The 143889-nt window shown below is 40.4% G+C and overlaps 6 protein-coding genes across 18 annotated transcripts; 1 reads left to right on the top strand and 5 right to left on the bottom strand.

The window, feature by feature from the left end:
* Nucleotides 1-4614: 4614 nt before the first annotated feature.
* On the bottom strand, nucleotides 4615-51187 carry ncf4 (neutrophil cytosolic factor 4). Its single transcript, XM_082536334.1, has 10 exons — nucleotides 51055-51187; nucleotides 50641-50725; nucleotides 50369-50528; nucleotides 41422-41492; nucleotides 40635-40762; nucleotides 34700-34751; nucleotides 25063-25161; nucleotides 8789-8940; nucleotides 7949-8014; nucleotides 4615-4992 (listed from the first exon to the last, which is right to left on the bottom strand). Exons 1-10 carry the CDS (start codon nucleotides 51084-51086, stop codon nucleotides 4785-4787), a joined length of 1053 nt encoding a protein of 350 aa, XP_082392460.1. The 5' UTR covers nucleotides 51087-51187; the 3' UTR covers nucleotides 4615-4784.
* Nucleotides 51188-63816: 12629 nt separating this feature from the next.
* Nucleotides 63817-69541, top strand: LOC309708895 (parvalbumin-7-like). The gene is made up of 5 exons (XM_082537245.1): nucleotides 63817-63988; nucleotides 67430-67498; nucleotides 67665-67794; nucleotides 67938-68047; nucleotides 68887-69541. Exons 1-5 carry the CDS (start codon nucleotides 63823-63825, stop codon nucleotides 68910-68912), a joined length of 501 nt encoding a protein of 166 aa, XP_082393371.1. The 5' UTR covers nucleotides 63817-63822; the 3' UTR covers nucleotides 68913-69541.
* A 125-nt stretch (nucleotides 69542-69666) lies between these two features.
* baiap2l2b (BAR/IMD domain containing adaptor protein 2 like 2b) lies at nucleotides 69667-80646 on the bottom strand. 9 transcript variants are annotated; one of them, XM_082537236.1, is made up of 14 exons: nucleotides 80463-80607; nucleotides 79619-79711; nucleotides 78879-78940; nucleotides 78228-78299; nucleotides 77492-77581; nucleotides 77198-77329; nucleotides 75245-75349; nucleotides 74525-74627; nucleotides 74116-74323; nucleotides 73425-73490; nucleotides 72258-72594; nucleotides 72103-72146; nucleotides 71590-71689; nucleotides 69667-70520 (listed from the first exon to the last, which is right to left on the bottom strand). In XM_082537236.1, exons 1-13 carry the CDS (start codon nucleotides 80530-80532, stop codon nucleotides 71614-71616), a joined length of 1458 nt encoding a protein of 485 aa, XP_082393362.1. In that variant the 5' UTR covers nucleotides 80533-80607; the 3' UTR covers nucleotides 69667-70520; nucleotides 71590-71613. The 9 variants fall into 9 exon arrangements, with proteins under 9 accessions (XP_082393362.1, XP_082393368.1, XP_082393361.1 ...); XM_082537242.1 differs by lacking the exon at nucleotides 69667-70520 and having other exon boundaries at nucleotides 70733-71689; nucleotides 79625-79711; nucleotides 80463-80646; XM_082537235.1 differs by lacking the exon at nucleotides 69667-70520 and having other exon boundaries at nucleotides 70733-71689.
* Nucleotides 80647-82671: 2025 nt separating this feature from the next.
* fam20cl (family with sequence similarity 20 member C, like) lies at nucleotides 82672-119206 on the bottom strand (the record flags this gene model as incomplete). Its single annotated transcript, XM_082537045.1, has 11 exons — nucleotides 119186-119206; nucleotides 118451-118900; nucleotides 116542-116717; nucleotides 111297-111375; nucleotides 110949-111041; nucleotides 110632-110747; nucleotides 110273-110453; nucleotides 108645-108754; nucleotides 83597-83678; nucleotides 83435-83494; nucleotides 82672-82945 (listed from the first exon to the last, which is right to left on the bottom strand). The coding sequence occupies exons 2-11, from the start codon at nucleotides 118897-118899 to the stop codon at nucleotides 82672-82674; spliced, it is 1620 nt and encodes a 539-aa protein (XP_082393171.1). The 5' UTR covers nucleotide 118900; nucleotides 119186-119206.
* Nucleotides 83717-108144, bottom strand: dnhd1 (dynein heavy chain domain 1). Of its 4 annotated transcripts, none has more exons than XM_082537041.1 (44): nucleotides 108080-108144; nucleotides 106936-107360; nucleotides 106535-106732; nucleotides 106225-106428; nucleotides 106009-106119; nucleotides 105772-105928; nucleotides 105423-105674; nucleotides 105018-105161; nucleotides 103372-103477; nucleotides 103017-103225; nucleotides 102679-102922; nucleotides 102275-102432; nucleotides 101624-101749; nucleotides 101216-101492; nucleotides 100971-101098; nucleotides 100132-100330; nucleotides 99951-100042; nucleotides 99599-99806; nucleotides 99347-99472; nucleotides 99131-99228; nucleotides 95943-99036; nucleotides 95747-95852; nucleotides 95456-95615; nucleotides 95078-95360; nucleotides 93580-94972; nucleotides 93180-93285; nucleotides 92908-93016; nucleotides 92625-92811; nucleotides 92191-92293; nucleotides 91764-91892; nucleotides 91385-91576; nucleotides 90759-91178; nucleotides 90231-90654; nucleotides 89079-89177; nucleotides 88820-88996; nucleotides 88446-88624; nucleotides 87074-88066; nucleotides 86821-86995; nucleotides 86642-86716; nucleotides 85929-86145; nucleotides 85717-85808; nucleotides 85491-85640; nucleotides 84636-85246; nucleotides 83717-84538 (listed from the first exon to the last, which is right to left on the bottom strand). In XM_082537041.1, the coding sequence occupies exons 2-44, from the start codon at nucleotides 107304-107306 to the stop codon at nucleotides 84110-84112; spliced, it is 13311 nt and encodes a 4436-aa protein (XP_082393167.1). In that variant the 5' UTR covers nucleotides 107307-107360; nucleotides 108080-108144; the 3' UTR covers nucleotides 83717-84109. The 4 variants fall into 4 exon arrangements, with proteins under 4 accessions (XP_082393167.1, XP_082393169.1, XP_082393168.1 ...); XM_082537043.1 differs by having other exon boundaries at nucleotides 105039-105161; XM_082537042.1 differs by lacking the exon at nucleotides 108080-108144 and adding an exon at nucleotides 107941-107978.
* A 16877-nt stretch (nucleotides 119207-136083) lies between the features above and the next one.
* On the bottom strand, nucleotides 136084-139351 carry LOC309709091 (dynein axonemal light chain 4). 2 transcript variants are annotated; one of them, XM_082537548.1, is made up of 4 exons: nucleotides 139169-139351; nucleotides 138717-138796; nucleotides 137277-137360; nucleotides 136084-137144 (listed from the first exon to the last, which is right to left on the bottom strand). In XM_082537548.1, the coding sequence occupies exons 2-4, from the start codon at nucleotides 138786-138788 to the stop codon at nucleotides 136980-136982; spliced, it is 321 nt and encodes a 106-aa protein (XP_082393674.1). In that variant the 5' UTR covers nucleotides 138789-138796; nucleotides 139169-139351; the 3' UTR covers nucleotides 136084-136979. The 2 variants fall into 2 exon arrangements, with proteins under 2 accessions (XP_082393674.1, XP_082393675.1); XM_082537549.1 differs by having other exon boundaries at nucleotides 139259-139317.
* Between the last annotated feature and the right edge of the window lie 4538 nt (nucleotides 139352-143889).

The following is a 143889-nucleotide window of genomic DNA, read 5'->3' as shown; positions in this document are numbered from 1 at the left end:
CCAGAATTTCAGATCATTCAGTCAAAGAGTTTCTGAGTCATTGTCAGAAGTCTGGCTTTGTTACAGGTAGATAGCTCTGTGTCATTCATATATCAGTGATAGTGAACAAAGCACTGGGTTATCATACATAATGGAAATAAAAGAGGACCTAATTGAATCCTTTAGGGATGCCACAGTTAATGTAAGCTGAGGATGACAAACAGTTTCTTATATGGACAGCTTCTATATTTCAGACATGAAGAACAGGTGCAAAACTAGACCCAGCAGTCCAACTTTATGCTCTATAGCAGCGGTCCCCAACCTTTTTTGCGCCATGGACCGGTTTATGCCCGACAATATTTTCACGGACCGGCCTTTAAGGTGTAGCGGATAAATACAACAAAATAAAACTAGTACCGAAAAAAAGATTTATTCATAACACACGTGAAAAGACCCAGGAAAACAGAGTTAATGATAAAAATGATAACAAAATAACGCTGAAAACTGATAGAAACCCTGAATTTCACACCTGACCCTCAACTCTCGCGGCCTGGTATCAAACGACTCACGGACCGGTACCGGTCCGAGGCCCGGGGGTTGGGGACCGCTGCTCTATAGAACAAAACCAGGAACTGTTCAGAAATCTTGGAGTGGTAAGGTAATTTGGGGTGTATCATTAATAAGGACATTAGACTCAAGGTTATGTTTCTTTAGGAGCGACTGTGTGACCGTATTTATAACACATGAAGAAATGACTCTATTTGCTAAACAGTGATTATAGACAGAAGACCTGGGGAACAAAGTTGTTTAGCTGCAACCAAAGGGGCTCTCAGACAGTCTTGTTCCAGCTCTTCTGGCCACACTGAGCAGCAGCCTGATATGAGAATTAGAATCTAGTCCATTGTTATTAGAAGGAAGCAGTGCCCACTCGGCGTTTGGGATCATTTTCTCCACAAGGAGTTTAAGTGTATTGTGGTGCTGTTCATGGGTGATGGAAAAGTGAAGTGGGAGACTGATAGACAGATTGCTAGAACATTTGCAGCAATGTTGTAAAGCTCTGTTAAAAAGCCATGTTGTTACCCTTACTGTACCAAAGCAGAAATGAGCTTCCTCCAAAGAGTGTCTAGGCTCAGCCTTAGAGGTAGGATGAGGAACTTGGTCATCTGAGCGAGCCTCACAGGAGACTTGCTGTTTCTCCACACTGAAAGATGGTTATGTCCCACATCCAGCTTGAGAGTCTTGCCTCTCCACAAGAAGGCAACTGAGGAGATCTGGTAAGGAGGATTTATTGCCCTGAAAAATCTTTTCTAAGTATTAAAAAAGAAGAGAAAGTCAAATTTACTATCATAGAATTGAACTGCACGCATGTTTCCCTATAAATTGATTATTTTCCTAATGATGCTAATGAGTTTCTTGCAGAAAAAAAAAAACAAAGAAACTAAATAACAATGTATACTACTGAATAGTTAAAAGGGTGTTTATGCTTAAATATGGGAAAGTGTCAGTGGCCTCCAGTGTGATAAGCAACTTTTGAATAATTTCAACAGTGCCTGAAAGAGGTTGTTAAAAAGAATATGATGGGAATAACTTTGCATTCAAGATGAGGTAAAAGTGCCTCTGACAGCAAAGGCAATATCTGGATTTCCTGAGGCGAGTATGAATGAAATGCAGACACATGAGCGAAATATGAATGCTGGGTGTGAATGAAATAAAGCCGTTGTTCCTTTTGAAGCAAACATAAACAAAAGTGAAAACCTGAAATCCTCCTTCATTACCACATAAAGGTGCAGCTAAAACTTCAAAATAAAGAGTTTTGATTTTAAAGTTTCAAATGCAGTGAATAGCCAAGTCTTTGCAAAGATTCAGAACATGGATACATGTTATGAAACATACATGTAGACCAGGGGTAGGCAACGCCAGGCCTCGAGTGCTGGTGTCCTGGTCCTGCATTACCAGCCCCTTGGAAAACTTCAAGACATGTTGAGGAGGTAATTTAGCCATTTGAATCAGCTGTGTTTGATCAAGGACACATCTAAAACCTGCAGGACACCGGCACTCAAGGCCTGGAGTTGCCCACTCCTGATGTAGACAAAATAGTCAGAAAGACAGCATGTCTTGGGTTTGAATGCAGATGACTGTGTGCGTAATCTTCATGAAGATTTAATCATATAGATTTAATAAGAACACAATAAGGAACACAATGTTTTTATAAAAGATGTTATTTAAACTCTAGTTAAAGATGAGGAGAAGCTTTTGGGTTTCACAAGATTAAAAGTTTGAGTAACAGTATTGATCCGTAACCCTGGGGGCAGATATGTTTGGGATTTGTATTAAACTCAATATAAATTTAAAGTTATTTCAATAGCTTTCAAACTTTTTCCCACAGCTTTCTCCTAAAGGTTGATAACCTTTACTACTGAGGGGGGAAAAAAATCCCTGTGGAACTTTATAATGAATCCATTGCTATTTGGTACTTTGCATTACAATAACACAAAGTTTTTGTTGCAATTTTGAAATTAGCTCAAAACAAGCTCAGGTCCTCTGCCAGAGGCCTGTGAGTTTGAGGGTTCTTCTTAGCTGTTCCTGGAGTCCTCTCTACCTGGAATCTTCAGGTTTTGGGGTTATAGCTCCTAATTCTCCTATTACCAGTGTAAACAAATTTGAAATTTATCTTCTACGTGTGCTCCAGTTGTTCCTTCAGCCCCTGGTCTTTCTCTCCGTGCTCCTCCTTCCCTATGTTGCTGTCCACTGAGATCGACACATCTATCACGCCTGCAGTCTTCTGCGCTTGTCAACTACCACTATGTCTGGTTGGTTGAACAACAAATGTCTGGAACTTGAAGTCCCAGAGGATCATAGCTCCGTTATTTCCAACCACCTTTCATGCTTGAAAATAATGACTTATTGTTATCGATGTACAGGAGGCAGCTGATAGTCTCACCACTCCTGAATTCATATATGCTCTTAGTAATAAGCTGCCTTAGGTGGTTAAGCCCCATACAGAATAGTAGTGTGGACACCTTGGTATATTCTGCACTTGGTGATTTGCGTAATTTATTTGGCGTTGTCCTCCATTGTTGTCTTCCACAGAACCATTGAGTTTCTCATGAATGTTATTAATGTGCTGGTGGTCTTCTACAGTGCCAAGCACTCAAGTGTTGTAGGCAGTGTCGGGAAGGTTACTTTTAAAATGTGTTCCACTACAGATTACAGAATACATGCTCCAAAATGTATTTTGTAACGTATTCCATTACGTTACTCAATGAGAGTAACGTATTCTGAATACTTTGGATTACTTAATATATTATCATGCTTTTTTACAACTACACGAATGTGCTATTGCTGTGTGATTTATTACTGAAGGTTATTTGCTTTACCAACACCAACTAGATTTTAAAATCTTAATATAATTGAGTAACAGTAGGTGGACATTAGGTAAGGCTGCACTTTTTGCAGCAGTCTCGTATATAAAACAGGTCCGCGGCTCCGAACCGTAGTAAAGGGACCTCTGGCTAATACCTTGGGTTCTTGTTGGGCTCGTAGCCAAAAACTAGCTTTACTTTGTTGTCTGGGTCAACTTTGCTAGTGAGAGACAGAGAGAGGAGTTGAAAGGCTGCTCCAACAGAACTTATTGTTTCGGAGGTAAAGACAAACACAGTGTACAGTCAAGTCTTAATAGCTTACTTACAACTGGGCTACACTGCCCGTGAGGCTACATTCTTTAGGGCTATGCTTGTCACACTCTGCCTATTGCCATCATATTAAATAATTATTTGAACAATAATTTTTAAAAATATTTTGTCACGTCATTATGTGGGCCACAAGTGGAGGTGACATGGGCCGCTAGATTGACACCCCTGCATTAGAGCCTCTCAGTGTGTGTTTTGTTCCAGCGTGGAATTACAAAAAATAGAGAGGGAACAGCCTAACATATGAAACAGGAAGACTGCTGTGTAATCCCTTCATTTCAACAAAGTAACTGTATTCTGAATACCACCTTTTTAAACGGTAACTGTAACAGAATAAAGTTACTCATATTTTGTATTTTAAATACCAGTGTTACTGCCCAACACTGGTTGTAGGCTTTCTTGTAGTGCAGGCGGTTTCTCTGGTCGTAAGAGTCCTGGTGTGCTGCTTTATCAGCCAGGAGCTTGAGTTTGGCCTTTGGTGTTTCCAAAACATTTATTGGCAGTGGTCATGTACTGAACCCACTTAGCTTTGCTACTATGATGGCTGACCAAGCGTCCATGGAGTGCTGTTGCGTCTTTAGCCATTAAGCATGGCTCACGTTGGGTCCTGTTGCTGTCCAGCTCTTGATTCTGTCGACATACTGATGGATGAACAACAACAACACCCTACTTTCTAGCATTAAAAATAAAGCTTGAGGAAATGCCCTGCCCTAATTCCCATCACTGCTGGGACTTCATTCTGCTGTGATGGGGGACCAGAGTCTAATTGTCAAATAACAGAACTGAATTCTGTATATTAACAACTCCTGTTCAATTCCTTCTAATCTCTTCTTACTGAACTACTAACTAGACTGTAAAACTCTGTCAGAGAGCACATCTAACGGTTGAAAAGCCTCTAAGCAAGCAGAAAAAAATTTAAGCATGCAAAATGTAAATATGGTATTAAGTTATTTTATTAAGTGAAATGACTGGAACATTTATTGAAACAGACTTAGAATGAATGTAAATGGCAAACTACACAGAGTTCAAATCAGCAACTATACACTTGGTTAAATTCATTTTCTTATATGACACAACTAAATATTTTATATTTATTTTTCTTCTCTTCAACTTCTCTCAAGCCTCTGTATTGTAAACAGAAAGGTCAGAGGTCGTGGTCACATGCAGTTCCCATGGAAACTGATTAACAGGTCTCTTGACTTTGTCCTGTTGACGTCTGCCCTCCTTGATCATCAGCTGGACATCCTCATCGTCCAGGATACGAATAAGGTCACCATCAGGGTCGCGGTAGTTCAGGGCAATATCATCCACCTTGAAAACATTCCTGCAAGAGACGAAAAAAACACTTCAATAATCAGTGTGTTTTTTTAGAGTATAAATAATATTAAGCATATTCTACAGAAATAGAAAAACTATTTGTGGGTGTTGTTAGTTCTTGTTGGCAGAAATTCTGAGAGATCAGCGAGTGAGATTGTCTCAAAGCCAGTTAATTGCCTGGCTCATAACCTGTTATACATTCAACTGGCAAATCTCATAAGGGCCATCCTATTCAAGCTGCAGCTGCACCCTGTATTGTCATCACTCATCTGCAAGCTACTTTGCAACCCACTACCACCCTAGCTCCTCCCAGTTATACTCCATATTCCAAGTATATGGATGGAAGTGTGAAAAAATCCCAGAACAGAGCCATATCACCAAATATAAATGACTGCATTTGGACTAACAACCACATTTTGTTATGATTCAGTGTTATCAGTGTTTGTGTTTTATGTGTGTGACTCCTCCCACCAGAGGATGGCTGTGGGTTTTTCCTTTTCTCTCTTAGGGGGTGGACACCTGGGAGTGGCTGCTGAGTTGTTGGGTGGAGTTTGTTCCTGTCCTAGGATTGGATAATTGGATGATCACCCCCCTGTAATTAACCACCAGATAACAGCCCCCTGGCCCCCTCCCTCCTAGCCTCCACCATCCTCCACCACCAGCCTGTGTTTTCCAGTTGTTGATACTTAGAGTGCCTTTGCAAACTGATTCGCAAGTTTAACCTCATTTGTGTGTCTGGCGTTAGAGCCTTGATCTTGTAAATCGTTGTAAATAGATTTGTATATATTGTATATTGTGTATATATTGTTCCCTGCAGCAGCCTGGTAGGTGTGAGAAGCCATTTTTGCTGACTCAGTTTTCTCCTGGTTTTCTTTTAGAATGTTAGGTAAGTGAACTGTCTTTTGGTTGGATTTCTTTTGTATAGGGAAGCATAGGGACCTTTTTAGGGAGTTTTGTTTATTATTTTGGCATTGCTCACTGCTGAAGCAAATAAATGGCTGCTTAGCACTTTAAAAGGTACTATTGTTTTTGCGCTTTCTTGGGTGGTGCATGAGTGGGGGCCAATTTCTTGCTGTGTTCAATGTACGCCTAGATTTAGAATGTAACAGAATAAAACAGTCTTGAGATACCTTAGGAGGCCCATTTTCTGAGCTTTCTTGTTCTACAGCGCTGGCATCTGTCTTTTCTTTTCCTACTTCCTGTCTTCTCGTATGTAACCAACACCCTTTCCTCCCTATCCTTATTCTCCCCCTCCCTTTTATCAGTGCTAAGCCATATTAAAACTCAAGACCAGGGTCTCATCCATCCTACTCCAGGGCACAATAGGCCTGAACACAGAAAGACAATAATGAGCAGATAAGCGGCGGAAATGAACTGATTATGAATGGGGAGGGCTAATAATCATAGCGTTCACATATCTAAATTACCAGATAATGAGAAATAGAGGGAGAGGGAGAATGAAAGAGAAAAAGACAGATAGCGTAATGAGCACATGCATCCGGTGATGTTGCTGAGGGAAAGATTGCAAGAGGGGGGACTTGGAGGTCCCACAGGAACTAATTTGATGAGTGGTGAGGATTGGCAACAGGCATTTTGCAGGTTTGCAGTGCACAATGACTAAATATGTTCCTCCTCAGGGCAGGTCGGTGAATTAATGGATTCATACCCATCGCTGTTTGTTGTGGAATTTCATTTTAACTCACAAAAAATGAAATGCTGAAAGCGTGCTCACAAAGGTCAGCAATCAGCATAGTTCATCAGTACATGCTGGAAGAAACATCAGATATGGAAATCTGCTCAATTTTGCGTGGACAAAAGCTTAGATTTGTAATGTAAATTTAACATCTAATTGCTCATGTAGAAATAACCAAAACAAGTGGTGTGTTTTTTTTAATTCAGAAAAGAATTTGGAAGAATATTTGATATCAGAATATTTATGTGAATGCATGTACAGTATGGTTCATGTTTCTGTGCAAAGAGAGTTTACTGAAACTATTTATGAATAAAAGCAGTCCAGAATTTTAATGGAATAAAAGTTGGATCTGGGATCACATTCATACAATCTTTAGTAAACATCATGAAAACATTTAATAAACTGCAACATATAAACTATGACTATGTGAGAGAGAACCAGAAGTAAATTGCTGTTAGATCCTAATCAATCATTTTCTAATGTCTGTCATAGTTAATGAAGTCCGTGCTGTTGTGCCACATGTGTAAAGGAGTGCAATCCTCCTGCTGTGGATGGTTTCTGTTGCAATTTCTTGCCGCTGGTATGCAATAAACTCAGAAGAAAAACAGAATCAGATTATAGTCATTGATGCTGAATCCCTTTAATTTCATCTTTCACAATTTTCACTGGAGTAATAGTAAAGCTGAATTAAATTTCCCAGTTCAATTCAATTTTATATGTGTGTGCGTGTGTGTGTGTCTCTGTGTGTGTGTATTACATTGTAAAGTAAAGCCCCTAAAACTCTGTTTTGACTTTTCTCTAACAATCAGATCTTGTTAGAGATCCTTGGCCAGCACTTGGTGATAATGGAGAAGAAGAACTCCCTTTTAACAGGAAGAGACGTCCACCAGAACCAAACTTAGCTTCTGTAATATTCCAGACCAACATTGAATATAAATATATAGACGTATTTAGGAGTTATAAGATGCGCACATGATGCACCAATAGACCAGTAAGACCTCAGTGCAAATGTAAACAGCTGAAAACAGCATGAACGTCTCCTTTAACAGTATTCACAAGCTTTAACCAAGTAAATCATTATCACATTTTAGAAGGTGTGGTAATTTGCTTACATGTGTGAAGTCGCTCACAGTAATTTCTCCCTCAGCGCCGATACTAATCTTTCCCATATAGGTGTAAATGCAGTAAGGGTGTGGCTTTTTTATAACCTAAAACCCAGCGCTACTACAAGACTGAGAGCAGATTACTGAGGAACTGAGGATAGTTTTACCTCATGCGAGACAGCAGGTCCTTGTATGATGGCTGGATGCTGAGGTCCTCTTGTACACACACATCTCTGTTAAAGAAGGAACACACAATTCTCTGATTAAAGCATTTAGAAAACTGAAGGCCTAAAAATCAATATACACAATGCTAATAGGAGAGATTCACTTTTACATTATGTCGCCTGCAACAATAAATTCAACAAATTCACAGTAACAAATTCAATCCAAGGTTTTTTGTTGGATTTTGTTACATCTGAAATCTGACTGAAGGGGATTCAAATCCCTCCACAAAGCTGAAGTGAGAAATGCAGTATTCATTTTCTTTTAACTTCAAGAACAAATGTGCAGGATTTAAGGGATGTAATTGTACAAATAGAAGATAGTGCTATATATTAGTGTACGATCACCTGTAATGACTAACTGTAATGTTTTCATTACCTGATGGCTGAGGCTAACATTTGATGTTAGTTATCTGAAGCCATTAAAGCCTCAAAGTATAAAATTAGGGGACCTATTAATGTTTTAAATTTTTGTTTTTTTCAGGATTATACTCAAGCAGCTTTGCATGATTCACAGTTTGAAATAATCCTTATTTATCTTATCCTGGGCCTCGGTGTATCCCTCAGTTCCTCCACTGTCTGAAACAAGCTGCTTATCTACCTTTAAGCCAATATTCTTGTGATTCATTTGAACCGTAATTTGCATATATCTGTGGTGATCATATGAAGGATCTCTTCTCACTGGCATGATACTGTTTCAAGAGTAACATATAAATAAACAATGCGTTTAAAACCTGAAATCGAATCGCACACGATATCGTCTTAGCTCACTAAAGTCAGACAGACCTGGTGTCGACTCCAGAAGGGGTGAGCAGGAAGCAGCGGAGACAGCTGTATGTGTGGCCTCCACTTTCACCTTCAGAGTCACTCTCAGGGAGGGGTTTAATAATCTTCACAAAGGTTTCTGGGAAGATACCGGTCTGATTGTTTACTGTACCCTGAAGGAGAAAAAAAAGAAGAAGAGGAAGAAGCGCATAAAGAAGAGGAAGCAAATGATCAAAAGATGAGCGAACAAATGAATTATGTCTCAGAGGATGGAGTGATAGGGGACTGATGATTAGACAAGGTGATGATTTAAAGGAGAGAAAGAGAAGAAAGCAGCATGGAAGTGCATCTGGAGAGACGTTTTCCCGACTAATTAGCGTGTTCATAATATGCTGCTGATGTTGGAAGCACTAAACACAATCATACAGCCTTTTTACTACACCCCTGGTGTCTCACTGTGTTACTCTGCAGAAACACATACAGAAGCTGTTTCAAAAAGCATCCAGCACTTTCACACATTTATTGTAGAACAAGGAAGCAGTATTATGTGAAAAAAAAGCCTTTCATTGTAACGCGCCGAAATCACAACTTTGGATCAAGTACAATGATGATAACACCCAGTCTGTCCTGAAAAGTTGTATATTCAAACCTCTTTAGTCAGCTGACTTGTATGTTATCTAATGGGTGTGAATTTAATAAAAATGGAGCATTTGTAGTATCTTGTGTTGCAACTTTAAAGCAATTGATAAAAGTTAAGTTAAAAAAAATTAGGATCTGAAGACAGCACATCCAGATAATCATTTTGTTTCTATCACAACTTCACGTGCTTCTGAGGTCCATGGAAAAGGGCAAAAGTCTAGAGAGCTTGAAAGAGGTTGTAGTTGTACAACTTTGCTGCTTGATCATTGTGGTTCATCCTGCAGCCTGCACCTGGATTACCAAATCATTACTTTGGAGGAGGCTGTAAAACGTTATGCCCTGGCTTCATTTCAGGAAATTACATAATAATCAATGAACATTTATGGGCAGAACATTTTTTCTAATGCACCCCAAATACTGACTGTACCTTTAATTTGATCTTTATAGTATGGGTGTGGATGGAGCTTCAGCCTCTTCCAATTCAGAGCAATGAATCTATGTAATCATTAGCCATTGTTTTTTTTCATGAGGATTAAAAGAGGCTAGAAAGGAAAACGGCATGTGCTTTATTTCTACATTCAGTAAAAACAGAACACCATTCAAGAAATACATATATCCTTATATACTCACTTGATGATCTTATTGCAAGTTAATGTGCTTAAATAGTTGAGCTTAGTCTTCCTTAAATTGTAGTAACAGTACTCTAAGTACTATGAAGTACTACAAGCGGTACTTTTACTTTATTGTGACCTTTTGAAGTCTTTATTGAAAAAAATGACAGAACTGGTTGGTTAGTTGGTTGGTTAGTTGGTTAGCAGGAATAAGGTTAAAAAACATGGACAAAAAGTGTTATGTTGTGGCCGGGTTGGGTCCACTAGGGGGCAACAGTGGTTGTTGGTGTTTTCCGGTCTGTGGGGGCCGATGTCCCGGCCCCCCGAATAAAGTACAGCCGTGAGCTAAACATGTCTCCATGATTCCTGAGTCTCAGGCTATTACATATGGCGACGAGGATGAAAGCCAGGGTTTGCTGTGAAGTCGCAACGTCGTAAGTGACTGCGGAACGGAGGTTGGCGAGAGGTACAGCGCTAGCATCTGTTGGAAGCGGAGCATAACCCTCGGTGTGGAATAATGGCTACCACTTTGGGCTCGGTGGCACCGTTCGACGGAGAGCGGCAATCCTGGGAGGAATATTGTGAGATATTGGAGTACTTCTTCATGGCGAATGACACTAAGGGAGAAGGCAAAAATAACAGTAATGCTGATGGTCTGAGTCGTCTACCTCTTCCAGAGTTGCTCCCTAAAGAAGTGGCGGCGGAGGACCAAGTGTTAATGGTAGATCAGGACCAGGAGGAAGTGATGACATCTGAGCAGCTGCAGAGATGGACAACCAAAGACCCAGTACTCGCCAGAGTACGTGAGTATGTATTGAGGGGATGGCCCAATACGCAGCATCATGATTTTCAACCCTACAGGCAGAGGCAACAGGAGCTGAGTGTGCAGGATGGGTGCGTGCTGTGGGGGTCAAGGGTGGTGATACCAGAGAGAGGTCGACTCCCCCTGTTGGAACAGCTACATCAGTCACACCCAGGTATGAGCCGCATGAAAGGCCTGGCCAGAAGTTACATGTGGTGGCCGCATATGGAGAATGACATTGAAGACAAGGTGAGGTCTTGCCGTAACTGCCAGGAGCTTAGACACAGACCACAAGAGGCACCCTTACACCCCTGGGAGTGGCCAGAAAAGCCCTGGAGACGGATACATATCGATTATGCGGGCCCGTTTCTGGGTAAAATGTTCTTGGTAATAGTGGACGCCCACTCTAAATGGTTAGATGTGTATCCAGTGCAATCCGCTACAGCTGCGGCCACCATAGACTGCCTGAGAAACTGTTTCAGTACACACGGACTTCCTGAGATGGTAGTCTCAGATAATGCTCAGTGTTTTGTAAGTGCGCAAACTAAAGAGTTCATGACAAAGAATGGAATCACGCACGTCACCTCCGCTCCATATCACCCAGCATCCAATGGGTTAGCCGAAAGAGCAGTGCAAACGTTCAAAGGACTCATGAAAAAGAGTACGGGAGACACCCTGGCGACCAAGTTAAACAGGGCGCTGTTTAGCTACAGAATCACACCACAGTCCACAACAGGGAAGTCACCTGCGGAGTTAATGATGGGCCGGAAGTTGAGGTGTACGCTCGACCTCATACACCCTGACTTGAAGCAAAGGGTGAAGGCAAGACAAGACAGTCAAAGACTGTACCATGATAGACATGCCAAGGAGCGCATGTTTGGGAGGGGAGATGCTGTATATACCAGAAACTATGGCAGAGGACCCAAATGGATTCCAGGACTCATACAGGAGATGACGGGGCCTGTCTCCTACTTGGTGATGCTGGGCAATGGGACAGTGGTGAGGCGTCACGTTGATCAGCTGTTTGCCCGCATGAAATCGGGCCTGGCTGCAGGATCGCTGGAAGGCCAGTCGGGTGAGCCCCCGGAGGCAGACCCACACAGCAGTGCGGAGCTGGAAGTGGAGGAGGAGAGACACAAGGAGGTACAAGTCACTCCTGTGGTGACGCCCTCTCTGGGGAGTAGTGATTCACCCGAATCACCGGCCATGGAGTTGTGGCGGTCGCAACGAACCAAGAGACAGCCGGAGTACTTGAGAGACTTTGTGCCGTGATTACAGTGAATTGTTATTGGTTAACACATGGCTGTTGGACTAAGGGTTTTTGGTTATGGGTGTGTTCTGTGATGTTTTAAACTACGGTGTAGTTTCAGTTTAAGGGGGGAGGAATGTTATGTTGTGGCCGGGTTGGGTCCACTAGGGGGCAACAGTGGTTGTTGGTGTTTTCCGGTCTGTGGGGGCCGATGTCCCGGCCCCCCGAATAAAGTACAGCCGTGAGCTAAACATGTCTCCATGATTCCTGAGTCTCAGGCTATTACAAAAAGTCACTGATATGCAATCATGTGAAAAGAAAGTTCACACAGATGTTGTTTGGCACTTTGCTGCAGTCAGATGTGTGTTTACTCAATGTGAAGAAGGAAAAACATCATGTCTTTAGGCAGGAACTTATGGGACCCATCAGTCTGAGAAGAATTACTGTATGAGGCCATTTACAAATTATTTGAAGTTTATAAATCCACAGGGAGAAAGATCTTTCACAAATTAAAAATATTCAGGACAGCTGCCAATCTTCCCAAGGGTGGACAACCCCCAAAGATTTGCTCTTTTTTTTTTAGCTAAAAATATTCTTCAATTTTGAGGGATTCTTGGCTCTTCAATACATTGAAAGTGGTAAGATTAATCAAAAAAATCTGATTACCACTAATTGGATTACAAACCCATCTAAGCTGATATTGTCCCTAGAATAGATCATGTTGAAACAAACCTGGATCCTGCTTTGTGTCATTTTCTACAGACTCTGTAGACGTACTCTCTGTTGTAAGTCACTCGATAGAAGTCACTGGTCACTGCAGTCATGGGCTGAGTATGTTCTACTACCAGCGTACATCCAGTTCTCCTTAAAGTCAAAGCTGACGACCAGTCCAAGCCTGCAGGCTTCTTTCTCTGCATCAACACTTCACAGCTGCTCGCTTCTATCACTCTCCTTTCAGTTGGCCGCTGAGCAGCACTGTCGCAGCAGCTAGTGATGAAGTCTGTTTCTCATTGGCAGCTTTGCAGCCGCTGGATTTGTCGGTTTCCAAAACTGTGGTTTCACTCTGGTGTGTTTGAAATGTTTACCTTGACGCACCAGTATGCCAGTTGGATTTGTCACGTTTTCCACCCACATCCACTCTGTCCACTGACTAACTCTACGCACTCAGTCAACTTTTCACAAGTTGTAAGTGTTGCATTAACCTCACCCCCCATCAAAAAAAACAAAAAACAAAAGACATACTACTAGTGTGGATAACAGCGTTGCCAAAAAAGAACAAAGCCTCAGCATTTTGCAGTGTTGCATAAGGACAAATAGATTATGTTTTCTGTTACTTTTTTTTCTATCTCTTTAGAAAGCCGGGGGCAGGTTAAGTTCATCCTCCTCCTCCTCTGTGGTGATTCTCTTCCCTCTCCCATCAGGGCAGCTTCCACCTCCTTTCTCTCTCCCACTCACCCAGCGTCGTTCTCACATCTCGACACCTCACACAGTTTTATCAAGCATGTTTCTTTACCTTTTTTTTAAGTACTCACAAAGTGAGTGATGAAGAAGAATTACTATGACATCTATTTGCCAGCAGCCATATTCCAGCATTGCATTTTTTTTAAAAAAAATGCAGAGTATTAGATAAAAATATCCACTTGTGCACGACTCATACATACAAACAGTGAAAACTAGAGCAGAGCTTCTCCAATCACACCAGGGAAGGCACTCTGTGGTCACCGTAGTAGGCTGATTCTGAGTAGGATGTTGTCAATCTTTTTTTTAAATGATTGTTTTCATTATAGTTTAACTGACTGGACTACTCTACTCTGATTTGCCACAGAGTTGGCTCTTTATCCTCTGCAGTTAAAAAAAGGCCTAGTGAAAACATTTTAAAAATATGTAAAAGACAAATAAATCAAACCAAATCAAAAGATTATTGTAAAGCAGCAGGTCCGTTGCTCATAGTTGTTATTCTAGATCTCAGATTGGGCTGAACTCTTTGTGGATACTAGTGGATACATATTACAAACCTGGCACATCATTTCTTTATCATTTCAGATTTCGACATACTCAGACCAAATAATAAAGGAATAAATAAATCGACAAATAGGCAGATGTGCATGTCTTTCAATCATGACAGTCTGCAAACATGGACACTGTCATGGCTTGCCATGTTCGCGGTTTTTCTTTGTTTTCTGTTTTTTGTTTACATTTAAACATCTCCTGTCACACATGTCTAGAGACCAGTGGCAATCCTCAAAACTGTGTACACGCTGGAAGCAATTTGAAGCGACGGGCAACAAGAGACAAGAGAAAGTGAGTGACATTTGATCATTTAAGTGACTGCAGGTGGAAAAAGTGCCGGTGAGGAGAAGTTGGTGGGACCCACGATAAACTCTTCGCAACTTCCAGGTGAATAACTGAAGCAACTACCAATGACAATGAAGAATACTGTTAATTGACATATGAAAGGCTGATGTCCTGCAGGTTTTAGATATCACCCTGAAACCACACATGAATCAAATGATTAGTTCATTTTCAGGCTTCTGGAGAACTTCAAGACATGTTGAGGAGGAGGTCATTTAATCATTTAAATCAGCTGAGAGAGTGATATTATACCCCTTTCGTCAAACTGAGTGATTTATGACCCCCCTAATTGATTTATGACCCCTAATAAATTATTCATGAGCTCCGGAAGTAATTAAATTATTCATGAGCTCCGGAAGTAGGAAGTAATTAAGTAATAAAAATATGATATTCATAAAAATATGATATTCATAAAAATATAATTGATTATTTAGAAAGTTTCTTATATATCAAAAAATAGCATTCTTTTATTTCTTTAAGCAATTAAAAATTTTTTTTATTTTTTTATGCTCAAAAAACGCCATCTGGTGGCGGGTCAGTGTGTGTGTGTGCGCGCGCACGCGCGTGCCCGAGGCTGTGTGTCTGGGCGCGCGGGGGCGCGCCCGTGTCTCCGGACCGTGCTCTCTCGGGCTCCGTGCTCATGTGTTTAAAAATGTATTAAACCATATTAAAATTGTTTAGTTAAACTTGTGCTTTTGTAACGTTCAGTATGGCCACAAACACATGCTGCATGCCTTGGGGGAAAACTTTATTTCGATTTATATGCATTTGTAGATTTAGAATAAAACTCATACTCAGAAAAAACTCGCGATCCCCTAACCCTCCTTAGAAACATAAGCAGGGAAAACTCCTTAAAAAACCCTCCGCGTTTTCTCCAAAACCCTACAATAACTTGTTAGGGTATCCCCTCTATTCCCAAAACCTTATATTCCATAACAGGGGAAATCCTGAAAAAATCCTTAGTCTTTTTTCTCAAATTCAGCGCCCCGCGGCTCCCTTCATGCTCAGCCAAACAAAGCCAAAACTCCTTTTAAAAAATTCTCCGCGATTTCTCCAAAACCCTAGAATAACTTGTTAGCTACCCCTCTATTCCCAAAAAAAAAAAGCGCTATAATCCAAAAACATTGGGAAAGCTCCTTACTCTTTTTTCTTCAAAAACTTCCCTCTTACTAGCAAGCTCTAAAATTCAACGCACACTCTAAGTTCTACCTCGCTCTTAATCTCCGATCCACAACTTCTTGCAGAGCACAATTTTTTCCTGCTTGTTCGCTCCCCGCTCTGCTCCCGAATGCGCTGCTTACCTCGTTCGAAATTTGCGCCGGAGACCAACTCCCCCCCTTACTTCGCCCCGCTGCCAATCACATAACTATTGCACCGCTCCCTCCGCTCCAGGTCCGATTTTTATGATCTCCCGCTCAGGTTAAGACTACCCCCGAGCTCCCAGAAGACCCCTGCCTTCAGCCATATCAACAACTGGAACCGCTCAGACTGCTTGCGAGTTCGCATAGGGAGCGGCCGATTTCAACAGCAACTTGCGTCTCTTTCCTTATCCGCATATCATTCGGTAAGTGTTAATCTTCCTCTCTAACTACATTTTTGCATTTTCCTTTTTACCATTCTGTCAATCCTTTCATTTAAAAAAATAAATAAATATCACAATGGTTTGTAACAGGTACAATACACCATCCATCCATCCATTCGCCTCCACTTATCCTTTTCTCAGGCTCGCGCGGTGCGCTGGAGCCTATCCCACGTACAATACACTTTAAAATATATATAAGCTCCACTTTTAACTCCCGTAAAAGTTTATACATTACATGTCTACATCACCTATCATGGCCTCATCAGGTATCTCATATCATCTTGTTATTGTTATGTTATGCTCCTTTGATATTTTGCTAGTTTGCGTGTTTTAAAACTCTTTTTGTTTTTCTTTATATTTTTAGACCCAGATGTGTTAACCTGATCCCTGCGAAACACCAGCTCTGCGTGGATTTTGACCGCGAGTGACCGGATGTTGTTTCCGGCCTGAGGTTGCCTGAAATGCCGTGAGGCTCGCTTGATCACAGTTCTAAACAAGTTAACTTTCTTCACTTCAAAGTAACCCAAAAAAGAAACTATATGTCCAGTTCTCTTTACTCCAAACCTGGTTTAAGGCTATGCTGTTGTTGTGATATGGCCATACAAATAATATTAAGTTTAATTAATCTTTTAAAAAAATGGCTGCTTCATGGCTACCTGTTCAGAGAATTTGCAGACTTTTATGGAAACTGTCACAATGTAACACTCTCACTGTCAAAACAGGGTTGATCCATGTTTCTATGAACACTGATTAATATATCAACAGCTCTGAAAATCCTTTTTTTTTTTTAAGTAAAGCAGAACAGGATCTCTGTATCTCTAAAAATCCCAACAAAACTGGCAATCACCTCTAAACAAATGGAAGTAGTTTATGGATCTTTATCACCTGCAACACCATGTAACACCTAGATGTTAGACTCTTTTACCATTACATTTGCAAGGGTTTATGTGTTATCCTTGATCACAGTTCTAAATAAGTTAACTTTCTTGACATAAAAGTAGCCCAAAGAAGACAAATATATGTCCAGTTCTTTTTTACTCCAAACCTACTGATCGGAAAACATTATGTGATGCTGGAAGTTTTCATCCTATCCATCTGCAAAACAAGTTTACCTGTAAGCCAACACATTAGACGTAAGCAAATTTGTGAAATTCCTGAACAATGTGCTTTGTGGAGTAGCAGTAGTACTAGAACTAGTACTAGTAGTCCTAGTATTCTGCAGCAACCAGGCTTCAAGAGTGATCACTCTTCTGGCTTTCAAATGGTGAAAACATGTCACAGTCTTAACCGCAAATCAGAAATGTTGGTAAATTTAAAAAGGAATTTAAACGTCAGCTTTGACATAGACACAGACTTTATTAATGCCACACTCAGGAAATTCACATGTTACACATGATTTAGCTCACCTGCTAAATCCCCAGAGCAATAACCACATCAGCATCATTAGCCTGAGTGTTGATCCTCCAGGTGAGTGAGTGGAGTTGAGTGTGTGTGTGTGTGTGTGTGTGTGTGTGTGTGTGATCAGAGGTGAAGCTGCTTTCTGCAAAGTCTCATCAACAACCAGGAAGAGTCTAAAAGCACTAAATATGAAACAGACCATTTACCATACCCAACACTGAGCTCCTGCACAGTCAGATGGAGTGAAACATAATGTCCCAGTGGTGTTCTGTTGGATTTAGCAGGTGAGCGTTGTTGCCAGTCAAAACCTTTTTGGAAACTCTTTACAAGAATCAATGTAATTATTTGTTTTACTTGAATCAAATGTATTGGTTTATATACCTGAAATAAAACTTTTTTTTGGAAACCCGTTACATCAAATAAAACTTTCTTGGAAAAGCATTGCAAGAATCAATCGAGTTATTTGTTTTACCCCATTCAAATCTATTGGTTTCAATACATCAAATTAAATAATTTTGGAAACCCGTTACATCAAATAAAACTTTCTTGGAAAAACTTTACAAGAATCAATGTAATTATTTGTTTTACTTGAATCAAATGTAATGGTTTATATACCTGAAATAAAACTTTTTTGGAAACCCTGTACATGAAGTAAAAGGTTTTTGATCTTGTAAGTTCTGGCTTTAATATTTTCAGCTGATAAAGTGAACTTCATACAAACTCTGTGTTAGAAAAAGGGGATAGTTTACTACATGCTATAAAAACACAATCCTTAATCTTTTATTTTGCAACTTTATCTTCATGTACAGGGTTTCCAAAAAGGTTTTATTTCAGGTATATAAACCATTACATTTGATTCAAGTAAAACAAATAATTACATTGATTCTTGTAAAGTTTTTCCAAGAAAGTTTTATTTGATGTAACGGGTTTCCAAAATTATTTAATTTGATGTATTGAAACCAATAGATTTGAATGGGGTAAAACAAATAACTCGATTGATTCTTGCAATGCTTTTCCAAGAAAGTTTTATTTGATGTAACGGGTTTCCAAAAAAAAGTTTTATTTCAGGTATATAAACCAATACATTTGATTCAAGTAAAACAAATAATTACATTGATTCTTGTAAAGAGTTTCCAAAAAGGTTTTGACTGGCAACAACGCTCACCTGCTAAATCCAACAGAACACCACTGGGACATTATGTTTCACTCCATCTGACTGTGCAGGAGCTCAGTGTTGGGTATGGTAAATGGTCTGTTTCATATTTAGTGCTTTTAGACTCTTCCTGGTTGTTGATGAGACTTTGCAGAAAGCAGCTTCACCTCTGATCACACACACACACTCACTCACTCACTCACTCACTCACTCACCTGGAGGATCAACACTCAGGCTAATGATGCTGATGTGGTTATTGCTCTGGGGATTTAGCAGGTGAGCTAAATCATGTGTAACATGTGAATTTCCTGAGTGTGGCATTAATAAAGTCTGTGTCTATGTCAAAGCTGACGTTTAAATTCCTTTTTAAATTTACCAACATTTCTGATTTGCGGTTAAGACTGTGACATGTTTTCACCATTTGAAAGCCAGAAGAGTGATCACTCTTGAAGCCTGGTTGCTGCAGAATACTAGGACTACTAGTACTAGTTCTAGTACTACTGCTACTCCACAAAGCACATTGTTCAGGAATTTCACAAATTTGCTTACGTCTAATGTGTTGGCTTACAGGTAAACTTGTTTTGCAGATGGATAGGATGAAAACTTCCAGCATCACATAATGTTTTCCGATCAGTAGGTTTGGAGTAAAAAAGAACTGGACATATATTTGTCTTCTTTGGGCTACTTTTATGTCAAGAAAGTTAACTTATTTAGAACTGTGATCAAGGATAACACATAAACCCTTGCAAATGTGATGGTAAAAGAGTCTAACATCTAGGTGTTACATGGTGTTGCAGGTGATAAAGATCCATAAACTACTTCCATTTGTTTAGAGGTGATTGCCAGTTTTGTTGGGATTTTTAGAGATACAGAGATCCTGTTCTGCTTTACTTAAAAAAAAAAAGGATTTTCAGAGCTGTTGATATATTAATCAGTGTTCATAGAAACATGGATCAACCCTGTTTTGACAGTGAGAGTGTTACATTGTGACAGTTTCCATAAAAGTCTGCAAATTCTCTGAACAGGTAGCCATGAAGCAGCCATTTTTTTAAAAGATTAATTAAACTTAATATTATTTGTATGGCCATATCACAACAACAGCATAGCCTTAAACCAGGTTTGGAGTAAAGAGAACTGGACATATAGTTTCTTTTTTGGGTTACTTTGAAGTGAAGAAAGTTAACTTGTTTAGAACTGTGATCAAGCGAGCCTCAACCTCAGGCCGGAAACAACATCCGGTCACTCGCGGTCAAAATCCACGCAGAGCTGGTGTTTCGCAGGGATCAGGTTAACACATCTGGGTCTAAAAATATAAAGAAAAACAAAAAGAGTTTTAAAACACGCAAACTAGCAAAATATCAAAGGAGCATAACATAACAATAACAAGATGATATGAGATACCTGATGAGGCCATGATAGGTGATGTAGACATGTAATGTATAAACTTTTACGGGAGTTAAAAGTGGAGCTTATATATATTTTAAAGTGTATTGTACGTGGGATAGGCTCCAGCGCACCGCGCGAGCCTGAGAAAAGGATAAGTGGAGGCGAATGGATGGATGGATGGTGTATTGTACCTGTTACAAACCATTGTGATATTTATTTATTTTTTTAAATGAAAGGATTGACAGAATGGTAAAAAGGAAAATGCAAAAATGTAGTTAGAGAGGAAGATTAACACTTACCGAATGATATGCGGATAAGGAAAGAGACGCAAGTTGCTGTTGAAATCGGCCGCTCCCTATGCGAACTCGCAAGCAGTCTGAGCGGCGCCAGTTGTTGATATGGCTGAAGGCAGGGGTCTTCTGGGAGCTCGGGGGTAGTCTTAACCTGAGCGGGAGATCATAAAAATCGGACCTGGAGCGGATTGGCTAACTGGGGTGCGAAGGGAGCGGTGCAATAGTTATGTGATTGGCAGCGGGGCGAAGTAAGGGGGGGAGTTGGTCTCCGGCGCAAATTTCGAACGAGGTAAGCAGCGCATTCGGGAGCAGAGCGGGGAGCGAACAAGCAGGAAAAAATTGTGCTCTGCAAGAAGTTGTGGATCGGAGATTAAGAGCGAGGTAGAACTTAGAGTGTGCGTTGAATTTTAGAGCTTGCTAGTAAGAGGAGCTTTCCCAATGTTTTTGGATTATAGCGCTTTTTTTTTTGGGAATAGAGGGGTAGCTAACAAGTTATTCTAGGGTTTTGGAGAAATCGCGGAGAATTTTTTAAAAGGAGTTTTGGCTTTGTTTGGCTGAGCATGAAGGGAGCCGCGGGGCGCTGAATTTGAGAAAAAAGACTAAGGATTATTTCAGGATTTCCCCTGTTATGGAATATAAGGTTTTGGGAATAGAGGGGATACCCTAACAAGTTATTGTAGGGTTTTGGAGAAAACGCGGAGGGTTTTTTAAGGAGTTTTCCCTGCTTATGTATCTAAGGAGGGTTAGGGGATCGCGAGTTTTTTCTGAGTATGAGTTTTATTCTAAATCTACAAATGCATATAAATCGAAATAAAGTTTTCCCCCAAGGCATGCAGCATGTGTTTGTGGCCATACTGAACGTTACAAAAGCACAAGTTTAACTAAACAATTTTAATATGGTTTAATACATTTTTAAACACATGAGCACGGAGCCCGAGAGAGCACGGTCCGGAGACACAGACACACAGCCTCGGGCGCGCGCGGGCGCGCGCGTGCGCGCGCACACACACACACTGACCCGCCACCAGATGGCGTTTTTTGAGCATAAAAAAATAAAAAATTTTTTTAATTGCTTAAAGAAATAAAAGAATGCTATTTTTTGATATATAAGAAACTTTCTAAATAATCAATTATATTTTTATGAATATCATATTTTTATTACTTAATTACTTCCTACTTCCGGAGCTCATGAATAATTTAATTACTTCCGGAGCTCATGAATAATTTATTAGGGGTCATAAATCAATTAGGGGGGTCATAAATCACTCAGTTTGACGAAAGGGGTATAATATCACTCTCTCAGCTGTGTTGGATCAGGGACACATCTAAAACTTGCAGGACACCGGCCCTTGAGACCTGGAGTTCCCCCACCCCTGTGTTAAAGGGTCACCTATGAAACAAAAACCCAGAAAAGCTGCAAGCAAACAGCTGTTAGCTTCAAAGCGATGTGTTACCAGCAAATCACTTCCACAGTGTACTAGGGTCTAACAGTATCTGTACGACAGAAGAACGTGTGAATCCCATGACAGTTTCACGATTGCTTCCTAGAGCAGGGGTGGGCAACTCCAGGCCTCGATGGGCCGGTGGCCTGCAAGCTTTTGATATCACCCTGGGTCAACACATCTGAATCACATAATTAGTTCATTACCAGGCCTCTGGAGAACTTCAGGACATGTTGAGGAGGTCATTTAGCCATTTGAATCAGCTGTGTTGGATCAAGGAAACATCTAAAACCTGCAGGACACCGGCCCTCAAGGCCTGGAGTTGCCCAACCCTGTCCTAGAGCTTACTGGCTGTTGTTAGGTGAAATCCACTGCAAGGAGTCTTCTGCACCAAAAACATCCACACGACTGCTTTGGTCACAAGCGGATGGCAGGGATTGCCTATCATTTACAAGGAAAACACAGAGCTGTCTGCAAACACTGTTTACTATTCGAGTGTGTTTCCTTGTGTCACTCATACTGCAGGATTTATCTTACTTTATCTATGGACTTCAATGTTGTACTTTTATTACCAATAAAGTTGTGCTTTTTGTTAAAAGAGACAAATGAACAAAGCAAAACAAAAGGAAAACGAGCAACCACATTTGGGTCCTCAGCCTTTAAAGTAAAAGTTGTGCCTTCCTCCTTAAACTAATAAGTTTCAAAGGACACTTTTACTTTTACACTGAAGGTGAATGTTGAGGTTTCAGCGACACTCCTCACAGCTGCAGCTTCCATAAAAACTACAGGTGACCGCAGCGATCAGTTACTGAAGTGTTTGTAAGGAGGTACAGTGGTTTGAAAACGTGTTTGCCCCCTTCCTGTTTTTTTGTATGTTTGTTACACTTAAATGTTTCAGATCATCAAACAAGTTTAAATATTAGACAAAGATAACACAAGTCAAACTAAATCCAGTTCATAAATGAAAGTGCTTGTAATTATATAACGGGGAAAAAATCCAAACCTACGTGACCCTTCGTTAAAAAGTGATTAAACCTAATAACTGGGCCATCCATAGCAATGAAGTATTTGCAATAACTGGCAATGAATCTTTTACAGTGCTGTGGAGGAATTTTGGCCCACTCATGTTTGCAGAATTGTTGTAATTCAGCCAAAGTTGAGGGTTTTCGAGCATGAACCACCTTTTTAAGGTCATGCCACATCATCTCAATCTGGTCAGGACTTTGACTAAGCCACTCCAAAGTCATTGTCCTGCTGCAGAATCCTCCAGTACACTTCAGCTTGAGGTCACAAACAGATGACTGTTTGTAAACAGCAGAATTCATGGTTCAGTTATTACAAGTCTTCCAGGTCCTGGGGGAGCAAAACAGCCCCAGACCATCACAGCACCATATTTTACTGTTGGTATGATGCTCCTTTTTGTTGTTTAAGGGTCTTTTGTGACCTCTTGGATGACATCATTGCATAACCTGTTTACCAATTACATTAGGGCAATTACATTACCAGTTACATTCCTTTTTGCCCTCAAAACAAATCAAGCTGACTTTCAGTCAGCTTGATTTGAGTGAATTCAGCTTTGAGAGCAGAGCTGCCTGTAAGAGCATGATTCTACTGCAACGCTCGCCAAGCAGACACTCGCATCTACAATGGCTTCTTTGTGCATCTAGCTGCTGAGTTCTACGCGCGGGTTATTGATTTTGAGGAATTTGACTGCACAAGTGCCAAAATATAATTCCATATAAATATACATGTTCGTATATTTACTGGAATATATCTGTGCACACAGTCCGAGCAAACATTAGAACAGTCTGCGGGACTGAGATGTGTGTAAAACTAAAATATCTCAGTCTTTTGTCCATCAGTTTTGTCCATCTTTTGGAAGAGGTGCTGGACAACTGGAAAGTGGATGTGTGTGCATTTACAGTTTTTCTCAGTCGCTTTGGTGCGTTTCTCAGATCAGAATTGAAATTCTCATAACTATTAGTTCAACCTCCACAACACTCAGTCATTTGTGCACATCATAGTAGCAATTTCTCCTCTCTCTGAACAAACTGCAAATGATTTTGGACATGAATCAGTTGCTTCCATACATTTCCCTGCTGCTTTCTGACATTTCCATTTGCTTATGTCATGTCAGTCAAAAGTAATCATACCTATGGATGCTGAACAGTCATTCCCAATAAAACTAATAGTCATACATCCATTGCTTAAGTCATCACACACAAAATTGTTGAACTAGTTATCACATGCCAAATATTGGCCATCTGTCAAGCAAATCCTATACCTTTCTGTATCATTTTTCCTGGAAATGTCTCCGAAATTGAACAATTGATCTCAGGTGAATTACAGCTGTCACTCATGAGGAGGCTCTACCAAATTGGTGATTTTATGTTTACATGTATTCTACAGTGAACAAGTGACTGTAGCATATTTTTCTTTTGCACAATTCTGTAGGATTACAAACACTTCTACACAATGGAAATGTGAGACGTACGTATTCAGTGTCTCAGTTACTCCCAAGACTCCCATAACATCTACAGTGACTTTACTGCACATTTCAGATGGCTGTACAGGTAGGCCATAGTGCTGTCGTCAGCATTTTCAGGTGTCACCAATTGTTTTTGCAATGGGAAACACTGAAATTATAAACTGTCATAGTGGAAACATGACAATGCCATTTGACTATCTTGTTCATAAAGATGGTGTCAAGACTTTTCATTTTGATGGCACTGACAGTTTCATTGACATGGATACTTGCTTTTGAGGTATGGATAATCAATTCTGTGCATGTGACGTGCTTTAGCAGGCTATCCACTAGGTTTTGCAGTTTGCACTAATTGTTTTGGGAAATGCACTAACTGCTGTGCACATGTTAATGGTGTTCTGAGAAACGCACCAAAGCGACTGAGAAAAACTGTATTTAGGCTGCAGTCTCTCTCTGCTCTCCTTACTTTCTTATCCTGCCTATTTTTTATCTACTAAGTTAAAAGCAGACAACCATCACTTAACCATTACTTTCTTTCTCTTCTTCACTCTTCTTCATAATTGTATTGCTCATTTTCCCTCTCTTGATGTTTCCCTAATTCCATCTCTCTTCATTGCTCCACTCTGATCTTTAGCTCTTCTATTTTTATTCCTCACTTTTCCCAATATACTCCCAATGAAGACACCACCTCTTTCAACGTAAAAAAAAAAAACTCCTCTTCTTTTCTTCCATCTCATCTCCACCTCCACCTCTTCTTTATTTTCCCACCCCTCCCTCTCACTCTCCATCCAGCTTTCTCAGGCTTCCACTCTCCCACTCTTTCGCTGCCTCTCTCCTTCTCCACCTTTCTCTCTTTCTCTCGTCCCTCTCATATTCTCGCCCTCTTTCTCTCTCCGTTCTTACCTCCAGCCAGTCGACATTGACTCGTCGCAGCAGGAAGATCACCTCTCCCTTCTTCAGGTTCAACTCCGCCTTGCTGTTGCCGCGAAAGTCAAACATCGCCTGAGAAACACGCACACGCACACATACACACCACAAAAGAGAGAGTACACACGCACGCACACACACACAAAGTCAGTGAGAGAAAAGAGGAGCGATTTAAAAGAGCATACGGATTCAACACAAAGAAGGAACAATGACGGGTAAGACACTTTTTGCATGTGTATAATTAAGAGAGGAGAGAGCGAGAGAAAGAAGGGACGCTAGAACAAAAATTAGCCTGAAGATGATAATATTTTTGAGCAGAAAAGATATGTGATAGAAAGAAAGTGAAGTTGTGAGTCTAAGAAGAGTTTTAAGGTATGTTTGTGTAAGAGAGAAATAAAGCACAGGAATGAGGAAAGGAGGGCTGCCGAAGTAGCAGTGTTCTTGCTGATACTGGTAAATATGTGTAAGCCTGTCAAACTCTACATGTGTGTGTGTGCGAGCTAACGCTGCAGCTGAGGATCAGTTCCAGTAACAACTATTATATATTTATGGAATTTTGAGAATCAGAAATAAAAGTGTGACAAACGCTTGCATCCAAGGTTAACCATTTTTATAGATGCCTATTTTTTCTAATCTAGAAAACATTTATGTACTATAGCTGCATGTGGCACCGTTTACATAACATATGATATACAGTGTCTGTAGTCACTTCTACAAGCGTGAGTGTGTGTAGGATGAAGTCAAAAGCTGGTATGAGGACATTGGAAAACTCAAAAGTTATACAGCCTGAGGAGGCGCCACACTGCAATGTAAAGGTGTGTGTGTGTGTGTGTGTGTGTGTGTGTGTGTGTGTGTGTGTGTGTGTATGAAGGGGTGGCTAGATACTCGACTGTCCTAGTCTGCATCAGTGCGTGTGGAATAAAAGCCTCCCAAAGTTGAATTTGCATTTTAAGTAGAACTCAGTAGAGTCATTACCGGGGCTCTACACCTATTCCCATCCTTTTGCTAAGAGACTCCTCAAACACACAGATGACAAACAGCCTATTACACACACAACGACAAACATGCACACACTCAAACTACAATAATCTTTTACTAATACTTGTTCTGTATTAATCTTGTTGGTGTACCGCGCACTCCCATTAGCATTCACGCCCCACACGAGCGTGAATGCTAATGGGGAAGGGGACGAGGGAGGGAGCTGGTGTGGTGGTGGGGTTAGAGTGAGAGACAATGGGAGGAAAGCCATTACATGAGGGAGTGAAAAATAACAAATACAATTTGGAGAATCAGAGAGGTTGGGAGCGAATGAAAAAAGAATGCAGAGCGGTTACATCAGTGGGAGGGAGGTGAAGATGAGGAGGAGGAAGAGGTGGAAAAAGAGGAGGAGATAAGAAAAGTTAAAGTTAAGCAGAGGCACGGTGCTGGGGGAGGCAGTGAGTGAGTGATGGAGTGAGACAGCGAGTGAGTAGGGAATCTCTGTTTTTTCATACTTCATGATTTGACAGGACGTGAGAACTAGGCTGCTGAGGGATGTAAGATTGAGCACATGTGTGGACAACAGAGGCAACGCTCTTGTAAATTCACAGTGATGTGTTACATGTGCTGCCTCCTGCACACCATCCGTGCAGCTCTCTGACATAAGTGAATGGAGGATTTCCAGTTATGTGTTCAACCTGATCCTCCTGACACACTGAGAGAGGTTCATGTCTGTCATGTTTGGTTTTTAAATTTGGTGCTTTGCAAGTAACATCACCAATTCCAGCTAATCTGTGATCTTTTTCTAGGCATTTTGGCTGTTTCTCCACACGTAAACTATGATTTAGGTCATTGAAAATGGAGATGTTATGAATCCCTTTCATGTAGTGGAAACAGAAACTTTTGTCTTGCAACATCAAAGGTGCCTTTATGTTCTTTTTGACACCAGTTCATTATGTTTCGAAGCATATGATTGGCCAAGATTTCTGTTCAGTTAGATTTATATTTGTTGGCCTGCTCTTAATATTGTTTGTTTGTTTTTGGATTTTTGCATTTTCATGAGGCCATTTTTTCCAAACGAAAGCTGAAAATCCCCGTTTTAAAAAATACCTGAGTGAATGGAGCTTTAATCAAGAATCACAATAAATGCTAACGCTGTGTTGTCTACTGGATGTGTAAAAGCAGCTGTTTACTAACATGCTAGCTTTGACATGTTCGCATGGCGTGCGCGACACTCCTGCCAGAGACACAAATCCCCTTTGGGGCCATCCTGGTCAAAAAGCTGTGTTGAACCCTTGTGACAAGGGAGCAGCTGAAATTAGCTTCTTCTTTATGGTCTGTATGGAGTATGGATGTTGTTGCACTCCCCCAAGTGGCCAAAAATATTACTGCAGGTTCAAGACGTTTTGAACGGGTTCCTGTGGTAAGTACATAGTATACTTGAATATCCCAGTATTCCTTTTTAAACAGCAAGAAACCAATCAACTTGAGTTAACCACATACAGAGATGGTAATATGAATCTAAAAACCAGTGCGAGCACCAGAAGCTATGAGCTATCCACAAGTAGACTACACTGAAGTGTTAACAGACACAATCACTCAGCCTTTTGGTCGCACCTGATATAGCCTGCATTAGAAACTTGGTGTGTAAATCCTGAATTTTACTTTCTGTGTCTGTGTCCAAATCTGAGTGTGAGTGTGAGTGAGTGCACGTGTGTGCTGCATGTGTGTCCACAGAAAATGAGACGCAGACTGGTGGCAAATTAATGAAGCTGGGGAGAGAGGGAGCTGGCTGGATTAACAATCCAGATGAGATTACCCTGACCCTGAGGACACGTGCGCTTTGAATTTGGGGCTGCTATTTTTAATGCATTATTCCAGACGCTGTTTTTATTACAGCGTTGACCCGCCGCTGCCTGTAATTTATAGATGATGGGACAATGTGTTGGAGATGATAAGCTGGTATCTGTAGCACAAACACAAAATATGATGTGACAAACCAATTCCCCATCTTTCTGCACCTCTTTTCTCTCTCTCCAATGCAGCGCCAGCTTTATTCCGCCTCTTTCTCCTTTTACTTCTACTTGTCATTTTCCCTTTATCTCTGTTTCAGCCTGTTTCATCCAGAGACTCCTTTCTGTTTTTAAACTATGTCCCTCTGCGTCTCCATTAATAATTTAGCCTTCTAATCAAGTAGTTAGCTTGATGAGTGTAAACTACAAGTTCTCATTGTTGGTAAGATTGGGCTGCGCATAGACATATGACTAAGTGTTAGATGCAATAAATCTTATGATGGTGATGTTGGTCATTGTTAACATTTATGGGAGCTGGGTGGGAAGAATTTGTCCTCAATGTTATCCTGAGAGGCACACAGGAGGAAATCAAAAGGGGTTCAGTTCAAGCCCCCAGCAATCATTAGCAGAGCTGAGCTTTGAGGTGATTTTAGCAATGTGATGACACTATGATCATGTGATGCCAAATCACCCAAAAAGAGTGTCTGCCATACAACACCATAACAAAATGACCACTGGACTCTTTATCTGGCCAGTACAGTGAATTTTAGAAAGACTGTAAGCCTTAAGGAAGTAAGCTTTCATACATTCATAAACATGTAGTTTTTTCTTCTATTAGCCCATTGTCTTATTCCAGCATTCATTTAAGATTAAATTCCTCACAAAAAGAAAAGGAATCAGCTCCTCCCCCCAGCAGTGACATCAATAGAGGCAAAACTGAAAGCATCCGTCCCTTAAAATCTGTCTTTCCTAATGTATCACAAGACACATTAGTGGTGAAAAAAAGACTTCCTGATGTCCTTCTCTGTGTCATTTCTTGTTGTTCAACAGCCATGCAAAGCAAACTATAAGACCGTAGAGTCTCGTCTTTGTCTACACACACGCTACTTTCATTATCGTACGTTGGTGTTGGTACACTGCACAGCGAAAAGCTGGTCTCTAATAGTAGTCACACAGCCCTTGGGTTCAGAAAGCCACAGGGGCAATCATCCAGTACAATTAGTCTTTCACTGACCCCGCCTTAATGAGCTTGTTAAACCCTCAGCTCGTTAGCGTGGCAATAGGGAGGATGATGCTTAATGGAAGTGTCTTTTTTAAATGGATGCCCCATTTCCTAGAAGGCCTGGGGTGAAGGATTATAGTAGAAAACATGTCTTTTTATACATATAAGAATGGACACAGGTTGCAGAGGTTGAGTGTGTATATAGTACTGTGAAAAAGTTGACACCCCTCATTTCTTTATATTTTGCTTCCAATGAGACAGACTCTGTTTTTTGTGTTGAGCGATAGTTCTCGAGGGTCTCTAACGGTCTTTCAAAGTGTCTCTTTGGACATTGGCTGCTTTTTCATTCATGTTTCAGTCCAGTCCTTGTACCTAACTATTCTCAGAGGAAAGTTCTCTTTTTTATTAATTTGTTAAGTATAACAAAACACTGCAACTCAACAGAAGAACCAGTGTTCACAGCAAACTTAGCAAAGAACCAGTTAGAAATTGATTCTTTAGGCACTTTGTTATTAGCAACAAGTCACAAATATTTTTTCCCCCATTTCTGAAGTTAATTCTATGGAAAATGCCAAAGACAGCACAGTCTGACTGGCATAAAATAATGTTTTTGAACTAATAAGGTGGAAGCTATTATTAAACTTGGCATTTCTAAAGGAAGGAGTGAGACAACACTCGTATGGAGTGATAAATCCATATTTGAAATGTTCTGGAGAACTATTCTTGAAGCCTATTTGGACAAATTATAAAAACATTTGCTGAGGAGAGTTCAGGCTGCATTAAAGAATAATGGAGGTCACACCAAAAATTGACCTTTAAGCTTGTTAGTAATGCACAAACACTTTTTTCCCTGTTTCTCAAATAATCAACACATTCATAAGTTAAAGACAATGTTTGCACTTGCACTTGCAAGCAAGACCTTGAATCTCAAAGCGTAGATCGTTTTTCGACTTTCAACAGATTTCCACTGATGCAAAACTAGATTGATGCGAGTGATGGTGACAATGAGCGAGGTAATGGTTTCTGAACTGCTAGAACTTTGATTTTCATGCTGTGACTCACCGTTAACATGTGGCTCACAATCAAGTAACTGTTCAACGTATTGTTTACAGTATCTAAGATGGCCTACATCTAACAGGAAGAAACACAACACATACTGTATCTGTACATAAACATTTGTGCACAGGCACACTGATAAAACCTGCTCTATGACACGATGGCGCTTTGATATTTTCTAGTGTCTGGAATCAAGTCTCATAAATTCTTGGTTACTTTAACACATTTATGTTACATGGTCACATTTTTGCCAGTGAAGATAAGCACTAACACTTCCTAATCAGTTTTTCATCTAAAATTGTAATTTCTGCCTTAACTGTCTTATCCCTCGATAAGTACCTCTTTGATTATTCATTTTTTAGTTTTATTGATATTTTTTCCACCCTTTGTGATTCTTTAATATATCTTTTTGCCTTTTTTATATCATTTATCTATCTTTATTTCTTTCCCTAACTCAATTTTCAGATCAGCCAAATCATGCCACCAGCGTCTGCCTCGTTAAAGTCCTCCTAACCACGAGCAGCCTGTCCCGTTGACCTTGTCTGAAGCTCATAGTACTACAGCTGACAATTACTCATAGCAGTGTTTGGGGGCTAAGCCTGAGCTAATACTAAGTGGAGTGGAAAGAAGTGCTGCAGCGTAAACGCTAACACTTGTACCGGCTCTGCTGTGACAAATGCTGCGCTCTGCTCTTATCCATCAGGCTCAGGCTGGCCATTGATCATTGTTTGGACAGCCACTTTGGTGAGCTGGGAAACACACAGCAGGACACACACCAACACACACTAACGCACAGAGGAAGGATAAGCTTTTCAGCTAGAAAAGGAGAGAAAGCTAAAATAAATGTTGAGTAGGCTGGCAGCTTCATGAGTAGAGTACACCAGTGTTTTACTTTTGTGTGGGAGAGAGGGGAGAGAGAGAGAAGAGGAGAGAGTAAAATGGAGCTGCTTCTTTTAGTTTGGAAATAAAAGACCACTGGAGTGTGCAGAGAGAAATGCAATGTGTGTGCCTGCATCCTTTTTTCTGTGTTGAGCAAGGTTAGTAAAGTTAAATGCTTTTGAAAGGCGATATAGCACACAGAGTTCAAGGACATGTACTCATATTACAGACTCCATACTGTGCAGACATAGCCGCTTACACAACCAAGCAAAGGTGTCTCGCTCTACAAAGTATTACAAATGATTGCTTCATCAAATTAGCTGACAGTGGATCGATTCAGCTATTAGTCAGTGCTGCTATTATGTCAGCTGTGAATATTTCAATCTATCCCTAAACAACTTTAACTTGCTTCAACAGCTTCAGAGAAATTAATGGAACAATGGTGCGATATAGCCAAAGGGAGACACTTCAGGTGGACACAGGTAAAAATAAATAAATAAAGCCACACATGATCTGTTTTCTTAACTGCTTATCCAGTCCTATAGGTGTGGTACACTCTGGACAGGTGACCAGTGATTTTCACAAAATACTGACGCAAGATGGAAAAAGGAAACGGTCATTCTATGGCGATGATTTTAGAAAAAAATCTGCTCTGTAAATTAGACAGTAAATGAAATGTGAACAAACACAGAAATGAAGCCATAATGTTTTGATTATCTTTCATTTCGCTGTAAATGCTGCTGCTGAGTATGAGATGAAACAGATTTGAAGAAAAAAGCCTTTAACAATATTTGCTGAAAAAAAAAATTTTTTTTAAACATTATTTTTTGACTTTTTAACTAACTTGCAACATCACCATTTGATTTCCTACATTATTACATTATGCTGACATTTATTTTGTACTGAAAGTTGGAGGTACTTCAATAAAAATATACTTCAATATCGCAGTATAATCTCCTTAAAATGCACTACTTGGCATACATGTCCAAAACACAAAGTTAAAAAAAAAACAGATATATACATGTGTTTTACATGTGTAATGTGTATTCTGGACAACAACTCTTCCATCCATCCATTCTCTTCTGCTTGTACATATCAAGGTCACAGTGGAGGGGCTGGAGCCTATCCCAGGGTACACCCTGGAGAGCTCACCAGTCTATCGCAGGGCTACAAACTGATGTAACTGATGTGTTATAGTCTTATTACTATCTTTTCATGAAGCTCCACTTCAGTGTGTGGCCACCATTTTCTGAAAATGCTTATTTCCATTGTTTTTCTTGGACGCTACTAAAGTAAATCAGCCTTATTAACAGTTCAACAGTTCTGAAACAAACGGCTTTAAAGCTCATTTCCCTTTCAGGCAACTTTTTTTCCCGATTGTTTGCCCCACAGAAGTAAAAAAGCAGGAGATTGATGCTTCTGTGCAAACTGGGGTTGTCACTATTTTCAAACCCGATACCAAAATCGAGGAAAATAGGTGAGTCTCTCAAGATCCTTTCAATAGTGTGGAGCAAAAAGGGAAAAATTATGAGGCTGATAAAAAATGTAAACAATACTGATGAGATACTGCGATAATGCAAACGTATTCAGCCATACCCCCTTTTATTTCCTGTTTTCCTGCTCCTAGTGACTTGACTCCATATTTTTGTTCCTGATCAGTTGTTAAGATGCTGCTGTTTCTGTATAGCTTCTGATAGACTTTTCCCAGCTTCAATTTGTGACTGTAAGAAAACTATAGCATGTTTTAAACACAAATAATTGTATTATCCTGTTATACTAACACTGAGGTTATAGACGGGAAGGACTGATACCATTTGCTTTCTAGCTCTAATCTAAACATTGTCACTTATTAATCAGTCTCTAGCCACTAACATGGCTAACATTAACGTGTGCAGTCAGGTTCACATTTATAATAACTCTTTAAAACTTTAATGTTGTTGAAACCAGTGTTTTAATGACTTTGTGAAATTCCTCATAAAAACTAGGTTGACATAATTTTAGATACTTCTCCAAGTTTGATCTGCAGCTGTTCACGTGTTCAGCTGGTAGTGAGGGGAGGGGCTGTGTACCTGCCTGTCTGCAGCATGCTGTGTGAAGTTGTGTGCTAGCTGTAGGACGCAAAGATGGAATTTTATCAATACTGTTGCAAATCACTACCTAATCCATTAATCAATTTTAGTACTGGTTAGTATTTGAGTATACATTTTTTGACAAAATCTACTGCCTGTGGTAGGCTTCAAACTGCACTAATAAAGGAGTACTTGTGCATTTTTACTAATAGTAGAATTTTGTTATTTAGAGGTATTATAACTATTGGTTCTGGTCTCCTTTAACATGCTGGTAAATTAAGTAACTTTTAGGATTAGATGACAAACAAAAATTACCTCATGAGAATAACATTTCTGCTGTGCAAATTTGCACAAACCAACAATACACATACAAGAGATGAGATATTTTTACACACTGTAATGCAACCAGATGACAGAAGGGCTGTCCTCCATCAGTCTGACTGTACTATCAACATTTCTATTCCCACGCAAACAATATTAAGGCTCAACTGATTAACTGATTTTTTAAAATAGCCATTTAGACTCGCTGCTAAGCATTGGCATATCTGGGTCCCGCTACATTTTTGTGAGGATCATTCTGAATTGTAAGTCTTGAAAGTGAGGCCTCTCGTCACTTTTTGAAGGTTTTAATGGTTTGGAGGGATAAATATTATTTAAAAAAAACACAGTAGGAGTAAGATTAGATTTGGGATCTGGTGATCTTGGTTAAAGGGAATGAGTCAAACCAATATGAGCTCTCTTAGCGTAGAAGCGTGCATGTGCGTTCAAAATTCAGTCCAAGATTGTGCTGACCGTATAAAGAATAAAAGCTCTTTTTTTACCCTCATGGAGAGTTTAATTGGCAGGTCATAACTGCTTCATCCTCTGACCTGACCTCATGCCCAAATCTGCACACCAGCACCTGAACCACAAGCGCTCCACAACCTCCAAATCACACAGCTCCTAGAAAAACGACTTTAGAATATAAATGGGTTTCTCTTTCCATCATCAGCATCAGGGAGGAAGGTGTGAATAGAATGGAAATGAGAGGATGTGAAAAAGAGGAGGGGGGAGAGAGGGACGAGAGATGGTTGCAACCTTGGAAAGAGACAGACAAAGGGAGGGGCGAGGAAAAGGACAAAAGTTAAGGGATGCTTAAGGGGAGAGGTGTGGAAGGGAGGAGAAGAGAGTGTGGGAACGGGAGGTTAATACGAAAAGAGAAACGGATACAGAAATTAAAAAAGGAAGTGAAGCGAAGCAGGAACTATTGATGAGGTCAACAGCGTCAAGGGAGAATGGAAGGACAAAAGGCGCAGCACAACATTTGACAAAAGACGCCGTAATTATTGATTTGTCACATCAGATGGCACACTTATGTATGGGATCTGTTTTTTAGGGTTTATTTATGCACTTAGTTTGTGACTTTCACCAAATACTGGTTTCTGTGGCCACGGCTGTGTAAAGTCGTGTGTGTTTGTGTGTGTGTGTGTGTGCCATGAAAAGCAGTCATGCCGATGGTGCTTATAGGATCACATTGTGCTTCTTGGGGTGATGCGGTGCATTCTGCGTGGTTGTTTGACTACAAAGGTCGTTACTCCGTGGGTTGCAACAGCACAAAAAATAGTAATTACACCAACCTCAGCCCTGGGGGAGGAGAAGAGGTCCATCTTTTGTGACTTCACTTGTTTCCTAGAAGACACAGATGGATAGAGACAAGCCATATAAGGGAACACTGTCTGCATACAAGTAATTCCTCCAAGTGACCTCAAAGTTTAACGCTCTGATGAATCCGCAAGAGATATTTCAGCAGTCATATTTCAGAGATATTTCCTGTAACATCGAGAAACTGGGAAGCTGTTTCCCTTTTCGAAAGCTCAGTCTGCTCTCTCTGGTCAGCTCCACAAGGCCTGAATGATAAAGCACAGTAAGCTTTAGAGTAAGCTTAAATGTAATTGACAAGACAGAGAAAAGCCTGCTGCAGTTATGATAACTGTTTTTCTATCTAACGTGATTAATTTGAACCCATAACCATTTTAAAGAAAATGAGAAATAATTAAATTTGACTCTTCGTCTTACTGGAGCGACTACATGTTTAAAACACTCACTCTGGGAAACAATGTGTCAATAAATGCTGGAAAACACTTGTGTCATTTTCAGGGCCATAAACCCTTTCACATTATTTAAGCACACAGATGTTTTGATTCCACATAAAAGGTTAATATGTGGTCAACAGACACTATTATTAATAATAATAATAATGTATAATATTAGACATTAATAAACAAATATACATTTTAACTCACGCAGCCCTTAAACTTTTCATTCAGCACTTTCAATATTTCAATTTGTCCAACACTTGTTGGACAAATTGGTTTCCTTGATTACATTTGCCATGCTATCATGCTAAACTAAGAATGCTAAGGATATTAAAATTGTCACTATGAGCGTGGTGGGTATGGTCACATTTAGGTCAAAGCACTGTTATGCTGCACTGCAGTTACAATGCACAAGCACAAAGAAAGTCTTTTGTATTAAACATGTCTGAAAATAAAATACCTGAAACACCTAGCATTTTTTTATTTTGGATATAGTGGCAGAGATTCATTGAAATATTCAAACAAACAGAAATGCCTTATAAAAATTCTAATGAGTCTAATAGTCAATATTTGGTTTGACCGCTTTTATTCGTCAACAGATCCTGAACTCTGTCTCTTTCTTGTCATTTCAGGAATAGTTCTTCAGGCTTCTGTACGGGTATGCTTTTATTGCACTGATAGTATGTTTGGGATCATTACAATGTATAAAAATGAGGGAGTTGTCAGTAATATGCTTTCCAGGTCGTACTGCATGCTGGATCAAATTCTGATGGTATTTTTCTGCGTTCAGTATTGCATCAATTTTGACAAGATTTCCATCACCACCGAGTGACATGCAGCCCAAACCATGACTGAGCCTCCACCGTGTTTCACAGATGGCTGTAAATAACTACTGTGCCTCTCTCCTGACCTCTTATGTACACATTAATGATGATTTAAACCAATAAAGTGACATTGGATCCATCACTCCATAAAGCCTGTTATTTTCAGTGCAGTTTTTGAGGCCTGCCACTTCTTCTTTCTACTTCCTCAATATTGTTAAGGACACACTGCACACTAAAGCTCATAATTCTTTGAGAGTGCAAAAGTACAATTTCTATGTCGGACAAACTGTATTACCCGTGACATTTCTTATAGATTAAACTAAAGAAATGGGAACGAATTTTGGGCTCCTAATAGCAAAGCGCTGAAGTTTTCTGTTATTTGTAGACACAACACTGATTCATCCTTTGAGTTAGGCTTCTTTTTTACACTTGAATGACTCATAGGCTACTGTTTTGTCAAGTGGCTAAAGAACCAAAAGCAAAAATCAAACATTATTTTTAAAATGGTCATGTACAAGGACTTGACTGGAAGTAAAAAGCAAGAAGTCCAAAAAAAAACCCAACAACTTTGAAACCCTACTGGTTAAAAACCCTTTACAAAATTACAAGAAAATGTCAATCTTTGGAAGCAAAATCAAAATAAACGAGAAAGCTTGCTTGAGACTGTTGCACAGTACCAGCCTTTCAGAAAGGTACTGTATTTACTGCAGAATACTGAAGCAAGATAGGTACTGGCAGTGAAAGACCATGTAAAAATCAAATATGTAGCAATTCTTCAGGAAGGAAGTAACAGTTTCTTCAAATGTTCCAACAGACAAATCAACCAAAAGGCCATACAAACCGAGACAGGCAATCTAAGAGCAGAAGAAGCAATGAAAGTCTGCTTTTGCATAAGGTTCCTGTTGAGAGACTCTGCTTTTACCACATCTTCTGTTGATGTAATCCAGCCACAGGGAAAGGGACCAATCAAAAGTCTAAAAGGCCATTATAAATGAGGAAGTAGAACATGAAAAGGATAAAAAGCCTTTATAGATAGAGATATCCTCCTAGGTCTGGCGTCCACATATGTGGACATCATATTTTGGGTTGTCTAGACCAAAATACTAAATTTTGCTCTACAAGGGCCTGATATGCACTCACGAGGACATTATACTGCCACTGTTCTATCACAATTTAACGCAACTGTCCTCTTATGTGGATCTCTTTTATCTCCGAAACAAAAATCAAGTAAAACAAAAAAATCAGGTCATTCTTTGTTTTTAAATTCATCAGGTCCCAATCAGTCTAAATAGCAAAGAAAAACTGAAAATGCATGCCATGAAAGAGTTCAGGTCTCAGGAGGTTAATGCCAAATGAAGGTGCCCTTGCCTCAGCTGAGACGTCATCAGGTCAGGACACCCTTCTTTGATTTGACATCAAATATTTACGGGGGTTTTTTTGAGCGACAGCACCTGTCCTCTGATTAACAATATCAATACACTGCTGTTTCTTACACTCAAACTCATCCATAACAAACTGACCCCTACTTTTTAAGGACTCCTTGAGTCTTTGAATAATAAAAAACAATACTGTATTTTACAAATCTTCAGTAAATCAATACAGATTTATTGAGCAGATCAAGTTTTTACTACGTCTACATGATCAGTCTTATCAGCCTGTCTCTCAGCCACTGATGCTGTCATTTCTCACATGTGTACAGTAGTTTTAAGAATCATATACTATAAATATATCTACACTATAAAAGCAAACACGTTGTGTGCGATAAAAGACTTACGTTGCGTTGGGGGAAATAGTTCAGGCAGGGAGCTGAAGTTCTTCTTGCAATAAATGACTGAAGTTAGAAGGACACGAGTGAATCACTCATCAGCTGTTTGGCTACCAGCTGACTCCTAGGTATCCAATTATATTCATGCAAAGTTGCATGGTGGCCATCACAAGTGAACTCTCTAAGCTTATTGCTCAACTGATTTACTTCATACCTGCAGTTTTTTGCAGAAGCGCTCGCTATCATCCTGACCTTAGCCATGTTATTTATGACAATATAATTTGCAGTTATGAGAAGAAATCCATTTTAAAAGCAGACTGCTTGCAGCTGGGAGCCAAGCCTTTTAATTCCACATCTAAATGGACAGCCATTATCATAAAGTATTAAGTTAATTCATCCTCTGGAAGGCTTTTTGCTTCATATTTCCTGATAAGAACATAGTAAAGCCATAAATACAAAGGATTTTGAATGCTCTCTTAGTCATGACCTGAAAAAAAAGGTCCATTATGCATTAAGATGATGCAGACCTTCCCTATATGACCAACCCAAGACTAAGCCTCATGTGGAAGCTTGAAGAGTTTCCATGTGATTTATGATAACCAAGACAACTGGGTGTTGAATGCAGCAGCATTTCAGTTTTTCTCCGTATGCTCAGTGAGATCTAAGCTGTTATTCAACCCTCAGTGAATTCATTTTGAATTTGTGTGTGGGCTAAACGCCTATTAATGTATTGTTATGGAGGAAGTAAAAGCTTATATAAGCAAAACACATGTTGTGGGTATATGTGGTCAACTGACCCTGAATTCATAGATGCACAAAATGTTTATACCTTTAAATTAAAAGTGGAGCGCTTAAGCCAAGTTTCAGGTGAAGAGCAGCATCACATGTTTTTAGCACTGATTCACTGCCGGCATTGGTATCTCCTTGTGTACATCACCAAAAGCCAAACTGCAAGACTTAAATTGAAGTACAAAGTTTCATCTCTCTCTGCTTTCATTTCTGTGCAATTAAATATGCAGTCTAAATGACCTTCAGTATTGACTGAGTACTCAAAGTTAACAGCAGCTATCGAATTAAAAAAGTTTTGTGATGAACATTCTTGAAAATGTTTTCCCTTTCATCCTCCACGAGGAGTTACATAAGTCAAGTCTAAGGACCATGAGACATTCAAATATTGCAGGAGTTACTCATAAAGTAGAACACAAGTTTATGAGATTAGCTGTATCATAAAATGAACCTAGGTTTGCCTGAACCTGTGCATCTCATCTGGGGGGAATTGACACTGAAGTGCTAATAGCTTCAAGCAAGAAAAACCAGTTTAAATATTTATAGAAATCTGCACTCCTGGGTTTACGCTTTTGGGGGAAATGTATTCTCTTCTCTCTCCATCTTCAGAGAGGTAAATGATGTTGCTGGAGCTTCATCTTGCCTGCTCATGTAATTCATACAAGACCTGCATCCAGTCTGCTGTAATTATTTTCATTTCAAAGCACAGTTATTTGAGAAGAGGAAACATTTAATTGCACTAGATTGATCTTAATTATATTCATCTAAAAAGATTTTTTTCAAAGCTAAATGAGGCATTTTTCTTTTCGAAGAGTCAAAATGCTTCTGAAATTTCACAGATTAAAGCCACATTTTAACCTTCCAGTTTTTTCAGAGGTATTTATGCCTTGAAAGCAAGCCATTCAAAGCCAGCAATTACCCTCCTTTGTCATTATTTGCAGATGCATCAACTTTAAACGTGATACACTCTGGCTACACCTTTTGCACAGTTAAATACTTTGTACTTAGAGAAATGTTCAAAAGTCTCAGGCTGCCCCACATTTCTTTATATTTTGACAGGAGAACGCTTGAGTGAGACAGCAAGGCCTTAACGTTCTTCGAAATTATTATTTTTTTGGTCAATCAAGTCCATGTACCGGACCATTTATCTGAAAGTCAAATCAAGCAATGACCCATCTTGATCACCCAGTTGATCAGTTGCTGTTCCCCAAAGCCTCATCAGAAATGGTCTCAGTGGACGAGAGGCCGTCAAGAATTCATTTCTAAGAAAGGGAAATGGGAAGGAAAGACCAAAGTATTCCAAATTACACAAGAAGTGGATTGAAAATCGATGGAGTCATGAATCCAGATTTGAAAATTGTTGTTCAAATTGCTGTCAATATGAATGTAAAAGGTCCAGACAGGGGTATAAAAGTGAGTGTCAAACAGCCATCTCTAAAACAGGATGAAGGCTCTCTCATGGTTTGGGGCTGCATTTCACGAAGTAGTGTTGGGGATCCCATCAAAACTAATAGATTTATGAATGCAGAAAAGCTTGATCCACCATGCAATACCATCGGGAAAGCATTTGATTGGCAGCAGCTTCATTTCTTAGCGTTATCCCAAACACAATGCCTGTGCAGTAAAAGCATACCTGGAAAACTCACACTGGAACACCATCAGTCATATGCTGGCCTCCCCAGAGCCAGGACCTCAACATTACTGAAGCAGTGTGGGAACAGAAACACGAAAAAAAAAAAAGCACACAGAAACACAAAAGAAAGAAAAAGAAAAAGGCAGCCAAAATCCAAAGGAGAGCTTTGAATGTTCTTTAAGAAGCCCGGAGAACTATTCCTGAAGATTGCTTAAAGAAATGACAAGAAAAGCTACCTAAGAGAGCTCAGGCTGTGTTGAAGAATAAAGTTGGTCGAACAAAGTACTGACTTTGTGTGTTTAAGTCGCTGAACTTCTTTCCCATTTACCTAGCAAAATACTAGTAAAAACGTTTGTAACTGGTGTCTCCTTTGATATAAAACTAATTTCTTTATAGTGACGTCTGACTTGGTGTTAAAGGAGTCAATCTGTGTTTTGGCTTGTTACCATGGGGAATTGTGGGACTTACACTTTGCGGGTATTCGGGCGGAGACGCCTCAGGGCTCGCGGCTGATGCTCAGAATCCTGTTCCGTCTGGTAGAAAAACATCCTGAGAGCCTCGTCTAGCAACACCCATGTTGGCAAACCCAGCAACCTCTTGATATAAGAGAGAGAAAGAGAGACATGGAATGAGGGAAGAGTGAAGTAAAAAAAAATGGATGAACTATAAGGACATGCAAGAAAGATGGAGATGAGGACTGGTGTAAAAGGAGGGAAATCAGGGTGGATGAATTGAGACGTCAACAGAGACAAAAGGGGTGTAAAGAGAGTGGGAGTTTGATGGAAGAGGAGAAGGAGATGCAGGGTGCTGTGAGAGAAGGAGTGGAGATGAAGCGAGAAGAGTGAAGGCGAGAGAGTGTGGCAAAGAGGGAGCGACGTAGGTTGCGGGGAAAAAGAGAGTAGAGCAGAAAAGAGAAGTGAGTGAGTAGGAGAAAGAGAACCTGATTGTGTTTTTAGCGATGGTGCAACACTGAAACATGTCAAAAGTCCCACAACTACAGTCAGTCAGACGTGATGTGGGCACAGGGCAGAGCAAAGAGAAGAGAGCAGCAACGCCTACATGTTGAGCTCGATCTGCAAACTACAGCTGAAATATCCGAGTCAGTGCTTATCCACCTACAGCATCGTTCAGCCCACTGCGTTGTAGGCTACCGCACTGCACGCTGCAGAAGATGGCAAACATGCCAACAATTCTTTCCTCTGTTGGAAATTTTTAAAAAGACACCGCATCGTGCATAAAAATGAAATGTGATTACCTTCATGTACGTGTTGAGTTCAGGGATTCTGCTCTCTGCAATCTCCTTTTTGTTTCCGAGGAAGATTTTTCCTAAAGAAAACGCATTAAAAAAGTGATTGCACACGTGAGATTACACTCTAGAACAGGAGCCATAAAAATGCATTCACATAGAGGACATGCATACGTATGTTTACAATACAGCTGTTTTTGTAAACAAAGCAAGCATGTAAACATGCTCCGATACTGTTGATGCTCTAGTACACTTAAACACCAAGAGCCTGTAAATGTCAATTATTAATTTTAGCTTGATGATTGTGTTCAGTTTTTAACATCAAAAACCAGGGAAATGCGTGCAGGTACTATATAAAACCCAGGTAAGTATAATCTAGGTAATTTATATTTACTAGCATAAAAAAGGATTAGGATTCAAAATAAGTCATTTTTATAAACATATACGGTTTATAAATGCTGATTGTGTGACAATGTTTGTGCAAAGTTTCATTCAGATAGGCCAACCGACTGACAAGGTGATAAGGTACACATATGAAGATTATGTGGTAACATTATCTCCTTACTTGCTCGAACTCACAAAGACTGAAAGTGTTTAGATGCACGTGTGTCGCAAGTATAAGTTTTAAGTTCAGGGTTTTTTTATGTTACACAACTTGGTTTAGCATGTTAGCATGCTAGCAATGGTACATTTTTGCAATCACAAAAACACCTTCAAGTTAAGTTAAGCTAATGTATTTGGGAGAAAATGTCCTTAAGTTTCATGGCAATTCATGCAGCCAGAGGAGGTTTGGAAATCTGTAGTTATTGTGTCAGCAGAGCGTCGGTGACTTTTACACACCATAGGCCAGATTTACAAAACAGAGCAAAGTAGTACCAAATAGCGCTCAGCAATGTGGTTAGTTCTTCTCACTCTTCTCACTGTTGAGGTCTGGGAAGCGCTTCCGCTCCCTTAAGGCCAAAACAGAGAGAATGAAGAGGAGCTTCTTCCCCCAGGCTATTCGGGGCCTGAACCAGGTGTAGGACTGGACTCTCTCAAACACGTCACTATAAGACTGGACTCTCACACACGTCACCACACGCACCACCACACATTTCCTATAATCCTATAATTCCTATAATTTATAATCCTTATCTTTATAATCTCTTCTGCTATTTGCACATTCTTTACTGTAAATTCCTAAGTTAATTTGTAAATTTTTGTAGTAAATTGTAAATATTGTAAAACTTTTCTTCTGTCATTTAATGGTCGGGCATTGTACAGCTACAAGCATTTCACCCCCATGTCATACTGTGTATGGTTGTGTGTGTGTGACAAATAAAATTTGAATTTGAATTTGATTTGAATTTCTACAAAAGATGCACTGTTTCTTAAACACAAGAACAGTCAGTTCATTTCATTATCAGGCATGCTTTTATTGGCTTTAAATACCATTGCAATTAGCAGCAAACTGCACGTTGCGGATGTTAGTGAATCCTTTTGTGTATATGATTTAAATATTCTCCTAATTACATTCCGCATTTTAAGAAAGGAACTCCCAGAAATACAAATGTAACAGGGTCAGTTGCACTCTGTTCCCACCTATTACATATAATCTTGTCACTCTGTAAAAACCAGCAGCACTTTTTTGATGCTAAACAGTTTTAAAGTAGCGTGTTAGCAAATTGCTAGTAAAACTCGCTCTGTAACTTTAGGTGACCTGCCGCTTCATTGCCGAGTTGCCGTGATTCCCAAACTCATTCATTTAGCAATAACACTACGTACAGCTGGGCAAATGTTCATGCAGGCAGACTGCATCGCTAGGCACTTGATTTTATACTTCTTTTATCTGTGGGACTGAAAATACCTTAATTCAACGATTAAGGGTGTAGCCCAACTCATATGTCAATGTGTTAGACAGCTAACACGTTTATCCTGTCCTAAACAAGGCAAATACTCCTTACTTTAAAAGATTGTGAAAATAGCATATTACTCTTCCTAATATCACATTACGTCCAGTCAAAAAAATTACGAGGCACAGCACAGACTCCTAACAGTCTAAATCGGGCCCCACCAATTCATCCAAGGCCATCTAACCCTGCTGTTAAATCAAATTTAGCACAGTCTTAATGACCCTCAGCCCTCTCTCTTCACTCAATTTCCCTTGTCTCATTCACTGTGGAGCACGATAACTCACTCAATCACTTGCAGGCACAAGTTCATTCATTTACTCACTCACTGCAGTCACCCATCCACTCACCTAAATGCTCCTTTGACCTTGAATTTATAGCTGTCACGTATGACTCAGAAATCAACATTTAAGATAGAAAAGCATAACATAGCACCAAGCTCACAAGAAAGAAACAAAGAAACGCACACATGATACTGAAACATTATTTACGTCTCCTTAATGAGAATAGCTTTATTTGAAAAGACAGACCTCGATCCTTTTCTGCTGTCTTTTTTTTTTTTCTGCCCTCAAAATCATCACCCATCCTCGCCTGTCTCCCTTCACTCTCTCCCCTGTCTTTCTTATTCCCTTCCCATCCTGATGAGATCTGGCACTGCAATTAAACCCATCAGATCTAATATTATCCAACAGACTCCTCAGTGGCAGACGTTAAATCAGAGTTTGTAGAAAAGTAGAACTTTCCCGATATAGCAGCTGGCATTGCGAGATATGGCGGTACATGTTACAACAAATTGTAAAATCGTAAAATCTTTACTATAGAGTCTTTTTTAGTAAAAGCGTTCTTGCTTTTTAATAAGAAATCAAACATATGACTTAAGCAGCTGTAATTTGGTAGGTTGATCATAGTGATTTATAATGATTCATAATGACCTTGACATTAGCTGAGGGAACAGAAAAGCATTCTGAACGATGCCCGAAAAGAAAGAACAAGAAAGAAACCCTTTAAGCAGGACACACAGGAGAATTAAGAAATCAGAGAGTAAGAGCCTGGTTTTAATGGATTGCAAAGGATTTGGAAATATTTTTAAATATTTTTAAATAATAATTTAAATAATAATAATTTTACAAACCAGCTAAAATACTGCAGTAGACACAGCTTATACCCCTTTTAAAGATGGCTTGTGTTGGAGGAAAAAATATATTTTTTTCCTCACATCTTGAGGGGTCAAGCTCAGTAAACTTTTACGTGATTTATTTAGATTTGACCGTAGGCTCTACATAGACAGTTTTTTTATGTTCCAGTAAATACTGTAAGTGTAGTTATGGCTCCTTCAGCCCTCTTTTTTTGTCCTGTTAAATAATTGTCTGGGGCATTTGAGTGGTGAATCTGGCCTATAAAGGATATGATGCAGTTTCAGTGATACTTCAGTAGTTTATGGGGACATTTTAGAAACATTAATGGCATGCCCATCAACATGAAATATGCTTTCAGTTTTGTAGTAATCAGCAAAGCTAGCAAAATAACACAAAAATAGCTAAAATGATAATGATGGAAAACACTGCACCCGCTGAACATGAGCATTTTAGCATTGCAACTGAGTATGTTCGCATGCTAGCATGGCAACATTAGCGCTTTGTACATAGCTAAACACAGAATCAAAGAAGAGCTGAAGTGACAGTAGGGGTGAAGTGTCTTGTCCAAGGACACAACGACCGAGACTGTCCAAGCCGGGGCTCGAACCGGCAACCTTCCGATTACAAGGCGAACTCCTAACTCTTGAGCCACGATCGCCCCAAGTGACTTATATATCACGTTTAACCTGAGTAGCAAACGACCGCAGTGATCTGACAATGATTTGCCGGGAGTTTCCCGGCTAGCTATCGAGCTGGTGGGTAACAGACGTCTCCGAAAACGTCGGAGCACTTTTGCAAATATGTGATATCTTGATAAACTGAGCAGATATTTGAAGTTTACACATGTTTTTATGTTAAAAGTGTATTTTGGGACCCAGAAAGAGTAATAAGAGTAATATTAAAACTTAGTAGCGGCCGCCATTGTTGAAAACCGGAATTGGCTGGGCTGCGCTAAGAATTCTGGGATATGGTGGGCCACGAAGGATACACCTGACCCATCCTTCAAATTTGCGGAAAAGGAGGATGCATTTGTCGGCTGAATTCAGAGGAGTCTACGAATTTGGACAGCCTTCGTCACGTCGCTGTGACGTAATCAGCCTACAAATGCGGCCTCAGGAGGATGCAGCCCATGAATTTGGACACCCCCACTATGTCTCAACCTGAGGCAAATGGTCACCAAAGTGTATTTGATCAACTTTTTCCCCTGACTTTAATTTACTGTAGTGTCCCACTTCAATACCAACAACATCCAACCACCATGTACGGTATTAAGTTTGGGTTGTTGTTTTTTTTAAGTGCCAATAACCAGCTGTCCAGTACCCATCTCAACTTGTGTTTCCCTACATGCAGACTTTTTAGTTTTTGTGCAAGTCCTCAATGGCTCACTTTTATAAGCTAGTTTAAATGCATTTTTACTTTAGTTTTGTATTTTAAATTGAATCAAATGAAAACTGCAACTATAATGTGACTAGTAGTTCTAATGATGAGACAGAGCCATTTTGCCAAGTAAATATAATGTTTAATAATGACAATGACAAGTTAATAACCAAGCTAAAGCCTGTGAATCCACAGAAATAAATCTGTAATCTATTTGTAATCTACACACAAAACAATCACCTCTGTCTGTCCTCATCCTTCTTAAATCAATGCTCCGAGCCACCCATTCAAAGCCCTCAGGCTTTTATTGGTGCACATGTTGGTTTCCAGCCACTGATAATCAATACAGACACTGACGCCGCCTCCCAGACAGACAGACTTATGGGGAAACAATGAGCTGAATAAAGCCAAAGCCACAGAGCAGATGAGGACAGACACAGCCACACAGCAGCACAAACAGTGACTGAGGCCTGAATATACTTTGGCTTTCACATTACAATATTTTATCTCAAGTCTCTGTGCTTTTGATTATTTTATCCTACATCCATCATCAAGGTGAATAGCAGTGCAGAGTGTGATTGCTTTGGCATGTTTGGCTGTCTCTTAGCAGGACTACAGAAAAACTACCGAGCCAGCTTTTCAATGAAATTTGTTAGGTGGGATTGGAAAGAAGAACCTATTAATTCTAATTTTGGTCTCTTAAAGATCTCGGAGACAATTTGAAATTACATCTGCTGGGCTGCAGTGCCCATGTCAGCTAGTCTTTTGATTGTTCGGTATGCTTTCATCTGATCAAATTCTCCGTGAAGCGCAACATTTATAACCTTTCTGGACTAATCCATTAATATTGGCAATTTTGGAAGACTACTTGTTCAAAATGGGTGTTTTAACATTAGCAAAGAATCACCAGATCTCCTGTAACGGGCCTTGATGCATGCTCAATCATCTAAGTAAGTAAATCCCAAAAGTGGGAGAAACGTTTCGTCGCTCATCCAAGTGACTTCTTCAGTCACGAAGGATGAGTGACGAAACGTGACGAAACGTCTCTCAATGAACATTGGGCTGTGAGATCAAGGAACTGATCTCACAGCCCAATGTTCATTCAGTGGGCTAGTTCCAGTCATTGGTTGGGGAAACCTGCAGTCAGCTGATACGGAGGAAGTCACTTGGATGAGTGATGAAACACTCCTCCCACTGAAAACCCTACATCCAGATAAACAGATCAACCTTTTGGGACTACTGTAACGAGGTTAGCTAGGTCTAACTAAATGTTTTTGTTGACTAAATGTTAACTTGGAGCTGGCAGCAGTGTAACTGACACTATGCTAAAGAATCTGTGTTGCTGCATTTTGGACCAAAGAGTCAAATGTAAACTTGGCAGCTAACAGATATCATCCAAAAATGGCAGGCTTACTTGGTGTTAGAATGATCAAACAGTGCTTGTGATAAAGGCTTGAGGCCCTGGATTCCAGCCACAGCTACAGCCTGCTCCAGCGCCTGCCAGCAGCAGCAGCTACATGAGTTGGAGGCAATGGGTGTGCTCTCATGTAAAGAAAAAATTACACCACAGTGGGAACTCTGAAGCCTGTTAGCTTACTGCTCAATAATTCTTGTGTTTGGACCACTAGATGATGTATTTACGGAATTATATGAATATGGGCAGGTGAACGCTAGAGTAGGAATTTAATTAACCAATCTTTTACATTATTTTTTAACAAATGACTATCAGACTGTTGGGTTTTAGTAGAGATCTGAGTGCCCTGCTAGTATAACCCTGTCTTTTCATCAATGCTGTCAAAATTGATCAAATTAAAACCTTCATTAACTACTGTATATTAAAAACTAGGTGGGTTAGAAACGGGATTCACATACCTCCGTCTTCTCTGCCTGTCAGTGAGCTCTAAAAAGCACTTCAGTAGTTGACTCATTATCACACTTACCAACTTTTCCTAATTTAAATTTTTTGTTTCATTGTGGCCAGTACAGGCATTTCATCCAGAGCTTAATCTTCTTCGACAGCAGCTCATTTGCAGTGGAAAGTGACTTTTCTTCCAGATTGTTAACTCATTCACTGCCATTGACGTCTATAGACGTCAATTGAAAAACTTACGTTGACCGCCATTGACGTCTATAGACGTCAATTACGTTTCCAATGGGAGGGGCTAGAATACAACCTCGGGCAGCTTGTCAGTGAACATCAGACTGCTTGAAATGTATTTTTCACAAAAAGCTCGTTTTCTCCCTTTTTGTGGTCAAAACAGGCATTTTTGGTGGAACCCACCTCTCTTCTACAGCTGATTACTAAAGAATGGAAAATGGTAGAAACAAGCTTTTTTTTTTGGATGGAAGAAGAGAGTCTGTTCTTCATTTTGGTAGGTTCAGCGTTTATATGATCATAACACACAGTTTTCTGTGGCTCTTCAAAAATGAGTAAAAATGCTCAAAAACCCTGGCAGTGAATGAGTTAACTGTCTAGATGCACTCTGTTGGTTGAACTTCTTTCTTATTTCTACTTATATGATTCAGCCTCCCTTCAAAAGTAAAGTTCTGTTCACAGACACTTAAGTACCCAGCAAGAAGCGACTCAATATAAAACTCTAGGCATAAGGTATGGATGTTTCAAAATACTTTTACAGTTGTAGTCTTTATAAGGTCTCTTTTAAGATAGTAGTTTTCATTTTGACAGCATTTAAGAAGTGAAGTAACAGTGATAATACTCCAGTTAAGTGAAGCCATGATAGGAGTTTTCAAGAACTTCAGTGATAACATAAGAAATGCACCATCTTAGCCATCATAGCAAAGAGCCCATTAACCTTGAGTACAAACTAGCATGTATAGTTTAAGCACAAGCTAGCAGAATGTTTGGCTGTACTTTTAATTTCAGTAATGGTAGGGATGCAATGCTTGTTTAAAATGGCTGTTTTAAAGTCACCAAATCATGATGAAATCAGTCAAGTCAGTATATTCCATCAGTAAGAAAAACCTCAGTATCAACCTGCAGCTAACTAGCATGCTAAAGTGAGTCGATGTCCTGCTCTGCTGAGTTTAGATTTGTTCCCGACACAGATAATCCAGGGACAAAAGTGGTCACGATGGAGCAATTGTATCCCCCAGCTGGTGCTTCAGCATACAAGTCACTGATTACTACAAAAAGGGTGCTTGGGTTTCTCTGCTCCGTCGGCTGCTACATACCTGAAGCCCCTGGAAATGGATGAATGAATAAATCACCCTCTTCTTACTGCCTCTCAAAATCTTCCCCTTCAATTTTGCTCTTCTTTCCCTTCTCTATTCAAGTTAGTCTCTGTATTTTGCCCGTGGCATTCATCTGCCCTTCTTTCCATATGCTCTTTCCTGACTAATCTGAATGTCAATCGTTGTGGATTAAAGGAATTACTGTCCTCTGATGTATGGTTTGGTTTAAACTGACCTTGTAGGGGCACCATGATACCTGCTGGCTTGTAATGCTGGATTTTTGACATTTAGCCACATAACATGACAGTAAATGCTTCAAGTGTGTCTAAAGATTCGAGCGCGAATAAAAGAAAAAGCACAATAAAGTTCACTGGGTTTGGTAGAATATAAACTTCATTCTAAACCCATTTTACTTCAGCTGAGCAAAAGTAGATCTCAATCTTCTTTCTGCGGATGTCTCGGTGGAGAAAGAGGATTGTAAATGCAGCATTTGGAGCACTCATGCTTCACATTATTATGCAGCAATGGGTGCCTAAAGTGTGCTATAACTAAGCTCTTGTGGCTTAAATAGAATCGGATTTGAATAGAAGTGAGCTCCCACCAAACTTAATCAAATCTTTAAGGGACGCAACAGTTTTTATTCTTTATAATATCAATATTAATTCACTAAAGGCATCCAATTATGTCTCAATCTCCCCCTGAATACATGAGAAAAACAAAATCAAAACAACAAAATGTAAGCACAGCAACAAACACAGCAGCCGTATGCATTTAGTAAAGAGTATTCAGAGGGGTTTCAGTTCTTCCAGAGACAGAGAGGAAATTCAGTCAGGTGTCTCTGTGAACCTGCTCTCCTATGCATGGAGGAGAATAAGCATGCAAGCATGTAAGGTTATGGAGCGACAATACAGGAAGGATCCAGTAGGAGTTCCCTTTGTGTAACTTTGACACAGCTAAACTGTGAAACTAACCATTACAGTAGATACCATTTTCCCACACTCATTACAATATTTCACACTAGACCAAACTATTGTTTGACTTTTAGGGAACATATTCAAATTCAGTCTGTTTGCCTTGAGTTAGTGAACCCACCAGCTCTTATGTGGGCCATTTCTGCCATGGTGGAAATCACAGCACATACCATGCAATTCAGAAAAGCAATTTAGCAAGACTGAAAATCAGAAGCTGTGACTGTTGACATAGTCCGAGTACGAGGCATGCCTGAAAAGATTTAGATAAGCTTCAGAGGGCATAACAACCAATCTGCCAGCAGCCGGACACTAACAAGCGCATATTTGAGCGACATGAAATCTTGCACCGTGCATGCCACTGACGATCAACAGTGCACACCCACACACACACCTGGAAGAGGAGGCAAGATGCAGGTGTTTGGGCCCAGTTTGGCCAGGTTTTCTGAAGAGTACCTGGCCTCGAGGATCTGGTGGAGGTTGAAAAATTCCCGGTACCTCCTGTAGATTAGGTACTTACTCTCTCCTTTAGTCTTCACCTCAATCACGAACCTCTGAGAGAGAAACGGAGGCATGAATGAAAGAGAAAAAGAAACAGCTGAGCCTGGTATTCTGAGCCAGTCTCAGTGAAAAACATCTCAGCCCTTTAGTTTTTTTAATGCTTACAAAGTAGTCGATGAAGCCTTTAATCTCCTCGATATCAGCAATGGTGGCGCTGATTGGGATGTTGAGAGGGAGCTGATCAAAGTCACTAAAGCAACAAGACCAGATCATTTAAGACAAAAATGACACAAAGAAAAACTTACACACACACACACACACACACACACACACACACACACACACAAGCAAACAAAGAAAAACATAATCTACAATTAAAAAGGTTTTGTTTTTAACATGATGACAGCTGTATGAGTAAAACAACCATAAAACATGCTGATCTTGATTTAGTTTGGTCTTTTTAGATCAAATTAGATATGTTACAATTATTCACCAGCGATCAGAAATGAACTTCGCAGCCAGTCTGTGCGCAAAACATCGGCTCACCGACTCTAACCTGTCACCTGTAGACAGACTCACCTTTGGTCGCGTAACTGCTGCGGCAGAGACATGATGATGAACGCAGAAGAAACTTTAAAGCTGCTAGTGAACAAAGCACTTTTCACACACACCACAGGCTGACTGACTTTCAAACTGACAAGCGCAATAGTGCGGAGAAAAGCAACAGGAAGCGAAAGTTCCTTAAAAAAAAGATCAGCAGACGGGTGCGCGCGTTTGGCCACACAGATGTGTGGGGAAGTCTCACTGCACACATACAGATAACACGCACAGGCGTCATCAGCTGACAATCCATGTGGTAAAAGCGTAAATTTCACTGGAAACAAAAACGCATAAGGATAAAAACTCAAACACTCAAGCAGAAAATAACCGTATGCGGACTTAGATGCGACTTAGTGAGCGTTTAGATATCTGTGGTGTACAGCCTTTCGTACTGGATTTTTCGGTCCTTCAGAGCCATCGTAAATGTGCTCCATCTGTTTGTGCCTGTGTTTACACACTTTACAAGTAAGTACTCCATGAACCCAGCATGTGTGACACACTTCACGCTTCTTTGCACTGGCAAGGCATCGCGCACGTTGCGAGAGCTGATCTCGGTTTCTTTTTTACTTTCTTTCTTTTTCAATATAAGTTGTAAATTGGAAGCAGAATTATTAATCAGCGGGTTTCGAATTTCTATAGTTTCTGAATGTGCGCCAGGGGCGATTCTAGGATCCAATCCCTGGGGGGGGGGGGGGGGGGGGGGGGTATAAACAGTATATAGTGCAATATACTGTTTGCAAATGTTTTTTGCTTCGTGGCTCAAACCTCAAGAAAACGGTTTTTCTTTCAAAACCGCCAAGGATAAGGTGGAGGTTAAGGACAACGACTAAAATGACATAGGACATCAGATCCTTGGCTGGCAGCTGGCAATGCGTCGGCGCTCCCAAATTATGTTTTTGATGCTATGTAATGTGTGTGTGTGCGTGTGTGTGTGTGTGCACTGTAACATCCTGGAGGCAGTTGAAGCTTTCTTGATGTTGTGACGTTACAATGCTCAGAAAATCATACTAAAATGCAATATGCTTGCTACTAGCTGAACGAATTTTGTGTCCTTGAGCACCCCTCAAAAGACTCTCACCAGTAACATGCACTGAATAATATACATTATACATATGTTATGTATATATATTTTCAGCTATAAATAAATTTCATTTTGTGTGTGTGTGTTTGAGTTTTAAGGTGCCGCTCCCCTTCTGTAAACCAGTTTCGGTGGCAGATTTTAAAATAGAACTGTGTGGTTTACATGAAGCACTGGGACTCCCCAAGCATTTCTCAGGATTTTGTCCCTTTCATGGTTTATTTTTGAAACACTTCCTCAGAGTATATGTACAACCAGCCACATCCACCACCAGGAAGTTAAAATTACAATAAATAACTTGAACTGATTAGCAAGATTCCTGTGACCAAGTAAGAGGCCTCTTCAGTAGTGATAGCCTTGTTGGACACACTGCACCGCATCTGTGCAAACTAAATAGGTCCGATTTCCGCTGCCATCCTGTATGTCTATAGTTAACTGCAAATGTTGACCACTGAATACAATTTTCAGTTGTGTTTAACCATGAAACATCGAGTAAACTTATTTTTGACCTAATATAATGGATAAAGGATTTGTTTACAAATATTCCTGTAGTTCAACACTCTTTAAATCAGTGTTGAAATAGAAATAAACAGCACACATCTCTATATAACCTAAGCTGAATAAGACATCTGAAAACGTGTGAATGTACTCTGATACTCAGTGAACATGCCATAAGTTTACCTGCCCTGTCAGGTCTGCTCCACCAGACCTTTGCATCTGCTATATCTCAGTTTAAGCCCAGAGTCACAGTTAAGTACAAGTGATCAATAATCATTGAACTGCCAGCATGTTTAACTGTAACCACACGTATTATTTTCTCTGTTATTTAAAATAAAAAAAACAGGAAGTTTTGAGGCAAAGGCCAAACATGGGTTAACATTTAATACCCGAGGTACACAGAAGGCAGATTACAGGGTACACAGATGGTCTCCGAGCAGGACCCCTCTCACTTTTGTCATTTAGCTCAGAATAATATAATACCTGCAGTACAGAGGCACAAGGAGGAAATTACAACTGCCAATGGTGTCAGTGTGTATTAGATGGCATTTTTATGTTTGATGGTTCTGTAGAACAATCTGTAAACCCAGCACTGCCATATTATAACTCCATAAAGCTGTCATAATGTGGTAATTAGCTATTTTCAAATGGAACAGACTCAATAAAGCTGAATATCCATTCTCATTTTACCTCGGAGAGAAATATCTGGCTCTTTAGCTACTAAAAGAACTACATCATAATGGCGTCTCACAGATATGCAGAAGATATCTTTAGATGTGCGATGATCTCACTTCCAACTTGTCATCATTATTATTATTATACAAATGCAAGTAAAGGACTTTTTTAAGATAATGTGTTGAAAGAAGGCACAATCTTTTCTTAAACCTAGCCAGTGAATCCAAAGTTTAAAAAAGCAAGTGAAAATAAAACTACGTAATGACTGAAAACGTGAAATAAAAACCTGAGAAATCTCCATCCATCCAACCATTTATTCATTTTCTTCTGCCGCTTCAGTTCAGGGTGCCGGAAAGGAGAGCTGGCTGCTGTCAGAGGACGAGAGGTGGGATAAACCCCGAGCAGGTCGTCAGTCTATCAACGAGCTAACACAGAGAGACGGGCAACCATTCATGCTCACATGCACACTTCATTTATACTCCAACAGGTTAACCAGGGATGTTGGACTGTAGGAGAAAGCTGAAGTAGCATGTCTCTGTGTTTCATCAATTACTGTTGTAACCATTGCATTATGGCGTCAAAACAAAAGGAGAAAAACCAAAACAACGACCTGAAAAATGCCAAATTCCTCCAACTTTTCTCAGAGCAGCACCTTTCTAATAACAGTGTCATTTATCCGGCCTTTCATACTGTGTAAAACCCTGATACAGGGAACTTTGATTTTTGAGAGACACGGTTTAAATTTAACTGACATAAATTAGACAGAAAAAAAAGAAAAATTGAAAAATCTTTAAGTGACGTGCATGACTGGTCATTTTTGCTGACCGCATTTTGCGATCAGATAATAAATTAGGATGTCAAACAGAGATCTTTACATGTACAGTAAAGTGTTTTAACTGAGAACAAATGCCTACCAGAATGAGCTATTTACAGTAATAACGACTGCATGTGTACACTGTGCATGTGTACACGGTGCATGTGTACAAAGCCTCTTACAAAGGCTCTTATTGGCTTTTGACTGAGAAGCATAATGGTGAGATCAGAACAGTCATTGTTCTTGAAGGCGTGTTCAGGACAAGCTTTCTCCACCACCTATTTAGTCAGTTTTTCTCTCACATCTTATCTCATGCACACACACTTTGACACTAGCCTGCCTTCATTCAGCGCTCACCTGTCGGGTGTCTCTCGTTACTGACATTCATAAGTTAATAAAGGCAGCAGCTAGTGACGCTGACATTCCAATGAAGGGACATAATTGTGCAATAAAATGTTTTGAACAGTTCAAACATTAAATATGGGGTTATTAAAGCTTCAAACACTAGATGTCAGTGCAGTTGTTAATGTGTGGGAGTTGGATAGAAACAAAAAACGAACTGATTTACCGTCCAGTATAAAATGGTTTTCTAAGTGCTCAAGATGCCACGAAAGTTATTGACTAACTGATGACTTTCACATACTCGTTACTTTTTTTTACAGTTATATCCAAGCTCAGCACTTGTTTATAGCTGGACAGCTGCACACAAAGAAACAACATCTGCTTTAAGCCAGCACAGTGAATCACAAGAATTGTAACTACACCTAAATCAGCAGATTAGTGGCAAATCTACATGCTCAGATTGACAAGAGATTGGAGCAGTTGCAGTCATGTGATTCAGTTACACTCAGTGTGCAAACAGCAAAATACTCAACTACAAGAAAGAACAATCGGGAGAGTGAGAGAAAATGGAAAAAAATGATGATTTGTTCAAGAAATTGAGTGTAATACAGTGACCTTGCGTGCATGAGAGAAAAAGATGGTGCACAGATGGATGTATGTGTGTGTGTGTGTGTGTGAGTGCATCACATATTGACTCCATATCTATTTTCACGCAGCCCGAGATGGATCCTTTGAAACGCTGCTCGTATAACACACCACCGCCAGCCATGAATTGCAGAAGCATTTTTCAAGGGTGTATTTATCTTCAAGGTCAGGCCAGCTGCTGGAGTCTGTTCTGCGCATTTGAGTGTACGTGTGTCCGGGTGAATTTGCTGTTGGGAATGCGTATACATGTCAGTGGAGGAGTTTCCTTATGTGTTTGTGCGCTTGTAAAAGAGGGTACTGTAACAGTGTTTGTATATAGTTTATTGCATGCTGGCCTTGGACTATATCTTTGAAACACAAGCACGCTGTAAAAAAGTGTTGATGAAATCTAATAAGCCATTAAGTTGACAGGTACCAGTGCACACGTATACACACAGAGAAACAGAAGAAGGGGGACTGACAGAAAGTCTCAGCACCCAGATTGTGTTTGACATGTCGGCAGCTTGTTGCCATGGTAACATCATTAGGAAAGCAGAAAGAGGAAGAGGTGAAGCTGGGCAGTAACCTAAATGCTGAGTCTTTGTTTTGTGTGATGAAAACTCTGAGCCGAAATCTAAAATCTACCTCTGGAATGCCACACAGCACGATGGTGGCACGCTATAAACCTCAGATGATTTGTTGGGAAAATACCAGTGCACCAGCAATTTCTCAAATACTCAGACAACAACCACACCAAGTTTCAAATCACTCAAATCACCTTTCTTCCCCATTCTGATGCTAGGTGTACATTCTAAATATTGGATATCCACACCACCATCAGCAACACTGAAACCACCTTCCTAATAATCTGCAGATTTCCACCACGTTGTCAGAACAGACCTGTCGGTGCATGAACACAAGATCTCTGGTGGCACCAGTATGTAGACCAGTGCAGCCTCAGTGGAGCAGGCTTGTGTATGCTTATGTATGTTGCTCATGTTGTATGTGGGGACTTCAGTCAAGACGACATCATAGGCTCATGTTTGTTTTGTGTTTCTGAGGCAGCTCTGAGCAGGTTCTGCGACATTGCAGGGGTCATTGTCTGCTCGGGGAGGCTGCTGCTGTTGGTGAGTGCTGGTGCCACAGGGAGTGCAAATGGTCTGCAGAAGCTGGAAAAGAAGGCGACTGGACTTCTCTAAGTTTCATGAAGATGTTTTACCGCTCATCCAAGAGGCTTCTTCAGATTTAAAACCTAAAGGTGGAGAGTCCCAGGTATTTAAACCCTAGAGGGGGTTGTCCCTAACCGCCTAGTTCCTTAAATTAACATGACCTGGATGACTGAGAACTGACACAGACACAGGCTCTGCAGTGATGTTAGGTGGGTGGTGTGAACGCAATGTCTGCATGAATGCCAGGATCAAAGTTTTCTCAGTGGTGCACTGCATGATAACAGGATGATCAATGTCTTTCACTTCAGATCGAATTTAATGGCCACTTGTTAACACTTGTTTTGAATAACGTAAAATGACGCATATTTGTAATTACTGTACTCAGCTAATGTCAGATTAGTAAGACACACAGTTTTCAGCAACAGTAAGTATTAAAAAAAGGAGATGTGAGGATTAGGTTTAGCTCTTTTTTAGAGTTCCAGTGTTGTAATTATAGACACAAAGCTAGTCACCCACCGTCCCTAAACATAGCACGTAATAAGCAATGAGCATGACTAACTGGAATCTTTCAGATAATGGAAAAATTTGGTTTCTCATTATTTAACAGGTTGGCTGAGTAACAGGCTAACCTCCCAAGAACTTGGTGCATTCCTTTAAAAACTCACCATCTCCCACACACTCCCACACACGCCGGCCCTAATATTAGAACTAAATATACCACAAACACCGGTGCCTGTGGTGCACATTTGGAAAACTGCGGGCCTTCCTTCTCCCACTCTACTGTGCATTTTGGCCTGAGCTGAACTGACAAGGTTTCGAGCATCGCTGCAGTCAAGCGCAAACAAGTGGACACGAAGATCTGCAAACCTCACAGGTCAAAAATGAGTCAGTTTCCATGTCAAGTTTTATATATTTGAGACGGAGTCTGAGAAATCTGCTTGAGCTTGAAGCAGTTTACATCACATTAAAAGCAGTTTCATATAATCAATGTTATCGACCTGATGGACACTCAGCCGGTGAAGCAGATAAGCTGTGATACCGTTATCTATACCCCAAGAGTTGCTATTCACTGGCTGGGCCCACATCCTCATTTTAGGTTTGACAGCGTTTTAGTAAGTAAAGGGGAATGCTTGGACATGAAATGAGCTGCGGTTTGGGGAGGGCCTCGAAGGCGACTGGCGACGACTCCCGGGCCTGGCAGATCCCCATGAACTAAATAGAAGTGAAGACGTTAAAGAACAGAAAAGGGGAGGGAGGGTGGAGAACTGGGGGAACCTATACAGATGAGAACCGGAAGGAGCGTGTTTGGAGGCGTGGTCCTGCTCCTGAAATTTCAATACTTAATCTCACGGAGGAACACTAACATTAACTAAACATTAGAGTTTTGCTCCTCTCAAGAAAATGTATTACAGTTCAGTACTAACCAACTCCTGGCAAAATCGATTGTTCAGTAAGTTCATTGGTTAGTATTCATATTCTTGTGAAAGCAGTGTAGCAGTTCACTAAAACTACTGGTGCTGCTTAATGAGAGTGATGTAGAGCAGAGAAGAAACAGATTCAATGGTGCTCTGTTCTGCTGAGAGGAACTGCAGAGTCAGGTATTTGTTATCTGTTACTTTTTGCGATTCTTACATGGATGAAATTATCTGATCCATTAATACGGAGTTACTCGGCACAGCAGCTTTAATTTTGTTGGGGTTTCATTTGTGAATCCAGGGAGTAAATGAACAAATATCACCCCCAAACGCATCTATTCTTCTAGCAGTTGTGTTAAAAGACATGCTTCCACACTCTGCAAGTGAGTAAGATGCTATTTCTTCTTGAGCGAACGAGGCCTTTGAGTCCCGACTGTACAAGTGAAACGTCCGATATTCTCCAGCTCCACCCCTGATCAGTAAGCACACCGGGTTCCCCTGTGTTTATTTTTAGGGCCAATATCTGCTAATCTTTGGTTAAGTAGACAAGGGATGCCCCACTGATATCAATACCACTCATACACACTTATTCACATAGACAGCTGTGGCTTGTAGCTACCCCTGCCACGATGTCATATACCACCTGTTGCTGAATAGCAAGTTGGTGATTAAAAACAAATTTAATTCCTCTTACTCCCTGTGTCTGTCTGTCACTGTCTTTCTCACATTCTCTCTATTTTCAGTCTGATGTGTGTCTACATCATTTATCTATTTCTGAATCTACTGTCTTGTATAGCAGTCACCCTGTTTTTTTTCATTGCCTATTTTCACTTCAGTGTTAAGCTGTCTTGGCCAATTAAACAGTTTATAATCACGAGTGTCTCTTCAGCCTACACTGTATTTATGTAACTCTCTCTGGCAGTAATCACACTCCATTATAACCCCAATTTGTGCCTTCAAACTCTTGGTCTTCATTTCTTGCACTTTCATTTCATTTGGGGATCATCTAAAATCCCAAACACAATAAAGAAGTCATCAGTTAGCGTACATATAACACATAAATAAATAAAATAAATAGCATTTTATTTATATAGCACCTTTCTAGACAGAGTCACAAAGTGTTGTACATAAGATAAAAAGCCACAAAAAGGTAAAACAGACAATATAAAACAGGCAAAAATTAACCAGAAGCAGTTTAAAAAGGTGAGTTTTTAGTTGTTTTTGAAACAACTACTGAGTCTACAGTCTTACGGTTTGGGGGAAAGAGTTCCACAGTCTCGGGGCCACAGTGGCAAAAGCTCTATCACCAGTTCTCATCTTAGTCTGTTTTATAATAAGTAAGCCCTGATCAGATGACCTCAGGGACCTGCTAGGGACATAGGGCTGTAGCATATCAGAGATGTAGGCTGGTGCCAGTCCATGCAAAGCTCTATTAGTCAATACCAGGATCTTAAAATGGACTCTGAATTCAACAGGGAGCCAGTGTAGCCCAGATAGCAACGGTGTCACATGTGAATACTTAGAGGATTTTGTCAAAAGCCTAGCTGCAGCGTTTTGCACAACCTGCAGACGATCCAGAGAACCTTATGCTTAGACAGTGAGTTACAATAGTCCAAGCATGAGGAAATAAATGCATATATAGCAATCTCCAGTTCAGAGAGAGACATGGACATCACAAATGAAAAATATGGTGCATATTTGGGATCATTGGCCTGTTGAAACATCCAATTGTGTCCACGTTTCAACCGTCTAACTGCCGATGTGAGGTGAAGTTGAAACATTTGGAGACAACATTTCTCCTTCTTCATTACTCCATCCACTTTATGCAATGTACCAGTACTGGCTGCAAAACAGTCCTAGAACATGACGCTACTACCAGCATGCTTGACAGCTAGTACAATGTTATTAGCTTTGAAAGCTTCAGCTTTACTCCTCCAAACATATCTTTTGTCATCATGACAGAATAGTTCAGTCTCTCTTTCAACCTTTCTCTAGAAAGCATTTGACTTGTCCGTGTGGTCAGCCTCAAATTTCAGTTGAGCGTGAAACTGTCAATTTTGGAGCCGGGGCTTTTTTCTTGGTGGGCAACCTTTCAGTCTATGCTGATGTGAAACTTACTTTAATGTCAACAGTAATGCTGGTGTGGCAGCAGTTTCTAGTGCATGACAGGCCTGAGCCTTAGTGGTTAAAGGGTTGTTCCTGAATCTGAATCAACTTGTACTTAAAGTACAATTGTTTGAACTGATGATCCAGGAATCTGGAGTTGTAAAGAAATGGTTCCAAGAGACTTCGCCAACATGTGAAAATCTACAGTCCTCCTTCTTGGATCTTAGATCCTTGGACTTTCCCATTGTTCTGTGTACTGGTCAATCCAATGAGTGCTCTCAAAGAAATCATTTTTATGCTGACAAAGAGAAAGTACCAGTTGTATTCAATCATCATCACTAATGAGACGTTACTAAGCCTTTGTCTTGCCCAGTTTCAAGACATTGTAGAATCTTTTGACCCTGTGTATTACAGAAAACCCAAAATAAATTCAAACTTGTGCACCTAGTTCATGTTTTTTTAAGTCATTACAGAGTCAACATTCATGCCCATACTGTATGTAAATTTCTGACCACAACTGTAAATAAAACTGAATTGAACTGATTGGGAAAGTGGGTCCATAAAGAGACTACCTACTGAGGAAAGTCAGCAAAATTCAAATTAGGTATGGATGTGAAATAAAAAGCCGTATCAGCAATAAATAAATAAATAAATAAAAAGCATATTTTTGCAGACCCCTGTAGGCCATTCAAAGAGAGCAGTAGAAGTAGTTGGACTCATGTACAGCGGTCACTCGCTATAACATGGCTCAACTTTCGCAGCTTGTCTGTTTCACTGATTTTTTTTGTGCAATTTTGCATGGTTTTTTGTTTGTTTGTTTGGGGTTTTGTTGTCTTTTACAGCGCATTGTGTTCTGCATCCTGACTGGCTGGAGACCATTGTCAATCGATCTCGTGCCGTGTCTCCTGTACAGTACAGAATTCGTTCAGCTTTTCAAATTTACGTGAATCTTCAATTGCTAGCAGTGTGACTCCGAAGTGCTGTACTGTATGTTTGTAGGTTCCCCCCAACAAAAGAAATGAAAGAAACGTGTGGAAATGTTCATGCCTGTCTGAGAAAAGTGTGTAAAGTGTGTAGTGAGGGGTTTTACAGCCTTAAAACATCTATACTAATTGTAAAAAATTAAGTTGGCTACTTTGTGGATTTCACCTATCGTGAGTTATTTTTAGAATGTAACTCCCGCGATAAACAAGGGACCACTGTAGTCCAAAAAGTAGGTTAATTCTATTTTAATCATCTTTGTTATTAGCTACAGACTTTTCTTTACTAAGTTGTAAACACTGTGAAGCCACATTTCTATCAAGGATGTTTTGGTTGACACTGTCAAAAACCTTTGACAAGTCTAATAATAAACCAAGACTGTAGAGATCTCATGAACAAGCTGCAAATTCCTCTTTGTGTATCTCAGTGTCTTTCTCTATCCTCCCTTCCTGACCGTTCTCCACCCCCACCAACTACAAATCCTTCCAGCATGTTGTCCTCACCACCTCACTCCTCCCTTTCCCATTCTTCTACAATGCTGGAAAGTGCTGACGAGAGGGTAACTCAATAGAGAGGCGAAATCTAAGAGTGTCTCAGGACAGAACAGAGGGTCAGCGCAGGACATGAAGGAACAGAGAGTCACATTTTATTTTCCCTTTTTATGTTTGGTAGTCTTTTAAATTTAAAATGTTTAAATTTTTTGTTGCTATTTTTGTTCTTTAATTAGTAATGGGTTTTTTAACAATACTATTAGTCACAGTGTCAGCTGCAGTTGAATATGTCATAACATTACTACATTTTGTGCCTGAATTTTACACTGGAAACCATGGCAGACATTACTATTACTAACAGCCAACAGTAAAATCTAACCATGGAGGTGTTCGATTATTAAAACCTGTAATTAGCAAGTCATTATTAAGGCTTAAAATGTGCTGTAATTTCCAGCTTTCTCTTCCACACAAAATTTGCAGAGAATGAATATTTGATGTTGAAAGCCTAATACCTTGGCAGTGTGGTATAATCAACCATGAACTCCCAGGGATGAAATCTCATTTAATGCTCATAATGAAAATCTCTGCAGTAAAAAACAAAAAAGCCCTTCGTATCTTTAACTGGCTGCCGTTTTATTACAACTAAAGTATCTTACTGACTTTTCTTTTCTTTCAGAGATGCACTACTACAAATAAATTTCTCTGTTGGCCTTGACTAACTGGGTGCAAGGTGGCCTACTAAATCACTCAGCAAAAGATAAGCGAACCAAAGGGAGAAAAGGGGAGAACAAAAAAGGCACAAAGTTAACAACCTATACAGACAGAGACTGATAAGCACAGGTGTATGGTGTAGGAAGATATGGACAGAGAAATTAGATATAAAAAATAGGACGATGTTAAGATGAAAGGACAGATAGGGAGAGAAAAAGTTGAGGGGAAAGTTTCTCTTGGATAAAAGATGGAAAGAAGAAAGAAGAACAGACTTCTTCAGCATAACTTTGCCTTGGATGAGTTAGAAATCCTAGCAAATCAAAAAAAATTAAATGCATTTCTTTGGCACAATTCATACAGTGGAATTCATTTGAATGCATTCATAAAATGCAAGAATAAGTTATGAATCCAATATAAAGCAATTTAGGAAGGTGTTGGGACACCTCGTGCTGCCAGCACAGCCATAGTGTTCCTTGGTGTTGATCATTATTTTAAGTAGCTTTTACTTATAAAAACTGAATTTTAGTGTCTGCTCTTAATCACTCTGAATTACATTAGGCAGTGAGTACTGCAAAGCTCTGTATAACAAAGGTATCTTGTACACTGAACTTATACTGTGCTATTTACAAATCTTGAGCCACCAATCTATCCTTTATATTTTCCTTCCAAAGAGCCAGACTCAGAGTAATAAATGTCATGCCCGAGCCTCAACTCTCGTGGCCCGGTACCAAACGACTCACGGACCAGTCCAGGGGTTGGGGACTGCTGTCTTAAGGCTCTCTGTTATTGGTAGCATGTTCCAAAAGTACATAATTTGCTCTCAAATTATGCTCTCTTCTGTTTTTTTCTGAATATACCAAATAGCCAAGAATTGAACAAGTGATGGACAAAGAAGACGTGGCAGTCTTAAAAATAATCTACAGCAGATAAACACCATCTGAAAGCCATGTCCTTAAGAAAAAGGTAAAAATCCAATCCAAAAATCTGGCTTTTAGGAAAAGATCCATCTGCGGTTCACTGAAATGTAATCAAAAATTGTCTCAATCAAAGAGTCAAGAAGTCGTTCTCAAGAAAGGGAACGGGGAGAAAGGGCTGAGGTATGCCAAACTGAAAATCAGTGCCAGCAGGTCTGATGGACCACTGCATCTGAATTTGACCTTTCTGGTTCAAATCTTTATTAATATGCATATGAAGATGTGAGGTAAGAAGTGAGGTACAACAGAGACCATGTGCAGCTATCTGTAAAACACGGTGGAGGCTCTGTCATGGTTTTGGGTTGAGCGTTGGACATCTTGTCAAAACTGTGTGTAATGATGAACACAGAAAAGTATCAGAGTTGGATCCCCCATGAAATACTGTCTGATTGGTTCTAGCATCATTTATTTGCCTTACATACTGTATTCCCATGTATGTTTCCTTAATTTTCAACAAACAGCTACACCTACTCCCCATTTTCCTAACAAAATATAAAGAAACTGGACTTCACACAGTGCTACATGTGCAACTCCTTGATGGCATTTTCTAAAAGTAGTTGTAACTACAGCCTCTCATAACATGGCCAAGCCAGTGCTATTAGTTATACTGAGTGTGAGAGACAGGACCAAATGTATTGACAGACGCACAGATCAAGACAGAAGATGTGGGTACGGTCCAAACAAGACAGATAAAGTGGTATTATTACCAGTCCCGTGTGTGATATGGTAGTGCTGCACAGAAAACAGAAAACGATCACACTCTCAGGCCAACAGTGCTTGCGTCATATCTTGACACCCCCCCTCCTCCTCCCCTCTGAAAATAGAGTATAATGAGAGGTGGGCATGTTGTGTGTATGGGGTAAGTGTGTATGTGTTCGGAAGCAGCTATAAAAGTCATATTGTGTCGTCCCCCCCTTCATCTTGCTCATCTTACCTCCATCTCCTGCCCTTCTGTCTTCTCTCTGCTCCAATTCCTCTCCATCACCTTTTCTTTTGCCTTATTTCTCAGCTGCAATCATCCACCCCTTTATTCAGGTAAGACAGAAAATAAATAAACACACACACAAACATTTACAGGTGCAAGAGACCACACATAGGACACTGGAAGCTGAAGATTTAACTGCAATTTTTTTCGGGGATTATCTGTGACAAGCAGAGAGACTTCAGCTAAGTGAAATAGTTGTAAATTACCAAGATATGAATGACACATGGGGATAAACTGTTTGTAGCTGCAGGATGTGCATCGGGGGTGTGTTTGTGTAAGCCTGAGGGCGAACGCTCCGCTAGAAACTCGACTAAGAAAATCAATCAGGAGCACCATTGATTCAGGATTTGCGAGGCCTATGAAACACAACTTGATAAAGTGAAAAGGTCCAGTCAATAAAGTCATACAGTATTAGAAGAATAACAAGCTATGTAAATATATCTTTTTGAAATCAATCCACAAATTGTTAAATATGGGGATGTTTGGTGGTTTCAGTTTGGTTTTCGCTCCTCTGCAGTAGCTTGTTTTAAATAAAAGGTAATGTTAGCAGCAGGTGTTGGTCTCGTGGGTGTTTCCTTGCTCAGGTTTCACCAAGAACAGGTGTCAGTGGCACAGCAGCTGTGTGCTTAAGTAACTTTAAGTACAGTAGCTAATGTCTGCTGTAGATGATTTTAGGTGTTGTTGGTATTCTGAAAAGAGGACTTAAATAAGACACGCTTCACTGAACAATACACTTTTCTGTGCCGTGACTCAGAACTTTAACTGGCAGATATTTATATGTGCTTTAGGGTATTATGCTGATCTGCTTTTCAAATCATTAACGCCACCAGAAAAAAATTAAAATAAAAAAGTTAAGTTGCTGGTTAGAACTGTATCTACTTTTCTAAAGAAACACGACTTATTTATAGCACACACGCAGGCAAGAGTGGCTTTCAATCCTCAGTGAAGGTCTGTTATGTTATGATACTAAAATATAACCCCACATATCCATCACAGCATGCACATCCTTCACTGCAAGTTAAATAAAGTCACCGAGTGTCATTCATAATATGTGAGCAGAAACGTTGTCACTCTGCACACTGAAATAAGTGGGCGCACACAATTACCCACCCCATAAGGAAACCCAGTTACCTCGGGCTCTGTATGTGTACTTTTTTGTATCACCGTTCAGCCTATCAGAATGTTATTCAATATATTATACATATATATTATATATCATCCTTCATGTTATTTTGAGCATTTTTGTTCTTGCTCTTTTAGAGACATACACATAATATCTGAAATGAAATTATTATGATTATCACAACTACAACTATTATTATTGATGAAAAATGTGTGTTTAAACTTTAAAAGATAGCCAGGCCTTCTTCGTTTGTCTCTTTGTGTCGGATTTGAGTGTGAAACAGTTCATACATGTGGTTTAAACACAGAATTATGCGACAGAGGCCCAGTTTGTCTGCATTACAAGTGACATCACGTTTGAGGGCACAGTCATGGAAAAAGAAAGCGCGCATGCTCGTGAACACTTGTTGCAAAGTTCATGAACAGTGGGACAAAACCTGTGAATTTTACGATGGGCTGAAAGAACGTCAGTTATGTCATCTGAATGTTTAGTTTTGTGTTTTACAAAATACAAAACACAAAATCTGACAAGATCCACAACAACTAACTGGAACCGTATGACTGCTGATATAGGTAATAAAAACAACTGTGGCACGTTCCCAAAAGCAAAAAATGTTATCCCTGAGATGGCTTCATTGCATCAACGCTTTCTATTTGCATCATCTTATTGACAGGAAAAAAAATCTGCACATCTCAAGACATTTCACAAACCACAAACAGATGCTCACTAATTGGTTTTTGTTGCCAAAAACAGACACATAACAGGTGTGGTGACAGTTGAGAAGCTGATTGGACGGAAAGCAAGAGGATGACAATGAATTTTTACTTTTATCATTCTGTCCTTTGGACAGGAAGGCCTGGGATTTTCCAGGGGTCAGGATAGTGCAATCTGCACAGGGACTACTGACATGACCCCGGTGGGGCTTTGCAAGTCTCTCAGCACACGTATCCTGACTGTGAGACATATACTTTTACATACTCAGGAGCTCACATCTCTTAAAGGCACAAAACCCACTCATCAAACATCTATCTTGACAACTCAGCACTTGATCCCAGAGCTCTGAAATGACAGGACTCTGGGATCAGCTCAGGTGTGACACCTACAGGTTAAAGTCATGTACTGCAATTAAGAGGACACTGATCACAAAATAGAACCGAGCAAGCGGATGAGACATGAAACACAACAGGTTACACATTTGTACTGAGCACACGCAGCTCTACAGCACGCTTTGTGTTATTCAGCTATAAAGTGGTGTGTATTTCACAATGACTGGACAGGTTTCTTAGGTTTAATAAAGTTATTTTACAAACTAATGGAATTTTCTTTATATGTCAAAGCAAGGAATCAAAATCATTTCACATTGTGGGCCACATATTGGATCTTAAACTCCCCTTTTAGTCAGTATAAAGAATTTTAACTACATATAAATAAGTGCAATTTCATGATAAGCTGCTCGGCTTAAAATGTAAGAACTAAATGTTTTAAAATTATCAACTGTCATGTAATTATAAGACAGAGATTGGAGTCACTGGCAGGCCACTTCTGGTCCCTGGGCCTTGTGTTTAACACTGCTGGATTAAAGTGTGGAAAACATCTGCATCAACTGAGGGTAACTAGTTGCACTGTGACTCTGTGACACATGACACAGAGAACAGAAGACATTTCAATTAATAACATACAATTTAATGCCTAATTCTGAATTAAAAAAGGCTCTTTTCACACCATAAATTCCATCAGAGTTTATCCTGCAATGACTACTTTAACTGTAAAATATACCATGTACTTTAACTGATGTCAAAGTACTGTTTGACAAACTCAGCTTCGCTGTTTCACACGTTCTATTTGTCAAAATTGTAGTCAAAGAAAAAAATTGCAGGAAAGTCTCTCCTCAGAAGTGCTTAAATCCCTCCGACAGAGTGATACTTTTAAGATAACGGAGAATCCAGAGCAATTCTGGGTGCTTATTTCAGTGTACAAAGCTTGTCTCTCTCCATGGGCGTTTGCCAGACTGTATTTATGTCTCTGTCTTAAATTCTAACGTATGTCCTTCAATTAACCTCTCGTTGTGCCAAGTTCCACAGAGGCCATCTCTCGAATGCCTTAAAGATATTCCTACCAGGCCAGTCAGGGTTGAAATTCTCCTTGGGTTTGTTGGCATGGATAATCTTCTCTTAATTTACTGTTCTGTAAAATGCAACATCTGTCTAACTAAAAATACATTTCCAAACACATGTGCACATAACGAGTTAGATTTTACTTTCAGCTTTCGTATCACATCAGCTCAGCTGCAGAGCTGCTGCTCACTCACCTCTTTGAAATGCAATACCAAATTTTGTGCCTTTCATGTCCTCTCCGTCTCTCTCTCCAGGAAACAAAATGGTTATGACAGATCTGCTAAAACCTGAGGAGATCAAGAAAGCTCTTGATGCCTTCGCAGGTCAGTAACTGTTGTAGAGGCTCTGTGTTATTCTCAGCAGCGCTGCAAAGTGCCAAAAGTTGGCCTTAAATTTTTTGCTGACCCATAAAAAATCTGTTTTTAAAAAAAATCTGTGCACATGGAGTTGATGTAATAAAATCTTTTATCTTTGCCTCGTCTTTTGTAGCAGAAACATTTGACCCTAAAAAGTTCTTTGAAATGGTGGGAATGAAGGCCATGTCGGCTGAAAACGTCAAGAAGGTCTTTCAGGTTCTGGATGTGGATGGTAGCGGATTTATAGAAGAAGAAGAGCTAATGTAAGAAACTCAAACAGATGCAAAAACACGCTAAAAGCAGACATGATGAAAGATACAGCTCTGCAATATAACACTGATGTCACATGTTCCTTAAAGCTGCCCTACAGTGACCCACTTTCTGCATCAACCTGCACTTTTCTCAGGTTTGTACTGAAGGGCTTTTCCAAAGATGGCAGAGATCTGACTGACGCTGAGACTAAAGCATTTCTCACAGCTGCAGACAAAGATGGAGATGGCAAGATCGGCATTGATGGTAAGAGAAAGGTGTCAAAATGTTTTCAGTTTATTCTTCAAAAAGATACAAAGAGGTGATGAGAGTAGGATGAGGACGGGGTGGGAGGAGAGCTAGCAAGTAGGCTTTCTGCACTTCCACAAATGCTGTATGTTGTGTGGGATTTTTCAGATTTTACCAAAATGTTTCTAATGCTTGATTCTTATTGTTCACATCTAGTGAAAAACTGAATATGACCGAAGCAAATTTGCAAGTTTGCAAGAAAAGACACACTGAGAAAAAAAAATGTAATGTCACCTGTGCAAGCTAACACCAACTTTTAAATATCTAATTTGTTTACTGGAATAAACATGTCATAAACTAAATCTGCCAATTGATCTTTTTTTAACATAATCATAAAAACACAATATCTGAAATGTTAGCTATGGTAACACCATTCAGCGACTTCAAGGGATGACAGGTGGAATGAATGCTTGTGCTTGGTGTATAAGGAATCCCATAAAATACACCAAAGTGTGGCTGGGCCAGATAGTGAACCTCCTGATGTGTACATTAGCGTGTGAATGTTAAATAGAAAGCAATTGGGCATAAAAAAGTGCAAGAATGAATGGGTGAGTGAGAAATGTTAGATAACTTGCTTTGCAGAAAACCGGAGCAACAGTGTGGCCTGTTGATGTATTAAAGGTGAAAGATTTGTTTTATGATATAGAAGCTTTGGTCCAGAGGAAAAACACAGTTCAAGGTTCCAGACACCATGAAATACTTGGATCAGTTTCTTGTTGGTGTTTAACTGAATATGGTGACAATGTTTCACTCATTTGTGCGCATTTACATTTTTGTTTTGCTCTCTTTTTTTTCAGAGTTTGAAGCCTTAGTGCATGAGTAGGGGAAAGCTGAACTCCCCTCTTGTTCTTCCTGCTCCTCTTTGTCCCTGCATCCACATTTTGTAACTGCGACCTTCAAACTCTTCCTCCCTTTCCTCGCTCTGGACCCCTCACACGGAGTCAGACCAGGCCTGCTCTCTGCAAAACACTACCAAAAACAGGTCAACAGGGAGTCCACCTGAGGAGGAACATACAGGCATAACAGGCACCAGTTTCACTTTTCATTTTTCTTTTTATATATATAGATAGATATATATATATTTAACCACACATGCTGTATGGATTTCAGAAGCATTCTTAATGATTTCGCGAGGATAGTCTGTGGTCAAAAAAGGTGGTACTAGTGTTGTAGATGGTGTAGATGTTCTCAAGACTCCTTAAATCTTAATTTCCTTCCTGCATTGTGTCTTGACTGGTTTTATTTCTAGATGTTCACATGTCAGTGCACTTTCCTCCCACTCCTCCTCTTTATCCACCTTCATTCACCTCCCTCACCTCAACCACCTCCTCCTTCTCCACCTCCTCCACCCCCTGCCTCTGATCAGATCATGTAGTAAATAAAATCATATAAGGAGAGCTGTGAAGAGAGAAAAGATCTCAGTATGAAATGATAATAAAAAAGAAAACTTGACGTGAGGTGTCTCTTTACTTATTGTTACTCGCAGTGAACACACAACATTGAACTCACACAAATACAACACACTGAACATCGCAAAACAGGTCAATCACTGGGATGGTGGAGAGCTTAAGCTTAACATTTTGGGAAACATGCCTTCTTTCTCAGGTTGCTTGCTCACACACACATATAAATATTTTGCCAACAGCCAGGTTTCATAGTAAAGAGACTGAAGACGTGGTGCTGACACATGAATAAAATGCTGTAGAAAACAGCGCAGCATCAGTGTTTTCTTCAAATTTCTGGCAACAAGCATACTTCCAAAAATGTTTAAATATTCTCTGAATATTTTTACCAACAGACTCAAACAAATATTAACATACAAACTCAAATTGCTGTACAAAGGTTTGTTAAAATAACCATTTTAGTTTAGTTCAGTCAGGGAGGATGGCTGATTTGGACATTGTAGCAATTTATATTTGGCGTCACATCACTATGGAGCAACAGGATCCTGGTACAGAACAGAGTGAACATTAATAACAAGAGATACAGACAGAAAGAAGGCCATGGGGTGGAGGCGGGTTGCAAAGTGGCTCGCAAGCCTGCAGCAAAACTCTTCTGGTCCTTTGTAGGTTTTAACATAAAATAAGTACAGTTCGTCATGTGTAACAAAACATGACATATTACACCTTTCTATTAATTATGTAACAAAAACTAAACCAAAATACTGAAGCAGTGTCAGAAAACAAAGCACATCACATGATTCCATAGAACCACCTTTAGCAGCGTGAAGTAATTGTGTGACATTATCAGCCAACATTGTTGTGGAGGAACTTTGATCCACTCTTCTTTGTAACACTGCCTGAGTTTATTGAGATTTGTGAGCTTTAATTTATGCATAGTTCTCTGAAGGTCCGATCGCAGAATTTCGGGTTGAGGTCTGTGCTTTGACTGAGGAGTTCAAGGTTGACTGTAAGGTTTCCAGGTCCTGTGGCTGCAAAACAAGCCCAAAGCATCACTCCGTCACCACTGTGCCGTTGGTAGGAGGGTTTTGTGTCGATATGCTGTTTGATTTTCTCCAAACCTACTGCTGTGCATTATGGTCAACCACCTCCACTCGTTGTTCCCAAAGTCTTGAGTCTTGTGCAGATGTAACTTTGCATATCTAAGCTCTGCTGCAATATTTTATTTTTAGAGAGAAGAGGCTTTCTTCTGGCAACCATTCTATATAAGCCATATCTGTCCAGTCTTTTTCTAATTGTACTGTCAAGAACTTTACAATTTAGCATGCTAACTGAGGCTTGTAGATGTAGCTCTGTGCTTTTTGGTAATTGTGTGAGCTCTGCAAAGTCTGACTTTGGGGTGAATTTCCTGGGGCATCCCCTCCTAAGAGGTTTGTAGCATTGTGTTCTGCTATATAGTGGTGGTAACACCAGCTGATGATTAGTTAATCAAGTCAATCTGACCAGCAGCGACTAGCTGCTACATACTCTCTTAATTAAAGTACCTGTGTGCTTAGTTTTTCACATTTTTCTGTAGCTTTGCTTAATTTTTGTTAAAGAAATTATGACACAGAGTAATATGTCATGTTTTGTAGTTCAACTGGGCTGCATTTAGCTAGTTTTAAAACTTAGAAAGGTCCAGATTAGTTTTACTCTGTCCTGATATATAAAACCTTACAATTTACCATAACTGTGGATTGATAAGTTCATAGTAGGAAGTTTTTACAACTAAAAATTAGTCACTCAAAGGTTAATCAGTGTTCCTTATATAAAATTATGAAAGGGATGTCGATGAGCTAATGTGAGCTGAGACTGCTCAGCGCAGCTTGTCTTTGTGGCCTGTCTGAATTAATGCTATGATCAACTCAATGGTTTTAATATTTGATTAATCGATGTGTATTACAGTATCTTCTTTGATATGGGAGATACGTTATCTTAAAACGGTACAAACCTTCTGGCCATTTCACTCAGAGCATTCACATTTCAGACATGTCACGTCATTCACTAACAAAAATGTATGTCCTGCCTCCACAACCTGATCTCACAGCATCAGTAACAAACCCTGCATGCACGAGTGCCGATGGATTAATGGATCTGAGGAGCAGATCTGTCATTGGTCGTCGTGGGACGAAGCTTTACCGTGGCGAATGGGTTTGTGCCTCTGAAATGAGAGGATGATGGAAAATGATATACAACACCACATGCACTCAACTGCTTTCTGCCAATACCAATAAACCACTCAGACAGAGGTGCACACACTCTAGGTTTAGACACTAACATCACACCACAGCCTGAGGGTGGTACATTTTGACAGTGTGCAATGAGCACTCTGTGGAGGTCTTTGTTTCAAGTAAACTTTGATCGGGGTTTATTGTTTGCAGTGGGAATTGGGATTCAAAAAGATGTTTCTTGCAGATTCTCAAGTGTAATCTAGTTTTCTGGGAAGACAATTCATAGGATTCATATATATTGGATCATGGTATATTGGCAAAGCAGTGCTGCACTGGCGTTTTTTTTTCCAGAACAATACATAACAATAATCCATAAATGCATACATAATCCATGTCTAATTACCTGGGAAACAGTGGGTTTTCAGGGGGTCCATGTGGTAATAATGCCTACAAAAAATACAAATAAATAAATGAATACAAATCCACACTTAGCACTGAAGTGTTGCGTATTTTTCTGTGTTAAAGAGACAATTTTCATTAAAGTCAAACATGTAGCACCTGGACGTCAGATGCTGATCCACCCTTTCTGTCAGGTAGGGGAGAAATGGGCCGAAAATCTCCTGAACTCCTCCTTGCACTCTGAATTGGTGGAGGGGGAGGCGGTGGGGGAGGAAGTGGATGTTCATTGTAGCTCCTTGTTTGACTCGGCTTCGTCTCCAATGCCTCTTCTCCCTTCTTCTCAGGGAGTGGAGAGATAGGCCTGAAGTCCACGGAGGCTCTACGATTGGGTGTGGCCGGGGGTGGGACGTCTCCGTAACTCTTGCTCTCTGACTGGTCGGCGTAGGTGTCACTGTCATTCAGATTGTTCATACTGTGACTTCTTAGAGAACTGCCACTGTTGGGGCAAAAGGAGCAGAATCTTTTAAGTGATTCATAGTGGGAAAAATATCTGGAATATTTTACTAAAGGATAACAAAATAACAACATGTCAAAGGAGCTTGCAAAGAAAAGCGTCTGGACTTCTTTAAGTTGCTTGAAGACGTTTCACCTCTCATCTGAGAAGCTTCTTCAGTTCTAAGGTCAAATGGTGGAGAGGAAGAAAGAGGAGTGAAAGAAGCCATCTATGTCCACTGTGAGCGACCATCTTTGAACAGAGGCGGGGGTTTATGACACCAACTCTCTGCCATCTATAATCCAGTTTTGAGATCCCTTCCCAGACGCCTTAACGCCCACTCACTTCCTGGGCCATCTGATCTCAGGAATTCGCATGATAAGGTGGGGCCAGGTTTCACAATGAACACACCCGAAACTCTGGCTGATTGGGACCCACACCCAGTTTCACACCTTGGCTCAGGCGATTAGAGGATCATCAGGGGGTCCTTTTGTCCCTCTGGGGGGGGGATACTCACACTAGGTTTATATCTGGGACTCTCCACCATTTGACCTTAGAACTGAAGAAGCTTCTCGGATGAGAGGTGAAACGTCTTCAAGCAACTTAAAGAAGTCCAGACGCTTTTATTTGCAAGCTCCTTTGACTACGATGACTGAGAACCTTCACAGACAAAAATAATAACATCTTCTCCCAGAGCAGCAACCTAAATATTCACATATCATACAGATTAGATCCTGTGGTTTGCCCCAATATCTTTTTTTCTTGGTGTCCAGTGTCATGCCAGAGAAAGAACATTTTGGCATACAGATTTGAGATTAGTATCTGTCTCCTACCTTGTTGCTAAATTATTGGAGAAATCCTCAATAGGGGCCACGTACGCAGCAGGGAACCAGCCCTGACTGGAGGAGAAAAGACAGAAAATTAAACATCATGTGTCTTCCTGTCTTTACATAAATCAAAAAACTAATTCCAGCAACAGACTCTGTAATTCTCAGTCTTGTGTTTTTTTCAGCGCTCGTGTAGTCTGTCAACCAAACACAAGAGCAATCCTTTAAATCACAGGTTCTCAACCTTTTCCCACATAATAATCTTTTCCCTCATAATCCTAACACTGATGGTTAGATGGTTCGGGCTTAGCATCGCACGATGATGCGAACTAACCCAAAGCTGATAATCTGGGGAACCCTGAGGGAGATTTCATGAGAGACGGATGTGATGTGCCACAATCACAGAGTTTCTGTTTGTTTTACTGGTTTCTGGTCTTTTGAGTTACTATTATTTAGTTTTACAGTAATAATTGTATTTTTTTTTAAATAGTATCATGAGCAAAACAAATTTGTGACTTGATCTAGGAGCTCAAAGTGGTAAAAGGTTGACATCTTTACCCTTTTATTGGAAAAACTCTGTGAGAGACTTTTTTTTTATAAGGCCATCAATTTTAAGATTGGGTGCAGATGATAACTGAACACTGTAAAGACGGAGCATTTCAAAAACGGCACATGCACGTAAATGTTTATTTCCCACCGCAGGCTGCTGTCAGTGCGCCCATACAGCCACCCGTTGCGTGGCTCCTGGACCAGGACGATGACAGTCTCGCCCCTGTTGAAAGGCAGGAGCTTTGGGTTGGATGAGGAGGGATGAGAAACCAGCGCTCTCATGACTCTCCCTCCTCCCAGGCCTAAAGATTCCCCCACTGAACTGGAGCGAGAGCGGCTGGGGAGGGGAGACGGTGCTGGAGGGAGAGGAAAGATGAAGGAGAAACAGAGAGGAGAAAAAGATTAAAAGAATATTAATAGGAATATTTTAGGCATGCATGAATGAATGCATATAAACAAGCAAAAATTAATACTTCTAATCTTCTCTGGCATCAAAGGTTATCAAATAATCACATATTAATATACAGCTCTTATAATTAGAACAGCACACCTCCCACCTCTAGAAGGGACTCTGCCCAGTGCGTGCTGCTCCCGCCTGGCCCAGGACATATCCTCATCTCTGGCTACCGTCTGCAGCAGGGAGCTCACTGAACCTCGCAGCTAAGCAGACACAGAATACAGATCCCACTGATCGGATTTTTTTATTTGAAGTCTGGCATAGCAAGGTTTGCTTTCAGCAGGAATATTACGATTATAAATAAACAATCTGGTGCTGGTGCTCGATTTAGTGTCAAGATTTCTAAAGAACCACAGAGACCAATGCTGGAAAAACTAAACACCATGTTGTACAAATAAACCAAGCAAATATGTGCTTACACTCGCTGTGAAGCACTTCAGCTGTAGATGATGGACTAAGCAACCTTTACAGCACAAATAGTACATTATTAGCAGAGAACAGACACATGAGAATACAAATACAGCTGCTGAACTAGACTGGGGATGCTAGTAAACATAACAGATGCCACTTATTAAGTGAATTTAACATAAATTATTTTAAATAGACTTTGGTTTATTTATTGAACTATAAGAAAAATAAGACGGTGAGACTTGACTTGGTTTCTGTTCCTATGTTTCCACAAATTCAAACGCAGCAGACTGTGCAGTGTTTCGCTGAGAAACCACAGCCACTGTACCTTGTTTTATAGTGCGTGGCATACTCATGTGTAATGTTCCTACTGGCTAAAAAAAAATGAGTAAACCTGATAAAGTGCTGCTACCTGTGCCTCTTGGTCTGAATGGGTGGGTGTTCGAGATCTGGAGACTCTGGTGTCATTCACTTTCTCCTTCCATCCGTCTGCCTTCTGCTGGAGAGATGCACCAGTCTGAAAACGGATTAGAGGTGAGTGCCTCATTCCATCTCAGTTTGATCATTCAGCAACATGACTAGGCAAGGCAAGTTTATTTGTGTAGCACAATTCAACAACAAGGTGATTCAAAGTGCTTTACAGAGACATTAGAAACAAAAACAAATAAAAAGCATGATTTAAAATTGATTAAAAACTAACTAACTAACTAACAAACAAAACAGTATATAAGATCAAAAATCAAAACAGATAAAATCAGAACAGTAGATAAAATCAGTAGTTAAAATGTAAGTTTTGAAGTTTAAGCTTAAAAGTGTGGATTTGGTGCTTTATTCAAATACAGCTGAGAACAGGTGAGTCTTCAACCTGGATTTAAATAAACTGAGTGTTTCAGCTGATCTGAGGCTTTCTGGGAGTTTGTTCCAGATATAAGGAGCATAAAAGCTGAATGCAGCTTCTCCGTGTCTGGTTCTGACTCTGGGAACTGATAAAAGACCGGATCCAGATGACCTGAGGGATCTGGAAGGTTCATACTGGGTCAGGAGGACACTGATGTATTTTGGTCCTAAACCATTCAGAGCTTTATAGACCAGCATCAGAACTTTAAAGTCTATTCTCTGATGGACAGGCAGCCAGTGTAAAGACCTCAGAGCTGGACTGATGTGGTCCACTTTTTTGGTCTTAGTGAGGACTCGAGCAGCAGAGTTCTGAATGAGCTGTAGTTGTCTGACTGATTTTTTAGGTAGACCTGTAAAGATGCTGTTACAGTAATCAAGCCTGCTAAAGATGAATGCATGGACTAGTTTTTCCAGGTCCTGTTGAGACATCAGATCTTTTATCCTTGAAATATTCTTGAGGTGATAGTAAGCTGATTTTGTTATTGTCTTAATGTGTTTTTCTAGGTTTAGGTCTAAGACATATTGCTTCAGTAAATAAGACACATGACACTGAGAAGTGAGTTTCATCAGATGAACAAGATATTGGCAAGGTCCCACATGACTGGGATAAAAAGGCTGGGCAGTTCAGTGTCTTGGTGGAAAAAGCACTCCAAGCTCATGGCTGATGGCTGCAGTCGGCCTTCCCTTCACAACATGATGGATTGCAGCTGATGTAGCTGATACACAGAATACTAAGCTCCATCTACTACCATGAAGTGGGAAATGCAGCTTATCGGTCAGGACAGTAATTATATATTCAAAATGTTACAAAAACTAGTTATTGTTCAGTGTACCGGCTATATTGAAGGCTGCAAAAGTTTTCTTTCAAAGGAAACTTGTATTACATAATAATACATTCATCAGCTTTTTTTCTGATGAATGTAAAAGAAAATATAAATTAAGCAAAATTTTGTATTTCTGTATTATATCTAACATGTTTTTTGTTCCTTGTTTTGCAGAGCAGATTGTAGTGAGTATTTCTTTAAAAAGTATGTAATGTGCCTTTCAGCAGGTTACAAGGTTACTGGTGACTAAACTGACCCATCATCATGTCACCTAAAAATAAAAGATTTAAGGCCTTTACATACTGAACACGTAAAATTTTTGAAAATATTTCATATGTTAAACATTTTTTTTGGGACCCACCTATTAATGGAGCTTTTCACACCGACACCGTAATCTCCCAGATTTACAACATTTATTTTTCCTGCTTAAACTCGATTTTTCTGATTTCATTGCATTTGAATCAACAGATCTGACCAGTTACACCATTACATTTAGCAACAAGTGCACTTGTAGCTCAAAGAGCGCACTAGTACTGAATAAATTATGGCAAAAGTAAGATAATACCATTTTACCTTAATCTCACACAGATGCTGCTCAGGGTTAATCAACTCTACTGTGTAGGTTGGCCAGTGTGTATGAATACCTTGTTAATTAGGAACAGCAGTGACTGAGTGAGGCCACAGTGTTTCTCTGCCAAGAAGCGATACCTCCTCTCCTCCTCCTTTAAGATCTCCTGATGGCTCTGCCGCAGGTACAGCATGTATTCACTGTTCTCCTAAAACCGCACGCACAGGGAACAATGAACATGAGGGCATGCACCTACAATGATACACTCACAAGGTGTATTACTGGACTGTGTGTGTATTTGTGTGTGCATTAATATGAATGTGCATAATGTCAACACATAATATTTTTCTATGTATGTTTGTGTAACTACCAGAGAGTCTCTGTAGGTTCCCCGTCTGAGCTGCTTCTCCAAAGCCTCCGCTTGGTTTCTTACTTCCAGCTCGTACACTCTGCGACTGCCCTGCGGCACAAAGAAAGTTTATTTGCAAACTATACAAAAATTGTAAGAGGCTTAGCAGGTCATGTTTATCCTAGTGCTGGTCAACCGCTCTCCATCTTTGTCCTCTCACCTGCTTGTGCTGCTGGCGATGCAGCACCCCTCTGTTTCTTATTCTAATTAAGTCCAAAGATGAAATTGCTGACAAAAGAACCAGAAGCTCCGTTTTCACTCAAAGAATTACGTGGAGTGATTTTTAAAGATAAGATAAGAGAACCTTATTAGTCCCACACATAGGAAATTTGTTAAAAGTAAATCTTGAGAAGAATATGGCCTGTTCCTGTCACAGATTACAGGGTTTGTTTAAAACTTTATTCATCTGTGTTTTTAACCCGTTCCAACTTTAAGACAGTTTTAGGGTAACTACTAATTATTGATGATTTCAAGCTGATCTGACTTGAAACAAAGCTTGGAAGCTTAAAATGTACTTTGTTAATTAAAAAAGAAAAAATAAATGAATGCAATAGTATTTTGAAACTATTACAGTCGCACTGTAGGATTGTTAAAGTTTGGTTTATTTACCATAAACCAAAAAACCTAAAATAGTCCAGAAAGTTTTCTTAATTTCACAGGCAGAAAAACGTAAGCTTTCCCAATGCATTACACTCACATCAATATACTCCTCGTCCAACTTGATATTCTTCTCCATTGCTTGCAACACTTCTATCTGGAACCATCGAAACTGCAGCAGAAAGAAAGAATTCAACTGGAACAGTGATGAACCATCTGTCCTCTTGTTTAAACACAGGCTTTAATTATCAGGTTCATTGTGCTGTTTGACTAAATCTAAATGCAAATGTGCTCCTTCCTCAGGCCAGCTTTGTAATCAGAGGCCATGCTTTGATTATTCATACCACAATTAGGCACAGGGGTTTTAGTGTCAAAAGAAAAATAACATACAGGGACAAACTAGTGTCCTCGAGGCTTTATGTAGCTAACTTCGATGAAGCAGTTTGTAAGAAGTGAAATCTGCTTTTACTAGCATCCTATAAATGCTGAACTCACAAATTCAAAGATCTGGGGACAAACTGGGGAAGTTACGTTGAAGCAAAATACTAATTGTAGCTGTTTTTACTCATCATTTGACAAATAATGTATAGCGGTTATTATTCTGTCAAATATAGCTTAATACCCACCAAGCATTATTTTCAGTTTGGTAAAAACTTTCAAGCAAACAAAATTAAATTCACAGAAGTAGAACTGCTGTATGTAGTATTTTAAAGACTGCAGGGATCAGCATTTACTGAGGAAATGTACCAACCACTCCCTCCATCTCTGCAGTGAGCCTCCTCTGTGTTTCTGAAATCTGGATCAGGACATCCCCTGTTCAAAGAAAAAAAAAACAATTCTGTACGGAAAAATATTTGAAGAAAGCGAAATCTTATTGGGAATGTCAGTAATTTGATCTAAAACTTTAACACAGTGTAAAACCACTTGAGCCATGAACGAGTCCGGTTGCTACGATGGTGGAAAGTTAGCCAACCCTATATACTGTGGGCGCCTCCGGCCTTGTCTATTGTCAAGGATTGCGGTTGAGCTAATAAACTGAGTGGAGCTGAAAGACTGCCCTCATCTATAATTCAGTGGCTGCCACTCAATAGGGCTCCTGGTCACGCTGTGGTTCCCTGACCTTCACAGTTAGCCAACCTACCGAAACCACATGTATGCTAGCCAACACTGTCTTAATAGTAGCATAAAGCTAATTACCGCTGAAGAATGATAACACACATCTCTAATGACAAAGGGAAAGCTTCCATAAAATATAGTGCACACACACTAGCTAAAAGAATCAGTAAATACACACACACACGTATATGTAGCCTATATGTATGAAAAGAAGGAGAGTACAATTGAAATTTACTTTGTGTGGTTTAAAATCTAGACTGTGTTTGTGCAAGTGCAAGTGCTCTCAGTAGAGCACTCGTGATAACGATGCTTCTCTAATGAAAGCAATAAATCAAGGGTGAAACCTGTTTAGTAATGAGTCACAAATACACACACTCGTACCAAGGGAGCGAGATGAAAGTGTGTGAAGTGCCTGGTCGCCCATCTTAGCCACAGCGCTGAAATAGGCCTCACTGCAAACGCCTAAGGCTGCAACATACAGACATCGAGAGACAAATGTAGCTTTTCACATTTAGACAAATCAAACTGACAAATCTATAAACTCTACAGTAACATCACAACCACTTAAACTGCTTCTTATTGTGTCGAACAGTTCTGCTTTTATTCATTACTTTTAAAAGACTGGCAGTGTTATTTGATATGTGATTCTGGTCTAAGAATAGCCTCGTGCCACTTGGTATAGTTTTACGGCACAGCCCCACTGCCCTGTGGCTGATAGCCTGAATTGTTTTATCAGGCACAGAGATGCATGAATGATGCATGCTGCTTGCACTATGCAATGTGACACACGTGATTAAGATTGGAAAATGTACAATGGAAAAGTCGGACAACTCGGACATGCAAATAAAAGGTGATGCACACAAAAAAAATCTCTCATCTCTGGAGAAAAAAAGGTTTTAAATTCTGCTTAATGTCAGCAATCAAATAGATTATTTTTATCAAATCATATTTTCATATTCACATGTACAAATCTCTTTATATCTTTTCCTAACCAAATAACTTCTACAAATGAGTAGGTCCTTGATAGACATTTACAATCCTGTGACATTTTTTGGATTTTAATTGCAGCTTGTGGCCTCCTTCTTAGGGTCTCCATGGGCAGACTTTACTTCAATCATCTCTGTACAATCCTGATCCAACATCTACACTAGTGCTAACAACAAAATCCACATTCTCCACAGTGTAACTGCTCCTTTCAGTCATTCACAACCTCGCTCACCTTGAAAGGCCTTGATGTAGCTGTTTCCAAGAGCAACGAGCTTCTGAAGGCCTGGGTTGAAGTGCTCCATCAAGTTCTGCAGAAACACACGAAATACAAACTGAGCACCACACCAGGTGAACTCAGCAGTGACTTGAAGCGTAATGCTAAAATGTATTTTTATACTCACCTCCAAGTGCGCCCCGGCCTAGTTTAAATATACAAAATCCTTCTTTAAATAATGAATACTATACCGGTCCCCAGGTTTCAACACAATGAACAAAAACAAAAGAAACATGATGTAAACTCACCGAATAGACAGATAAAGTTGATTTGTGCAGCTGATCACTACTGACTCCAGACATATTGATCGATTTCAGGTTTAACGATAAAATGAGAAAAAGCTGGTCAGAAAAAAACCAAACTTCTGTAAAAAGTCTGTATTCCCAGAAGTTTACTGTCCCGTGTATATCAGCGTCTTAAGGCTGAGAAAGTCACCTTCAGCTATCCTCCCACTGCTTCTGCTGTTTTCCCAAAGACCAATAACACCTATCTGACAGTTCCTTCTCCTTTTTTTCAGTCATTCGTTAATGAGCTCTTTTACCCTTATGTCATCAGCAGTTTTTCTGGAAAAAGCAAGTGAGCAAGGGTAAGAGAAGAGGTAAGGGAGTAGCTGACATCGATACGGCTGAGCAAGGTAAATTATTGATTGGAGCCCTGAAAGGAAAGGAGAAGGAGGACAGCCAGCTGCCTAACCATCCGTGACGTATCCTCACACCTGAGGGAAAATCCTGCCACAGTTTGTTTGACTGACGAGAAACAAATTTCCGTGTTAAAAAGGTACAAATTACTTAAATATAGTTAGCTCACAAAATGAAGTAAAAGTTTTAATGCAAACATTTTTCGTGCTATGGGGACATTTATGTGTGGAAGTAGAAGAGTAGAAGAGAGTGAGCAGCAACGAACTGTTCCAGCTTCTGAAATCAGGCAGAAGGTTTCGCACCATCCGAACAAGAACAGAGAGGCTCAAGAGGAGTTTTTATCCTCAGGACATTCGTGTGTTGAATCACCCCCATCATCCTTAAGTGACTGAGACAGGACTCATTAGCTCATTCTCATCATCCTGAATCCTTCTGGCCTCGCTATAGCACAAGACACTTTAACACCCTCCTCTCGCAATGTACACAAGCTGTAAATTTCCAGATTGTTTTATCTTATTTCATTTCTATTTATATAATGTACATAACTCACCCACTTGCCGCATATAATGTCCTCCTTGTATATACTTATTCACTGTATATAAAGTTCTGTCTGTCTCTCTTTTTTTTCTTTGCACAGTCGAGGAGCGTATCAGGTCACATTTCACTGCCTGTATAACCATGCACGTGACAAATAAAGAATCTTGAATCTTGAGAGAGAAAAAAGTATTCCACTTTAGACTTTGTTTTAAGTTTCTTCTCTTCTTTCCAATTATTCTGTCCTGGTTTCTGTTTGCTGTTTACGTCTGCTATGTTTTCCGGTCGCTCCCCTCTACTCTTCACAGCCCCACGTGACTTTTTACTTCGTGAAATGACTGTAACATTCTTCTGTTGTGTATTTTGTCTGCATTTGGATGCAATCTGATAAGCGGAACTTTTCCAGGAAAAGTGTTAGTTCCCTTTCAAAAAACTAAACTAAATCATCACTGAATCTTCAGCCAGTGCATGTGAGTTCTTTATATAAAGCTGAAACAGTTTCAAGTGGAATTATTAGCAATCATTTTATTAACACAAACCAAGTTAAGAAACAGAAAAACAGAAAAAACATTAAATGTAGACGAAAACTTGAATTAAAGCTCAGATTCACTCAGAGTCACTGTTTGGTGTACTTAATGCTATAGCTGCACTAAACCAAATACACGGAAGTCTTTTCATTAGGTGTTTTGTACCAAAAGTGTTGAAAACACACATACAAAAAGAGCCAGTACCAGGCAGGCCCACAGAGCAGAAGGACACATAATATTGCAGGGAACTGACTAGCTAGCCCCCGAAAAATGTTATCCTATTTATGACAATACTACTGCATTACCTTGTGTTAATGATTTATCATCATGTGTCTGACAGTTACTAATCAAAGTGAGTTTTAAAATTATATAGCTCCTATAAATGATATTTTATAACTCTGAACTCCTGCATCATGTTGCAGAAGTATGAAATAAACAGATATAATGTGACAGGTAAGTGAGACTGCTCTAACCAGAGGGAGCGGCCACGTCTTTCAGAGAGGCCGTGTCCTCATAGAAGACGTCTTCACCGTTGTCATTTCTTTTCTGCTCTTTTTGACAGCGACTTACAGTTCCTAGGACAGTTTTCAAACGTCGATCTAAAGCCGTAAGGTGGGGCTCTGCCAGAAGTGGGGCCACCTTGTGAAGGGGATCACGAGAAAGTGACGCTCTCATAACATCGCTTAATCGATACTGAGGCAAAGTCAGGAGACGCAGGCGTAGCCAAGTGGAGCGACGGATTCTGGAGAGACAGCAAAGTTTTTAAAAAAGAAGATAAATGGAAAAAGGAAGTTACTTTGGGATGTTTCAAAATTGCCAAATGACAGGGTAAGAGAATAGGATGAAGAAAGAGAAAGAGGAACAGCATCTGATGGTTAAGGTACAATGTGATTGTTCTCTCACACTTTCTGAACTAAGCCAAGGAACTTTGTTCTGTCTCCCTCCATTCAACCCCAACCATCCACGACAGCTGGCTGCCCATCCCTGAGCCTGGTTCTGCTGGAGGTTTCTTCCTGTTAAAGGGGAGTTTTTCCTCCCTACTGTTGCCAATGCTTGCTCATAAAGGGTCGTCTTGATTGTAAATCTATTACTGTAGAGTCTTTATCCTTGCAATATAAAGCACCATGAGGTGAATGCTGGCGTGATTTGGTGCTATATAGATAAAACTGAACTGAATATTTACCTGATGTATAAGTAATTCACTACATGTATGTGATGGTCTGGTTTGTACCTGCAGCACTGTTTTAAGGGAGTTAAGATCGAAGGCTCATCTTTGGAGTGACGCCCAAATCTGCAAAAGAGGACAGATCCAGAGTCAGCTATGTCAAAGTTACAGTCTGACCAGCACCTCTGCCCAGTATATGAGCAACACATACAGAACAGAAATACTCACGCCCTCCCATTGTCAAGGTGTAGCAGAAAAGTATTATTGACAAATTTCTCAAATGTTTCATAGTGGTGCCTGTCCATGTTACCTAAAGAGAGAAAGTAAAAGAAAGGATTTGCTTAGTAATCGGTAACCAAACCTGAAACATTTTACATGTTGCATACATATAAATATTCTGGCATAAACATCTTTATGCTTACGGCTACTGTGTGTACTTTTGTGCGTCTGCCATCTACAGATTGAGTCACATTTTATTCAGAAAAGTACATTCAACTATTTTAGGGAATGTCATCCAAAAGAAGAGAAGACAGTGTGGAGCTGAAATAATCACTTTATAGAAGTTTGTTAAATTCTTTCTTTTTTTCAGAACAAGAATGACGAGACATGAAAGTGGATTTATAAATTTATTTGAAGGTTCACATAAAATCACAGGAGCATCAGTCCTCATGACATACTGTATACTACAATCTTTGCATCATTTCATTTAACAATCACAGCAGATAAGGCAGCTGAGTACAGTCAGAGTCTACTCACTAGTCTCACCCTTCTCAAACTACACAGAAGAGGATCTAGATTGGTATGAAGGGGGACTTTTGTGATAATGTTAACATCAGCCAGTCCTGAGCTTCCACTCTCCAACCCTTCGTCCAGATAGAGTGGGCAGTGGTAGATTGGTACCTGAGGGGTAGTTAAGGAAACGACGGCTGCACAGTGAACATTCCTGTTATCCATTAAATATGAACTTTTGCAGGGGGCTGTATCATGGGAACTGTTTGTGCTCCTGACTTGAGCTTTAACACAAAGAAGTGGTACTGAGCAAGACTGAGGAGAGACAGTGTCCTGTAGGACTTGCAGTTGTGTATCCCATGATGCCCCTTTAAGTTCCAGGCCACACAAATACACAGAATCCAGAGGAAGTGAGATGGGGTATGTGCTGTAAGACAGAACCTGTGTGGACAAGAACATCAGAGCTTATTATCCTTACTAACATGTTTAGTGGTAAGGAAATAAGTGTTTACTATAATTTTTAATTTGAATGCTTTACCTGGAACTGTAGAATTATATCAGTGATATATTTACGATATACTTGAGCAGCCTCTCTCATCATTGCCACCAGCAGGCCTCTGGCGTTTTTAAAAGCAGATAGTCGATAAGCACCAGGTGGATCTGAAGCATCATGGTGCCACAGATATGCACTGAGCAACTCTGCCCTCCTCTCCAAGCCAGACAAGTCAGTGAGCTTGAGGAGGGACGCGAAGGTCAGCGAATACTGAACAGGCTGCTGCAGCTGTGAGAGGAGCAAGGATACCGAGTCAATGAGATCATCCCACTCAGCTTGGAGGAAGTCACGCACAGGACCACGAGGAAGAGCTCCTGCACTTTCATTCTTGCTTGTGAGGTAGCGCTTCAGACCCTCCAGTCTGACTCTGGCATCACTGAACGCTGGCAGCGTAGCAAGCTGCTTTTCTTTGGTGCTAAAACGCCTTACTGATCGAAGGGGAGTTTGCGAGGTCCGCAGTAACATGGTCATGTTGTAGCTGGTGATCTTGATTATCTCAGTCGTTATGTCAGCATTAAAGCCCAGCACCACGGGCTCGCTGATGTTTGCTGATTCCCAAAGACCCTGCTCCACGACCTGCAGCTGTCCAGACAAATCTGAGGGCATAAAACATCCCAAATCTATTTTACAGAGAGCAGCCAACAGAAAAGCATTCTCACACACACACACGTACACAAACACACAAAAACACACACACACACACCAGCTCTAAGTCTGGAATTCAGTCTCATTTTGGTGCAGTATTGATGCACCAGTGTTCTGAGAGCTTTAAAGAAAAAATTGAACCATTTCTCGTCAACAGTGAATGTTAGTTAAATTGGTAGAAAAATGTCCAGTTACCAGAGTGACCAGAACTTCTGACAAGTTTCGAAAGGATGTGCGGTCCGCTGTTCAAGTGACGTGAAGCTGTAGTGAAGCAGGTCTTGGCAATGTCCTCCAACACCTCCAAATCTGCAGAGTCTGTCACATGGCCACCATACACTAGACTGACTACGAATGGAAAGCAAAAGTTAATTAATCGAACAGTAACTGAATTAGGGTGTTTTATATTTTCATATTGCTTCACCTGCTAAATATTGCAAAACCTTAGTCTTGTCATGGCACAGATGGGCAACATGAATATATGCATCCACTAAAGCATGAAGGTCCTCCTGACTCCTTCAAAAAAACAAGAAGAAAATGTATACATTTATTTAGATTATAAATCTTTAAACATCATACAACAACCTCTACCTCTTCATCATAAACAATTTATACAATGCATATTTACTTCCTTACCAGTGATAGATTCTTCCCTGGCCTAAATACTTGTAGGTCTGTCGCTGCACCAAGACAGAGTGAAAGATAGCGCAGCGGAGGAGTGACTTGTTGTCAGCCATGATACCCAACTGTGGCTGACTGATGGATGCCACCTGTCGCAAAGAACAGCTCAGCTCCTCCTTCAGATCCCAGGAAGAGTCACAGACCAGATGCAGAGCACACATTCGCACTGACGCTGTTTAAAAATAAAGACAGTCATTTCAATCATTATGATTATTACAACAAGAGCAAAACTGGAGTAGCTGTTTTTCTGAAAGCACATTTATAACACACATTTCCAGCACGCCAGCCAATATTACTCACACGAGCATAGGAGAAACAAAATGTGTAAGTGCCCCACTGCTGACCTACATAAAGCACTCTGTCACTAAAAACAAACCATGACATGGTCTGTGCAAAAGCTTCACTTTAGGAATCTTTCACATATACCTGTGAAAAATAGCTCTCCTTACACTGTAAAAGGTTGGAAGTGTACTAAAGTACAGAGTTACATGTTAATCTTCAAGCTGAATGGACCAACAGTGATGCTACTTTTAACAGTTGTTCGCTGTCATGACAAAAGTATGCTTCAGTACAACAAGATCTTCATTTCATAAATTAGGGTCACATTTAGAGTAAAATAGAACAGATGGAAATAAATATTTGAAAAAGCAGCAACATAATAGATCTACCTGGTATGAGGTGTGATGTGTTTTCTTGAGTTATAAACCACAATCGGAAGCTGGGGTGAATCAGACAAGGCTTCTCTGTTTAATAGGATGAGGCACATAAGTAGGCGGAAGAATCCACAAACATAAAGACTGGACAAGTTCTATAAATACATTTAAACTGATTTTGATTTACCCCCTACCTTTGACTGAGGAGATTAAATGACTGAGTTTAGCCACTACGTCATCATCCAGTTGTTCGAACAGATGACTGTTGTTAAACACCAACCAGTGGCCATCATTAGCAGCTTTGTCCAGCATTGAAAGGAAGAGATTTCTGTCACAGAGAGCCCAAAAGGAAAGGACTTTCACCTGAATCTAAAGCATAGGAAGAAATGCATCAAGCACTGTATTACAGGAGTAACTCTATAATGGCAGAAAAAACTGTGCTGTCACCTCTTTTTTTCCTGGTACACATTTGGCCAACTGGTTTATTAAACAAAGAGGCTCAATGCTTATCTGCATATCTCTATTTGGATTGGGCAATGTAAGAATGATGGGCTCCTTATGTTTGACCAAATATAGTGAGCATGCCTCTGGGTTCCCAACGAGAGGGGCTTCAGTCTCTGTTTTCTTTTGAGGCAGGCAGAGTTGACAGGCATTTATGGCATCTGCTAGTCCCTCCAGACAGTCGGGGATCATGGTCTTCCAGAGGAGAGCCCGCTGCAGCAAAGAGAGATGGCAGTGAGAACGACAGGGAACGGGCCCTAACACTGTAGAGGAAGGAAAGTGAAGGTACTCCTGCCATTGCTTCGGGGAAGCACAGAGTGAGGCAATTAGGCCTCTGAATGAAGGAATCTTTTCCAAGCGAAGTAGCTCTGAGTGGATAAGTGGGGAAATCCAGCTGGGAAGATCAGCGATGGAGGATGGTGAATCAGTCCCAGGATGCTGTGTGTCTCCAAGGCCTATGAGGAAGGCCAACCTCTCACCCTCAGAGCACAGCTGGTTGTGCTGGAGCAGGGCTAAAGACACAAGCAGCTTCAGAACAGCAGCATGGGTCTTGAAAAGACAAGGCCTGTATTGTACCAGCACTTTGACTACCATCGTGTTTATCAACTCTTGTATTATGCTCCCTGGAACTTTCCCTATTATCCTGTCCTCCCCAGTGAAAGCTTCTTGCATCACAGTCATGAAGCCATGTAGGGAGAAATAATAGGCAGGGGAAAGACTGGACACAGCCTGCAGGGTCTGGTAGAGAGCGGCACCCAGCCTCACGAAGTGGCGAGGCACTGCCAGCAGGGACTCATGGTGCTCCAGCTGCTCCCTCAGCTGCTTCATCTCATCCTGCAGCTTCTTCGTCACTTCTTGACAAACTTTTACACGGGGAAGAAAATCCGGGTCTTGCAGCAGGACAGTGTTAGACTGCAGGATGTAACCCATTAGAGCGTCCTAAGATGAGAATCAGAAATAACTATTAAAATTTAACATAAAACTTTTAGGTAAGACTTAAAGCTGACACTGCAGTTTGACTGAAAAAAAATACAACCAACCCTAAAAAATTCAGGACACAACTGGTACAAAGTACAATACCATTGATAAAATGGACAATAAAAGTCAGGTCAAAATATTCTGCATGAATGTCTTCAGCTTATAACATGAACATGACATGATATAAAATGCCCAATTTTCAGAAGAACTACAGCATAAGCAAGCTCCTTATATGACCATGATGGATTGGGTTTTAAACTACTTTACATTCAGTGCTGTTTTGTTTAACACAAGGTAAGTCACTTGACATCAGTATGATGCAAAAGGCTGGTCTAGTCACCTCCTCTGTGGCCAGTTTCTCCCGCAGCTCCTGTTTGTAATTCTGGAATTGCAAGTGTTGAATCAGCAGCTCTTTACACTCAGCCTGCAGCAGCTGTGTCAGCATCAGCTCTGGGATGTCTTCTGAGCTCAGAGAAAGGTCAACCACACGTACCCGAGCCAAGATAGATGGATGGATCCCTACAGCACAAGAACAAGACAACTACTAACTAAACGTTTTCCAGAGAATTTCCAGAAGAGGATCTAGTTTACCTAGTCTCTACATTAACATTTGGTGTTAACCAAGACAAATGTCATTTATTTTACTTGCTCTACAAATAAAATCAGGAATGAAATCTGGTGTAAAGTTAAATTGTCGCCACTAATCAAACTAACCACTGTTAAGTAGTCTAATCGGCAGACATGTGCTGAGGAAGAGGCAAAACTCAGGATGGACCATCTGAATAGGTTGATTTAATCCTGGAAAGTAACATCCAGCAGGACGTGACAACTTGGCCAGGAACTGAAGATTGGGGATTGCACGCTCCACATGAGTAACCAGTACTCTCAAACCTACAAAACAAAAGATTAAAAATGATTATTATTGTGAAAAAAAACAGACTATCAACCTTTACTTGTATTTTTCTTATGTCACCTCTCTCAGCAGCCTGGTCCAGCTTGTGCACCAGTTCCACGTCATCTCCACAAATTACCATCCCAAAATCTATTTCTTCCTCAAGTTTTGTGTTCTTTCCTGTTGAGTAGATATTTATCATACACTGGTCCAATACAATTCAGTCTTACATGGAGTTGTGTGATTTAAAAATCATAAAAACGGTCTTTGTATAGAAATAAAAAGGGTAACAAGCATGCAGTGGATAAAAAAAATCAGCCACAGCAATCAAACCACTAACAGGTGAAGTGACTAACTTTGCTTATCTTGTGTCACCTATGAAGGGTGCATATTAGGCAGAAAGTAAACAGTCAATTCTTAAAACTGATGTGTCAGAAGTATAAAAACATGCATGTGTTACATTGTAACAAACAAACTGTGATGGCTAGATAAAAGTCTCCAGAAAAGCAAGTCTTGTGGGATGTTCACTCTACACACAACTTCCTGTTTGCTATTTCATATCAATGTATCCATGTTGATCCTTGTAGACAAGCATCTACACTAAACATGATTGTTGGAACTAAACAATAGAACATGAGCAGAAGGGCTGGTCTGATGAATACCATTTACCATCTGGGGATGAGATGGCAGCATATTGAAATAAAAGAAGGTAGCAGGCCAGTAGAGTCTCTGCCTTCTCTGTGCAGTGCTGGAAGAGCTGATATTGCATTCATGCAGATACTACTTTTGCACATTCTACCTACATAAACACTGTTTACACCATGTACACCCTTTCATGGCGACAGTCTTTCCTATTGCCTCTTTCAGCGTACACATACAAAATGCAACACTTCAACAACTTCAACTTTGATGAATGTCCCAAAAGTGTTCAAGGTCTTGACTCATCCAATCTGATCAAACATCTGTGGGATTTGTTAGAACAGCAAGTACAATTCATGGAGGTCATATCTCACACGTTACACAATCTAATGGTCTTCTGCAAAGAAGCTAACGGATAATAGCACAGCACAACTTCAGAGGTTTTGTGGTGTTCATGCCTACATGAATCAGTCCTGTTTTAACTGACAAAGGGGAACCTACAAAATAATAGTTGGTTTTAATGGTTTCATGTTGTGGTTGGTCCAAGTAAATGCTACATGTGTAATTAATCATTTTGAAAATGTAGGCACATACCTGGGATGAGACTATTTGGAAAATTCATCTCCAGATGTTGCTGGCTGTCTACTAGTAGAGGCCAATGCTGGATGTAGGTACTTCTGTATCCACACAGCAACAGCTTAACCATCAGCCTGGCAGAGAGAGTGTCTTCAGTTTGCCACTCATTCATCCCTAATGCCTGACCCAAAGGCAACTGCAATCTCTCAGTTACAGGGATGGGAAAACCAGGAGATAAGGAACCAGGTACAGTGTCTAACTGTGTAAACAGAGAGGTTCTGGGGTCGTTGGGGTTTATGTCGATGCTTCCTGTCTGGCACAGAGTCTGCCACTTGCGCAGCAGTTCTGTGCGTGTATCAGGTCCAAAAGGGCCTAAATACGAGACGGTTGCAGCCAAGAGGAGGGCGTCTCCTGGCACGTTTTGATTACGTACCTCTGTATCCTGGGCAGAAAACAGAGAAAAAATAATTTTCAATAAAGAAACATTCAAAAGTAAGTATGTTAAATGTGATATGTTAAAAGTGATGCACAATGTTTGCGAATTACCTGAGCAACAGCCCTCCAAACTTTGCCATATGTCTCACTCTGCCCAGCACATGCAGAAGCTTCTTGCTCTGCACTTTCAGCTTTGTGTAGCAGCATCAGTTGTTCCATTAGGTCATTTTGAACACACTGCAGATGAAGCTCAGTGGCCTCCAGTGAGCTGTATACCTCCTGCTTGCGCTGCTCGGCTCGATTCAACCGACTTCTCGTCTCTGCAGCCTGAACCTCCAACTGCTGCTTTAGGAACACTCGCTGCTGAACACAGCAGTACTCATACACAGCCTGGACCCATCGACAGAGGGATTCGCAGGCCTTACTGACCTCTCGCACAGCCTCAGGCACAAACTGGGGACTGTGAACTATCTGCCCAAGCTGTTGCAGCTGTTCATTTGTCAGGTTGTAGCGGTCAAAATATTCCAGTTCCTGCACAAGGAGACGTTAGTAAGACAGTAAGTTTAAAGCCTCAAAGCTACATTGACAAAGAAACTGGAACATAACTACACAAACTGATAAATGATGGCACAACTTCAGATTTATCTTTACCCTACTTATGACATGCTATTTAATTCACTGACCACTGCAATCAATGAAATCTGTAACAAATTTGCTGCAAGACATTTTTTTCCCACCTGGAAAAAGTCTGCTTGGGAAAGAAGTTGTTTAGCACTTTCCCAACCCGGTGGATGACTAAACAGCAAACAAATAGCATCCATGACTTGCACAACTCCCACAGGTGGGTCTCTGTAGTGGCGCACCTCCTCCACATCCGATGGATCCAAACACTTAAGAATCTGAAGGCCTGACAAGAATGCAGGTTTTATCTGGGGGAAAAAATTACATGTGAACCTAAAGCTCATTTTTGTGTAACAGTACTATTAAATGTTCCCAGTTTTTTCTGTCAAACTACCTCGAATGAATAAAAAGGTATTTTATAATGGGCGAAGAAATGCTTTCAGTTATTTCAAGGATTTAGAGCTACTTATTGTAACAAAAAGAAAACAAGTTGACCTGTTTTTGAGCCTGATTAATCTGCTCTTCCAGGTAACACAGTTGCTGGTCCTCTGCAGCGCACTTCTCACAGGCTTCCTCAAACAGTTTCTTATGATCTTCTACTGCTTGAAGGAGCTCTTTCTCACGCTACAGGACAGAGAGGATGGAAGCGTGGCGTGTATGTAGTTAAACAAATCATTTTTTGCTGCAGACGTGCTATAAACCGAATGCTGCTTATTTAAACTGAAATATTAGCTGAGGCTACTTTAGCATAACGTGTTCTTTAAAACTACATTTTTCCCTGATGTGTAGTATGTTCTACATAAGCATTTGAAGTGTGATGAACACACATATCTTTTAAATAACTTTTCAATGTGAATAACCTTGTGTAGTAGACAGGCAGACCAACAACTAAAACAGTACATGCTAAAGTTCTCCACTTTACCTGGTCTGTTTCAGAAACCATCTTCTGCACACTTATTAAGTGCTCTTTACGCTGCATGGATATGTTGTTCACTGCATCCAAACGAGACACAGCAGCAGCGATTCTAAAAAAAAAAATATATATATATATATATATATATATAAATATTATTGTGGACAAACATGGTCATTTCTGTTTAAAACATAATAGGATGTTAGCCTGCTGGTTTTGGTTACTGTGATTAATGTAGCTGTGTGACATTTTGTAGAGGATGTAGTCTGTGGTACAGTTGTGCTATAAAGTTGTGCTTTTTGTACCAACTATAATTTGGCTTTAACAGGAAAAAAGGTGCTCACAGAAATATTTTCACAAATGTGTTGTTATATGTGCAGCAGGATATCAAACAATGGAGATAAAGGAAGGAAAAGAGGGAAACCTCCTGGTCTCAGAGGTACCTGTTGGCTTTGTCCTGGCACTGCTTGTGCAGGAGGCTGCAGAGGTAACCAAAGTGGGCAATGAATTCCATATAAGTCTGAGGACTGAAAGGCTGATTTCTTAGAAGGACAGAAGCATACTGGAATGCAGACCGATGGATCCCTGCCATAGCCACAGACAGGCTGGCCTCTGAGCTTCCTCGAACCACTTAATAAAAAGAAAAGGACAAAGGTAATGTCTCGCTACAGTCGAGAGAAAAACAAAAAACAAGGGGTTTAGATTAATCCTGATGTTGTGTCTCACAAGGGCTTGTTTTGAGGCACTGAACAGCAACTTCCACCAAAGACTGGTTAGACCACGGCTGGTACACCTCAACACAACAGCTGTGCCTGAGGGCCTTGGCCATTTGTCCCTGTACAACAAATAATGTGCAAATTAAATTAGGAATAAACCCTGAGCCAATTTGTAAAGTTGTTAGCTCTTTTGGCCACACTGCAGACTTTCAAAAGTAGTTTAGTATTTGAGTTGTTTTTTTGGTATGAAATAAATGCATAGGTTTCAATAAAAATACTTACAACCCAGCTTTGTGCTTCATTTTTGGAAGGTATGTCAGTGCTTTCTGACATGCTGTATGGCATTAGCAGGAATATGTGGATATTTCTGTGGACTTGACTCAAACGCCTTTGTTAAAAAAGAAAAACAGTACATCTGGTTTAAATGTTTTCACACATTGGCTTTAAAACTGACTGCAAAATATTTTTTCCAATATATCCCTTCTTAAAAATGTTTTTTCCAAATCTACAGTATAACTGAATGTTACATAAACATATACCATCACTTTACATACTGTATTTAAGTACGTTTAAATTGACACTGACTATACCAAACGTATTTAGGTCTGTTTTGGGAGAGTTATGTGGTGATAATCTATCTCTCAACATGATGAGCATTAGATCAGCTACTTTTTCCTCTTACTTCTCAAACATCCAGTTGTCCATAAGATATCTTCGTGAGTATTTTGCTGCAGTCATTCTGGAAACAAGGTCCCTCAGCTCTTCGTCGGTGAAGAGTGCCGGACAGGCACCGTGAGCCATCAATACCAGTAATTCTTCTCTGACAGACTGGCTGATTTCCTCATGGACCAGTATGATGACACTGATTCCATCCGACCTAGTCTTATTCCCAGCTTCTTTCAGGATTTCATGAAGATTATTTTGATTACCAGCATGTATCTCCAATAACTCATAGCCTGTAAGGTGGGCAGCTAAACAGACAGTGGTTTTGCGGCCTGTGCCCCTATCTGAGCCAATCAGCACTCCATGACCTCGAGGTAGCAGCAAAGCCCTGATAATGTGTAACAACTGACTCACCCTCTGTCTGTGTAAAATGTATTTGGTTGTGATGCTGCAGTCAGGTCCTTCACCTTCTTCTTTTCCGTCCGTAAGTACACACAGCTTTTGCACTAGCGTATCAAGGTCTTGCTCCTGATAAGAAGGGCTAAATTTAAAATATTGTTTTATCGACTTCAGGGCCTCAGAGAGATCAGGACCAAATGCAAGTTGTGCCATCGTGTCTTCCAAATACTGAAGAATCTGTGGTTGCTGAAAGATGTTTTCAGGCTTAGTTAATGCGCTGTGCAATTGGCTTTGCTGGTTTAGATCTTTAGGCAGATCTACAGGGTCTGTATTTTCACCTGCTGGCTGACTGTCCCCATTGATTTCATTAGCCAGTTTCATTCCATAGTGTGTTGCTGCTGTCTTGGCTATGAGTGACACAACAGTTTTCCTATCATCCTCTGAGCACAACCTGTCACTGAAAGTACGCATGCACTCGTGCATCCACACCTGTACTATGTTGAGAACCGATGCTGGAGGAAAGCCTGGTTGTGAAACCTCCTTGTTCTCCTTGTTTGAGATTACAGACCTCCATAGGTACATCCCCTGAAACACCTTCTGAAGATCATGATGGGAAAATATGAAATGAGGCCTCTGCACAGAGGGCTGAAATCTGTCACTTACTGCATGATACAGCTCATTAGTAGCAGTGACGATGGAAGATGACATATCCTCACCAATGTGCCTATTAAGTGGCATTTCACTGAGCCAGATTTTTAGCCAGGGAGAATAGATAGACATTAAAATGTCTGGGGATACGCCATCAAGCACAAAGATAGAAAACAGGCGTGAGAGCCGTGGGGATATAACACCGCTGTGGGAATGATCCAATCCGGATATACAGCATGCAGCCAGGTAGCTGATAGTTCCCGACTGTAACAACTCGGAGCTGTAGGTGTCAAATGTTAGAATCTCTCCTTTTGAAATACTCTGTCTTAGTGTCTCTAGAGCCATTGCAGACGTTCCAAAGACGTCTATGAACAAAAATGACAGGCATAATGACAACATAAAGATTCACACTGTACTAAATCTGGTTCAAACTGAATCACATAAATTCTGTTATAAATTTTGTTACTCACCACAGGGGGCTTCATGTAAATCATCAACAAACAAAAACAAGCGTGGCTGGTTTGCCATGAAGCCAGTAGTCTCTTTACAGTTCTTCTGGCATCTGATGCTTTTCAGTATAGTGTGCAAGTCTCTGGAGCTCAGAAGTGGACTGGCTGGTAGGTTAATGTGTGGCTTGTCAAAAGTCAGCACAGTTTGGCACAGTGTGGTTTTTCCAGAGCCAGGCTCTCCAGAAACCAAAACTGGCTGCTTTGCCTCCAACATGAGGTTCAGGAGATATGTGTATTTCCTGTACTATGAAAAACATTTGAGACACCTGTTAATATTCAGAAGCAGCGACAAATACTGTATGTATTCTAAGTATAGTAGGTGCAATGTTAAGTACAAACCATTGGAATGACAGAGCCTGTCGACAGCGTATTCGTGGGGCACATCTTAGTGTCGATACTAAAGAAGTGTTCATACACACTGACTTCATCAGGGACCACAATTTTGTATCTGCAAGTTAGGAGCACTTGGCGGGCTAATAAATCAAACTGTGGCCAGTGGCTAAATAAAAACAGAAATATATGAAGAACACTGGTTACAGAGAGAAATATCGACAGGCGGTAGTAGAACTCAGTATGTGTAAATATATAATGTGTGACCAAGTAAAAAAGTTTAATAAAAAAAAATCTTACAGAGAATGAAGGCGACCACCAAATCCCCAGATATAAGCCAGGAGAAAAATGTTTCTGCTGAGCTGCTCCTGCTTACTTTGGGCACCTGTGGCTGCTGGAGGCATATCTGGTAGAGGGGAAGGACATGACGTTTTTGTAAGGGTAACATAATTATGCCATGCTTACGGGGTTTTACATTTGTTACAAGTTATTTTACCTGTTGTGTCGATATGTGCCACTGACTCAGGTTTTTCTACTTCCTTTCCAAAATGTTGTAGGAGGGCATGCAGGATCCTGACAAATGACATGACTTCTTGCAGTCCGTGTGTGGGGGCTTTGCAAGATTTTCTTTCAGTGTGGATTGCAGAGGTTAAACTCCTTTGCCCAAGCAAATGAAGGGTGCTAGAGAAAAGATCTTCAGCCAAGTGATTCCACATTTTCACAATTCTGTGATCTAGTTTGTATTTAAAGGAGAGAGCATCTATTTCACTCTTCCACACAGACTTCCACAGATCATCTCCCGTGACATAAACAAGGCTGCAGCGGGTCACTGCAGAGGGGCTTGCATTGCATAGGTCAGTGACTTCCATAAGCAGCTTTAGTTTTGACTGAGACAACAATGTCTCACCTGACGACAGACCCAGAAAGGCATCCTGAGAACTGCACAGTGTGGTTAGGTAATCTAACCAGCCGGGCTGCCCCACAGGCTCCCCATCCATTACCAGCCACTTCACTACTACTGTCTCACCAGTTTTCTTCTCATTGTTACAGAGTTTAAAGCTTGCATGCTCACGCCTTCCTGCATCTCGCAGCACCTTTGCCAGAGCTCCATCTATCCATCCTCTCTTTTCACACAAGCAGCCAAATATCTCATCATGGGACATAGCGTTAGGAAATAAGACTAAAGTTTCAACAAAGCTCCAGTTTGAAAGAGATATCTTTTGATCTGCCTGGGGAGAGCCTGCATCAATCGTATTGTCCTTGTCAAAAACCAACTCCACTGTCTTAGTAGCCAGGCTATTCAGTGCTCCAGTCAGAGCAGTGTAACAGGTGCTCTTTCCGCTCCCGGGGGGCCCTATAAGCAAAACTGCCTGAGACAATTTCATGGTCTGGTAGAGTGTAAGAGCATTGCAAATGATGTCTGTGTCACAACAGAAGTGTTTTTGTTGTATTTCTTCTCTAAGTGCATCTTCAAGTTGGTTCTTTTCAGCTTCTTCAATAAATTGTTGGACAAGCGGAAACTGGCATGCTATAGGAAAAACGTCTTTGAAAAGCATGTAGAACTGTGAGGTGGCCTTCTTCTCGGGCAGCAGTACAGAAAGAATGGCTCTGACAATCGCTTCCTCTTCCATTAAACTTTGTACAACCATCAAATAACAACGGTGTGACTTTGGAGGCTTTTCAGTTTTCCTTCCGTCCTCCTCAAAAGGTTTGATAGGCTCATTTTGTGACGACATAAGATCAGTGTCGAGTGAATCTTTGGACTTTGAATTTTCTCGATCCCTTACAACCTGCTGCAAATGTCTTTCAGAAGCTGAGATGATCTTTTGCAGGATAACAAGAAAGCAGCTGTCATTGTCAGAGAAAAGATCAGGTAGACAATGGGACTCTTGAGCCAGGCTAATGAGGGACACCAGACGTTGACTTAACGACATGGCGTCTGAAAAACCAATGGAAGTTAGCATTACTTCTGCAATTATTCTGTAATCTGGACGTGTTAATGCGACAGATCTTGTAGCAAATCGCAGACTTTCAGGAACTCTAGATATATTTTCTTTTGATGAGATGGCAACACATCCATAGCTGAGACTGGCAGAAATGTGTTTTCCTGCAAGTGTCATGTGATATTCTGACTCAGCAGCATTTGTGAATCCCGCGACTCCATCTGAAATTTTCATCTCTGTCTCACAATTTAGCCTCTCCTTTTTATCTCTTCTTAACATGTTGAAGGACTGGTGTATGTCAACTAGATGCTGTCCTAGTATCGACAGATCACTGTGTGTTAGCAAGTCCACAGAGTTCAACACAAGCCATGCCCCTGCCTGAAGCGCCCCAACCAACATCCGCTGAATAACACGAGGCATCATGCTTGGATAACACTGTTTTAGGACAACCTGTCGCCCCAGCGCTTTTCCTAACTGGATCACAGTATTTTTCTTTCCAGACATGGAAGGGCCACCCACAGAACAACATCTGTAGGTTGTCAGAGCAATAAGAATCCCTAGTATTGCCCGGTCTGTGCAAGGTGTATGCACCATCTCCCACTCTCCTGGGCCAGAGTATTCAAAGCTGTACTGGACTTGATGGCCCAAAATATCCACAAAACATGCTGGATCATTATAATCCTCTGAGTTAATATAATATTTCATACAACTCAGCCATTCAAAAGATGACTCCCGCGCACACGGAACATCCATGAGTCGATGTAGTTGCTCTGCATGATTCATTGTAAGCTGCAGTAAAGCTCGCAGACACATCATTGTGTACTTGGAAACTTGAGTTCCAGTTTTAGATCCTGTGACTCCGTCTCTTATATAATGGCTAAGGTCTTTCAGCTTTGCGGCGATATGTGCCTTTATGGTGCTGAACTTCACTGAGCTCGATTCTTGGAAAGCTTGTAGAGCAACACTGCACCACATTGCCTTCTCCACCACCAGAAGGCACTCAAGAGGATATTCAGAAAGCAGGCCCAGCACAGCTACCGCACTGGGGAGCTGGTTGTCTCTAGCATTTGTGTCACTTGCTAAATTTTGACTGGATGGTTCGAGCTGTTTTCTCACAACAGCACACTGTGTCAGAAGCTGTACCATGGTCAACTTTAATTTTTTGTCAAAGTTACAAAACCACTTCAAAGCGTCTGCATTTGGTTCTAAAGGAGACTGAAAGGCAACGTGTTCTTGGAAGCTGCCAAAAATACCCAGCACCTTCATCTGCCTTTGGCACTCAGATATAGAATCACCATCTCTTTGTATTTCACAGTCAACTTCAAGCAAATGAACCCCTTTAAAGCTTTTTTGAACAAAGGGTTGAAATTCAAAAGGTGTTGGGTCCAAAGAGAGTATCTGCATCACTTCCCCTTCACTCAAAAACCAGAATCTGGGACACTCTTCACAGAGGTCATCAAGAAGATCTGACATTTGTTTTGAAATGACTTCCATTGCAGACAAACCATTAAGAAGAACCTGGCAAAGGCTATCACCACGAAATCTGTCATTTGTTTCAGTGGAAACTAAGTTTAACACACGGGGTTCGTTTGATATAGAGGCCATCATTTCCTCGAATGTCTCATCAACTGGTTGAAAATGCTTCAGCTATAAAAAAAGATTAAAAAAAAGATTAAAAAAAACATCATTAATCAAACACACTGACTTCACATTCATGACAGTTTAAGGCACAAGAACCTACCAGGTCCATTCTTTGAGTACGGAAAAATGTCCCACCAAGCACGTTGGTTAAGAAGGCCCACATTTGCTGATATCTTTCAAGTAAAGCAAGCAGCTTCTCTACAAATATTTGAAGGGAAAATAATTCTTACAAGTCTGTTTGAACTTTTTATGGACATTAAGATAAATTCTCTCTTAGTCTTTCAATTTTTAAAGATAAAATTAGTTGCCGCTTTACCAAGTTCTTGTAGTGTTTGAATCCAGTCCTCCAGCGGCAGCCTGAACTCAACACTGTATGGGGACTTTAACATTGTGGACAGCATCATCAAACTGGTCTCAATCTCAGCAAAGTGTACTCCCAGATCTGTGTGAGGAAACACAAAGCAAATGTAAGCAACATGTAAGCTGAATATACCAAATACACATTTCCTCCAAGCAGAGCAGCTAGAAGGTAATTCAAAAATAATGCTTGCAGTGACTTGAGCCTCACCTATAGTAAATCTAGGATCACTGGGGTGTTTCCTGTCAGTTAGCACATTGAGAAGGGCGCCTTCTGTGGTCTTCCCAGTGTGTTTGCACCGTGTTTCCACGCAAAGGGGAGCAAATACATCCAACTGAAAGAGTTTGCCTTCCCATCTGTGACAAAGCTTTTGGAAAGTTTGCTTCATGTCACACTCCCTTTGTGCACATCTGCAAATCTGACAAAATAAAAACACAGCGTCTTATGTCAGATTCGTATTGCGTGTTTTCAAAAGCAACTATTTCAGCAGACTGTTTGCCTGTTATTTCCCTTTAGCAGAACTGCCAAAGCTGCTCTAGTTAAAACCTCTCTCGTGTTCTACCTTGTCAATCAGATTCTGATGACTTTCAAGTTGTTGAGACATGAGATCAGCAACAGTCACATTCTTCTCTGATTTATATTTTAGGCCCAGGTCTGCACAAGAGAACATATATTTCAGTTCTATTACATTTACTGTGATTTTAGAAGTATGGAAGTGCTATAGCATAGGCACACTCTCTGACCTTCTAAAATGGCTCTCCAGTGTTTTCCTTTCAGTGTGGGGCTCTGTAGCTTGGCCAGGACTAAAAGCTGATGGCTTATGTTTTCCAGAGATCCTAAAATCTCCTGCAGCACTGCATCACTGGCAGGTATGGTGGTTGTTAAAGATTGAGCCTGCTCCTTCCACTCTGTAATTTTATCCTGGGCTTCAGAGACCACAACCTGACAGAAAAATGCATGTGTTATTTGTCTGTTGGCAATATTTATACCTCAGGGTTTGCTAGAATAACAAAACATTATTTATACATCTATACAGTTTAAATATCAGTAGATATAATTTATATAAGTACAATGCTTTATTTAATGACCTATTATAAAAATAGAAAAACATGTCTTTTAGAAATGTGGCACCACACTGGAATTTTTTAATTAATTAAGAAATTAATCAAGCATAAAATTCAACCACTAATTCTTCTGTTCAGGAATGCTAGCAAATAAGCGTAATTTGGCGTCTTGATCAAAAATAATAATTTGATTTACTATTTTTTACAGTTTTTTTGTAAAACAGCAGATTAAAAAATTCACATATAACATTAATTCTATTTTAGCAGTAAAAGTATCATTTTGATTAATGGGCTTGCACATACTGGTGGATTAACCAGTACAGAAGCATCAAAAATGATTTTAACCATTATGTACATTTAGCATAGCCTTACATGACTGTATCATGGGGTAACCTGTGATTGACATACCCCGTTGCAATTTTTTTGTACAAAGAAATAAATATGTCATCTCATTAACATGAGAGGCGGTTCTTGACTCTGAATATGTTTAACAGAGAAAAGGGTTGATTTCATGTTACCTCACTAAAAACCATTGGCTTCCATTCTTCCAGCCATGTAGTATAGACTGCTATCAGTTCCCACAAGTCTTTGCGGGCTATGACCTTCTGAACATCTGTGGTCAATACGGTGAGATCTATTGTATGTTCTAATAGGAAGCAGAATAGAGAGAATAAACATGCTATTTGTAAGCACCTGTTTGTTTAATCTTCACCAAACCAAACCTTTCAATCCTTCAAATATTCAAAATACAGCATCATCTCACCTCCCATCTGTTGACTGCTCCTACTAAGCAGGTCCAGCTTTGCACTGAGAGTGTTTACATGCATGCACATGTAGTTCAGTTTGGACATCATCTCTTTGGCATTTTGGCAAGGATCAAGGAAGGGTCCAGATGTAGAGTCAGAGACGATATTTTTAAGGTCACAGAACAGAAATGAGAACATCATGTCCACTGCTTTAGCCATTGAAGGATGATGGCGGCAAACAAGGTCGTCTGCTTCCTTCAACAGGGGAATAAAGCAATTCCACAAGTTCAGCATCTAAATATAAAACACAAACAGAAGCACGAGGCGTTACCTGAGCACACTCACATCCCATGTAAAGCCATGATACGCTTAATAATGTGGTTATTTATAGCGTATTTGCCATTTCTTTGCATTTGCTTTCAGACCTTTTCTTCCACAGTCAGCTCCGCCTCTGTCATATTCCTATAGTTCATGCAAATCGTGTTTTGAAGAGACTGAATGTACTCCAAATGTTTCTGTTTGTCAGGCAAGATCTTCACAAATTCCCTCACCTGTCAAAGGAAAAAATTTGATTTATAATTTTGCTTAGATTGCTTAGAATTTAACTACATACATACACAGACAGACAGACAGACAGACAGACAGACAGACAGACAGACAGACAGACAGACAGATAGATAGATAGATAGATAGATAGATAGATAGATAGATAGATAGATCGAGTAGTGAAGACTAGGGTTCTTCACTACTGTGTCTTCAAACAACAGCATGTACATCTTAATGCAGTAAGCATCACCTGGATAAAGGAATCTAAATTCAGAACACATTTACCCTTACAAAGCAGTCTTTGATGTAAATAATTTAGCTGAAGTCAAGAGACAAGACAAGCGGTGCCTCCAGAGGATGTCAATGTTCTGACCACCCTCCTTCTTTGGGTACACCACAAAAAAGTAGCCTAAAGTCTTTACCAAGGACTTTTTTTCCTCCTCACTTAAAAGACTATCTATCTGTTTTTCCTATATTTTATCACATTCTACACTTTTTTGCAAATAAGTAATTTTAAAAAGTTTCTGTACCCTAAGAGCATATTTTGAGAAGTCACGCAAGTCTTGAGGTGCTGTCTTGAGTTCAGCAGTAGCTCCCTCCAAATATGATATGAGGCTCTCTGACTCCTTCCTTATCTGCTCAACTAGTTGCTCTTGCACTTCCTCTTCGATGAACCTCAGCCGTTGCCCTGGAGAAACACAGGGAGAGATGAGGAGGGCATTTATTATGAAGAACAAAGTGTAAGTAATGAATTTATCTACCAAGGGCCAGGACATTAAAGCACTTCACGATTTTAAAAAGTCACTGAACAATTAGTTCCTCCTTCTTGAAGCTATGCTGAATTGACCAAACAAAAGGTCCTTGTATATGAAAGTATTTGAATCTTCAAGCTATACTCAAGATACAATTTCCATTTCATTCGATAAAGACATACCTAGAGCTTCCTTTGTGTGGGTGCAGTGGATGACGAACAGCTGATTGGAGGAAGAAAATGACGAGTCAGCTGCACTGATTCTTTCAGCCCAGTTGCGCACCTTCCTAATGTTCTCCTCGTACACTGACGCAGGCCGACCCCTCATGGATTCCAATGAGGCTCGACTCCACTGACAAGTAAACAAATGGATCTGTACCATCCATGCGTAGCTCTCATACAGCTGTTGGATCTCTAGTTCGGCTTCCTGTCCAGAGAAAAACAAAACACCTGTATAAATCTGATTGTTTGATTAATGCATTTAATACGGCTATTACTGGACTTGAAAGTGACAGTCTTGCCTGCATGATCTCAGACTGCTCCTTCTCAACTTCTTTTGTGATGTCATTGATGCTGATGTGCCACTCTAGCTGGCTTTTGGAGAGAGGAGAGTAGCAGCCATGCACCATGTTGCCTTGCACCACTGGAAAAGCAACTTTAGGCAGTGTCTGCCAGCAAGCTGACATGTCTCTCAGAATCTGACTAGTGTTCCCATCAGTGTTTTTGTCCACTGGGAATGAAAAAAAGAAAAAAAAAATCTGTGACACATTTAGACCAGGCCCAGGCACACTTTCACATCAGTACTGAGGGTTTACATCAGAAGGAGCTCATATAAAGGAAACAGGAGCCGTAACACTCCAATACAAAAGGTCATACCTGTATTTACAGAAGGGTTAATACAGCTGAAGTCATGGTCTAAATCCTGAGCAGAGATTAGCACATCTTTGCTGACCTCTAGGAAAAACCCGCAGTCATCACATTTCTACAAGTAATGAAAGCTGATGTGAGACAAACTCATGGCTGCTGCTTGACTAAACATAAAGAAAACACTGATGTGATTATACTATGCATAATTGTTTGATGTGAAGTAAATACAAGCAGACAGTCTCAAAGGCCAAATTTAAATCAGGCTTATTCACAGAACATAGAGTGAGAGAAACAATTATTTGACCCCCTGCTGACATTGAAGTTTGCTTATTCACAAAGAAATGAACAGTATGTAATTTTTATGGTAGTTTTATTTTAATGGAGAGAGACAGAATATCAACCTCAAAAAAATCCAGAAAAAAACAAATTCTATAAATGTTAAAATAATCTGTATGTTATTGAGCTAAATAACTATTTTCTGCCTTAAAACGCAGCCCTCATGGCACAAAGATTACAACCAATCAAAGCACACCACTTACATTCCTGTCATGGTCCTGCAGTCCTCCTGTGCTGGCTCATTCATTTCGTCTTGCTCGTCTCTGCAATTTCTATCTCTCCTTTCTCTGTGTGTGAGTGCATGTGTGTGTCTGTGTGAATGACTAACCACACCTTGTGTTTCAGTGGCAAGATTCTCCCCTGCTGCCTGCCCTCCAGGTCAGCGCAACTGAGTTGATTAATTCCCATGTTGGTAATCGTCTGATCAGTATTGATCAGCAGCCTTCATTTGTCGCCTGATCATTAGACTGGAAACAGAGAAGTTGGCTCACCTGCTCGTTCTTCTCTGCGTAATTTCAGAGTGAGTTACTGCGAGAGACAGAATTCCTGTGGAGAAATATTCTGCGGAGCTTAGGAATCAGTAACTGGAAATCCTTCTGTTGTCACATTCTGTTGTTGTCTCACTTTAATTCCACCGAGTCTGCATCTTGAATCTAATCAGTCCATTAGTTATGACAAATCCAACTGCATAGAACGGATTGGGCTATGCAATGTAAGATCTTGATTGAGAACCTCTTTTCTGCAGTCAAAACACTGAAGATGGGTCATTTCAACATAACAATGACTCGAAAACATACCACCAAGGCAACACTGAAGTGGCTAGCAAAAAGTACATTAAGATGATGGAGGGGCCTTGCCAGTCTCCAGACCCAATTTTGTAGAAAATCTGTTGGAGGAGCTGAATATTTGAGTTACCAAGCAGGTTTAAAAACCTAGAGGATTTAAAGAGTTTCTAAAATGAGGATAGGGCCAAAAGCCCTCCTGGTGACCAAGTAGAAGAAACGTGTTATCGTTGTTCTTCTTCACCAAGTACTAAGTTGCGTTTTAAGTGAGGATCGAATGTTTATTTTATTCAGTGACATGCAAATCAATTTATAACTTTTCTGTAATGTTTTTTGTCTCGATTTTGTATTAATATTCTGTCTCTCTCCATTAAAATGAAACAACCATAAAAATTAGAAACTGTTCATTTCTTTGGAAGTGACCAAACTTACAAATTCAGCAGAGCATCCAATAATTATTTCCCCTCTGTACATGATGATTGTCCTGCAGAAATGAAACTGCTCCTGTGTTTGCATCTGCTGAAACGTGTAAATTACCTGAATAATAGAGTCGCCTACAGTGAGAAGTGCTTGGCTCACTGCTTCTTTGAACAGATGTATTGGGGGCTCCACCGTCAGCTGATTATCAGCACTGAAACGCAGCTCGGTGTGGAAGAGAGAGCGCTTTGGCAGTTCCTTGCTCTAACGAATGACAATATACATAAAGTTAATTTCATTAAATATAACTTCATTGTCATTTTACTTCATCTAACACATCATCTATTACTTCATGCAGCAGTGGTGCTCCACAGTTATTGTAGGTTTATATCAGTAATTCTTCTGGTTATTGTTTGAGAACAGTAAACAATAAAAATACTGGGTGAAAGAGAAAAATAAAGACTTGTACAGCTAAAATCAACATTTTTTCCAACCACAAACAGTTAATAAGAGTTCATTTTCAACCTTTAAAAGATCGAGAAATGAAATAGCATCTTCTAGTATGACTGTCACGAGACTCTGCACAATCATCTGATGCACAAGAGCTGCAAAATTTCCCAATTTCTTCAAGGTGCTTTCAGACTGGGCCAACTCTTTCTTCAGCTTGCGCTGATGAGCCATGAGCAAATGTATGGGTTGTTGGAAGCTCTTTGGATCGTTAGCAAGTTTTAAGTGTAGCTGCAGCTCCTGGTGTTTCTTATAGCTGTCTTCTTTCACCTGAGGATATTAAATTGTCTTTAGAGATCATTTGATTAAAAAAAAGGCTTTGTTGTCTCTTATGATGAAACCATAAAAGTTGACTGTGGTGTAGTACCATATTTAGGGTGAGAGTGTGATACTGTGATAACTTCTCCAATATCTGCAGACACTCCTGATTCTTGCTTATCAGTATGTTCTTGAATTCCGTCAATGTGTGGCATTCACAGACATCCAGAGGCATCCAGTGTGTCTCTTTTAGTTCTTCAATTACTCTGTCAAAGATATTTTATTGTTGAAAATCTGAACCTGTCTCAAAGTTGAAAACTTTAGACTGTTGCTGGCTTTAACTCACCCTTTTAATAGATGCAGGGCATTCCTGAACTGAGGTACAGCTATGAGCAGCATGTCCTCCAGATTCTTTCTCCGGCGCTGAAAAATTCTCTTGCGCGTGTTTTGATGCCACCTGGGGAAAAAAACATACAATTCAAAGGAAACAATAAATGTAAAGAAAAAAGGAAATAGTTTATACACTGAGTTATGCAAAAGGTATAACATTAACATTTATTACCAGAAAAAAGCTTTCTGCAGTCTAAAGTCCCTGAAAAATGCAATTTTCTGCAAATCTGTCCACAGCACATACTGTCTATACCACTCTGCCAGACTGACAGTTCCACCAATACCCGTCTGGGTAACATGCAGGACAGTTTTAGAGGTGAAGACATAGTGCTCAGGACCAGCTTCACTGGGATGGACAACTCGCAGGTCATAGGGTCTAAAAACAAAGAGGACATGCGTCAGTGGATTTATGGTTTGACAAGGGAAGATTTACCAAACCATGAAACTCAACTCAAGTGTTAAATAATCTTTCTCATCTTTACCTGTAAGCATCCCCATCTACTGTTTTGAGGTAATAAATCTCATATTCTCCCAGGTCTCTTTTCTGAACCAAAATTTGAACAACTTCTGCGCCAGTGAGGGGAGATATACTTGGTTTGGTAGCCCTCCCATGTTTCAAGGTTGCTATCTTTTTATACTTGCAAGTTTTGGCTGTTTTTGATTCACCTTTTTCCTGAATACTGAAAAAATGAAACACAAGAAATTCATTTAGGAGTTTCTCTCATTTACAGGGAGTGTGACAACAATTTTATTTGTTGATGCTATAAATTATAACTATCTTTAACATAAATGCTATCTGGAATTACACTTACACCCAACAAATACTGCATTGAAAAGTATCACAAAAGCCAAAGTCTAATTATCTGTAAGTATTATTATGTACCTCTCTGTTGTCAACTGAGTAATTCTAACAGGGATTTCTGTCCCTAGTGTTGAAGCCATTAATTGAGGTCCTTCTTTCCATTTTTTGTTGCCTATGGCTATCCCAGGTCCTACTTTAGCAATAATATGAGGCAAGTCTGCCAATGACAAATGTCCATCAGAGTGGACATTTTTGAGGAGAGAGGAACAACTGAACAGGGGCTTGGCTGCAGAAGCTGATAAGACACGAAACGGCTCCGGGCACAGAGGTGGTAAAGTCACTTTAGGAGAGTGAGTCTTTTTCTTCGCCTTGTGACCAGGCCTAGCAACATCTTTACCACGGCTCTGAGACGATCCATCACGGGATCTTTCCTGTGAGGCGGCATCAAACATGCTGATCTCCAGGGAATACCATCAGCAGCTCTTGTGTGACTTACTCTGGAATTTCTGAGGAGAGGGACAAATAGGTAAATTTAGCCTGAATCACAAACTATACTGGCACAATATATAAACCCTGCATTTTTAACTAAGCTTTAAAACTGTAGACAGATGTACTGCATATGAAATTGTATGCCGATTGTAAGCAGCAAACACAATTTAAGGTAGTGAATAGCTTTAAAGTACTACTACTTATACTTCTTTCTAGTTAAACCAGTTCCACGTTCACACAGATGTTCATTCAAAGCTTTTCATTGAATAAATAAAAAAGAATGCTGCACACAATAGCAGGGGAATGATTGAGACGACACTACAATACGTTTAAAAAGTCGGACTTTCTAATAAAATTGAGGAAGTCTCTCAAATTTAAATCGAGTAAAATTACTGTCTAGTGCAAGTACATCCAACACAAACAAACACAAACAAAGAGACGCTTGGCTACAGTATATATTTCGCTGCCTTAGTCAGATCGTGCAGTTGAAAATGACATTTTATCCTTTTAAATAAGCATAAGGAGACGAGCCTCAAATAAGCTAGCAAGTTGCTAAACTTGTTATAAAAAGTTAACACATACTTTAGTAGTCCTTACCCAAGTTTAACGGACTTACAGTGAAGCTCAGCGTTTACACAACTAGAAAGCAGCGGGCGTTAGCTCCGAAGCTCAAAAAACGACTTTTAATAAACCAAATATTAAACTAAGAACTAACAAATACTTCGGCGAGTCTTACCTGTGAAGTTGTTACTACGAAGGCTCGTTGCCACGGTAACGTCCAGACGCTTACGCCGGTCTGCAGAGTTAGTGGGTCTGATTGAGAAAGTCAAGCACGCCGAGTTTAAAGTGTTCGTGGTGACCTTTAACCTCGCTGCTTTTCGGAATAATAACGTAGCAGCACGAAACAAAGTCAGACATTTTTTGGATGTTTTTAGGTGGCAGAGCGCTTATTAAGTGTCTTATAAAAGTTATATTTAATGTAATATAATCAATGTTATAAACAGCATCTTTTCATACTCAGAAAATAGGCCTAAACCCCAATCTCTAATAGATATTTTTATTATAATTGGGAAAATAAAATCACAGGTGGAATATAGCGTATTTTAAATATTACTGATGACTTCACTTTTCCACCACATGGCAAGAAGTTTTTTTTTTCCTCTCCTATTAGATGTCAAATTTCCTGCTCAGGGAACCTTTAGGGAACATTCCCTGAAGGCTCCCTTATTTGCTGGGTCATCTGTAACAGAAATTCATCCTTTAAAAATCCAATCTGGACAATGCAACAGACAAAAACGTACTCATCAAGAAGTCCAGTATGACCATGTCTATGAAGTCCACCAGTCGTGTGCCCTTGTCGTATGGCGGTGTCTTTTTCACCGTGGAGCAGTACTCGGGTTCTGTCTCCCACCTGAAAACCACGTTCTTTGTAAGATAAAATAGAGCAGGAACATCCAGCTTTTTATTAGCATTCAAATGAGCCACAGCTCATTATTCAAATGGATTGAATGATCACCTCCAGCAGAAAACTAAATCATGTTAACTATAACCCATGATGTACAGCGTAATTAATCAAAGTTTTATGAGTTTCTGTTAAAGAAATGAACATTAATTTCACAGCCTACTTATACAGAAGGGTCAAGTGTAGGAAATATGAGGACAGCTATCTGGGAACTGCAGGTAGTTTCTAAATGTAGGATTTCTATTCTGTTTTTACAGGATACATAAGACTAAACAGCAGTTAGATATTTGTGAGGAACATATACTTTAGGTAAGTAAACCTACAGGTTAGCAGTTCTGTTTCAGGAGACAGTATGACAAGAACAGCAGACTACATGGGGTGGGAGCTTAGAAGATGCTGGGATACTAAATCCTGCATCACTTGGTAAACATTGCAGTAATGGGGTATGATTGTAGCTCAGCTGCAGGGGGAGAGGTGGAGCAGAGGTTTCAGGGGGCAGTGCCAGGAGAGGCTGGCTGGCACAGCTGTTTCACAGCCTCTGATTTTGCCTCTCTTATTTATGCAGTAGTGGTGGGACCGGAGGGTGGGAAGATGAGTATGAAGAGCAGCTGGCAAAGAAGCAGTCCAGAGATCAGTGTGCAGTTGTGCGTGTTGGCCAGGAGGTGCTAAAAGCACGCTATGATATGTATTGTGAATTTTACAAACCGAATACAAATAGTTACTCATGGGCTTCTCGTATTTTTCAACGACTTTGATTGACGAATAAACCAAATGAATGCAAATAGTCAGCAATCAGCCAACAAACCATCACCAGCTTCACGCACACAGCAACATCTCGCCTGTCAAATTAACACTAGAGAGTGTCTATATGTGTCCACTCATCTGAGTGTTAAATGAACACTTTTGACAGTGTTATATTTTTAAAAGTAACCTAGTCAGTTCTGAAGATTTACAATGGCTAACACCGAGCAGTGCTACATTTTCTAACACTGGAATATTTCTAACATTTTGAGTTATTTTCCAGTGTTAGAAAATCAGCACTGCTCAGTGTTAGTATAGTACTAGTGTTAATTTAACACTGGAGATTTTGCTGTGCACGGATCAGGCAGGAATGAAATCACCAAGGAAACAGGATTTAGTTCAGGAGCTAATATCCAGCCTGCCACGGGGAACTGCAGTAGTTATGAAGCACAAGTGTTGACACTTTAATGCTGACTCTTTGCATATCTTTGATTTATTTGCCAGTTATGACAGTTAGAGTTATGACATGCTTATGTTTGCTATTTGCTAAACCATAGAAACAAAACAAATTAGGTGGCAAAGTGTATCAAATTTATGCCACTGCTAAAACTTTTGTAAACACTATATTAATAACTTTGTACTGATATAGTGCAGGGTGTAAGCTTTCCTTTATCACTGAGCACATTTGTTTTCTGTATGGCTGGACAGCCCAGGGCGTCCACTAACTTTGCCAGCTTGCTTCGGCTGTAGGAACGTCTCCACGGAGATCTCCAGGTCTTGCGCCTTGCCAGGGAGAGATCTGGTAGCATGACAGCCAAGGAGCCCTCCAGGTCCCTGGGGCGGCCACACACAGCGTGCTCTGTTGAGCAGTAGTAGGAGCACTGGCCGTAGAAGCACTCATTTCCCACTAGGGGGAGCCAGAGGTGCACAGAGAAGGAGAAAAGCAAGCAAGTGAACAGGAAAAAATGACAGAAAAATGTTTTTGGTGATGTGAAAATATGAAAAATAAAATGAATTTATAATAGGTTGACATATGAGGGCGTTTAAAGCCTGCTGAATTAATAAAGGGTGTACTGGAGTGTTACCAGGGGAGGCAAAAAAGGTTCGTGCCAGCTTGCGGTCAGTAGTGACGTCTTTGATCTCCTTGACCACATCCACCAGCCTCCCAGCCACAGGGGGGATTCTCCTGTAACCCAAAATCCTGCAGAGAGTGTGAAACAAAGTGTGAGATGAGGACAGGATTAAGTGCAGAGATAAAAGACCCCCAAAAAAAGGCTGAGAAGAGAAGAGATAAGAAACTATAATAGTGTTACATAACTTGCATTTTTTTTATGTGGCTATTTTGTCCACCGTTTCCCTTGTGGTGCTCTCTGTAATAGTGTGTTGCTTTTTGACTTGATACCTATCCAGATGAAAAGCTGCAATTTCTGCATTGTGCCGCTCAAAGTCAGAGAAATAGTACAGGTTGTAGTTGGTTTCTTCATCTCTCTCCTGCCTGTCAGTAAAGATAAAAATGCACATCAGAAAGAGTCTATTTATTGACTCACTAGATTTGAACAAGTGCACACAGACAGTAGGAGTTTGAGACACATTTTTTCTACTATTCACTCAAACAATACAGCTGTCTGACGACTTAGACATCCATGTTTCCCATCTCCACTTATTGTTCTTGTTTCAAGAGGCCATAAAGGAGTCTTATACACACTGAGAGCTATGATGACTGTGTAGGGGTTTGCCATTAGCAGCTTACTTCATGGGCTTGAACATGGCTTGTCCATAGCTGGGAAATGACATCAACAGCTTCAACTGAGTACCCCCAGATTTCTGCACTGGAATACAATACAGAGGGTGTTACCATAGCAACAAAGTGCATACACACTCACAAACACACAAATAATACGCCACGCTGTGACAATACACTGGCCATTGTTCAGGAAAAAGCACATACACACATGCACGCGCACAGACACACACACACACACACACACACACACACACACATAAATTGTGATAGCAGAGACTTTATTTCCTAGAAAGACTTTGGAAAAAGAGCAAATGTGTGTGTCAGCAAATAGCACATTTCTATCAATCTGAGGATAAACACCTAAATGTCCACACAATGTGTTTCTCACACATATTGGCACTTCACAAAGACAATGTATACCACAAACAGCATTATAAGGTCATGTGTCTATGCAGTGCTGTAAAAACCTAAGCACACTATTACTGCTTCCACAGTCAAGAGGGTAAGTAGCAGCCAGGCACTGATAATTAAATGCACAGCATTAATGCGACCGCCTCTGTTAAAGCAGAAGTTTTCAGGTGTGTGTTAACACAATCGTCTCAGGAATGGACGTCCCAGAAAATTCAACCCAGGTCAGGTGAGACCCTGTAATGCTCAGAAAACTGCAAAAAACCCAAGAGCTACATCTCAGACTCTACAAGCCTCAGTTAGCAGGTTGAATGTTACAGTTCGGAGCACCAGATCATTGTGTTGATCGCGAACTAACAATATATAACAATTATTTTAGGGTCAAATGTGTGTTCTGACAACTAAAACTGGGTCACGCAACAGGATCTTGATCCCAAGCACAGCAGCAAATCTAGAACAGAGTGACTGAAAAAGAGGTGCTGCGATGACCCAGTCAATGTGCAGGCCTTCACCTGACTGACTAAATTCAGTTATTCAAGTTATTGCTGCTAAAGGTGGTTCTACAAGCTACTGAATCATTCTTAGTTTTTCACAAGACTGCATTTTATAGAAACAGACAGGCAACTTGTCCAGGAAGTCGCCTGACTCTCACCGTGTGACAACTGGGAGAGGCTCCATCACCCACAACCCTAAACTGGATAAATGGAAGAAAATGGCTGGATGGATGGATGGATGGATAAAATCGTATTCTCATTTTTCCACAGTTAATGTAGTAACATTTTAACAGGAACATCTGTCCTTTACTCACATTTTTTCTGGAAGGCTACTCTGGAAAAACTTTATAAAGCAATCCTAAGAACTTTGAAAAATCTAAATTTAAGTGATCCTGAACTGAATTTACAAACGTACTTTTCACAGTTATGCTTGCAACTGTGCTACAATACAAACAACTGTAGTTTTAGTGAATCTCTGTGAATCTCTACAATTATTTACACACATGGAGCGTGCGGCCTTGTGCTTTTCAACAACGGTTTCTTTTAACAAGGTTGTATGAAGTTTCATTCACATGCCATGCCAAACAAGGTAACAAAAAACCCATCTCAGCCTGTGTTTATGGCCTTGCTTGTTCAGCCAAGGCTATATTGTCTTTCAAAGCTGAAATAACATTTTGTTCCTACTACAAATTAATTGCTGAATCCAATCAGTGAAACACATCTAACGTCAACACTCAGAGTTTTTCTACCTGCGCTATATCTGTTTGGTATGACCTCTAGCTTTGGGTGGGTAATGTTAGGAAATGTTAGAGAGATATTGCTGCTGAATGTACTGGAGCAGCTCTGATAATATAGTTTTCTTGGAGATGGTCAAGACTGCACTTCACTATCTTTGAGCACCGTTGAATATGTTAACATGTTAGTATTACAATATATTTTGCCATGTACTGCACGTGTGATTCAGTTCACTGCAATTGGTGAGTTTCTTCTTGTTAAGTGTCCTTCAGTTTATTTTGGTGAAAGGAGTCGTCAAGGCCTGACTGGTGAATAAGGTTACACAGGGATCTATTTACAGCAAGAGCATTTTTCAAGAAAAATGTTAATATTTGACACCATCACTGACACCACCGTTACCTATCATAACAGGAAGCTATAGAATATATTTTGATATGACATTTTATCCCAACTTCATGGCACCAATGGACAGATGGTGCTGTGAAAAAGTATTTTCTCTTTCTTAGTCTTTTGCACATTGTCACACTTTTCAGATCATCAAAAAAATGTTTAATATTATGCAGAGACAAACCAAATAAATAGAAAATGCATTTTTCAAATGATGGTTTAATTTATTGAGGGACAAAAGCTATCCAAACCCTTTGCTTGCCCTGTGGGAAAAACTAATTGCCCCTAAACCCAAAAACTGACTGTGCCACCACTGGCAGAAAGAACAGCAATTAAGTGTTTCTGATCATTGACAATGAGTCTTTCACATCACTGTGGAGGAATTCTGACTCTTCTTTGCAGAATTGTTGTAATTCAGCCAAACTGGATGGTTTTCAAGCATGCATAGCCCCTAAGGTCAAATCATCTCCACCAAATCAAATCAAATCAAATCAAATCACTTTTTTAATTGTCACATCACATGTGCAGGCACACTGGCACAGCACATGCGAGTGAAATTCTTGTGTGCGAGCCCCACAAGCAACAGAGATGTGCAAACACAACAACACAAACGAGCAAAATACAAGAATGGCCAACCTGAAACTAATAAATATATGTACAATATATAATAGTGTATGCATTTCTGGATGTGTATACTAAATATTTTCCTACGTGTGTGTGTGTGTGTGTGTGTGTGTGTGTGTGTGTGTACACATTTTTACAAATTAAATAGTAAAAAAATAAAATAAAATAATAATAATAATAATAATAATAATAATAATAATAAAATATACAGAGTTGAATATGTGCAAAACAAGTGGCATTTATATACAGTATGGAGTGCATAATGTTGAAGTTCCAGTAGTGAAGCTGAGGTGTCTATGACGTGTTCAGCAGTCTGATGGCCTGATGGAAAAAGCTGTCTCTCAGTCTGCTGGTACGGGACCGGATGCTGCAGAACCTCCTTCCTGATGGAAGCAGTCTGAACAGTTTATGGCTGGGGTGACTGGAGTCCTTGATGATCCTCCCCGCTTTCCTCAGGCACCGCTTCCTGTAGATGTCTTGGAGGGAGGGAAGCTCACCTCCAATTATCCGTTCAGAGCACCGCACTACTCGCTGGAGAGCTTTGCAGTTGTAGGCGGTGCTGTTGCCATACCAGGTGGTGATGCATCCAGTGAGGATGCTCTCAATGGCACAGCGATAGAAGGTCCTGAGGATGCGGGGGCTCATGCCGAATCTTTTCAGTCTCCTGAGAAAGAAGAGGCGCTGCTGGGCCTTCTTCACTGTTTTGTTTGTGTGTACTGACCACGTAAGATCCTCAGCCAGGTGTACGCCAAGGAACCGGAAGCTGCTCACTCTCTCCACAGCAGCGCCGTTGATGGTGATGGGGGTGTGTACTTCTCTGCACCTCCGGAAGTCCACTATCAACTCCTTTGTTTTTGCGACGTTGAGGGTGAGATGGTTGTCTTGACACCAGTGGGTCAGGGCGCTGACCTCCTCCCTGTAAGCCGTCTCATCACCGTTGGTGATAAGACCCACCACTGTAGTGTCGTCCGCAAACTTCACAATGATGTTGGAGCTGTTAGTGGCTGTGCAGTCGTAGGTGTAGAGTGAGTACAGGAGAGGGCTCAGTACACACCCCTGTGGAGCACCAGTGTTCAGTGTGATGGGGGATGAGGTGATGCTGCCCAGTCTGACCACCTGGCGTCTGTCAGACAGGAAGCTAAGGATCCAGCTGCAGAGGGAGCTGCTCAGTCCTAGATCCTGCAGTTTCCTGTCCAGCTTCGAGGGAACGATGGTATTGAATGCTGAGCTGTAATCTACAAACAGCATCCTCACATACGTGTCTCTCTTCTCCAGGTGTGACAGGGCAGTGTGTAGTGTCAGGGCTATGGCATCATCAGTGGACCTGTTGTGGCGGTATGCAAACTGTAGAGGGTCCAGTGAGTCGGGTAGTGCAGAGCAGATGAAGTCCCTGACCAGCTTCTCGAAGCATTTGCTTACGATGGGGGTCAGGGCTACAGGTCGCCAGTCGTTCAATGGGTCGCCAGTCGTTCAATGTTCAAATCACCAGATTTGAGTCTGGACTTTGATTGGGCCACTCCAAAACCTTCATTTTGTTTTTTAACCATTCAGAAGTAGACAAGCTGGTGTGTTTCAGATCAGGGCATGAACTGACAGTCGGGCATTCACTATCAGGATTTTCTGGCAGAGAGCAGAATTCATGTTTCCATCAATTACAGCAAATAGTCTTTGTTTTGAGGGAGCAAAGCAGCCACAAACCATCACTCTACCACTGCTGACTGTTGGTATGATGTTCTTTTCATGAATTGCTGTGTTACTTTTACAGGAGATGCTACGAGGCCCAAACCTTCTAAAAGGTTAATCTTTTGTCTCTTCAGACTATTTTCCCAAAGTCCAGAGGATCATCTGCGTTTTATATTTACTCGGGTTATCTTTGGCTAACACTCAAATGCACAAAAACCTAGGAAATCAGGAAGGGGCAAACACTTTCACGGCACTGCACATAATGACTGATAGTATATACTGTTACACTTTTTGACAAGTAAGTCGTGTTTGTGGACCATCCAGACAGTCCCCTCCCACCCAAACTTTATTATCAGTGTAGAAGTTCAAACATAAAGAAATGTGTATTTTTAAGTTTGCTACATGGTCAGTAGTTCAAGTATTCCTGCTCATCCTCTGCTGAGCCCCCAAGGTCCCTCACAGTGGCTTTCATTTCACTGAAACTTCACAGTGAATCTAAAATTGAAAGACAGGCCCTAAACCTCAGGTGTCACACACTCACAACAAGCCTGCTCTTTATTCTGCTCTTACCCTCCCTGTAGCCCACAAACCTTTACAGGTTGAGCGTAATTTTAATGTTGGTTGTCCTGGAGCTACTTCTTTTCAAGTCATTTCATGAGCAGGCTGCAGTCTTTAACACACCAATTTATTTATCTCAACTAAAAACTGACTCAGATGCTTCAGTTTACTACTCTGAAAACAGCCAGCCCATGGTTGTCTGACACCTCAGCTGTGGCACATCATCATTAGCATGTGGCATCAGGCTCTGCTGTAACCATACATTGATACTGTTGAATAACAGCAAAAGGAAAGCATTATAAAGAGGCGTTTACTAGATCGCCCAAAAGAAAAACATAAAACTCGGAATCTGAATATCACACCTGTGCTGACGATGCGATGGGTGGCGAGCTGCTGCATCAGGGGCTCCATGTTGGGGTCATGATGGGGGTAGAGCTGCCAGCGGGAGATGCCCAGGTGAAAGCGCAGCCACGGAGGGTGGCTGCTACTGCTGCTGTTCCAGTGAACATCCTCATAGCCGTCCTGGCTCGTACTCACCCTGAATAATGATTGCATTTGGTGAATGAAATGCACCTACAAAGCACTCTTCTACTTTAACCAAGCATTTTAAAATTAGACACACATTCATCCAGTCATGACCATTCATGACTAGAGAACTGCAATCCATACCACTGTTCACAAAGAGGCTGAGAGAGCGACCTCCCACACTACATTACAAGTGGAGGGACAAGTGGAGCACGGAGCATTCAGTCAGTGTTATTTACCAAACTGATGAGCACTTTTTAAGGTTTTAGTTTTAATCTAGCTGAGAGCCTCGGCTGTGTCACTGCTCTCCTCTGCTCGCGGTTTCACTGTCTGTGTGTGTGGGAGTGTCTGCTCACTGTTAGACAGATGCACAGGAAAAGACAACCGAAGGGGAGAGGAATTACTTGAAGATTAACTGCTGTTAGACACGTTGGTTGCTTTACTATAGTTGCAATGAACGCTTAAAGATGTCAACAGAACACGCAGAAGCGAGGCCAAATGTAAAAGGAGCCAGCTGGGAACGCTTTGATCAGCAGCAACCGCAGCATATTCAGTGTATTTCACAAAGCCAGCACAGCATCTTCACATTTCTTGTTGTGCCTGTGAAAACTGTAGCCCATATGTTTAGTTTTGCTTAGGCTACATCAATATGGGCCACAGTAGCTGAATACATGGAGCAACACTGTCAGCAGCAACAAGATACTGTGTGTGCTCCCTGCAGTCTCACCCATCTGGTGAAAATCTTGACCGACCATGTTTTCAGAGAAATATACAAAGAGGTGCAATAAAACCAGAATTACTGTGGAATACTGTGAAATTAGAAATACTGTGATTAGGTTGGAGCTTTTTATTGCTTCATCTAATGTCTTGTAGTTACTGTGGAAACAGTTTGTACAGTTTACAGTGTTGCACTTACAGTTGGGCTCATAATTTTTAGGACATAGATACATTTTTTGTACTTCTGCTTCCATACACCCCAGTGGATTTTCAATTAAACAGTTAGTATTTGACTGAACTGCACACTCTCTGCTTTAATTCTTTTTTTCTATCTTTTGTTTTTTTTAAAACTGTGCATGAACTCTTTAGGAATTACGGACAGATTTTTATACAAAGGCCATTTTTATGCATATGATTGACTGAAAAGCAATATATGGCCAGATGAGGCCTGTTCTCTTATTATTTCATGACAAATGGAGTAGAATTAACATCTGATTCAATTCATAGCTTTTTGGAGTTCAAATATGAGGCCCAAGGAGGAGTATATCATTATGCTGAAACAATAGATACATCTATTAAAGAATTAAGGGGTCAGTCAACAATCTGGCACATTCTTAAAAAGAAAAGAATCCCTTGGTTAGTTCATTGTGACCAAAAGACCTGCACGATGACAGAATTATTCCCATGCAACTCAAGGAAGGAAACACAGCTGAAATTCTGCCCTTCAATCATGTATTAGTTTGACTTAAACTCCGCTGGGATGGTGTGCAGACCAAGAACTACAAAAACTGCATCTTTATCCAGCAAATTATGAATTTAACTGTATGAGACGTTTCAGTAACAAAGCAAAACTGAGCTGAATATGAACTGAAAGGTGCTAAAGCAAAATATCCAAAGCAAAGATTGGTGAAGGAAAGTGGTTTTAGAAAGCTAAAGTACTGTTTGACTGTGGTGTTGAGGAGTGATGCTGTCAAAGGAAGCATGAGTCACAAGCATACGGTCTTTGCATATTAAGTGCATCATACTGACCACCTCTGGGAGCTCCTCTCACTCGCCTTGACTTTTGGTTTCACCCTCAGCAGCCAGTCCTCTTCAGGGACAGGAGGGCTGGGCATGTTGTAAAGTGGGTGACCAAACAATGCCTCCAGCTTTAGCAAGTCTGACTCAATTGAGGCATTTTTGCCTCCTTTGTCAGAAAGTGGTCGTACATGACTCTTAACCATCTTCTTTCCATCTTTATGGGAAGAATCTGTTTGTATATTATCAGTTGGTAGCTCAGCTGGACCTCTGATCACCACAGAGGTGTAGTTGGTGTGTGCCAGGTCTCTTGGAATGTGTGTCCTGGGTGGCAGTGGGGTGTCACAAGGCTGGTGGTAAATGGAAAATGAAACAAGAGCCAGGAGGAGGTGAATGAAAATGGTGACGAAGGCCAAGGACAGACAGATTGTCCTGGAGCGCCGGCGTATACGCCACATCATCCTACTGAAAAGAGAGTGATAAAGAATGAGGAGAGGTGAATGCATGAGGGGGAGAAAAGAAAATGGAAGAAGATTTTTAATGAAACGTTAGCAAAGTGTACAATTTAAAGCAAAAACATACCAAAAAAGCAAAATACCAGTATTAAGTAGAACATAGCCTTGATAAAGGCTCATATTCCTTCACCTGCTCTCCTTCTAATTTGACCTTGTAATGCATTCATGAATCACAGGAGTCTCCATCTGGCATATGAAGAGAAAATGTGAGTAAAGAGTGACGTACACAAACCTTTTAATGTTGCCTGACACCTCTCAGCTGTTGTTAGTGTGTTTCCCAGAGGAATAATAAAGAGATTCAGTATCCAGTCAGCCTTGTCTTCTTTATCTACATGCGACCGGGAGTGGTGCCAGGTTAAAGTGATCTGGATATAAATCAGTGTGTTTACTCATCTCTTTCAACCCAAGTGATTGGGGGAGAGGGGGTTGGGGGGTAAAGCATTTGCCCTGTATAATGTCATTCTTCTCTGACAAAAAAAAAAACCCTAATAAATACACCTAAATCTACTAAATCTTTACACAGTTTAAATAAGTTTTCAGTTTTAAAGCCTGATTTTGTCTGTTCTTACAATAAGCTATATTGCTACTGCTGCAGAAAGACTTCTGTCCTTCATTCCAGGACTTTCCAAGACAAGTTTTGCTCTTCTGTCTGTTTGGAGGAAACTTCTAGCTTTCAGCTGAAAGCTTCGGGCCGGTCTCAGATCCAATGACAATGTAGAGATGAAAACTCTTTGAAGAACACCTTATTCACACTTTCAAATAACAAGATGAACTTTATTCCATGGGGAACATTCAGTTCACACACAGTTATTCATGAGAAAGACACATCTTTCTAAACCATACAAACGCACAAAATGCTAGAGCAGAGCAGAGTCAAGTGACAGAATATATTAGCTTGCAGAACCCTTTACTAAAGAGTATTAGATTAGCTGTTATTTGTGCATCTTATTGAAATTTTGTAACCTATTCAGGGGGCTAGGCTCAAGGTGTTTTCAGAATCAGACTGATTCAAAATGTTACTTAAATTACTTAAATGTTCATTATTTTGGGAAGCTTGCAAAAGAAAAAGGCCAGAAAGCGAGAATTAAACTCTCCATTCATCCATTATCTTAACTGCTTATCCAATTTAATGTGACACAACACAGACAAACCTTTCACACTACTGCACCACTGTGCTGTCTTTGCAAATCATGTAAACACAATATTTTCTGTGAAAAGTACTATGAGAAAATATTAATGTTGATACAGAGAAAAAACGTGTTTTCATTCTGAGCTTGATAGCAGTGACATGATTTTTTTAAATCCCTGGGACAAGAGCGTGTTTACCACTACGTTGCATCACCTCTTCTTTTCACCACACTCTGTAGGAATGTGCTTTGGCACTGGCCTGTTGAAATAAGTTTTTTCTGTCGTCTGAACTGCACTATATGTTGTTCCAACACCTGCATTTTGATAGGAAAATGGGAAATAAGTGCAGCAATGCACTGAAACATGCAAACATACTCATATACAATATTTAAGGTTAAAAATAGTTTATATAATTCTAATGAGTTTGAAAGTCAATATTTGGTATGACCATCTTTATTCTTCAACATAGCCTGAACTCCCTGAGGTAAGCTTTCTTCTGATTTCCTTAAAAAATCTTCAGGAATAGTTCTCCAGGCTTCTAGAAAGACATTCTTCTTTGAATGTTGGCTGCCTTTTGTGCTGATCTGTCAAGATGGTCCCACACTGCTTCAAAAACGCTGAGATGTTGAGATTCTGTTGAGACCTGTGCATGATTGATAATGTTCTATTGTGTCTTTTTCTATCCATGTCCACTTGTATTGCTTTGACAATGTGCTTGGGATCATTGTCATGCTAAAAAATGAGTGTGTAGCCAATCAGATGCTTTCTAGATGGTATTGCATGGTAGATTCAAATCTGATGGTACTTTTCTGCGTGCACAATTCCATCAGTTTAGACAAGATATCCAATGGCACTGGCTGAAATGCAGATGAAACCATGGCAGAGCCTCCAACGTGTTTTATGTGGCTTCCTTCATATATCTTCTTGTTGAAATAATCGTAGTGTATGTATGCATGTCTGTTTCTTAACTGTTCATTTATCCTGAAATGAAGGACAGAAGTCTTTCTGCAGCAGGCTGCATCTTCTTGGTATTTCTTTGCATGGTAGAGTTAATTTTTGGAAGTGTTCTTAAATTCATGCAGTGATTCCCACTGTTTGTTTTTTTAATGCAATATCACTAATATTCAGTACTGTTTCCTGTAGATGTCTTTATAATGAAATCTGATTACACAGAGGGATGCCTGCAGGCTTTAAGTTATTAGAAATCATTGAATTCACATTTTACACAGTGTCCTAAATTTTGTGGAAATGTGCCAGATACATATCAGTTTATCAGTCTGTTGGAAGCATCACCGCAGCAGACTTCTTAATCAGGCAGCGGGCGAGACAGATGTTTCATATTCTGCATGTGCGTTTCTGCTGAGACTTTGATTCAAGTACCTCAGGACTCGTTCAAAGTCCCACAGGATACGCCGTTTCTGTGAAGCATGACTTTTTAAAGTCTGTGTGTGTATGCGTGTGATCGTGTAGAGAGATCCACGTGAACGATATGGGAGCACTCCCCAAAATCCAGGTGTCGCACCCACCTATATGGTATGTGCTGACATCGTGACTCATCTATATCAGCTTAATAGAATAATTAAAATAGATTTACTTTGAGGATTTTCCTCTATTCTCAGAGGTGATTGTTTTCTTTTAATTATTTATCATCATTTATAAAACATCGACGTTTTGGATAACAACATGAACTAAATGCAAATGAAGAAACAGAAGTACACATTATAAAACCCACAGTGGGGCTGAAAGCTGTTGGAGACTGGAGGAATTCAAAAATATTTTTGCATGTGTCTCTGAAAAATGAATACCCAAAGGTAAAGGATTATTTTAAGTTTCATTTTCATTACTGGATGGATGAGAAAAAAGGAGACAATGTCCAAACAGTGAAAAGGTAGGGGTGAACGTTTATCACCCTTTATTACAGAGCTCTTGTGCAATCAAGGAAAAGGGAGCTTTTTTTAGTAAATGCAACAACTGTGCTGAAATGAGGAATTTGACGTAGGCGTTATTATTATGCTATTAGCTAATCAGTGGTAAAGAGGTAGCCCATAGCTGAGGCTAACTGGAAAGTCTCACAGAGTTTACAGGCATTTGTGTGTAAGTCAAAGAACCAGGTCATCTAGGCGTAAACTACATTTTTTAACCCTCCTGTTATGTTGCGGGACAGATTGACCCAGAACAGAACAGATGTCACATGTCATCTGCATCACTACAGAAAACGAAAAAAATCAAAATTATACAAGAAAACTGTAAAATAATCAATGCCAGTGCTTCTGACACTTTTGGATGAGTAAACATGCCCCAGGTCAAATTGACCCAGGAACGTTGTTCAACAACATAACAGGAGGGTTTAGTTGAATTCACCCCTGGACAGCCAAAGTGAGGCTAGCACTAGGCTTAAACTCAGAGAGTTTAGATGCTAGCTGTATGTTAGCTTACAGTGGATTGTGTGTGCAGTGGTGCTCTTCTGCAAATTTTATTCATCCATTGTGAGTAGAATAAACCAGCGATTAGAATAGAATGTGTTTAGGTTTGCTTAGATAATAGAGAGTGGCTGGAGATCAGAAGAACAGGACGGATTTCTAAGAGTGTGTTTTGTTAGGATGACGTTGTCAACCCCTGTTTAAAGGACAATTGTGGACATTTATTCTCAAAGCATTTCGTGTGGCCTTAAAGTTCTCAAGAATGAAATTCAGTTGCTGAACCCATCCTCTGAAGTGCCAAATGAGTTGGTTTAGCTATAAACTCTGGTGTGTAACTGTATAGGGTGAGGAATCTATTGACAGTGGGTGTCTGCCTGTCATAAAATGAGGACTAAGAGCTGCCTTAGCCACAGATACGAGTCTGGGGAGGACAGAACAATAGAATTAGTGGAAAACTACTGAAGAGGGATGACACAGGGCAGCCCATCTCACTAGTATCATATCGATACCAATAGCATCATTGGTATCGATACTTGAATGTCGGGCCACTTCTGCTGTTTTTGTTTGCCTGTGTTTATCTTTTGCTCAGCCACTGACTCATTTCAGTCCACCTGGAGTTCTAGTTATTTCTGTTATTTTCCTAAAGTCTCTCCTTTTTTACCCCTTCTCTCTCCAGTTAAAGCTCAAGTCATGAACAAATGTTGGCTCGACTTGACATTTATGACTCATTTCCACTCACATCCACTGAAGCAGAAGCTTAAGTTCAGCTTAAATTGTGTGGTGTGGATTCTATGCACCAAATTTTATAGCAGTCCATTCAATATTGAAATATTTTTTTTAATATCCTTTTTATGTGGAACTATGCGTGTGTTTAATGGAGTCACTTTAAAGTGTCTTAGTTGATGATGACCGTCACAGTATTCAAGAGCTACTTTAATGGTGCTTTGCATACCATCCAGGTCTCCGACACTTAAGAGCTGAAAAGCCGTCTTTCAAAATATGTTTCCTGAATGGTTGTTATTTTTTATCGTGGAGGAGGACACTCTAAACCAGGGGTGAGCAACTCCAGGCCTCGGGGGCCGGTGTCCTGCAGGTTTTAGATGTGTCCTTGATCCAACACAGCTGATTTAAATGGCTAAATTACCTCCTCAACATTTCTTGAAGTTCTCCAGAGGCCTGGTAATTAATTTGATTCAGGTGTGTTGACCCAGGATGAAATCTAAAACCTGCAGGACACCGGCCCTCTAGGCCTGGAGTTGCCCACCCCTGCTCTAAACCATTAGGTAGGTCTTGAGTTGGATTGCAATGAGGTGACTTTAAAGGCTGCTAACAAAAAAGGTAAAGTGAGTACAACATGTCTGTTTTGATGCTTTGTGTCCTCTTAATTACACTAAACTAATTAAGGTAAACACTTTTTACCGGGCAACAGGATTATGTGGTGGTTAAGACTGTCACCTCAAAAAAAGAAGTTCCTAGGTTTGAATCTGCTGGCTGCCAAGGACTTCCCTATATGGAGCTTGCATGTTCCCCCTGTACCTGTTTGTCCAAAGATATCAGTGCTCTAAATTGGCTGTAGGTGTGAGTGTCTGTGTGTGAGAGAGGCTTTTTTGCCTCTCTGTTAGCCCTGAAATAGACTGGCCACCTGGCTGTGGTGTATCCCCGTCTTTTGTCCTATGACAGCTAGGATAAGCTTCAAACCCACTATGGCTCAGAATTAGATTACAGCAAGAAAATGGATGGATGGAACTTTTAAAAATGTATGCATGAATGTATGTATGTTATGCAACTCTTCCTATCATGGTAAAAAGTGGAACTTGTCTAGTACGTCAAAACAAGAACCCTCCAGCTTAAACGTTGCTTTGAGGAAAAGGAACTAGAGGCAAGAAGACAATGACCGGGGTAGGTCACGTGTATCAAATATTCTTTGTGTACAATGGCACTTCAGTGGGGCACTCTAAAAGTAGCAGATACCATGCAGAGGTACACATGGTGACAACCTTGAAAGAAGGCTTGCGCTCATTGAAATCAGATATGGGTTACTGATGACTGGATCGTATACAGAGTTCTCTTTTCTTATCACTCCAGTGTAACAAACCTTTTCAACCACTATTTCAAAGGTATGTTCCCGTCCATGTGAACACAAACTATAAACTCTCTGTGAGCCAGTATAACGTAATAATAAAAAATAAAAAAAAGAAACCCAACAATGATTTATATATCAATTTTTAAAAATCCACCATGTTACTGAGGATGATAATTCAGTAACTAGATCTATGGCCACTTTGAATTAAATTTGGAGAGTGCTTGAACTCTTTTGCCCCCTGCTTATTTAATTGAAGCGGCATCTTTGTTTAGCCTTGCATCTAGTGAATATGGTGTGTATTTCATGTGGTTTTCAAAGTTTCTAGCACCGTCCTCAGTGCAGATCATATTTCAACAACACGCCCCCTCTCCAAGCCACTAACAAGATGTAATTTGTATTCGGCCTCTTAGTTTAACAGGTGTAACAAAAGATTTTCAAGATAATGAAAGAAATAAATCATAAGCTCAGACTCAAGCAGCAATCCAACTGCTACTTGGTTGTCTTTCCTTCCAACCTTTTATTTGCTTCTCTTCTGTGACTTACTTTTCTCTGTTTCTCTTATAATCAAGTCCTTTTAGGTTTTATCCTCACGTACACTGAAACATTTCTTCTTTTTTTTAAAAATCCCCTCTATGTTTTTACTCTCATTTGATTTCACCGGCCTCTCTATTTTCCAAAAACTCATGACTCCCTTTTATGTCAGTCTGGAGAAGAGCTAATGAAAGCACAGCCACATCTAGTGCTGGTCAGAGCTGGGACTGACTCACGCACACATTTGCAAAAAGACCCACATGCGCACGCTCATATTAATATTGGATTGTGTTTCCTATTTCTCATAAAAAAGAAAGCCGCTAGCAATGTTCAGATGAAAGATTTATCCCTCCTGCTCTCTTCTGTCATCCTCTGTCACCACCCACCCCCCACCTCTAAATGCTGTCTCCTGACACTCTCCTCTCACTCTTCTGCCCTCCAACTCTCTGCACCTTTGTGAATCTGTGGAATTTTCGAACCTCTAAAAGGCCACATTCTCTCTTTTCCCTTATCCTCATTTTTCAGTACTAGCTACTGAATTTTGAGAGTTGTCACTCACTATATTTTCAAGCACCAAAGGGTTTCTTTTGTGTTTTACCTCCTGTGTCATTCACTAACACACACACACACACTCAGGGACGCTGCAACCTTCCGCTCACCATCACAGGTGGTAAGGAGGTTGCTAAGAGACAGCACTGAGCTTTTCCAACACAGAGAGATGCTTCAAACGAGGACACGGTGTGATGACAAAAAGAAAAAAAAACGGATTGAAGTTCGGCATCAACAGTTAGAGGACTAATGTTTGGTGTAGTTTCGTGGATAATAAAACCCCATTTCACATGCGGTTTGCCTGCTGACTGTTGCCATGATAATAAAAGGCTCACCACTGCTATGCTTTCAGGGACATCTAAGAAAAACAAAGGACACTGCTGTAATGCTCTTTAATCTTTCCCTAATCTTTAATCTTTCCCTAGATGAAGAGCTTTCTTCACAAATTTACTGAATTATTCTTCCTTCTTTGTTTTTACTTCGAGGAGGGCTGGAAAAGATCAACTTTAATATATGATCTCTGTAGCTCCCTTTATGTATTTCACGCAACTAATATGACTAGAAGAAGAGAACATAAAGATTCAATAAGTAATATTTTCTAGTTTAATTACATAAATAAGATAACTATGCATTTTCCTTCAGGTCTTTAGTATTAGTCAATCTGTAAGCAGCCTATAGACGTCTTCAGTCTTGAACTCTTTCAGGATGTTGCAAAAAGAAGATACAGATCTCTACCTGTGTCTCTTTTCCATTATCACCTGCTCAGCTTGACTCAACTCTGCTCGGTTTTGGTCATTTTCCATTAAAATTAAGTAAAAGCTCAATGTGGGTGGGGTCATTATAGCAAGGCGGCCTGAAGATGAAAACAAAACACAAAAATAGAGGATATTAAGGTGACAGTATACATGCTGCTTGGTCTGTGGCTTTTTCTCAGACTCAGGGTAAAAGAAGAAAGCCAGAGAAGGCAGCAGCGATTTCCTCCATAGCCGGGTCTCAAAAAATGGCAGGTTTGATTTTTGTAAAGGACTCATTCTTATGCCATGTCCAGGGACATCGTTCCCAGGGCAAACATTGGCATGCAATCTGCTGACATTTTCATCACATTTTCAACTTGACTCTGCTTACTTGGAACCCCAGCTAAGAACAATGCCAACTTCCTGTCACCAGATGATGGCTCCAAGACTACACGTTAGTATTAAAATCAATACATAGCGGTAAGGTCTTGCTACCAGGTGTTGCAATTTAGCACTGGAACGGTCTCTAAATTATGGGGCTCCTGAGCCTGAGTAATCCGTGTAGATTAATACTCCTGAAGGAATTCACAAAAGTAAAACCATTTTTAAACAAAATCACAAAAAAAGTGTGACCACCATGGACAAGACCAAAGAGTTGTCAAAGGACATCAAGGACAAGATTGTAGACCTTTATAAAACTCAGATGGAGCACGAGACTATGTAAACAGCTTCGCCGGGCAACAGAAACCAGCAAGAAGCTTGTTGAGATGGTGACAACTGTTGGTGTGACTATTCAGAAATAGAAGAAATATAAAATGGCCCAAAATCCATGCAACATCTTGACTCATGGGGTGAGGATGATCATGAGAAGGTGCCAAAACAACCCAAAACTGCACGAAAAGAGCTTATTAATGATCTGGAGACAGTTGGGACCTCAGTCACCAAGAAAACCATTGGTGACACACTATGCTGTAATGGCCTGAAATCTTGCAGCATCCAGAAGGTCTCCATCCTCCACAAGGCACATGTGCAGGCCCGTCTTAGGGTTGCCAGTAAACATGATTCAGAGAAGGCTTTGGTGAAAGTGCTGTGATTGGTGGAAAACGATATCGAACTCTTTGGCATCAGCTCAGCTTGCTGAGAAGGGCTGAGTATGAACCAAAGAACACGATCCCTACAGCCAAGCACGGAGGTGGAAACATTATGTTTTTGGCTCTTCAATGCCAACACACTGAGGAGCCAAAGGACGGGGGCATGTATGGTAAAATCTTATTTATCTTACATTCTCCAACTGTAAAAATTGTTAACCGAAGTAAATCTGTATCACTGACTGCATCTTCCTGACAAATTATCCTCTTTTGATGAACCTTAAATGAGTAGTCATGAGTCACCTGAGCTATAGAGCTAAAGTCAGAGAGGGATGAACCTTTCCAAAGCTCCTGGCTCATCAATATGCGTGACCTGAGACTTCAAAATGTTATTGAAAGTATTCATCCATTCATTTTTTTTCCATTTATCCAATTTAGGGTAATAGCCTATCCCAGCTGTCCTGCGTATTTATTTATTTATTGCATTTTAATATTCTTGAAACTATTAGGCTGTTATTTTTTTTAATTAAAATAGGCTACTTTTAATTTCATTCATTTTCACAAACACAGATGGGACTCACTCCGCCCTGCAGAGCTTTGCCAGTCTGTTTCATAAATGCTCCGCTTTGTTGGTAATAAAAAAGTAATAAGTAAACAAAGGTTGTGATTTTAGTCCTATAACTTTATGAATGCAACAGAACTTGGTATTAGTGTAATGAAAACGCAAAGTTAAAATACCAAATGATCGCAAATGCAGAGTAGTCAGTGACACAGGGATAGGATAAAGAATGAGTACATCAGAGGGACACCTCAGGCTGAAGGGTTTGGAAACAATGTTAGAGAAGCAAGAGTGAGATGGTTTGGACATGTGCACAGGAGGAATAGTGGATATATTGCCAGGAAAAACAGGAAGACGTCAGAGAGGGTTGGTGTGACAGAATGTTAGGGATAGGGTGAGAAGGAGGCAGATGATCTGGTGCGGAAAACCCTAAAGGGAGCAGCGGCAGAAGAAGAGTAGTCACATGTGGTGAAAAAATGTCAATTATTTACGTGTTAGAAATGTTGGTAGGCTCATCTTTATTATAAGGAACAAATATGTCGGGGCTGTGCAAATGTTTTGGGTCATAAATTGCTCACAAATGGCTATTTTAAGAGTAAAGACATCAAAGAGTGCCAAATATAGAACAAGAGAGTCTGTTCAGTTATTCATCAACTCGCACTTGCGAACTGCTAAATTTGTCATTGTGGATAAGTATACAATATTTATAAAGAGACTGTTTTAATCAGCAGGAAACACAGCACCACGCACATTGGTTGTGTTGTATTTTAGAGATGTGTACAAGCTATTTAACACTGTCCCCAGGTGACAATGTGCCTGTAAATTCAATGACAGCTCCAAAGAGCCTCTTGCTGGATAATAACCCTTTTCTCGCAGCGCTGACACCAAGCAAACCAGCAGCGTGACTCCGTGGTTCACTGTATAAATATTTAACAATGCAAGGAGACACAAGGAGAAGGAGGAGATTTATAAAGACTGTCTGGGGTGAATAATGAATGAGGTGCATCACAGGGTGGAATAAATGTTTACTGTCACAGGACCCACGGGATTAATCTGAGCGTTGTTACAATAATTGCACAGCAAACGGGCTCCTTCGCATAAAAACGGACCGGGCGAATTTGGGTGAACCTGTCATTGTATTACGCTGGCTTCAGCCCAAGCAAATCCACGCGTATCCCTGTCAAATCCATGTCAGCCATTAAGCTGAGGTGTTTACAATGGTTGTCGGGCTGATGGAGAATCGCAGAAGAAGGGGTCTTACTGTAGTGATTCTAAAATTGGAACAGTCTATATAAACTGCATAGAACAGAGGCTTTTTTCACCAGAAGGGAAACATTTTAGTGTTACATCTCTGCAAAAACTGGATTTCAAAGAGAATTTGAGGAATTTTTCACATCGGTTATTACTTGTATTATAGACTGCTACACAACAAATCAGTTTACAGAGAACAGCAGGGCTGTGGCCTGCTATATTGTATTACTGAGTGTAGCTGTTGACCAGGGGTTAAGAAGGAGGCCAGCTGCAAGCCTGACATCCTCCTGTGGAGAGCAGGGTCAAGCACGAGTGTGTGGGATTGATGTGTGCAGTCTGAGACATCACAACGTATTCCGCTCAGTGGAGGGATCTGCAGGCTTCAGAGGTCGGTGTGTTTAGAAGAGGAGGTGGGCGACTACGGAGGCAGGCTGTAGGCTGTGCACCTAATCAGAAGTTAGAAATGCTGCTGGAATTATTGACTGAATAGTCTACTGCATATATTTTTTGTTACGTTTTTATTGAGTGGGGAAGATGCACGTTTAGTTTAGTTGGACTCGCACTGGACGGGCAGTGGGGATAGAGGTGTTTCTGATTAGGTGGCAAGAGTAAAGGTCAAAAGAGCAGAACTGTGAGTGGCCAGAGACATCAGAGCACGGAGCACAAAGAATCCTGAACAGAGAAGATGACAACTGTGCTACCTCTGCCCTCACCGAGCCAAGCAACAGCCAAACTCACAAGCACACAGAGCTGCTGCACCAACTCAGTACGCAACAGCTCAGGGCATCTAATCATTATTGTGGCAAAGATATAGCCAAGTGTACTTGTCATTTCTATGGGCTCACTGTAGCACAGCTATTATTACCATTGTAATTACAGTTATGGCTCCCGCCACATTCATTATCTATCCATTCATCAATCCATTTTCTGGAGCCAGGTCACAATTCTGAGATTGATGTCAGAAATCTGACTTTTCTGTTTCTTTTTTTGTCCCTTTTTTCAGTGTCCATAATCCTTTTCCATAGAATCGGCTTCTCTAGCTGTAGTGGAATAGAAGTAAAAGGCAGCTAATTTCCACTAATGCTGTCTACCCTAAAGAGTGGTCCCCCATGCATAGATTTTAGAGGCCAGTTGATGAATCTTCTCTATGGTCTTCCTCTGTTCCTCCTTCAAGGCATCTCCACATTCAACATGTTTTAGCTAATATACCCACCATCCCTTCTCTGTACATGTCTATATACGCCATAGCTGATCACCTCTGGATAAATGGGTTGTGTCAAGAACGGTGTTCAGCATAAAATCTCTGTAAAATCTAATGTGCAGATCATCAAGAATACATACTGCAACTGATCCAGTATGATTAGACAGGGAGCGATGAGATTAGCGATATTTTAAACTGTTAGAGCTGTGCCAGCTGACTTCTTGGCTCATACTTTGAGGAATGCTTAATGATTTCTGGCATTTCAACAAAAAATTTCAAATAAAAATCAGATTTGATGAAAGATATTCACCTCGTAAAGGAGAAAACTCAGTCTGAGGCATGCGGACAAAAACACCAAAGCCTCCAGGAGACATTAGAGGCATACCCAAAATAACTGTGGGTTTTATTACTGTTTATGTGTGCTAGTTTTAGAGCTAATATATAAACGGGCCTGTACTTCTGTTTTGAAGGAGACAGCTTTTTGTTGAGTTTTTTGCTGAACTAGTAGGGAACAGCCAGAAAAATAGACATATTTGTCACCATTACCTTCATAAGATGAAAATATGGTGACACTGCAGACAACAGTGTGGACATAAAAGCGAAGGTAAGAGGACAGCTTGGCAAGCATTGTAGTATTTGTGAGTGCAGACTGACCCAGTGTGGGGTCATGGTGCTTTGGGTGCACAAAAACTGTGGCAGAAGCTGCAAGATACTGCTAATCTGTCAATAAAGGCGGTTTCTCTCCCTCCAATGCTGAGCCAAAAAAAAGCCCTCTGCACACTTTGAAAGCAAACAGACACTTGATTGAGTCACAACAGAGTTCTTCCCATTTGGCAGACAAGCTTCACATCTTTGAGTTTTTAAAACCACTGGTCAAAAAACTGAATGGAACACTTTTAAATCAGAGTAAGGAATCAAGCCAGTTAAACCTCTGGGATATTGATCTGCTCAGTTAAGTAGCAGGGAGGGTTGTTCATCAACATCAAGGCAGTTTCATCTGCTTTGGTGTTAATGAAATGAACAGCAGGTGACAATGAGACAAACCCCAAAACAGGAATGGTTTTACAGCTGCAGGGCAATGACATTTTTCCCTCCTCATCCCTCCTGGCTGTTTTTTCATTAGTTTTGCATTTGGCTGGAGTCAGTGTCACTACTGATGGTACAGATAGTTCATCTACTCCATGATGCCACATGTATTTGTATCATTGCCAGATGGTTTGTTACCGGTATGTCTCCCAGCACAGTCTCGGGAGCACAGAGAAAATCCACAATTTTATTGTACATGTGCACTGACAATAAATTTTATTCTATTCCATTCCCACAGACAAGCAGTTCATTTAGGAGAACTGGACAGGACCGCAAAAGGTCCTTAGCCAATAAAAAGGACTTGTATCTGCTCCTTTGTGCAAGGAGGAACAGGAACAGGATGAGCACTGCCAGAGCTACAAAATGACCTCCAGCAGGATACTGGAGTGAATTTCTCTGACCAAACAATCAGAAACAGACTTCATGAGGGTGGCAGATGTCCTCCATTGAGCCCTGCGCCCACTGCCCGGAACTGTGGAGCCCAAATGGCATTTCTCATAAAATACCAGAACTGGCAGGTCTAACATTGGCACCCTGTGCTTTCACAGATGAGAGCAAGTTCACCCTGAGCACAGGGTCTGGAGAAGCCATGGAGAACGTTATAGTGTCTGCAACATAGTTCAGCATAACCAGCTTGATGTGGGTCAGTGATAGGGTTGCCAACCGTCCCTTAAAAAACGGAATCGTCCCGTATTTAGAAACAAAAGCACACGTCCCGTATTGAGCTAATAAGGGACGCACTTTGTCCCGTAATACAGTGAGAATCAAAAGTAGTCTATAAATGTTAATGGAATTAACACTTTGTTTGAAAGCATAACTCCCAGCCCCTCTCCTGCTTTGTGACCAATGAGCTGACAGCACACTTATGACAATTCAGATTACCGCTCATCTCATTGGTCGAGGAAAGGTCGCTTGCGGAGAAAATACCGGAAGACAACAGATGACCACAACAAGAAGCATGGCCAACAGGGAAACAAACGCCGACACTGCGGTCTCGGACGACAGTACACCTAAAGCTGGGCAGACACTGTGTGATTTTTTCAGTCGCGTTATTCAGCTCCTGCTCAAACTGCACGATTGACTCGCAGGGGTTAGAAGTTGGTAGGTCACGATGCAGGTCTCACACTATACCGCCCGATGCTCTGATGCGACCTGAGTGCTCACACTGTGCCTCCATAACATGAAGGTTATAACAGAAAATCTGTCGCTCGCTCTCTCTGTCTTTCACTCACACAGACACACCACCACCATCAACTTTGCTAAATTGCTAATGAAAAACATTGATCAGGCAGCTGTGATTGAGCAGCAGTGTAGATCCAACTATTTTCACGGTTGTTGTGGTCGCGATAATTTTGTGATGCCACATCGAAAAGGCTCGGATGAGCTTTCCGAAGTTCTACAAGTTGTGCCTCCATCGCTTGTGTCCAGATCACACGCTGCACAGCCGTGCTGCTCCGTCTTTTTCACCGACGTTTACGTGTTTGCGCGCGAGCAGTGTGAGCGGCTCACGAGCGATTGATGATCGGGAGCTGCTCGAGGTGTTAATCGCTTCTCGTTACCCCACGTATACTACACGATGCACGATGAAGGCCAAAATTGGGCCGATCACCAAATCGGTCGCACGACTCAAAAATCGTCTCAAAATGGGCCAGAAGCCCAGCATTAGAGCAGCAATGTTTGTTCGCTCAGAGAAAGAAAAAAAGGCTGCAAAAGCACAGGGAGGAATGGGAAAAGGGAAACACCTGGCTGGAAAAGGTCACCATAACACCTATAAAGCGCACTGCACTGTGTGCCGGCGCACTTTTTCCATAGGCATGCTTCTAATGGTGGGCACATGAAGAACATGAGGGGCGTGAAAGCTCGGGGAACCCTTAACCAATTTCTTGTCCACCAGGCCACGGCAGAAGCAGATATGGTATGTAAACACTGGTTTGTTTTTTAAACCCTCTGGTTAAGGTTAATATGGGCATGTGCAGTGAATATCAGCGCTATGTGGCCAGAAGTGTGATAATATAATTTATTTTGTGTAATAAACAACTGCAAGGATAGATGATTACAACAAATAGATGACTAATACATAAAAGTAATACATAGATGAATAATGATGATGACTTAAGATGCGTAATCATGGGAACAAGTGGGTTTACAAACAGGAGCAGCTGATTAGCATTAGAAAAGCTGAAATAATACCTCAACTGAAGCCAATTGTACTAAATGCACTAAATGTGCACAGTTACAAGAATATTTTTCGTTCTATTGCTTTCTATTAATTTATATAATTTTAAGTTAAGCAGGACAGAGTGCTTTTAAAGAAAGATTTACTTTTATTCTCAAAAGTTAAGCATGACAGGCTTCTGTTTAAGAAAGAGACCTGTTTTACTGTGTTAATGTTGTCATTTTGAGCTAAAAATAAATGGCTAAATGATCATTTGTTTCCCATATGGTCATATCACAAAGAATATGCATCTGCTTAAATCAAATTCAAGTCAAATGGTTAAAAAATAATTTCACACACACAAAAACGAGCTACCACACTGGGAAGGGTGAAGACAACTAGGTTGCCCGGCCCTGGCCACGAGGTGTCCCTTATTTATTTTTCAGGGAGTTGGCAACCCTAGTCAGTGATGGTCTGGGCAGGCATATCTATGGAGAGGGACACAGACCTCTACAGGCTAGGTAACGGTACCCTGACTGCCATTAGGTATCAGGATGAAATCCTTGAACACACTGTGAGAACCTACGTTGGTGCAGTAGGTCCAAGGTTCCTCCTGCTGCATTACAATACCTGACTTCATGTGGTGAGAGTATGCAGGCAGTTCCTGGAGGATGAAGGAACTGATACCACTGACTCGCCCCCAGGCTAACCTGACGTGAATCCGATAGACCATCTCTGGTACTTTATGCTTTGGTCCATCCAACACTACCAGGCTACACCTCAGACTGTCCAGGAGCTCAGAGATGTCCTGGTCTATATCTGACAGGAAATCCTCCAGAACACCATCCATCATCTTAATAGGAACATGCCCTCATGTTGTCGGGCATGCATGCAAGCATGTGTGAGCAATACAAACTACTGATATCATTTTTGAGTCACTGCAATGAGATTTTAACAAAAGGACTCTGCATAATTTTTTCACTTTGATTTTCTTTTAATTCAGCCCCCTGTAGGTTGACCATTTTCATTTTGTGCCATGCTTTCAAACTGAACACATTACCCAGGTCATATCAGTATAAATATCCAACGTCTTTTTTTTTCCCATTGAGATCTGATGTGTTTTCAAAGTGTACATTTTTTCTGAGCAGTGTATTATTTGTACACATTTACCACAAAACTGAGCAAATTGGCTCACTTTTGTGAGGCCACAGTTAGTAATCACCTGCAGCTGGTGCTTTCCAGCTCACAGAAATTTGTCTCAAATATGTAAGTAGCTGCGTTTTACATCTAAAAATAGCTTTAAGATAATTCTTTGGAGGCCAAGTAAACACCTAAGAGTGTTTGTTGTGGTTCTTGAGTCCAGTGAGGGACTGCAGTGGGCTTAGTCAGGCTTGTGCCAAGTGTAACACTAACACCCATATAAATGTCAGGACCTGTGGTCTCCTAGGAAATCATTGAAACAAGGTTATTAATGTTGCAAATATCACCTTTAATCTTGTGGCTGATGGGTTTAGAGCACCGGACCTTTCACTTCAGGGCTGAGTTTAACACTAGCATGAGAGCAGTGTTTATATTCAACATGCTATTACGTGTTGAATATAAACACGTCGTTTTCGGGCCAGAGCAAATATTCTTTAAACCTTATCTCTCTGTGCTCACAAGCTTGAATTTTTAAGCCATTTTCAGCTTTCATGTAGCGCCTGAGAAATGTTTCATGTAAGTGCTCTCTGTGTGTGTGTGTGTGTGTGTGTGTGTGTGTGTGTGTGTGTGCGCTATTGACAGTTTAACTTTGTGTCATCTCACTTTTGTCTGACCAAACATCCTTTGCCTTTAGTGGAAAATAATATTTAAACTGTAAACCAGACTAATGCTTCAACAAAAACTGAGTCGGGCGTCATCATCCCTCATGACAAGTCCCCATCGCTCCAACATTGATGTTTTCCTTTTTCCATATGAACATAAAGCCTTGGCATCTTGTTTTTTTTAAAGCTTTTTTCCTCCTTTTTGTATTTCTCTATTCTTAGAAAGCCAAGCAAAAGCAGCTGGCACCATTTTATTCCTCTGTGTGAAGCATATATTTTCTTTATTCATTCATATTCACTTGTACTGATACATGAGAGAAATGACATTTCCTGTGCTGGATGCAATCACTCATGTCAGTATAATTGCTTGACTACATTTCAAGGACAAACAGTTCCAATTTGCTCTCAATCTGTCACAAAAACCTCCTTTTCATGAATTGCATTTAATCAGAAACGTGAGCCCGAAGTTTGCAGCATGCTGTGTGGTAACTGTAACGAAGCTCGCAGAAACAGCAAAGAACAAAACAGAGGCAGATGTCGGGCTCTGTTTTACACATTTCAGTTTATTATACAATCAGGTCACTTCACGCGTAATGATCCAACAAAGGATCATTAAAACTGGCATCAACATGAAAACAATCACACTGCTGTTATCACCCAGTGGGGTGATGATATTATTAGGGATAATAACAAACACCTTAACGAGGAGAAAAGGTGAGGTCGGGTGCCGTGTTCGGCTCAGAAGACTCAGAGCCTTTTTAATCGTAAGAAGATGAACTGGTCCTTAAAAAGAAGTGTTTTCAAGTTGCATCAAAATATGTACACATAAAAAAATCTTACAAATTTTATTGAAACACTAGTGCAGTTGGATAGAGAAAGACACGTGTAAAGTTACAGGCGGCGTGGACGGCTTAGTGTTGCGCAGTCTTGTCAAACTGCAGAGCACGGCGATGACGTGGTGCTACTTAAAAAGAAGGAAAAAACAAAAACGTGTGTGTCCAGCACACACAAACATAAAACACTCACACATACACACACTCCCTGCAGAGGAATGAGGGTAAAGGACTTTGGAGACCCTGGCTGGCTGTAATTGTTGGAGAAGTTGAACTTGCTTGCACATGCATGCTCACAAATGTTCTCGCCTCTTTCCTTTTTTTTTTTATTTAATGTACTGAATGGAGAGATGGATGGTTAACAACAGAGAGGAACAGACCGGTGACAGACAAGGCGAGACGCTATTTTTAGGCCCACCAGCCAAAGTCGCAATCAAAACCCCCTTTCTTCTATTCTCGCTGCATTTTTAAAATCAACGAGCACTTCGCGGTTCCTGCCTCAGTGGCTGGTAGCGACCTGACCTAACCTGCCGAAACAAGTATAACCAGCATCTGGATGGTAGCTGGTGGTTCATTTCCAGCCCGGCGAGAACGTCAGAGAAGGTGCTACGAGCACTTCCACACGCAGACGGCCAGGCTTCCTCCGAAGAACATGTAAAGAAGATTCTTCACCTCGTGTGTGACCTCAAAGCCGAAGCCTTCGCCAATGACCACGTGCCACGAGCTGCCAAATTTCTTATCCATGGACTCCTTGATCATCTTTGCAGCACTCTATGGAAGACGGCAAGAAAAAAGAAAAAAAAAAAGAAAAACAGAAGCCCTGGCCATCAGCACAACACACGAGAGAAATTTGAAAAGGCATCCTCAATATTTTACTCAAGACTGAGAGCAAAATATACACACCTCATTGTTGGTGGCATACTTCTCACAGGCTGTAACACACAGCTCCATGGTCTCAACCCTCATTTCCTCTGGCATGTCTGTGTGCTGAGGACAAACACAGAGCTATGACATGAATATAAACAAGTCAGCTAGAAACAACACTGCATTGCCTTCATCCTTTCTGACCGTCCCCCAATGTGGTCAGACAACTTGCCATGCGAGCTACTTCTTCCCTAGCGCTGTCTGTCACTGTGATGCTTGGTTTAGTCAGCGTGCTCTGACTGATCAAATGTGTGAAGACACAATAGCTACAGACTTGATTTTGCAGTTGGTGCTTAGGAGCTGTTTGCTAATCTTAGAGAATACGACACCTTGTGTGAGCCACACCTGAGCCTGCTATGTTGCCTAGCGTGCACGTATTTAACGACCAAACAAATATTGTGAAGTTTGGTGTGCGCTCTTTTGTTTTCTCACAGAAAGAGAAAAAGAAGGTTCCCAGTAATAACTAAACTAACTCCTACATGAGTGTTACAGTTTCTGTGTCATTGAGACGCAAATGTCACCATCAGATAATGGACTTATTCATGACACTGCACCGGCTACACAGGCGTCCTTAAGTGACAGTGCAGCACAACTTCTAAATTGCCAACTAAAATTTTAGAAGTTTCGTTTACACAGGTGTGCCACCTTTACACTCACCCCTGCATGCTGCATGTATGGCAGTGGGCTGCTGTCAGCCTGCAGCAAACTTTGCCAGTGGGAAGTGTCTGATAAACTAAACAGGCAGCTTTGTGCGTGGGCGTGAGATGACTTTTTCACACTAATGGCTGCTGAATAGGTGGTTTGATAGGGTTTCTAAATCAGTTTATCAAGTTCTTAGCGATTACATAACAGGTATCTTCATCTAAATTATTATTTTTTGAGTGCAGGCATATTGATTCTTGGTCCCAAAGATGAGTGGAACTATGAGTGCATACCACCACTTTCCTACTTATTTTCAGCCTCTTTCTTTCAGAGTCGTTAAGGCAGACCTCGATGTGAAAATACTGACTGCAAAACTGCTCATTAATGAGGATTTGCTTCACAGGTGAATTGTGATTGGTGGAAATACAGTCACAGGCTAATCAGCTTTTTTTTTAAACTGGTGGTGCATTAGTCATGTTTAACCCTACAACTTTTAACTACGAATTAGTCCTTACAGTACTTACTGTGATCTGTCGCAACACTAATTTTCATCTGAGCCATCTTAGTCTGCAGTAGTTGTTTTAAACTTAACATTAAATAAAGTTGACTGTGTCCTTCACTCATTTACAGTCTGCTTATGCATCACAACTACATCTACTAAACCAGAGCAGCCTCACACCTGCATAATCTTTTTATTTCGCAGTATCACAAAAGTCTCATCCACACTCAGGACCTCCTTGTCCTGGTCCTAGGTGAACAATGTCACTTCATTCCTACCCTGATGAGAGGGAAGCTGTGCAGTCTCTTGTAGTCGGCCTCTTCTTTCTTTCCCTCGCCAGTCCCGGCCATTCCGACTCCTGCAAATAAAGCATGTGTGTGCATGTTAAAAATGCTGTCCCCGGAGCGTGTCACCAAGTGTCACTTCATCAGGAGTGGTGGCTATCCTGCACAGCAAGCTCACATCTGTGGCTAACATGACCTGTGTTGGGGACGAAGTTAGCTAACATCGTTTAGCCCTATACTGGCTAACGACAAGAAGTCTCACATCGTAGTTCACACCAGAATAATAAGCGGTTCCACACTTAAACAGTGTCCACAGGTATCGCGTCACGGCAGGTTTGTTAACGGGACAGCGCCTTATCAGGTTAGCAGCCCTAACAGGCTAATTAGCTTAGCATGTTTTCATAGCAAACATTTGATGCACTGGTTGTTTTCTAGCTAAAACTCGCCTTATTTAGATCCACCGTCGCGCCGTTATGGGTTGCCGTCCGTTATCGAGACTTGATAAATGCGCAGTGACCCGGAGATGTGTCACTTACGAAGCGTTTGCCCCACGAAAACTTCTGCTGTTTGACTTCCAGTTCGGTTGTTAAGGAGACATTTTAAACAAGCGATATCCGTGGAGTTGGGCCCCGCCTAGCTCTGCCGAGCTGAGTTCTTATTGGTTGAGAGTCCGTCGATCAAATGGAAAGCAATCCGCCCGTTTCCGAGAACGGTAACGTAACCAAATTAAGTTTTTATTCTTCTGTACTTTTTTTAATAAATTTGAAAAAATGAAGATTAAATGCAAGGAAAATTAAAAGGAAACAAAAAAGGAAAAAAATGTAACGACAGAAATACTATGTAACTGTGTAATTACTTCTGATTCATTTATTACATATAGAAAAAAAGGAGAACTCTTAATACTGACACTGGTTAAGGTGGACCTATTATTAACAGCTTTTTGATACAAGATGGTTATAATAACATATACCTTAAGAATAATTTTATAAAGGTGTCTAATTCTGTCATTTAGTGGAAAATACACAGAAGGTCTCTTGATTTGGACCAGTATAAATGATTTTTACTGTGATACAGAGCTTGAGCTAACACACTTATCATCACTATCTACCTGCATGCATAACTGCTTTTAAATTAGGCCACTCTCCTGTCAATCAGGCAGAGCATGGGTAAAACCTTTTTTATCCATCCTAATCAGCTCTCTGACAGTCTCTGACCCACATTCAGCTGGAAACATGTGCGAGGAATCCCCCAGGTGGATTGATTTGACCCAGAATCGTCAGTCTGCTCTACATACGTGCACCCACAAGCACACAAAACCAAACCCAAGCTCAGAAAACTCCACAGTGCTTTGAAAGATAAATAATTCCACGGTCTGTCAGTGAGAGGTGCGTTTGCTGGTTGTCCATTTAGCCTCAAACACTCTATGGTATAATCCAACCTGAAATACCAACCCGAGCATCTTAAAAAATAAATAAATAATCGACTCTGTTGTGGATTAGAGTGGATTATCAATCAATCCCAGAGAGAGAAAACAATCAGATCACTTGATAATCTTCCTCTCCTTCCACTCTTACGGTCTCCTCTGTTCTTGTCTCTATGATTAATTCCTGGAGAAAAATGCATGCTGTTAACCAATTGCTGGGACGTTTCAACCCTCACATCACCTCCTCTTTATCCGCTTCTCTGAAAAGGGAGTGCCCTGGCTCAGAGAAACACCGAGCCATTAACTAATTGCACAGCAGTGCATTATGTTATGACATGATTTGGCAGGATTTCTGATCAGCCTAATTGACCCATTTGGGTTACAGCATCGGTTTGACCACCTGATATGTGTAGTTTGACAGCACATTCTGACTCTGTTTACATTCTTTGTTTGAAGCCTTTAACCAACGCACACAGTCTTCAAAGCCACAGAATGAATTTGGTCACTATGATTCTCAAAGATCTCAAGTTTTTCTTTTTTAAAGTTAAGGATCAGTCTTTACTTAACCACATCTCCTATCTCTATATCACATGTTGTTTCATTCATTTATTATTATTCAGGTTAAAAATAAGTTTTCATGCTTATCAGAAAAAAGGTGCATATAAACTATGTGATCTGTACCCCACATGGCTGAAAATTGGGTGGGCAAATGGAGATAAAGCAGAGGCAACATAAATTGCAGTTCCCTCAATGGCCACTTGAGGCTGGCAGGACCATTCAGCCCCCCACAGACTCACCCATGTTAAACTGCTTAGCTTTAATACACAGGTATAAGAAATTACAATACAATTTCCACTTTATAGCAAGTCTGTGAGAAGGTTTGTTTTTTTTAGCTCACCTGTTTAAGTTGTCTCAAAATTTTACTAAAGTTTGCATTATTGGGGGCGTGGCCACTATTGCTATTACTGACAGATATGTGCTTACCCAGGTGTAACATGTTAACATTTTTAGGATGTTTTCTGACACATAGTGTGGCTCTGTGGTACAATTCTTCCACAAATTTTGCGCTTAAGGTTGATCTGAAATTACACCATTCTATTTCCTTTTCTAGATAACATTAATTTATAGCTAACTGTTCCTAAAGAGTGCACATTTATATCCAAATGAGGATGCACATTGCTACCCAAGCATGTTAGCATCGATTGATAACTTAGCACTCAACCATCCCATCTAAATATGATACAGTTATGTAAAAAAAAAAAAGTTTTCACACGATTCAATTCAGCCATGTAGAAAAATAAACTCACCCTTACTTACCCTTGGAAACCAGCAGCTGCTAATCAAAAGCAGCTGATTAAGAGCTCATCAGAAAGCAGAACTTTTGGCTGTCTATGGAACATTCCAGTGTTTGATGGCTTTATGTTAAATGGTTAATGACCTGCGCTTTACTTAGTCAAAGCACTTTACACTACATTCAGTCATCCACCCATTCACGCTATATTGTAGTCACAGCTGCCCTGGGGTGCACTATTTGTGCAATGACAGAGGCGAGGCTGCCGGATACTGGTGCCACCAGGCACTTTGACCAGAAGTGTCTTGCCCAAGACAACAAAGACTGTTGGAGCCGGGGCTCGAACCGGCAACCTTCTGATTACAAGACGAACTGCCAACTCTTGAGCCACGATGTCCCACAATCTTCCCAGGAGTTTAAAATTCCCCCCAATATCAGGCAACTCAATGTAGTAGAAACTGGAAGAAACCCAAGAGCTACATCTCAGACTCTCCAGATCTCAGATAGCATGTGAAAGTTCATGACAGCATGTTTGGCTTCTGGGAAGCGTTGCCAGGAAAAAGCCTCTTCTCTCTGAAAAGAACATGACAGCCTGACTTATGTTCGCAAATTTGCATATGAAAACAACAATAGCAAGGCTGGCCTTTACTTTTTTATATGTATTTGGATTAGTTACATTCAAAATCATCAAGAACTTATTAAAATAAATGCTGAGTGGTATAAAACACTTGTACTAATATAGTATTTTTCTACACAACTTGAGCACTCAAAGTACTTTCTTACTCCAAGCCTCATTCACCCACACTTTTCTTTTTTCCCCTCCCCCAACTATGCCTAAGTGATCCTAACCTAACATCCACACTCCAATGGATGCTCTGGTGGCAACCTGGGGTTCAGTATCTTCCCCAAGGATATAGTACTTGACATGCCAGGGATCGAACCATGAATCTTCTGCTCCATCTCCTTAGCTACAGCTACCCTCCTCAGCTGTTTCACACTTCAATCACATGTGAAACAGCTTCAAAAATACACTGAGTGGCAGAAAGCAAGCACTGCATACCCAGGTGAGAAAATCACAAAAAAGGTGCCAGAGGGCTGGTGGGTACGCTGAAATGAGAATGTCAAAGTAAAGGAAAGAAGGAGATGTTTTTGACAAACGGTGTGTTGATTGATTGGTAATTTATTTCAACATGTGAACAATATACAAGTACATTTAGAAAAGAAATGAGAGAAAAAAAAATATACTATACAAATTACATACAAAAAAACATTCTGATTAATTTACATGTTGAAAGGGAGTGGGAAGAAGTATACACTTATTTAATCCCACCCCTGTCCCATAAATTATCAGTGAATATTTAGTCAGCTTCCTTACTGATATCATTTGTAATAAAAATAGTGAACAGATTTCTGATATACTATATACTATAATATCACATCATGAATTTTTTGTTTGTTTGTTTTTAAATAGAGACATTCACTTAATTTAAATATTTTCCTTTTCTTTATAGATCGAGAAGATCATATTTTTATAACTCTTTTTGAACAGTTTTATGTTTGGACATTGCTTTAATTCCATATTCAGTTTGTTCCATAGTTTCACTCCTTGAACAGAAACACAAAAGCCTTTTCTTGTAGTACGTACCTTCATTGTTTTGAAGTTACAAAAACCCCTTAAATTATAACTTCCTTCTTTCAAAAAAAACATACTCTGAATATTACCTGGCAGTTCTTTATTTTTTGCTTTGAATAGAATTTGTGCTGTTTGGAATTTCACTATATCGTCAATTTTCAATATTTCAGACTGCAAAAATAGTGAGTTTGTATGTTCCCTATAACCTGCATTGTGGATGATTCGAATTGCTTTCTTTTGAAGAGTAAAAAGTGAATGTAATGTGGTTTTATAGTTATTGCCCCAGACCTCTGCACAATAGCTTAAGTATGGTGAAACCAGTGAACAGTAGAGAATATGAAGTGATGTTCTGTCGAATACCTGTTTTGCCTTGTTTAGTACTGCAATGCTTCGTGATACTTTGGAATGAATATATCTTACGTGAGCTCTCCAGTTAAGTTTTTCATCTATTATTACCCCCAGAAATTTATTTTCACTGACTCTTTCAATATCAACACCATTTATTTGAATCTTTGCATTTGTATTTAAACTACTATTTCCAAATAACATAAGTTTAGATTTATTCAAATTTAATGATAATTTGTTTTTATCAAGCCAGAACTTCACTTTACTTATTTCATTAGTCATATCCTCCAATAAATTCTGCAGATCATCACCAGAGCAAAAAATGTTTGTATCGTCAGCAAAGAGAACCATTTTTAATACTTTGGACACTTTACAGATGTCGTTAATGTACAAGTTGAAGAATTTTGGACCCAAAACTGACCCTTGGGGTACACCACAAGCAACGTCCATACATAAGGAGCAACCACCATTTATT

The sequence above is a fragment of the Aulonocara stuartgranti genome (assembly GCF_965226115.1).
Source record: "Aulonocara stuartgranti genome assembly, chromosome: 6".
Classification (NCBI taxonomy): domain Eukaryota; kingdom Metazoa; phylum Chordata; class Actinopteri; order Cichliformes; family Cichlidae; genus Aulonocara; species Aulonocara stuartgranti.
The sequence above is the reverse complement of the archived record's forward strand: the minus strand, read 5'-3'. Positions and strand labels throughout refer to the sequence as shown.

Coding starts and splice junctions, on each gene's coding strand:
- LOC309709091 (XM_082537548.1), bottom strand. CDS start 138,788: ATGGCCGGGACTGGCGAGGGAAAGAAAGAAGAGGCCGACTACAAGAGA. Junction 137,361..138,716: donor ACAGCTTCCCTCTCATCAGG/GTAGGAATGAAG, acceptor GTTTGTCCTCAG/CACACAGACATGCCAGAGGA. Junction 137,145..137,276: donor AGTATGCCACCAACAATGAG/GTGTGTATATTT, acceptor CGTCTTCCATAG/AGTGCTGCAAAGATGATCAA.
- dnhd1 (XM_082537041.1), bottom strand. CDS start 107,306: ATGTTTGATGCCGCCTCACAGGAAAGATCCCGTGATGGATCGTCTCAG. Junction 106,429..106,534: donor GTAGATGGGGATGCTTACAG/GTAAAGATGAGA, acceptor CTTTGTTTTTAG/ACCCTATGACCTGCGAGTTG. Junction 95,853..95,942: donor GGCACATATCGACACAACAG/GTAAAATAACTT, acceptor CCCCTCTACCAG/ATATGCCTCCAGCAGCCACA.
- baiap2l2b (XM_082537236.1), bottom strand. CDS start 80,532: ATGGAGCACTTCAACCCAGGCCTTCAGAAGCTCGTTGCTCTTGGAAAC. Junction 79,712..80,462: donor CTACATCAAGGCCTTTCAAG/GTGAGCGAGGTT, acceptor TGTATGTTGCAG/CCTTAGGCGTTTGCAGTGAG. Junction 78,941..79,618: donor ATCTCGCTCCCTTGGTACGA/GTGTGTGTATTT, acceptor TTCTTTGAACAG/GGGATGTCCTGATCCAGATT.
- LOC309708895 (XM_082537245.1), top strand. CDS start 63,823: ATGTGTTCGGAAGCAGCTATAAAAGTCATATTGTGTCGTCCCCCCCTT. Junction 67,499..67,664: donor AGCTCTTGATGCCTTCGCAG/GTCAGTAACTGT, acceptor CGTCTTTTGTAG/CAGAAACATTTGACCCTAAA. Junction 68,048..68,886: donor TGGCAAGATCGGCATTGATG/GTAAGAGAAAGG, acceptor CTTTTTTTTCAG/AGTTTGAAGCCTTAGTGCAT.
- ncf4 (XM_082536334.1), bottom strand. CDS start 51,086: ATGTCTCTGCCGCAGCAGTTACGCGACCAAAG. Junction 34,752..40,634: donor CGCCCGAATACCCGCAAAGT/GTAAGTCCCACA, acceptor TGTGTCTTCTAG/GAAACAAGTGAAGTCACAAA. Junction 8,015..8,788: donor CCTTCTGGAGTCGACACCAG/GTCTGTCTGACT, acceptor CTTCTTTAACAG/AGATGTGTGTGTACAAGAGG.